The 143,605-nt window shown below is 43.8% G+C and overlaps 2 protein-coding genes and 1 long non-coding RNA gene across 15 annotated transcripts; 1 reads left to right on the forward strand and 2 right to left on the reverse strand.

Moving 5' to 3' along the window:
* Positions 1–41,966: 41,966 nt before the first annotated feature.
* Positions 41,967–85,891, reverse strand: LOC132333466 (uncharacterized). Of its 11 annotated transcripts, XR_009488173.1 has the most exons (16): positions 85,708–85,891; positions 77,895–77,942; positions 73,760–73,850; positions 71,408–71,577; positions 69,549–69,600; positions 69,249–69,436; positions 67,258–67,407; positions 66,215–66,489; positions 62,696–62,771; positions 61,973–62,048; positions 61,191–61,461; positions 56,947–57,057; positions 55,811–55,875; positions 53,063–53,189; positions 51,903–52,032; positions 41,967–49,374 (listed from the first exon to the last, which is right to left on the reverse strand). XR_009488173.1 is itself a non-coding variant. In XM_059858604.1 (10 exons), exons 6-10 carry the CDS (start codon positions 67,394–67,396, stop codon positions 58,314–58,316), a joined length of 663 nt encoding a protein of 220 aa, XP_059714587.1. In that variant the 5' UTR covers positions 67,397–67,407; positions 69,249–69,600; positions 71,408–71,577; positions 73,760–73,850; positions 77,895–77,942; positions 85,708–85,891; the 3' UTR covers positions 58,266–58,313. The 11 variants fall into 11 exon arrangements, 1 of the variants encoding a protein (XP_059714587.1); XR_009488169.1 differs by having other exon boundaries at positions 69,249–69,600; positions 77,909–77,942; XR_009488170.1 differs by having other exon boundaries at positions 69,249–69,600; positions 71,408–71,656; positions 77,909–77,942.
* NR2F2 (nuclear receptor subfamily 2 group F member 2) lies at positions 84,916–98,223 on the forward strand. Of its 3 annotated transcripts, none has more exons than XM_059858603.1 (3): positions 84,916–85,066; positions 92,867–93,394; positions 96,566–98,223. In XM_059858603.1, exons 1-3 carry the CDS (start codon positions 85,024–85,026, stop codon positions 96,838–96,840), a joined length of 846 nt encoding a protein of 281 aa, XP_059714586.1. In that variant the 5' UTR covers positions 84,916–85,023; the 3' UTR covers positions 96,841–98,223. The 3 variants fall into 3 exon arrangements, with proteins under 3 accessions (XP_059714586.1, XP_059714584.1, XP_059714585.1); XM_059858601.1 differs by lacking the exon at positions 84,916–85,066 and adding an exon at positions 89,536–91,038; XM_059858602.1 differs by lacking the exon at positions 84,916–85,066 and adding an exon at positions 89,536–90,049.
* Positions 86,691–91,762, reverse strand: LOC132333468 (uncharacterized). The gene is made up of 2 exons (XR_009488175.1): positions 91,649–91,762; positions 86,691–87,985 (listed from the first exon to the last, which is right to left on the reverse strand). It is a non-coding gene; the product is annotated as an uncharacterized LOC132333468 (long non-coding RNA).
* Positions 98,224–143,605: the final 45,382 nt, after the last annotated feature.

Consider the following 143,605-nt stretch of genomic DNA (forward strand, 5'->3'; position numbering starts at 1 on the left):
AACAGGGTGGAGCTAAGGAACTCCAAAGGGAAGCAGCAATAAGATCTGAGCATCTGTACAGCATTTCACGGGGAGGCACCGACCAGCAAAGATTGGATGAACCAACAATGATTTAGCCCTAGGTCTGAGGGGATAGAGGTAGGTCACAGTGAAGAAACAGACTTTCCATACATCACCTGGAGACACCAAAGAGTACAAGATCAGATATGTCTGTCCTATGGACTCCTATTATGCTGTATGGACTCCACCTAAATGTATCTGTGAGTTCCAGGAATGGTTCCTGATTTTTTCATGCAGGATAGCTCAAACTAACAACATTTGGAGTGTCCTTTCCATGTATGCATGAGTTTTGTTGGTAGAAATGCCCCTCAGCCATTACCCAGCCCCATGAGTTTTACAGCACAGCAGACACTTTATGGAGTGGCATAGCCAGCACACCCTGTTGACTTTCTAGTAGCAATAGATTTTTTTTTTTCCTTTGCTTGTGACGCCTATGATCTTATTTACAGAGTCAATTAACAAAAGATAACCTCCCATTGTGCAATCATCAATAAATCAATTGTGTTAATGCTATCTTGGAATGTCCTCCACTATTTACTTTAATATTGTTGACTGTCAGCACTTAAGAAAGGCAGCACCTTCAAGTTTCACTTGATTATGGGCAAATGGATTTTGTAGTAGCCATTAATAAATATAAATTGTTTTGGAAAATATTTAAGTTTGTCAAATTTAACCCCTTCCTGAGCATTAAAAACTACCCCTTTTTGAACATGTTTGACAACTACTTCAAGAGAGTGAGTCCCACACTCTAAAACCATACTCCTGCCCCTGTGTTTTTTGGTATCTTACCATTCTTACAGCTCCTTCCAACTGTGAAGTGTAAATATTGATATAAACATACAAAATACAATATATAAAATACAATTAAACCATCCAGCTCAGTAAAGTGTTTTTCTGTCATTTGGCAGACTCCCACCCCAGGTAGTTTACTCCTCCCCCTAGCTGATGTGTTGCTGCCTTTACTCATACTTTACTCCATGAGCAGTGCCACTGCTCTATCTCCACCAGGATGGACGATGCCACATCCGTTAATGTTCATCAGCACAGAAGGGTCCGTTAGTCACACTGAATTGTGCCTGCTCCCACAGCAGGATGATTTATATCTACAGGGCTGCTCGGCAGGAGCAAGGACAGTGGAATGTTTCCCTAAATAGACAATATATAGGCATAGGAATGGGGCAGGGTCGTGTTAAGGAAATCCAATGCCCTCTGCTCATTCTGCAAGGACCTCCACCCAAAGCTGCGACAAAAACGTTTCTTTCGGGGCAGAATACAAAGAGTGGCAAGGAGGTAGTTTAGGTTTTGTTGCAGGCTGTTTGCAATCTCAGGCAGACAAAAACCCTGGTTTTCAGTAGGCACGTATTCCAGGTTTTTCTTTGCACCCCTAACATACTTGAGGGTGTTTTCATGGTATGGCTCCAAGACAGCCTTAAAGAACTTCTGTTTTTACAGAGGATTAATACAGAATCCAGAAAGTTGCTTAAAAAGAGTAAATTAACATGGCTAGTGTAATTTTTATGCCATATTACCTTCAAGGTAAAAAATCAATTATTTCACTTATTCTCCTATTGCTCCACAAGTCAGCAGCCTTGGCAGTAAATTGAATATTATGCTGCCACAGACAGCATCTTCCTTGTCAAGCATGCATCTCCATTCTTCTCTTGATGATGATTGGTGACTTTAAAACTCACATGACTTCTAGATGATAAATGAAAACTGTCATTGTTCTGAAGCTGTTGGGAATCTTTTCTTTTTTCCCCTTTCCTCTGCTTTGACCTCATTGTGATGTATTGTCTACTTTAGGGTGTTTGGAAAAGTAAGGGAAATTCTAGGCAAGGACTTTTAAAGGAAAACAGACCTCTAATTAGACCCCTCCAAGAGACCCTGCAATGACCCTGTTTAGCCAGACATTAATGGATGGGCCTCACATCCATGTCTGAAAGTGCTGTCCTGGTCAAAACAGACCCAACAGAGGATTTTTGCTGGTGCCCAAGCTGCTGCCAACCTCATCTTCATCTTCACCATGGGCTGCACGTCCCTGAGGTGCCCATTGCATGGCAGATGTGTGAGTGCACAGCCAGCCAGGTCAGGGCATGGAACAGCCTGTAAACCACCCTTACTGAGGGCTCAAAGAGCCAGCAGCTCTCAGTCAGGCTAATCTGGCCAGATATTGGGCATAGATGTGAATCAAATTGCAGGAGTGTGCAACTAAGGCCAGAGCTGCCTTCTATCAGCAACCTGCGGCTAAATTGACCACGTAACCACTCCTGTAACTGTCTGCACACCTCTGCAGCTTGAACACTTGATATTCATCCATTCCTTTTGTCAATCAGGAAGAAAATTTCTTTAAGTAGTTGTGTTCAGAGAATACCTTCGGCCAAAAGCCCACACTAGACAGTTCCAGAACTTCAGGAGATTTCAGTTCTTGTAACTCAGTAGAGCTCCAAAACTCAAACTACGTTTCAGTGTTCAAATGCTTTTTGAATTGCTCATCCGGGATATAAATCAGAATTAGGTTTCTGGAAGAAAGAAAATATTTAGTGTTTTCAGAAGCCTGTAGTGGAGCTGGAGCTGAACCAGCTGACTATGGGGAGGCATGAGCAGAACGTGACACAGGACTGAGAACTTGCTGACAGGGCAGTTTCTTTGAAGAAAGGGGCTGTGAGAGAAAGGAGTCACAGAGCCGGATGAAATGCACAATGAGGAAAAAAGAAATTCAACAGTTTAGTCACCATGCAGCTCAGCCATCATCACGTGTAGGTGAAAAATGCAATCACACCATGCAGCATCTTTGGTTAACCTCTTAAATGAAGAGAATCATATACACCAAATGTGGTGCCCACCTCTTCTTCTGTGGCTACATATTGACATGCTGGCTAAGGGAGACACAAAGTCTGGAAAAATAAGTTAGAGAAGGGTGTTTCCTGATGGATCATATCTTTCAGCACAAGAGAAAGTGGTTTGGACATGTTTTGCACTTAGTTCTGTAGTGACTACGTTTGACTCTCTGTATTAATGGATTATAAAACTAAATTATCAAAAGAAATGAGAGGAAGAATAAGGCCTGATCAAAAATAAGGGAATATGATGCAGATAAAAAGTTTCTTTTAAGTATGGGAAATAAGAATAGGAATTTAGATATATAAAATGTGTGTAAATGCCAACATTTACGATCATGGAGCCCCAAGCCCATGCCCACTGGTTACTCTGGTAGTTTAAGCTGTTCATTTTCCTTGCTGGGTGAATCAATCCCAAGGTTTTTGAAAGACTAAGGCAGCAATACCCACACATGAGGAAACCACTGCAGCAGAAACATGTCCTTTATATCACTAGGAAGTACTTTGAATTATACCATTGGTAAGTGCTTCTGAATGTGTATCTGCTCTGCAGCAGTCTTTATGGCATCAAGCACTCTGCTGGCTCTCCAAAAATAAATAACAAACCAGTGCCTATCCCTGCAGTATGGATTTATGCTCCTGCCTTCTGAGGCCACACAAAAATAAAGCAGGAAAGTAATAATCACATGGAAATTATTCTTGTGCTTTCTTATATACACACATATCCATACATGTGTATAACAAAATCATGCCCTAACCACTCACCTTGTCAGCACACAGGCATTTAAAATATCTCCCACCTGCACTGCACAGAACACATGGCTGAATAACCTGCTCTCACACTGAACTGGAGGGAAAAATGAGCGATACATTATAAATAAAAATAGTCATGGAAGCAGTCAGTTCTTAATCTCTCCCTATTATCTCTACATCTGCAACCAGAGTTCCAGAAGATGATGGGCTGCATGAGACAACCCTTGCCCCTTTTACTCACTCACCCAGGTGATCCCCATCCACCTGGGTACAAAATAAGTAATGCAAGCAGAATCTGTATTTAAATAATTGTGGCATAATAGAGGGAGTAAAGGCTAAGAAGGAGCTGTTCTGGTCCATTGGGTAAATATTATGATCTTTACAGTGGAAAATAAATGCCCAGCTATCTATGAAACCAATAGAGCTGCTCTCGTCTATCAAATTATACCTTGTGTTTTTAAAAAACAATTTTAAATGGAGTTGCTCTGATCTATAGAGCACATTATATGGTTTGGAAAGACTCTGAATCCATATTTATCGGGAAAACTTAAACAGCTCCCTATAAATAATAAGCACTGGAGCGGGGGGAGGTGGAAATCCTGATTAAATATGTCATTGCTTTGCACATAAAAGCAGATGAGTAGAGAACACCCCTTCCCACAGGAATATTGTATTTGATCCTTGTCCCTTGTCTCACAAGCTGAGATGTGTCGAGTTAGGTCACTCTTAGATGAGACACCTCCTTTGGCTATTGCAAAGGATGGTGCTGACAATTCCAGTTCATGCACTGTCCTCTGAGTCAGCACTGGATTCCTTTTCTGTCCTGACAATGCTGAGGTGTGCTGAGCTGTTGTCTCTCAGTGATGTCTAAAAGAAAAGCCTCCCCTGCACAACTGCAGCTCATTAAAGTTTCCGCGGCGCGCTTTGCGAGGCCGGGGTGCCGCAGCCAATGTTCTGAAGAAGTTCCAGCAGAAATAATTAAATTCCCACTCAGGTCTCCCTGCGGTTCCAATCGGATGTGGAATGCTTCCTCACATCCTCCCCTGGTGTGCAGTGTCACTGTACCCCATTAGACAGCTGTTGTGCTTGAACCTGGGGATAACTCCCTACCAGCCGTGGGTGATGCTAATTCCGTGTAACGCTCATCCAACTCACGAGGCTTTTGGTGACTTCATTAAGGTGCTGGTTAAAAACAGCCTCAAGAAAGTATAGTATGCTTTTCTCCCCTTTTAGTAATATATTCACACATTTAACAAATAAACTGTGTGGTTATCACAACAAAAAGCAGAAACACAAGGTGGATTAATGGCTGCATTACCACTTGTCCCTATCTCCGGGCTAAGATGGATTTGACCAAGTCCTGCCCCTCAGTCCTTCACGCTAATAATGCACATTTTAAAGAATATTTTTCTTTGTTTCCAAAGTGCTGTAACTCCAGGTCAAAAATGTCAGAAGAGCTTGATATTCTTGCCTTTTTTCAGGTTTTGTCATACCGTTATTTAAACATAGGTTTTTGGATTTAATTTGACAATCTTCATGCAGTTGCTGGCATGGTAATTGAGTCTACTTGTCTTTTTCAGGACACCAGAAGATCTAACTAAGTCAGAATGTCTCAGTTACAGTCCAGATTTCTATTTATTACCTACCTCACCGAGAAAGACAAGGTGAGTTATCATTCAATACAGAAAACCTGAAAGGCATTTATATGCTTGAAGTACTGTATAACCACCCTGTACAGAAGCACAGGGCTTAAGTAAATGTGTTACAGCACAGAAAAACCCCTTTGAAACAATACTATTGAGCCCAAATTGTCTCTGTAACTGAGGGTACAAATCTAGAAAGCTTACCTCCCAGCCAGGACCAAAACAAACCCTTTCAGAGATTATTGATACAATGGCTTATGACAGATTGCTCCTCAGCCTTACAACTCACATGCTGTAAGATAAATTCAACATAAAGTGACAGTCACAGCAAGTGTTCAAGGCTGTAACTAAAAAAAAAAAAAAAAAAAAAAGGAAACCTAATTTTTACTGGAGTTAGAACTCCAATGAACGAGAAAATGTGAACATATACCTATGTGTATATATCAAAGCTGCAATCTCTGTAAATGCCATCACCATTACTTATGGCTGGGATGATGTTAATATTTGAAAATATTTCAATAGGAAGCCATTTTCCAACCTGCAAATTGTAATCACAAAGACAATATTTCAAGGCTTTTCTTAGGAAAGGATGTTAGTGGACCAAGGAAAAAGAAACCTGCCTGTTTCACTTGTCTCCGTAGCAGATTGGATGAGGCCATCCTACACCTACATCAATTTGGGTGGGAAGTGCCCTCGTATTCTTTTTCATCCTGGGCTGCTGCTTGTCTTTTTAAATTAGGCACATTTAGTTAGCAAAAATATACATAGGGTTTGCTATCATGGGTAAAAATTAGTGTCATCACTTTAAGGTTTAATCTAATTGTATCCCTCGTGTAGCCTTTAGCTAATAGTAGAACACGTGGAAGAGACATCTTACTTGTGTTCAGATTAATACTGAAATTATGATGGAAAAAACACAAAGATTTACCTACAATAATTCTTTTAGTGAAGCATTTTATTATGCCTGCATGCCGGACCTATACTTTTTCCTGTTGTAATGTCTTTTAAAACAAAACCATAAGTAAGGAATTTAGGTAATTTTTTTTTTATCCTTTACTTTCACTGTGCCATTTGACTGCAAAACCCTTATACAGATGTATGTGAATTATAAGTAGTATTTAAATTTTGTTTTTCACATCAGAAAAACTTTAGATAGATAAGCTATGAAGAATATTTTTTAGGTTATTAAAAAATGTTGACATTTACTGGCCATGTGCCTGGCATGTAGTTGCAAAGGTCATCAATGAGTAAACAGACATTAATGGTTAGCTGGATAACTGGTACATAAACAGGTCATATTAATAATTAACAGAGAGGAAAACTGGCAGTTTATAGCAAGCTTAGGAAAATAGCTAATAGAAATAACTTTGGAAAGGGCAAGGACCAATATTTTAAAAGCATCAGAAAATCAAACCAAGATGAGACTGAGTTTTAAGACATTAATTTCTCATTTTTTCTAATCTCTCTCATCTCATGAACAAATTATTTTTTAATTCATGGAGAGCAAATTTATTTGAATCACTGAAAAAAGTACTGCACAGCTGTTCGTTCTGCAATTGATTCTCAGACTGATGCTGTCCTGTTGACAACCCTGCAGCATATAAAATATTTAAAGAATTGGTTCCATCCCCAAACATATCGCTAGTCCCTTTGTTCATTACAAGAAAGATATTAAAATATATGAATATTTGGATTTAATATTCCACCAGCAATTACTAGAGCTGCTTATTAATTCTAAATATATTCTAACTATAATTTAAATTGCCAATGGTAAAAGTTTTACCAACACCTTTTTTTTTCCCTGAAATATAAATTCTCAGCATGTCTCCCCCACATCCTAAAAACTGAGATTCTTTTTTCTCAATTTCTTTTGACTAATCAGTTCAGCAGCAATTTTGCTGTGCAGTCCTATCTGTTTTTTCCAGTTGAATATCAAACTCACCATGAAGCCTCACTCTTAGGCCCACAGTTAGTCCTAGTTGACTTGGCTCTAAATAGGTCCCTGGTTGTTCAGGTTGGGAAATAAAGGCAGCCAGGTCTGGAACCAATTACACCTCTCCTGCCATGTTTTCATTGTGCAAACTTCAGTGGACATGAATCAGTTGGCTTTTACCTTTAATTATTATTTTAACTAAAAATTATACAAAACTTATAGAACTTTATGTCAGAAGGGAGTGGAATTTCCAGTTTTTCAACAGTGGTCATCATGGTTCTCACACTATGGGAAAGTATTTCTTTGCATAAATATTACACTTTTCTAGTGTTCAAAAAAATACTGGGTTTGAATATTAAGCAAAGCACTGCTATCTGAACATTGAGTAAATTTGGAGAAGCATCTAAGATCATCTAAAATGTACAGTCAAAAAGTAGAGAGCATTTTAGGCACACCAGAAGAAAACTAAAGGAATATTTTGTGGTGCAACTGAAAGGGTTTCTGGGCCTGTGGATATAACACACAATTCATGCTACACTGGCAGAAGAACCTTTCTCCCTGACTTCTATGAAAATGCAATTTATTAAAGTTTCCTTAATGATATACAGAAGTCACCCTCTCTGTGTGCCAGAATGTGCAGAAGCATTTATGTTTTATATATTTTATAGGCAGTCTCAGGCTAAAAATGCAACTCAGACTAATAGCTTGGCTGAAGAACTGAGAGTTAATACTTCTATCTTCTCATGAACATGTGACCATTTTATTTTGTGGTTCCTGTTCCCTGTTTGTCAAATGAAATCTAACTCATGATTCTGAAAACTAGTTAGTGATAGATATTAATACCTGTTTTACCCACCAAATGAAATAAAATATTGAAAATATTTTTTTAAATATTTCTTGTTACAGCAGAATAAGAGGAGGGCAGCTGTAGATGTTTTTACCTTTGATGTTTTTAACATGCCTAGCCTTTTGGCATCCTGTTTGGTGTCACAGAAACACAGACTGGTTTGGTGTGGGACCGCAGAAATCATCTGGTTCCAACCCTCTGCCATGGGCAGGGACACCTTCCACTAGAGCAGTTTATTCAGAGCCCCATCCAGGCTGGCCAGGAACATTTCAGGGGTGGGGCATTCACAGTTCCTCTGGACAGCCTGTGCCAGTGCCTCACTAGTCTCCTAGTGAAGAAATTTTTTTCCTAATATCTAATCTAAGCCAGCCCTCTTTGAGTTTAAAACCATTCCCCTTTGTCCTATCACTGCCCTTGTATGACCTGAGGTTCAATCCCACCTAAAACACTTCACTCCCTCCCTCCCCTCATCCCATGAACTCTAGCTCTGTTCAAAGACCAGTTCAGGCCTAGAGTTACTAAAGACCTCCAAACTTCATCTAGATTGGAAAATACAGCTTCACACAGCAGAAATCTCTGTGAAGGATGAAGATCTGTCCATTTGGTGTGGGTGTCTGATTTGTTAACTGCTTGTTTCAGTGGCTCAGGAGACTCATGATAGCTAAAGGTCAATAGGTATTGATGTTCATTGCAACAAAATTCTGTTTAATGTTTTTAGAAACAGACCATCTTCTATTTGTTCAAATTCTTTATTCAATACACCTAAGGTTCTTGAAGACTTTTAATGGCTACACTTTAATATACAACCTACTCTTATCCTTGGACAGCCATATTTTTCCACCTTCTGGTTCCTTTACAAGTACCTTTTCCTCATAAATTTACCTTTAAAAAAATCTATCTATAATTAACGATTCCAATTTTTAATCCTTTTCGTGCTACTAAAACGTATACTGAAGAACTTTTGAGTCAAAAGGGCATTTTGGCAAAAGAATATTGCAGCGGCGTTGCCTGACACATCTTAGAAGATAGCGTCCACAGGGAGCAGGGGAGCTCAGTAAAATACTGACAGATGTAAATAACAGTGTCACATTCTGGGATGAAAACCAGTTCATGGCTGTGCTCATTAAGAGCAATTTCTGTGTCTCTGCAAGGCTCCACGGAAATGGGGAGGTCTGCACCCCAGGCAGCAGATACTGCAGCGGCAGAGAGAGGAGGCTCGCTCTGCACCGCTACTCCAGTTAATCCCGGTGATTTCAGGGTTCCCTCTGCAGCAATGCAGGGAGAGATGTGCCTGGGAGGGAGGGATGAGCCTGAAAGAGATAGTGGGCAAGGGCAAAGCAGCAGATCCCCCCTGGTTGCTCCAGGGACTCTCCAGCCATCAGGCCACAATGGCTAACATGAAGCGACACTTTCGTCCCCTGAAAATTTTACTGCTCAGCAGAAACAACGAAGCTGTGCATGGTGGACACAATTGTCCCCAAGGCCCTAATTTGGCAGCCCTTCCTGTGCTAAACCCACTAAGGAGATCCAAAATAGAGGCTGTCTGTAGGATGGGAGGAAGGAGCACATGGACAGGTTCTGCTCCACCATCCAAGCTCCAGCCTGCGGTGCCCACCAGTAGGGCAGGAAAAAGCAGAGTGAGCTGGAAATGGCTGTAGAAAAATGTGTTTGGGATTTCAAGGGGAAAAAATAAAAATAAAGCACACCAATAAAATGAACTGAGAAATAAAAATGTGAAAGCCATTAAAAAACATGGTTTAAGCTTAAGAATAATGCAATGGCATAGTCACATTCTTTTAAAAGCTTCGCTCTGCTCAGAATGGCTTTGTTATTAGTGATTCTTAATGCATGAGATAGTGGTTTGGAATAAATCTTTAAGTAATTCAAAACAAGGACTCTTCAGTAAATAGTTGAAATTAAAGGGGGAGTTAGAGTCATCTGGTTTCCATTAGGATGATAAAATAGTTCACTTGAAACCTTTTACAAGATGCTTTGTTACTGGGAGGTGTCTGTGCATCTCACTCCATCACTAGCCATTTGACACAACATAAAAGGCTTCAAAAGCCATGCTAGGCTTCTTAATCAAAAACTAATTGTAATAGATATTGGGGAGTGTTAACACTGTGACCGCTAGGTTGTATCTTCAGTATATAAGCAGGAGTGAACATTAAACACAACCCTGAGTTGATAGGGCTTATCAGAATTTCAGAGTTAAGTGCTAAGTACTGCAGCCCGGTATCTGCGCGCCGTTGCTTTGTACCACTTTTGGAGTTAATTGCACTGTAGGACTTCATCTTCCCAACAAAATTTATAGCACTGGCAGAGAAATTGGAAGCCCACTGAAGAAACTGCAGTTTACAGGAGTTCTGTGAAATCATGGGGGGAAATATTGTGGTTTCTACTTCAGCATCTAAGATGGGTTCCCTCCGCGGCCCCTCCCCAGCTCTCCCCATAATAAAAATTAGTTGTTTTTCCCTCTTGAAGCTTTACTTGCTGCTAGTGCTGCAGCAGAGGAATTACAGCACCAGCTCCCCAAAACAGTGCCTGCCCTAAAATTATCACTAAATTGTCATACGTGCATGCTTTACATTCCCATATGTCTTATGATTGTTGACATGAATATTCACAGTGCTCATGGAAACAGCTTTATTGATTTTACTGATACAGTGGGCTCACAGTCACCGATTTTAACTTAATTCATGCATTTTTCCAGATAACAGATGACCTTAATATTTACACACAATTGCACCATAATAAACCCAGGCCAAATCCTCTCCTGTTATGAACTGCAGAAAATGAGAGTTGCAGTTTTTTTAAGCAAGGGGCTGAGAACCAGGCTGTTGTACAGTGAGGAAATCAGAGACGTGGCAATTTACCCCAGCTGAGAATGTAGCCCACAGTGTAAAATTCCTTGTTCAGTGCAGTAAAGTGCATTAAGGAGACTGCTATGTTATTTCTCATGAGTTCATTATAACCTGTATGCTACCAAAATCTCCAGACAGCTGTGTTCCTTTTTACTCCAATTTCAAACAATATAATTAAAAAAGCATTTGATGAAATGTAGACACTTTTACCATTTACACTGGAATGCTGGCACCCTCCAAAATCAGCCAGTCTGTAAATACCAGATTAGGATCTTTGTAGTCAAGGGTTTTACTCTAGGAAAGCGTACTCCAAAGAAAGTCTCAACCTTTCTTGGTGAAGAATAAGCTTTATTTGTAAAACCCATAATTATCTCAAATGTTCCGAGAAGCTGAGAGAGCTGCAAATGGTAAAGCAAAACATAAGGAAACAGTTTGGGGCATTTAAGTGAAAGCAAATAAGGATGATGTACTTTTTCCCTATTAGTTTACTGTATAAATGAGAAGACATTACAGAGTGAAATTTAATTAAAGTAATTGACCAAATTGCATTTTGTAGTAGTTATTGTCGTTAGCAGCCCTGACTCCTCTGTCAAAAGGATTTGCTGAAGATTATTTCTAAGGGGTATTTATTATGAATATTAATCTCTCCAGTAAGTACCATCAACATATTAAAATTCACTTGAAGCACTTTATGGAAGACTGCAAACAGAAATGACTGGTGAAAAACAAGGTGTCTAATCATGTTAGCTTGGTTCACACTTGGTTAAACTACAAGTAGAACAGGGAAAGGAGATATAATAAAATGTACATTGGTTATATTATGATGAAAATATGCTTAAAGGGTGCCTGATTTTCAAAGATACACAGCTGCACTACCAGGAACGCTGGTGACTCTGCTGTTTAGGGCAGGTTTTTAAAATCTTACACTGTCTCATTGGGAAAGTCTCATTCTCAGCCTGTGTGTTAATTTCTGTTTGATCTTTTCAGTGCTTTTTTGCAAGAAATTTATATTTTAAAGAAGGCTCTATAACCTCCTATGGTTATAGAGAACTAGGTTCACAGGTGTCACCCACACTACTGATACTAGCTTGGGTTCAGTACTCCATACCCCAAATTGTTTTGTCAAGCCCCTCTCTTCAGTAGGGGGAAAGACACAACTTTTAATTGCACTGTCCGTGTGAAGTGCTGCACAGAGTTTCATCACTGTCTCTTCCAGCAGTTAGATGATGCACTTTCTTCTCTTCAGTTCTGTTTGGTCTTCTTGATGAAAAAATAAGAAAAGTGGAGGGAAGGCGAGAAAGTAGGGATTGGCATTGAAAGAAAAGCACAAAAGAAGAAAAACTAGGAAACCCTGATCTGCTCTTTTCAATTTTCCATGCTCTGGAGACAGAGTTTCAGGACTGATGGCTGTATGCTGGAGGAACAAAAGGTGTTTTTGAGATTTCCAGGGTTACAAGATGCACATTGGGTCAGTCTCCATCCTACTCAGACTCACCTTATCCTTCCTCTCCTTCACCCCTTTGTTTTGAACATTTTTTTCTTCCCTTTCAACGAAATCACCTGCAACTTTCACACCACCTGTGTTTAAAATAAACACCTGGCATCAAACAAGCCCTAAGTATACACAAGTTGGGCATCCCAAGTTGTGCTGCAGCTCTGGACCTCGGATGTGCTTGTCCTTTTAATAAAGGCTCAGCTCCACATCCTCCTAGTGCTCTGCCTCTGTTCTGCCAGGAGGCATTCCTTTCCCTCCCTTACGAAACAGGCTGAACATTTTCCCCATGTAAACATTGTTCCACATCTGTTCATGCTGAAGAACATCAGAGCACCACTTCCCAGAAACCATTCAGGCTATGTGTGACCAAATGTACCACAGAGGAACCAGCACGAGGTCAGGAATTTCCTCAAAGTTGAGGCTGGGAAGAGTCACTTCACCACAATGCCACACTTACTAGGATAACTTTTTTGTAGCACCTATTAGGGCCAGTCAGTGTGGCTGTGGCAGCACAATCCCCCTGCATAGATCGGGGTTGTGGAGGCCACTAAAGCACCAACCTGAAAGTGAAAATCCCAAACTAACTCTGATCCTGAATAGAGAAAAAAAGAGAAACCATTTCAATTGCTGAATATGACAAAAATCCTTAAGGGAGTCCACTGATTACACTACTGAGATTTGCATGAACTAACTAGGGTAAATAATTAGTCTATATTTTAATTAATATATCAGTGCCTGCTAGCACAATATAGTTAAATTTGTGCCACTATTAGAGCTGAATGAAAGAAAATTGTCCTATTTGTAGGGAAATTATAATCATAATCTTTCCAAGAAAAAAAGAAAGCAAGAAAAATCCTGCAACTCTTTTTGTGCTGAAAGAAGTCAAAAGGTGCCTTTAGCTCACCAAGTGCCCATGTGCCTCTTCTCTAGGTAGCAAACCTGAATATGGCTAAAGTGTCTCTGGTGAACAGGGAAATGAGCCACACACACATATATATATGTGACACAGATCACAAAATGAGGGCTAAAAATACAGCTCAATTATTCAAAGTATATAATTTTTTTTTCAAGCTTGACCTTGTTATTACATTGAAGCACCTGTGTCACTTGAAAGGCGCCCTTCTTGCAAAAACAAGGAAAAATATCTATGCATTGCAATGCAGACTTTTCCCAAAACCTTGCTCCTCGAATAATATTGCAGGCTTTCCCCAAAATTTTGCTCCATGGATAATGTTGCAGTTTTGGGTAACAGGAAACTCCCTCCCCGTGCAGTGTTAGCAGTGTTTTTGGTGTTTTTACACAACCAAATATGATCAAGAAACAGAGTGGGTCTCTTTTCCTACCTCCACAAATCAGACTTTCTTCCTTATTGCCAGAGGAGGCAGCTCTTTACCATCTTTCCATCAAGGATAGAGAGATAATAATTTTATAGAACAAGGGGAAATGGTTTTAAGCTGAAAAAGGGAAAACTTAGGTTGGATATTAGGAAGGAATTCCTTTCTGTGAGGATGTTGATCCCCTGGTACAGGTTGTCCAGAGAAGCTGTGGATGCCCCTGGAAGTGTTCAAGGACAGGCTGGATGGGGTTTGGAGCAACCTGGGATAGTGAGTGGCATCTCTGTCCAGGGAAGAGGGTGGAACAAGATGATCTTTAAGGTCCCTTCCAACCCAAACCAGTCTTTGACTCGATGATTTTATGATTATTAATCCTTTGGACTTCTCTGTATAAGAGGTGGTCTTTGCAACAGCAAAGCAGGGCAAGGCTGGCACCCAGAGCTCTTATCTGACATTCCATTGGAGCTCCTTTATCTTGAGGATCAGCAGGAGCCCAGGGATGTGGAGGGAGAGCTCACCAGCAGAACAGTGTGATGGTGGCTATTTTCTGACCGCTGCTCTGATGGCACCTAAAGACCACGCTGGCCACCCCAGGCCTCCAAAGGTGTCAGGGTGCTGCACTGATGGGGGAGCCTGAGACAGGGAACTGCTTTCCAGCAGCAAAGAGCCCAGATCTGCAGAGGAATCCTCCCTGTGGTGGCTCTGCAGGAGGAGAAGCTTTGCTTCCCAAGGTGGCAGCTGATCTCGGCTCAGTGGCAGCCAGCGCCAAACACGAGGGCTTGATTTTCAGAAGGTGGGAGGCTTAACACTGGCTGAAAATAAGACCCATGTAAGTTGTCAAGACAGCATTCACCTTGAACCATCTAGGCCACACTGTCTGGTTAGTTGGTTGTTCGCCTCACTCTGCCACGTTTACCAACACCCCCCCAACAATTCCTTCCTGTTCAGAAAGATATTTGGTTTTGATCTCCTCATGAAAGTTATCACATTGGTTAATATTATTATTCCTCCAAATTTTCCCACTTTTGGCCCACACAAGGCTGAGGATAACCCCTTCCCTGCTGCCCCAGCACCACTTATCAAAAACACAGAGTGAAGGAGGCACCACACAATTCAGTTTTAACATTAATCTTCCCACCAGCTTCTCATTACTTTGCCAATAAGATGATCTCCCTCACACCACATTTCGATATATTTGACATCTGTCATAAAACTCAGGTCACACATATCTGTCTTCTGGTGAAATGAGTCATCCTACAGAGGCCCATGCTACACTGTTCAGGTCTCACCAGAAATAATTATTGATATATTGTCAACACATCCAGCCTACAGTATTAACAGGAGTCATAAATTACCAGCCTTTTTTCTACTCACTACCTAGCAAGGAAACGAGGGGACATACAGCAGGAAAACAGGCACAGGAAGTTGGGCAACGGATCCAGGCATGGCCTTTCACTCTTTCCTAGAAGATTTACACAATATAAATATATTTAAGCAAGTAAATAGTTTCAGAAATCATTCAAAACTAGTAGTAAAGTTCCCTTTATTTTGGTGCTTTTAGGAATCATATAGGTCCTGATCTCTCATCAAACCAACCAGCCACAAACTCCCTAAAACTTGTAGCTGATAAACAGCAGTTATTTAGAGAGGAATGGTTACAGACAGATAAAAGCTGAACTATTCTCAGTATAATGTCATTGACTGCATTGAGGAGAAAAATTTAACCTGTTTTTGGCACTTGCTGTGCAAGACAAAGACAACTTTTCTGTTTCATCACATATATGAGGTGTCCCCCAGATGATTTCATTAGCAACTTAGGCATTGGGTTGTTATTCTGCTATTTTTATTTTAAACTGCAAGCTCACCCAGCTAAAGGTGAATGAAGAGAGAGGCAAAGCCTTTCCCACAAACAGTATCTGCTGCAGAACAGTCACTGGGTTCAAACACTGCTGTATTTCTCTTTTGGGGTTGATTCAGTGGATCCCCACCTCCTCACAATTTAGAGTATCAGGAGCTCTCCTTGCTCCACGTTTTTGTGTCAGAGTCACAAGGTCAAGGTGGTTACAACATCCTCCTGCAGGCCCAGAGAGAGGAGCACAAGCTTTGCTTTGAGGGCAGCCCAGAGCTGTGGGTGGAACTGGGAAGTGGTGATAGACATCACAAGATGTTCTGCTCCATCAGCTGCAGAACAAGGCCATTAGCTGCTGTGGTTAAGGTGTGCTGGGCTGCAGCCAGGCAGGCTCTGACCTTGACCTTTGGCAGGTGAGTGCCGCGGTGTGCAGCCCTCCTGTGCTCTCTGGGATAGGGACTGTGACTGCCTTGCTAGAGACCAGAGAGGACCTGGAGCACCTTGGGGAGGTCCTCCCTGAGAAGGAAATTCATTTTGTACCACTAAACTTCCACAGCCTGCTGTGTTAGAGTCAGGCTGCTGTTGCTGAGGGCAGGGGAGCTCAAACCCACCAAATATCACATGCACACAGTGCTGTGGAGCTGTGGGAGAATATTCCTCCTTGTATAAATCTAGCACAAACCCCAATCCCCAGCTTCAGTGTCAAAATCCCAAATTTTTTTGTGCAGCTTTCATTTGTTTTTGTAAGACCCCAGCTGAGATGACACTGGGAGTGAGTTACCCAAGCAAGGGTGCTCTGCACATCACAGTAACACTCCACAGGCCCAGCAGCTGCTAAAATGTCACCCCAGTATTTTATGGTTTTAGCCCTTCCATGTATGCAGGAGCACTGAGAGCACCTCACACTAATTAATAAGCTGCTCTGTATCTTTGTGCATTACCTTTCTTTTCCCCCTTTGATTCACATACAAATTATTTTTAGAAAAGGGAAAAAGGTTTTGGGGAGGGGGGTTTAGGAAAAAGCAATGAAGTGAGGCTTGGCACTGCTCATCTGCTCTGTTCAGTGCCTCAGCAGTGGATTGGGTTTGTGGGAATGTGGAGGAGGGGGAAAATGTGAAGAGTCCCTTCACTCCTGTCACCTCCTTCATCCCAAAACCTCCCAGGTCCTCACCAAGAACCAACTCCCTTCCTTCCTCCCCCTCAAAAAGCCCTGTGGTTTTACTCACAAAGTCCTGGTAGGAATCTTTGAACTGTGCTCTGCCCACTTTCCATCACTTTTGTAAGGGAAAGCTGCTGCTCCAAGGCAGTTTGCTTTCCTGGAGTACCTGTGGGTGGCACATACCTGGGTTAGCTGCCTTGGTGGCACCTCCAGCCTTCCTCTGTAGGCACCATGTGATGGCACAGGCACCTCAGATATTCGGTTCAGGTGTCGAGTTCTTGGGCAATTCTGGGCCAAGAAAAGTGACCTGCAGAGATCATTTTAAATCCTGCTAATTACAGTACCCCTGAACCTGCTCCAGTTTTTTTCCAGGTTGAATTTAGCAGATAGGAGTGCAGAAAGGCACTCTTGCTTCTCTTCTTGGGCACTGAGCTCTGACACACCAGAGGATGTCGTCTTTCATTATTAACTTTGGCAGCATTTAAATTAAGTAATATCTTGACAGGGGAAAGGAAGGGAATGAAGGGCCCTGGGAATATTTTTTTTTTTCTCCTGTTTAATTGTACTGCATTTGATGTGTTCCAAAAAACACTAGAAAAGCTGCTCTTCAGAGACCAGGGAAAAAAAAGTTTATAAACCCCCACCAGTTGAGGTAATTTGGCAGCACATAGAAGGATGGAGAATTATCATCTGTCCAGGGAAATCCACCCCCCACTCCTCCCAACCCTCTTTCAGCTGGTGCACACAAGATGTTCCTGCTCACTTCATCTTCAAACATTTAAACACTTTGAGGACCACACACCTACAGTGTGTTATTTGCAGGGCTTTCCGAGCCGAAATCCAGCATGTGTGTGTGTGTATCTGTGGGTGGGAATGGCTGGATAATGTTACCCTGATAGTTGATGATAATATTTCTACCAATTGTTAAGCTTCCTAAGTCTCCACTTTGCAAATGCTTCTGAGGCTGGGTTTCTGAAAAACCCAGCTCTCCTTGCCTAGGGAGAGGGACGAGTCAATAACGTGTTTGTGCACATTATCTCGGAGGCTCGGATTCACTCCAGAGGGAAAAAAAGTCTCCCTTACACAAATGCACCTTTCTAAACACTTCAGGGGTCGCATGGTTCACTGCAGGATTGTGTCAGTGCAGCCATAAAACGAGGGGGCTGCTCAAGCTGTCCCAGGCTGCCGGCGTAGCAGGTCCTGCAGAAACGCAGATGTGCTGGGGCTGAGCTGGTCAGAAGTGCCTCCCTGCTTGTGAGCTCTCTGCTTTGGGTCCAAACAGACATTAGGAAAATGTGTGAGGAACAAGAGAGTGTGTTCCTTCAGTGTTTCATGGGGGGAAAAGGCGTGGGATGAGGGATAATTTTGTTGAGTCAAATTCCTAATTCCCTTCAGACCTGTAAAGTCAGTGGGAGTTGCTTTGCTTTCATCTTAACATGCAAAGAGGGGTGAAGTTAGAACAAAGGAAGGTGGAAAAAAAATAAATAAGGTGGTTTTTACAAAGTGAGTTTAAGGAAAACCAAAAGAACCAGCAATGTTCTTGGTGTAAGGACAAAGACAAAAGCAAACTACATTCTTCATAACATACTTTTATCTCATAATACTTTTTCAGATCCTGGCTTCTGAGAAGTCCTCTGCTCATCTTTGTTCCATTTCCTCTGCTGTGGTGACCCTTCTGGGCTGTGCATGCCTCACACAAAGCATAATATCTTCTGGGACTTGGTTAAAATACTATTTTCGACCAACTTCAAGCCCAGTTCTGACTTTATAAGGCCTTTGCTTCATATTTTCCATCAGTGCCTCCTCCTCAGTCACTGAATTAAGGCACAAGATTCTTCTTTTATTCAAAGATATTTACAAGTTAAATCCTCCATAACATTCTTCTCAGCTGTTTTTGTCCCCCAAAAAAATCAAACCTGACTGTACACTTCTCCCCCGGTATTTGCAGTCTCAACATTTCTCAAACTCCACAAATCAACAATTCCTTTTGGGGCAGGGATTCCCATTCTACCATTCCAAATTTACCTTAGACTGAGCAGTTTTGCACCTCAAGTTCTGCACAAATTTTTTGCTTAGTCTTGAGGCAGAGAATATCTTTCTAGAGATCCATGGGAGGCAATTTATACATGTAAGCCTGATTGTTAGAGTGTTTAAATCTGCCATAGAGGACAAAAATGCTGTGGATTCACAATTCAAAATTAGTTGAAAATCACAGTTTAGATATTTGTAGAATTCCTGGTACTAAAAGGTTCTGACTTTAATAAAACCATCTGGATTCTACCATAAAATATACAGTAAAAGCTGTGCTCTCCCCATCACAATGTTAGGCTCTCATACTCCTACCCTGAGAGCTCCCAGGCTTTCTCTTTCTTCTGGAGGGCACTGAAGAAATAGATTATACACAAAGTCTGTTTGTGCACAAGGGGAAAAGCCCAGCACCAAGGCTAAGCTAAGCAACAGCAATGAATCACTCGTTTCATTGGGGAAGCAGAGAGCTCCAGTTTTGTTTATCTTTTGTGTGCACGAGTTCCCTGGTCTGGGTCCCTCTCTTTTTGAAAGCCCCATCCCCCAGCAGGCCCCAGCTGACAGCCTCATTGTCCCCATGGCTGTCGTGGGAAGTCATGATAGATGGTGGCACCCCGACCCTTTTAGGAGGTGCTTGCTCATGTTATGCTCAGAGACCTTTTTTTGATCAATAGTCATTTTGAACCTTGCCACTCGTGGAGACACACAGATACATTTATGTTTATGATATATGTATGTATAAATAAGTGGCTGGAGAATTGTTAAGATGAGCAAAACTACTTCAAGAGGTTTCAGCCTTCTGGAGCCCAAAGCAGAGATATCTCATGAGTAAATGTGGTCATTTGCAGTTTCTGCAGTATTTTTTTTCAGTATTTTTGTCAAAGGAAGAGCAGCCAGAATACTTTCATTGTGGTGAGCGCAGAGACTTGAAATAACTAGGGTTTGATACTAGCCATATTGCACTTCACTTTTCCTCAGCACAGAATGCCAGCTTGTTTCTTCAAATTAAGACAATATGCTTATAGTGATGAACCTTATTGGCCATCTATCTTCCTTTTGTAATCTGGCTCTCATCAAGCTGAAATGAAGCCATTTCTTCTGACTGTGGCTGATTAAACACAGAGTAAACCTAGATCTCTGAGGAGGCTCTAATGATTCTCCACAGGCCTAGTGTCAGCCCAGCACCTGCAGCATTCAGCTTCCCCATTTCCATCATAAAATGAAGCATCTGTTGCAGAGAAGTGTTATCTTTTTATCATCGATGGTATCTTTCTGTTTGAATTCACCTACCCCATTTGGTATGAATTACAGCCATTTCATATGTAATGAATGGTCACACAGGATGCACTCTGGTTATTGGGGGTTAAAAGGGCACAAAATCCTTTTACTAAACCTTTATTTAACTTGGTGAAAGTTAAGACTACACAGCTTGTGTAAAACCTTCTTTCTTACAACAAACAGGAGGAAATACTTACCACAGCTTAAAGCTGAAGCATTTTGATATTGCTTATCTAAATACTGGCCTTGGAGTTTTTTGGAAGCGATTCCTGAAGAAACATTATTAGTTGCAGGGAAGAGAAACAGAGCAACATGTTCATGCCAAAGACATTTCTGTCTCAGTAACCTGATTAACTATAAGCTGAGATGTAAAAGTAGACAGGATTTGTTTGCTAGGAAGGGTAGTTGCCAGCTTAGAACCCGCTGCAAATCTCACAGAAGTCAACTGGCATATTTTCAATTATTTCAACAGCATTTGTTTGGATCAGGCCAAAGATCAGGTGGCTGTTTACTTTTTGTGTGGTCCACATGCTCCTCTATGTTTTACCTTCTCCAGCTTCCCATCTGAGCTGAAAGAGGCAATTTCATCTTAGAAACAATTTCTTTTCCTCTGAGGGGGATTTGGGACACAACTTTGCCAAGCATTTTGCTGTTTCCAGCCTACAACACGGATAGTCTGGACAACTTCACATCTCAGACAAGGAAAGAAAAACTCCCAAAGATTCTAACTCGGAAGTGAAACTTTGCTCACTGAAGTAGCAATGTAATTGATGGCAAAAGCAGCTGTAAAAGTGCTGAATAATTCCACTGAGTAACATGTAGCTACAGGATATAGAGGTGGGGACAGCAACTGCACAATGGCCTTCCTGGTCACATGGACCTGAAAGACGTTATACCTTAGCAACCACTGTGATAACATCTGAAGATTGCAAATAAAAGATGGCTTGCTGTGTTTGATGTAAGCAGAGATAAAGACTTCAGTGAGCCAAGGAGCAGCACAGAGAGACTCCAAAGCAGCTTGCTCAGGTATGGGTAGGAGGCTATTTGAAATATCAGCACCAGCAATTTCCTGGCAAATTCTTGGGGTGCTGAACCATTCAGGTGTTACACAAATCTGGGACAGGAGAGGCAGTTGCAGTCCAAAAATTTCATTCCACTCATTGGTCTATGCCACAGTCTCAACAGCCCAGCATAGCCCAGCAGCCACACAAGGCAGCACTGCCAGTGTTCTATTGAATTACAACGATCAAAAAGGAAATTATAATCACCAAAAAATGGCATAGCCACAGCCTCTCTGGTGGATTGTTTGCCTAGGTGTTTTTCATACTTCTCTGCAGGTGAAATAATTTTACAACATAAAATTAACTTAAAATAATGTACTTTATTGTCTTGTTTAAACTTTCAGCTACCTGTTATCTCCAAAGCCAGGAATTGCTTAATGGACTCATTAGTGGGGGGAGGGGGGAAATCATCCTTGTGAAAATAATGAAGAATGAGCAATTTTGTAACAACATGCATTTTCATGATAGCTTTGCTAACCTGAATTATGTGGTGACTTTCTGCTGATCCATTTTGTAGCAAGCAAAATCATATTGTCCTACCACAAGAGCACACTTGTTATTCAAAATAATTAAGATGTGAGTCATCTTAGTATCAAAGTTGGCATTAGTGATATATGGGGCTGATGACTGATGAGTCCAATGAATGTTTGACTCATGTAGACTTTAAAATATGCAGATGAAAAGCTCAGTTAATTCAGAAGAGACACAGCATAGCTGTGATAGCATCTTGTAAAAGCAAGATCCAAGACAAGTGGAGATGCAGTAACACCAGTGATGAAAACAGCAGAGGTCTTTGGATTTCTCAGGACAGCTGAAAAATGGAAGAACTTTTTCACTAAAAATTTTAAAATTCCATTGTTTTCCCCTTGTCAAGGTACAAAATGTAATATTTTTTTCCTACTGTTTACATGGTATTTTTTGTAAGCACTGGAATTATTTTTGTTGCCTGTCCATTTCCCTTCATTTTTCCTTTTTGTTGCTTTAGTTGAATAAGTGAACAATATCCAAAATTTCAGTTTGGTTTGGAAGAGCTATAATAGCAGAAAGAAAAATGAAACTACTTTAACCACTTTAGAGAGTTTCAGTTTTCCTTTGTTTTCCTCTGTAAGTTCTCCAGAATTAACAATTTTTAAGAATTAGCCTGAAAAGAGGAAAAGTAAGGAGAACAAGGATGAGGAGTACAAAAGGAGGGGGAAAGAAAAATAAGGGGAAAAAATCCATACTACTACTTATTCTCTTACAGGAAAAAAAAAGTTAAAAAATGGGAAATAGGTGTTCAATATTTGTTTCAAACAAAAGAAATGGGAAAATATGAAAAGAAGCTTTTGTTTTAGTCTTTTCTTGTGGATGCCAACCATTTCCCTGTCAGCAACTGTGTAATTGACTTATACAGTGAACATGTGGCAACTATTTTCAGCTGTATTTAGCCAAGTCTGCTGCCTTGTTTCAGACATAATGAAAGCTTCCAATGCCCAAAAGTTGCTTTTCCAGCTTTACTATGAGACCTAACAAAGGCCATTGCACCTAACAGCCTTTGACTTAGTTTAAAAAGTAGCAATGATTGCATCTAAATATGATTTAGGACAGCATCGTGGGATAAATCTGTGTCTGGTACAATTAATTTTGAAGGCCAGCTCTGGTAAGGATTTCCACTTGGTAGCCCAGTCAAGGTGTCCCAAAATCAACTACCTTCAAAGCTGCTTCACGGAGCTGTAAAACTAATAAAAGCTTGAACTTCAGCAGCTGGGCACCCTGGGGCAAAGAGAAAGCAATCAGAGCCAGAAACTCCAGTGTTAGTTGGTGTTTTCTTCCTCCATGGGACAGTTCTGGTGACACGAGGGTGCTCCCCACCTCTGGGTTAGGTCCAAATGTCACTGGAGTTAGCAGGCTGTAAAGCAGTGGAGAACACAGCATTTAACTGCAGACTGTAAAACTCGGGGGATCTTGTTTCCACCAGACACCTCACAGAGAAATCTGGTTTGTAATGAGTCGAAAATAAACATTTGAAAACTGGGAGAAGAACACGTGTGTGTCTCCCCAACAGTGGCAAATATCAAGGCATCTAACCACAAGCTTAATGTTAAAGGATTTGAAATCTCTGGAACCAGTCTTAGGTTTGTGTTCCCCTAGAAAAAAAAAAACCATTGACTGTTTCACTCCTCTTATTCCTTTTTAAAGTGATGCTCTTTTACATTTAAAACCTTCAAGTGACACAACTATATTTGTGATCAAGTGTCTTCTTGCTGTAAGGTTTTTTTCTTCACTGATCCAAATGCTGTAATATATATAGCTCATATATAATGGTGTCTGTAGAGGCTCCATTAATGGACTGAGACTATTCAGTGCTTTATTTCAAGCCATCAAATCATTCTGTACTTATTCTGGGGGGGAAAACATTACCCAAGCTAGAATGAAATATCAGAGGTGGACACCAGCTTATGTGATTGTGAAGAATATGTGAAAAATGTTGTGATCACAGGAGATGAAGAAACTTTGAGATGAAATTGGTCTTTCACAGAAATATCAGTTCTCTTCATCAACAACAATGCATCTGGACAATGCACCAGTGTCATTGACTTTCACCATTTTAAAGGCTTTTAATACTGATTACTGCCCAGTGAACAAAAGCTTTTCTTGTGAGGAGTCTGAAAAAGTTGATTATATGTACATTACAGCTGCAAGTGGATCAGAGGAGTAATAAGTTATGAAAGTATGAACACAAGAGAATAAAACCATTCACTGGGCTTGAATTACTTTAGTTTATCTTCTTAGGCTGAATTGTGGCTGTGGTCTTTTGCAACTCAAATAAAAAGCATAGATCAAGATGAGATAAAGATAACAGAGTGCTGCCAGCATTAGACAATAAAATCAGTAGCAGGAATGGAAGAAAAGTTCTATAACCAGAGAGAAAAATTTTTAAAAGTTATAGTAATAGAGGCAAAAGTCCTCTGTAGCCACTGCAGTTGAGTGAATTAGGCACTGAGACAATAAAAAGATACAAACATCTGCTCTTGCATTTCTTCATGAAGATATTTGGAACTGGAATTATTCTGACCATCCGAAGGGACTGTCTCTGATGTTCCAGCTAAACATGGTTTGAGAGTGGTAACAACTTTCATGTTAGGGCCCACACAGGATGGTAATTGAGATTCAAAATTCATTCAAAGTTCTGTTTTACACTGGGGAAAAAGAAACAATTCTTTTCAAAAAAAGCAGTTTGGTTCTCGTACAGATTGTCCAAGGGCTTTAAAATCATCTTTCTTTCCATATCTTGCAAAGAAAATTAGGTTTTAATTACTTTATGTGTGTTTTAGCATGAAGGAGGCAACAAAGCCACCACTGGAAGAATTAGGGTTGGTAACAAGAGCTCACAGCTCATGAGGAACACAGCCTGGTCTCCAAGGTTGAGCAGAGTTTGCAGATTGAGCAGACAGGGAAAAAAAATATCATAAATATCTTTCAAAAATGCATTTTTGCTCTAAGTCACAATGAAGACCATGGAAGCCCCCTTGTTATTCCTGTACAACAAAGCATACACCTTTTAAAACAAAAGATCCTAAATTAAATTCTAGCCACCGCATTAAAGGGTCATTTCCAAGAGATGAAAGTACATTCTGTGGCAGTGTAAAAGGATAATAGAGGGCAAAAAAAAAGAATTACAACACACTAGTATTGTGGAAAAAAGAGCATGAGTTTTGATATCCATGAAATGTTAGATTTTCCGCTATTCACAAGGCTCTGCATTCTTAATATCTGTAAAGAATGGTCATCTCACTTGCTAAAATATAACCCAAATGCTCAAGCCACTCAGCTAAAATACTCCAAAGTAGCCACTCCATCCAGCTGATTCTGCCATTTAGCACTTCTCCTGTAACATCAGCAGTGTAACCTTAGTCCCCAAAAATTGGAGGGCGAGTTATGCCATTGACCCCAGTCTGATCTGGCTCTAGGACAAGCAGCTGTGCAGTCCCTTGAGCTATGAGCCATGGGGAAACTCCAGGGCTCTGGAAGAGGAAAGCAGCCCCAGATGCCTCAGCTGAAGGGGAAAGTCAGAGCTATAACCTCTCCCTGCAGCTGCCAGGAGCCTGAAGTAGTGGGGCCAGGATTTGGAGAATCACAGAATTGTTTGGGTTGGAAGGGCCCTTAAAGATCATCTTGTTCCACCCTCTGCCATGGACAGGGACACTTTCCATGAGACCAGGCTGCTCAAAGTCCTGTCCAACCTGGCCTTGGACAGTTTGAGGGACCTGTTCCACCCTCAGAGTAAAGAATTTCTCCCAAATATCTAATCAAACCCTGCTCTCTTTCAGTTTGAGGCCATTCCCCTCCATCCTGTCACTCCATGCTCTGGTCAAAAATCCCTTTCAGCTCTCTTGGAGCCCCTTTAGGCACTGAAAGGTGCTGTGAGACCTCCCCAGAGCCTTCTCCTCTCCAGGCTGAACAACCCCATGTCTCTCAGCCTGTCTCCATAGCAGAGGGGTTCCAGCTCTTGGATTGTCTTTGTGCCTTCCTCTGGACTCACTCCAACAGGGCTGCATCCTTCTTGTCCTGGGTGTCTCAGGGCTTCAGGTGGAGTCTCACAAGAGTTCACCCTGGCGCACAAAAATGGAGAAATCCCAAATCAGAGCCCACCTGGTGACACACTGGGAGGGGCTGGGGCAGCCTTGTGTACAAACAGCCAGTGTTGGCCACTGTTGGTGTTGATGTGTGTTCACTACGGTGAGAAATTCATGTCTCCAAGTCTTTACACACATTGCTCAGACACCAAACCCTTGTCTTGAGAACTGGGGGACACGAGAGACCCTCGTGCTGTCTCACCACGTGTCACGCTCTCAAAGTGCACATACACACACACCCCTGTAGGGACACTTGCCTGCAAGCACTGTCTTCTCAGCCACAGAGCAAAACTCACTAATTAATGTTTGTTAAAATTAATATTTTTGCCAGTCAGTATTAGTCACACTTGAAGCATCCTGAGCTTCCAGTAGGCTGTCTTAATTAAAGTTTTATCTATCTCCCACTTAATGGAAGAATTATTACCAATTTTGATCACTCTTTTTTTCTTGCAGATAAAAGCAGTGCTGTATCAGACTTTGCATCCCTGTATACAAAGCAAAATTTCTTTCAGCTTTCAAAGGCAGGCTGATTTATTTTGCAATATTCTGCTGCATCCTGGGGTGTCTTGGATCCAATGCTCTCACCCCACAGTGCAGAAACCACTCAAACAGGTGTTCCCACAAAAAGAAAGGACAGTCCCCATGTTGCATATTTTTATGGAAAGCAATACCATTTGCACAGCTTTGTTTTCCACTGCTTCAGAAATTTTCAGCAGCAAAAAGCCATCCAAGTACTGCTTCTAGTGACAACTGAAGGTTCTTCCTTTTTTTTAATCAAATAACAATTCAGCAACACTGATTTCCCTAATGTAAGGTCTATTGCCCTCATGCAAGTCTGGAATAATAGCACCATCATGAATGGAATTCAATCTGGAGTCCTTCAGGAGCAGCTGAGATCCAAATTCCCCAATCAGTAACATTTTGTTCCAGATTGCAAAACTTCTTGTTAGAACACAAGCACTCTCTTTACAAGAGTTTGAATGAGTTGTTAGTGACGTCTTCATAGAGAGAGTTGGAGAATTTATTTGGACTTCACAAAGAGCCTCTTCCTCTCTTTAAAAGCACCAGTTGTTTTAATTTAAACTATTATTAAAGGTTTCTTGCCCTGAGTGTGGTGTTGGATGTACAACTGTACAGCATCTCTCTATCAGTGCAGGAATTCAATGGCATAAAGACCAGGCACTGGAGTGAGACAGATCCTTGTATTGCTTCCCTCAGCTTGCCAGAATTAATCCAGATTTACATGCCACTCATCTGTAAGGGATGGCTACTGCCTTATTCTTTCCTCATAACCATGGAGCAGCAGGGAAGACAAGACTCTCTATGTATTTTAATTGAAAAGAATGGATTGGTAAACCAAAATGTCCCTTTTTCAGTCACAGACTCAGACCTGGATCAAGTGACAATATGCCCTAGAAACTGCAGCATCACCAGCACAGTGACCAAGTCAGGAATGCTTTGGTGGCACTTTTAAGCATTTCTTTTTCTCTTAAAAAAAAAAAAAAAAATAGCATCCAATCTTCCTCTTGTGCCACGTTGACGTCAGGAAACACAGAAATCTACAGAATTCTCTTTAAAGTATTTTGGCCGCATGCAGCGGAGCTTAAATAGGATCAGCTCTTTCCTGACAGGTCACAGTATGCTGACTAAGTTTAGTTACACTTTATGATTTCAAAGGCTTCTCCCCAAAAGATACTCCCCTCTCTCCTCTGTTGTTTTTTTTTTTTTAACTGCACAATGATCAAAGTGCTTTTCAAAATGCTATTCATGACGACTTGGAGCTAAAAAATGAAACCTAAAGTGATTTCAAGCAGCATTTCATTTTAATTTAAGCGATGCATAAATTTTGCACGACTGCTCAGCTTCCTCTTTTCAACCACTATAGATAATAAAGAGTTATTTAAAATATGTGGAATATGCAAATAGTTCTATCAGTGTGAAATGATGCCATGTACACGCCAAAGCTGAAGAGATGCCCAAGAACTTTAAATGCCCAAGAACTTTAAACCAGTGCAAGGGTGCTGGGTACAATAAAGAATTAAGGCAAGAGGATACAAGTGAAAGAGAGTCATCACCTTTAATTTAATTGTTATCATTTTATTCAAGCTTTGAGTTATATGGAGCAAAGTTTTAAAAACTGGAGAGCTTTATTATTGCAACTGAAAGGGAGAAACAGGAATACTTCTGCCACTTGCACAGGGTATCTCAAGCATGTAGCATGAAATGCAGCCTTGTGCAGAACTTCAGCAGAGATGAAAAGCACTTTAGTCTCCAGAGCAAGTTTATATTTTTTGTGGTGTTATCTGAAATAGCCACTCAATGCAAACTCCATACTTACCTTGGGAGGAAAAGCCAAGTTCTTTCTGCCAGGATTTAAACACCCTGTTCCTGGGAAGTGTATGTTTTCCATGCTCAGACTGCCAAACCTCCTGCACCAGCAGTCATTACATGGTCCAGAGAGAGTTAAGGGCAATCTACTTCTTCCAAAAAACCAGACTTTTTGCTCATTTCACCATTTTTCTCTGAAATATAGGGCTTCTCCAGGGGACCAGCTTCAGCTCCTAAGTAGGTAGTATATAATGACATAATATTCTAGGCACAGTGTCTGCAAAGGTACACCCATCCCGTGCGAAAGGCTGTAACTAAAAAACATTGCCACCTCTTTGGTATCCTTGGAAAAAAATGAAGGGGAAAACCAGATTAAGTGTTAGAGCAGAGAAGGGGGAGCCAGTGGCATTTGTGCTGCTGATTCTCTCCAGTTTGGGGGCTGAGAAGTTAATGCATTCAGCTCTTCTTGAACGCCAGCCTTCCCTCACGTTATTCATACAACTTAACTCCAGCTGCCTCCTCCTCATCCCTCCTGCTTCGCCTTGTGCTTCTCAAAAGGCATTTCTCTGCACGGCACATCAGAAACTAAAAATCTAAGTTGCTATCTTACTTCCAAACCAAGCTGTTGTCAGCATTAAACCTACACAATGCATTACAATATAATCCATTTACAGGGTGTCTTATCATGCAAATAACTCAAGGTGCCTCACAATAAAATAAAAAGGACGAGAGGAATAAACCTCAGCCATTGGAACACACAAAAAGGAAACCTTGAAATTTACTTTTAAACACACTAATGGCTCTTTTCTCCCAGTGAGGCATGAAGAGGGACAGGGCAGAGGATTTGACCAAGGAATTCCTATTAGCATTTGATGTGACTTAAATGTGTAAATCCATCCCAAGGTTACTGGGAGACCAGACTCCTTAAAAGGAGAAACTTCCTTCATACCTTGAAGAGGAAAGATTCATAAAGGCACAAATGTTAGGGGAAACCTTGCTCACCAAAAGATCATCTCGTTGGTCTAGATCTAAACAGGAGTAAGGCCTGAATTATCCAATTCAGGGCACAAACCATGAAAGCTGCCCCTAACACAGAACCAGAAATACTGTTTCAAAGAAAGAGCAGCTTTGACCAGGGCTTACCTCTGACCCATTTCCAAAAAGGATCCTTAAAATTAATATTCCATTATCAGTGTAGAAATAGCAAATAAAAGGCACTTTTTTACCTTCCTACTTAATTTGTTTTCATTTTCCATAGATTTTCCTTAGACTTATAAAATGCTCTTTGGAAGAGATGGATTGGTAGTGCCCCCCTCTCCTTTGCCCCCTGGGTTGAAGCATAAAGCAGTCAGAAGTCATTTCAAAAATGCCAAATAGTGGAGATAAAAGGCAGCACTAGGAACAAACATATGAAGGTGCAGCTCTTGTAGCACAATGAAGGTATTTCCTTTATTTTCTCTTCACTGTTTTCCAGATGTACCTGTGGGTTCAAATTAAAAATGTTTGGTGAGTGTTCAGCTTTGGGGCATTCAGGAAGGGAATTAGGAGGACTGGAGCACCTCAGCCATCAGGAGATAGTGGAAAGCATAGAATTCAGCCTAGAATGAAAAACCCGTGGATATCTTGGCAGAATTGAACAATTCTTCCTGCTCCCAGAAAAGAAAAAACCTCCACAATCCAAATATATCCAGCATATATACAATAGTAGTTTACTACTTTTTTAATTAGTGAGCATTAACACAACATCCAAGCCATAGTTCAGCTAGCATCCATCCATTCCATTCTAATTTTACTGAGGAATGTATAACCTATTTCCAAACCTATACTAGCAGCCATTATAGAAAATTATTTTTTTATTATGCACCAATATTTGCTCTACTTCTGGAGCTAGTTGCAGCCAGCCTTGCCTACAAGCTGGGTTAAGTCTACAGACAAATTAGCAGAAATATAAATTGCCATTTTACATTTTAAACACCACTCCCTTTCTTTCAAGGTCACAGTAGCCATGGTTTCTGTGTTGCTGAACACTGGCTCTACTCAGATTTGAGTGATCTTTTTCTTCAGGATTTCCATTTCCACATTCATTCCCACAGATTTAAATCCAGAGTAATACTTAAATAGTGAGTGATTTTCCACATTTCTAAATGCTATCAGATATTTTCCTATGGCCCAGGCTAAGCAGTAATGAACTCTTAAAGTTACTCTAAGAAATAAAAGACTAAAGTAAAAATGCAATTTAAATTGGAAAGCACTGTGTTGTTTGACTTCTCTTGCTTCAAAGTGAAAAGGCCAATTTATTTGCCATTTGAAGAGGATGAAAGCCTTTCTAAGACCCTATTCCCCCTTCATCTATCACATATTGCTGGACATGTATTGCACCCATGGTTTGTGAGAGCCCTTCCTGGGGGATCATAGCTAATTTCAGAAGAGACAGAGGGGTATGTATCATCTGCCTTGCCGAGATCAGAATCAGGTCTGCCTTGGTAAGCTAAGCTTTAGCTTGGAGAGAGTTTTTATGGCTGAGTTATAAAAACCCTGGAAACAGGGGAGTTTATGACAGAACCACTGACAGACCCTTAACTATGGCAGTATTCATGGTTACCACTACAAGACAGGCATTATGTTGGAGGGCAGTAAAGTTAAACCTGCCCATAGGGCATTCCCAAATGTTAACTGCTGGTGCATACAGTAAAATTTTTAGCACAGGTGCACTCTCCAAATAAACTTGACTTCCAGAAACCCCCTTTAAAAAAAAATAGGGAAAAAAAAAAAAAAGGCATTCATCTGTACCACTGGAAACATTTCTGTAGTTGTGAACAACTACATTTGATTAAAAACTGTCAGATTTATCTTCTTAGCAGGAGGGAAGAAATATGTGTTTTCCTCCAAAAGGAAATCAATTTGTCTTTATGACAGATACAGAGTGAAAACAGGGATGGTGTCACTTTAAAAAGGGAGGGAGGAAGGAGTGTGACCCACTGGATGTGGCCATCAGCTGCTGGCATAATCATTGTGAGGGAATGCCCTGTTCAGGTCTTATATTCTGCATTTACAGGGCTGGTTTGTAGTCACTGACCCAACAGTTACGACTCACACTCTTAAGGCACAGCATCTTCAGTGCAGAGGCACTGTGATTCTTTGTCCTCTTCTCATTTCTTAATTATCACACCTTAATGAAATCTCATGAAAAAGGCCCTTGCCTTTTTCTTTACTATCACTGCTAGAGTCCAACCAGTTTCTTTAAGACAGCAGAATAAAAGCAAATTAATTTTACTTGAAATAACACAGAATTTTTTATTATGGCCTACTGGTTGATTTAGTGGCCAAAACAAATATTCTCACTGAGACAATGTATCACAATGTATTAAAAAATACATACATAAACTGAAAGAGTGGAATGGAGCTTGATTAAAACCAGTGACTTAATGCCCTTATCAGGCTATTTGACCTTAACAAATGCATTATAAACTTGGATTATGACATCATCCAGAGTTACCATGCAAAATGGTTAAAAGAAAAATCTAGAGGTAAAGGTGCTGCCCCTATCCTGGAAAACTTAGAAGCTGAAGAGAGGAGATGGAAGAAATAAGTAATGATTGCCCCTCTGAGCAACTGCACTGCAGGAAGATTAAACAACTTCCTCAGTAAGACACATTTTTGGCAGAGAGGGAGTACAACCTGCATATCCCAAATGCCAGATCACAGCCTTGAGCAGAAAAATACATTCTCCTTTTGAAATTATTTTAAATTTAACCAAGCAAAACCACCGTGGCTTTTAATGCCAGGTGATGTCCAGAACCATCCCTTGCTCTGCACAAATTCCTTTTAATGAGGTTCTGCCACAGGAATCAGTAACTTCACTTGCATGCCCAGCAAGGGCACCCAGATTTTTAAGGTTTCATTGCTTTAAACTGAGCTGTCCTAAAATGTGATGGTTGCAAGAATAAATACCCAGTTTTCAGAGTGGGGGCAGCTACTGAGCAGGGGCCCCCCAGGAGTCTGTCACCAACTATGCTGATCATATATGGATAATTGAGAGAGAATTATCCAACACTCTCCAAGCTGAAATGTCTCACTGTACTAAGTGCCAGAGTATTAGAAAAACAGGAGAAATTCAGTGTCACTGGGTGGAGAGTAATAAAAGTGCAATACAGACACACACAGAGGCTGTAGATGCATCTGTGCCAGAAAGATCTCAGTGACTGTGAATAATTCACTGTAAAGCATCAATTCAGTGCCCCACAAAAGGGAAAATAAGATACAAGATTATGAGTGGAGAAGGAAAATGCAGAAAATATCCTCATGCCATGTAAAAATCCACTGCAGTTCTGGTCACTCTGACTCAAAATAGATGCAGAAAATTACAACACCTTCCTGCTTCTTTTAAGTAAAGAATATCTGAAAAAGAAAAAGGGAGCACAATATCTGGCCTATAAAATCTGCAATAGAGAAGGTAAGTAGGGAATGATTATTCACTCTTTTTCATAATACAATATAGGGCACTTGCTGCAAGAAAGTATTTTTCTCCTCAGCATGAATTCAATGATGGAACTCATTTTCAAAGATGTTGGAGAGAACAAAAGTATAAATGGATTTTAAAAACCATGACACCACACTGAGCAATATTAAACATCAGCTTTGGATGTCTTTTAACTGCAGATTTTGAAATCAGGAAGGTACAGAGTTCTCCTTCCAATAATCTTTCCCTAATCTGTCACAGACTATGGCTGGGCCAGGTTTTACTTTGGTTTGACACAACTTGAAGTTTATAGTATCATGAACTTTATTATGAAATTTTCACATAGCACATAAAATTGTGCCAATAAAATCTCTAGATGACAGGAAGAATTATTTTAGCAAGTGATGGAAGAGGATGAGGTTCTGATTCAGGGCACTCTGTTATGCTGTATCTGCTGCAATGTAGCTAAACAATGCAAAAATCAGGGAACAAGGCCAATTTTACAGAGTGGGAAACTTTCTCAAAACATTTGAACCTGAAGTATTTAATCTCCACCTCTACTCAGCATAACAAGGCCAAAACTCTCTGGAGTCCAGAGCCAGAATGAAAAAAAGAAAGGAGACAGATTCAAGTAGAAACAAGGAAATTATCTGCTCTGACAAAAACTGGTAATTCAAATCATTAGACATCATTAAGAGAATAAAATAATCTAGATATTAGAAACAAGCACTGCTGTGCAACATATAAACTCAAATTTCTCAGCTGAACAAGAAAGAAGGAAGAGAACTTGATTTCTAAGCAGTGGGACCTGTGCACAGGGAGAATATTGGATAACATGGGGCATTTGACCTTGCTGCCAACAACATGACAAGATGCAAAAATGGAAACAGGAGTTACAGAAACTCAGCTTTGAAGTAAGATGCAGTTTCCCAGTGCTGCAAACTGCTATATTTTGAGATCTTTGGGCTTGGACAATGTAGAATTTATCTTCTCCCTCATCTGACTTGGAACACCCAGCAGTTTATGCACCCTCCTGCTTGAGAGGATATGGGGAAAGGAGGAGGATTCTTATGCAAGTGAGAAAAATGCAGATGCTCAACATCCATAAAACAGACTCTTTCTCTTTACCAGTCTGTGAATCTGGACCTTTGCCTTCTCCCCTTTTATTATCCTTGTGGTCCAACTTTAGGAAAATATTTATGCCTCAGAGTCCCAAGCATTAGACAGGTACTTGCAATGTCAAGAATAATTCTCACACCTTGGTGTATAACTCAGCTTCTGGTCTTGCTTTATGCCAGTATTCCCTTGGCTACACCCAAGATTTTGCAATGCTAGACATGAAATGCTGAAGAGGTGATCAGAGTCTGGGGGGCTGTGAAGAGGTCTCACAGGTGGTAACTGGTACCTGCTCTTGTCATGTTCAGGATTGCACTGATCACCAGTTTCAGACCTGACAGTGAAATTAGCCCAGATCAGATAATCAGGGTCAGTGAGAGAATTCTTACTGGGCAGGAATCCCCAGATATATTTCAGCCACTTTCTCTGGACTTTAATATTTCCTTGCTATGACCCACTCTCTGCCTGCACTTAATATTTGAGGAACAAGAAAGGGCAGAGCAGAGGGGGGGCGGGGGGAAAAATGCACAGAGTTTTAAATAGGTTGCAATCTCTGCTCTTATCATAGGTAATTTGTAGTATTTAATAGCCCTGATATACAGGAGGTCACATGAAATCATTTAGAAGTCCTGTCTGGATTCAATTTCTAAGAATGTATTAATCTCTGCCTGGCACGGGAAAGATAATGGCATTTCCTTCAGTAGAGCCTCGGTGTGTGCCAAGAGCAGGAGCCCGACTGTCATCAGATCAGCCAGTGAAAACAAGAGGGCTGTATGGTTGTTTATTTATTGAGTCATTCCAGCCTGATATTGGCTTTGTGCCAGTGCATATAAGGCCAGAGATAAAGAGTTATTCCTGACGATAGCAGGACAATCCATTTCTCCCCATCGCAGCGCACAAACCCGGGGCTAAATTAAATCCAACCCCAGATATGCAGGTAACCTGAATCTCGACTTTCACAAGGCAGAAAAGGTTCAGGAGACAAGTTGGGACAAATCCAGAGAAGGGTCATAAAGGCACAACCAGCCAGATCCCTGCACAAACCTTCTGCTGTCTTTCAACAGCCCGGTGCAGATCTGAACTTGGAAAGGTCCAAAGGAAACTATTTAAACCCAGGTCCCAGAATGCAAAGTGAGCTGGTGGGATTGCTCAGGAGCCTGAAGTGGCATTTTTTTATAGAGCAAACAATATAAAGTAAATAAAGGAGAATGACAGCCCTCTAAAAGAAGACTAAAAGCCTCACTGGTGTGTGCTGCTTGTCAGAGAATTCAGGAGCAAAATGCAAGTGTGGTAAAAGGTTCTAGCCTGGAAAAACCCTTTTTTTCCTTCTTCTTTAAAGTAATGAAATGGTTCAACAACCTTCTGAGAAGGTGAAAAATCTTGCCTGTTTACATTTGTAAGAGAAGCCTGAATTACCTGCCTTTCCCTTTAAGCATTTTCAGATACAAATCAAACACAGATGGCCCATTATGTTTATGACCTCACTGTCAATTGCTCTAGATAGTGCATGCATTAATTATTGAAATATTTTCATAGTATACAACTTTTTAGTGTTCACATTGTCACAGATAATTTCAACTTTCTGATTAGGAGATATAAACAGTGTTATTTACGAGAATTAATCTCTCGAATGCCATAAAAGTCACAAATATACTGGGGGGAAGGGAGGTTTTCCATATATATGTATATAAATATATACACAATGAATCCAGCCCAAAAAAAATAAAATCAAATAAATTTGCCTCAGTCCTGAAAGTCAACATTATGTTAACATTCCCTGTGATACATAAACGATGCCAAAACCTATTACAATTGCAGTAAATTTTGATTACCAGAGTTGTTTGTTATTTATGTCTAGAAGATAAAGATAATATTGGGAATAGCCCTCTTCTTTTCTGCTTATAAATTACATCCATAAAATACTATGTTCTTCAAAGAGTAAGAAACTTGATTGAGGTTTTTTTAAATTGTGTCTTTTCTGCTTCAAGAAAACCAGCTTTGGTGAGTGAGCAGGCAGTAGGACTTTTTTTAATTCTCATTTAGCTTCATTAGTAAAAATTGAACAGCTCTAGACTATGTCCAGAGAATTCTACAGAGTAACAAACAGCTCATAGGGGTGGCAAAGTGTTCATTTTACAGTGAGGTCATTAAAAACACCAGTTTCACCAAAAACAGCCCATTGCAACATGTTTGTTAATCACTGTATCACTTTAAAAAACAAAAATAAAAAATTACCCTTGACTTCCAATACTATTTTTCCCCTCCCAAAAATCTGCATTCATATTCTGATAAACTTTTCTGGGCTTCCCGCAGCAGAAAATCATGAAATTTTTATCCTAGGTACTGTTTAAAAGGAAAGAAGAAAGGGACATCACCTGCTCATTAAGGTTGCAGAAGTATATCTATGTAGGAAAAACTTTTCAGTTTCTTTTACTGATGCTTCTCTTGCCTTAGCATTTCTGCAAGGCAAAACTAGAGTGGAAACCCCAAATTTATGGGGTGAAGAATTCAAAGAGTTAATCCTCCCCAGAATGTTCCAGATGAGCCAACAGAAAACATGCCTTTTTAATATTTCTATTTTCAGCAGAGCCCTCCAATCAGCTGATGGCATCCAAAAGAGCAAAGGTAGAATGAGGAGGGGGGCAGGAAGAGAAGGAAACATCTCATGGAAGTAGCCCAAGGGAGAAATAAGTTCATGACTAGCACATTTACACCTTTCTTGATTTATTTAAGGTACAAGAATCGTGTAATATGACCTGTTTGCTTCCCTAACAAGCATTTCTACTTGCAGCAGATCAAGTCCAGACCCACCTCTTGTGGCACAGGCACCTCTCAGAGCCCTTCAGGAGAGCACAGACCTGAGCCCCTGCAGCATCCCATGAAGTAGAAGGAAAAACCCCACACCACTCCTTTTTAACCAATTTTTGTGGTGAAGCAGCATTCTCTCTTTTATCCACAGCCCCCAAGTTCTCACAGATTTCACCTCTAACTGTTCCAGCCAAGTGGCTTTTGGGTTCCCATAGACCCCAGGTTTTGTTTGCCCACCCCAAGGAAGAGCCACACCTGACAGCAGAGTGATTTCTTACTGCTCCCAAGAAACCCTCCCAAACAATTATTTCCCCTCTCCTCACTCCACTCTCCTCAACCATGTCTGTCATAGATTTTCTGACAGTCAAAATAACAGAAAAAGGAAAACAGCTGGCAAATAAAAGCCTAACTTTTCCAAGACACCATGCTGTCTCATGATGGAGATTTTTAAATCCTGCAAGGACACAGAATTCCTTTAGTCCAATTTACACCCAGGCCTCAACTCTCTATAAAGTTCCTTAATGCAGCTTCTTCCCCTGTGGGGTCCTGTGCACTGTTAGAAGGGAATTGGGAAGGAAAGAAGAGGTTTGCTTCTAGGTAGAAGTTTTTCTCACCTTGAAGGAAGGAAAAATGTAGGTTTTCTATGCCCCTGTTTCTATGCAAAACTGCTCTTAATCCATCCTGCTGATTTTATTGATTCTGAAATTGTTAGCACTGGGTTTTCCTGGAACTGAGAAACAGGAGAAAAATTAAGTTTCTTGATTTTTTTGGTGGGTCTTTTTTTATTGTGTAGAGGATTGTTATGGTTTTCTACAGCTTGAAGAGCTAAACCTCACAGTTGTGATCATTGCAGATGGATTGTCCCTATCACCTCTTCCAGGACTAGTGCTGATGAGGGATAGTTAATATTAACCCTTTCTTCTTTCTTTTTTTGCTTCCAAACAGAAACCAGAGGCCAGGTGAAGCTTCTATCCAGGCAGATAACTAGGAGGTTTATTGTTTAACTATCATTTAACAGCAAACTTTGCTGCTTTTTTTTTTTTTTTTTTCCCGGTAAACTGTGAGGGAAAAGTGGATGTTTAGGAAAAGACAGACCCTACTGAAACATGTTTGGGGCTGATGGAAGCAGGCTGGCTGTGCAAACAGATCTTTAGGGATTTATGGTGATCAGTTTTTCAAGCATTAGGAAAGCCTGAGAGCACATTATTTTTAAATGAGTTATATATTTAGCACTATGCCCACCATTCTTTCAGTTCTAATTTTAGAGGGCAGGGGACAACTCTGGCACTATTGTAGCCTTGTCTAAATTTAATATAGTTGAGCAGCTGATGATTATCAGAGAGATTGGCTTTTTGCTCCTTCAGGAATTTTTCACTCAGGAAAAAAAATCACTGTGTAGTACTCTGCTCAGGGTATTGTACAAGCTGTTGTAGTACAGGAGAAGAAAGTGTGCTCTGAAATAGTCTTTTAAGCCTTATCTCTTATTCCAGGTGGGGATTTTAAATACAGGAGAAAGGGATGAGGTTGGTTTGGCCAAGGTTTTCCTTTCCCTTCTGCAGGAAGAGCAGTTCCTCATGTTGCCATGTACCACTAGACCAGAGATTTCCCATCTCCTTATGAGTACAGACACACCTGGAGACAGAACAGAGCTCAGGAACTTCCAGGTCACCAGCTGTCCTGTGGGAGGGGTGAGGAGAGCTCTTCCCAACTTCTTGCCCACTGCCAAAAGTCAGGTGGTCCATCCAGAGCTGAAGACCAGAAGGGGAACTTTTGTAATCCTTCAGCTCAGTCTCCCATAAATCCCCCAGTCCCAGTCCAATGTGATTTTTAACTCTTACATGCACTGCAAGACAGCCCAGAGCTGGTGCTGCCTGTCTTGCTGTGGCCTCAGTGAGCAGTGCCATCTCAAGCAGAGTCTCTGAGTTTGACAAATGCTGTGCCAGTCATAGTTTAAGGAAACAGGGACACGATGCAGGGAGGGTGTTCAAGTGTTTGTAAGTGATTAAAGGCAGCATTCAGAAACACTTCAGTATTAGAGGCAAGCTCAATCTGCATAACTCTACACAGTGTCAAAGACTCATTCCAGACAAAGGATGTTTAAGGAAAATCTCTGTAAGAAGAGGCCTTGCAACTTCCTATAAATATTAGGCTTTCTGCCTTCCTTCTGAAATATATTAACAGCCTCAAGAGGGATTATTGATGCTGGCAAGTTTAAACAGCCCTCAGAAGTCCCTGGCACTATGTGCAGCATTAGAATTTTGCATATGGTTCCCCCCTCATGCTCTGAAATGTTTTGAGGTTGGGGTGACTGCAGGTCTGAGAAAGCAAGATTGATAAAGCAAAGCAATCGGAGTTATTTCCTATGCATGAAATTGATTCAATGCTTCACTAAATGGCTTATAAATTTGGCTCTCATATTTCTGTCACCCACTGCAAAGATTACAGAAATTCCGTCTATAACCATGTTGTATACAATACCAAATTACAAAAGGTTGTAAAAACTAATGTTTTGTTTAAAGTTTTGAGCAGGACCATATGCCTTTGGTGACCTTGAGTAAGCTATTTTAATTCAAAACATTTTAAAGAGTAGAGGAGAAGGAAAAAAATCCATCTGCATAACAAAACTGAACTAACAGAATTTAGTACTTAGGATGCTGCACATCATTTTTCACTTCTTGCCAGAAAAAAAGTTGAATCCCCTTGTACCAAAGCATTCTAATTTTATAGCTACTAAATGTACATAGCATGAAACCTAGAAGCTCAGGTTTCCCCAGACTGAATTTGCTTTTCTTATTTTATGAATTCTGTTATCAAATCTACCTGGGAACTTGCATGGTCCCCTCTGCTCCTGAACCCATGTGCATCAGGCACTGGTGTTATCTTGACCTCATCAACCCTTTAAGGCGAAGCTTTATTGATTCTTGCCTTAGCATAGAGTTTCATTACCTCCCAAAATAGGGTGAAAAACTGAGCCACAGAGACCCTGAGGATCTTTAGATGCCAAAAACAGGTGTGAGTGTAGTTTGCACCCAGATCTGCTTGTTTTCCTTTCACATGAGACAGCCACAGGACTTCCTAGAGTTTGTGCAATGCTCTGTGAGCATTGTCAGCTGCTGAGATCCACTGGTACAACATTAATTTCCTGACTGTGCTCAGCCATGTGCAGTGTTCTGCACACATTTGACAACAGCTGCTGCTCACACCCAGTTGTGCTCTCACTCCACAGCAGAACAAACTTTGGGGCATCTGAGTCTTCTGTTATTTTAAAATCTTGTGTTGGATTATGCCTTGGCTGCCCTTGTGTAAGCACCTGACCTGGAAACCTAAGCCCTCCCAAAGTGTCTAATTGTGGATGTCCCATCCTGGCAGTGCCCAATGTCAGGTTAGACAAAGCTTGGAGCAACCTGGTATGGTGGAAATTTCCCTGCCCAGAGCAGGGCAGTTGGAACAGGAGGATCCTGAAGGTTTCAACCTGAATCATTCTGTGATTCCATGACTGTAGGAAAGGACATTACTTAGAAAGTTACAGATATATAGTTAGCCACACTGAAATAGCCAGATTGCTTTATAGATCCAGTAAACACTGAACTTCTGACAGTCACAAATAAAATCTTACAGGATTCTTTTTACGTGGAGCTCCATTGTACAGATGCAAAGAGTAAAGTTCAGTGGGCACATTGCTTTTGCCCAGTTTCACAGTGGTGCAACTCCTTTGGCAAAACTTGAGGCTGAGCTCTGGCTCTTTTACTCCCCAGTGCTTCAAGAACTCAACCATTCTGTCCTCAACTATACAAATAAAGACCTTAAGTGATTAAATGTAAGTACTGAAGCGAAGCTCATAGCAAGCAAGAGTGAATTGGCATGAAATGCAAACACAAGCATGAGAAAACAATCCATGTTTTAACCATAAATGCCTGTTTTCTACAGGAAAAGCTGTGTTCTCCCATAACATTTACAAGCCATCTTGTCCCCAGCAAGGATTAACATTTGGCATCGAAGTACTGATCTGGCAAAGGGCTGCCAGTAATGTAATCTTTTTTACAACCAACAACATGCTTAAAGTCTTGACAGACTTGACCTCTGCCCATTGCTAATCCCTAACTTTCTTGCCCACTCAGATATACATCTTTAAAGAGATGGCACCGAATGTATAGCAAACAGCCACACTTGAAGTGATGGTGAAACAAGAGCTGCCCAGGGAAAATCGTTGGATGGAGAGCTTACCCTGCCTGGCTGGGATTCTGGCTCCATGGTGGGTAGAGGTTCCTGCTCAGTTAGATATTTGTGGAGACTTTGTTGCTGCCCAGACAGGAGAAAACACCTTTTGGCAAGAGAGGATGTAATGTATTTGCTTGGATTACTGGAGAGCCCAAACTGTAATCAGACTCTTTGTGCTCAGACAGTCTGAACAGTCCTTGATCCCAAAGGATAAAGCTAAAAAACATAGATGAAACTCACACGTGGAAAAATGAGATATAAAGAGACCTTATATTTTACTGAATCAGTTCCTAAACTCCCAGTTCAGGCATCTGGTTGAAAAACCAGAGTGGTAGATTTACATTATATTCACAGAAAATAACAGTCAATCCAAAAAGATTCCAGCTGTCTTTCTTTCTTTTGTATGACAACCAGTCCTGGGACACATGCCAGCTCCTCAGATATTGCTGCTCCACAGTCTAGTTATTTTAACTTCTGGCAACTGGTTATTTGACCTCTTGGTGGCTTGTCATTTTAGTATCACTTTCTCTATGTGGATAATCTAGTGGGAATCCTTCTTTTATAAGGCAACGTGGTAATTGGCCAGACACTTAAGCATTGTGCTGTAAAGTTCAGTCTTGAGCTACAGCTGAGGAGCTGTGGCTGGGAAGCACAAAAAGTACATTTCAGGGTCTTGTTCATGAATTGGTGGTCAACAGACACTGGGAGAAAATGAATTTTTTCCCAGCTATGTGTTATATATCAGCTTTGGATCACTCCATAAAGCCATGTGATAGCAAACTCCTCTCCTGCATGAGCACAGGTTCCAAAGGACACACAAGGAGGAGGTTTGAACAGCATCACCCTCAGCTTTCACTGGCTTGAGAATGCTGAGTTAGGTCACTCTGGTCAGAGAAACCAGTCAGGTGTAAGATCTGATCTATCCTTCTCTATCCAGTGATTCCAAAGTGGCACAAAAACCAGCAGAGTTCTCTGTATCCCATGGACATCCTCCAAGGACTGGCCAGCACTGCTGGATGAGAGTTGCTTTTCAACAGTTCCAAAGCAGCCTGAAAGCACTTCAGAAGGGCCTTGTGTCTGTAAACAGTCTCATCTTCTGATGAGAAAAAGCAGTGAGAAATGTCAACAAAAGAGGCAGCCACATATCTTTAATTTATGGCAATATTCCTTTGTCCACCTTGAGCAGTCAAAGCACAGCCATAGATTTTTCCAGTAGTCTGGGAATGGGATCTTAGAAAATGGTGTACTCAGTCTGACATGGACTTAAATAGGTTTCAGAATAATCCATTATGCATCAAGTGTTTAATTGACATAATTAATATTTTTAAGGGGAGCCATTTACATTGTAAGTTCTATACACATTATTTACAATTTCAACAGTAACAGTTAATGCTCTGTGACAAACTATATTGTTTCCAGCTTGTTATCCATTTATAACAAGGTCAATCTATTACCATTATTTTTGTGAATGTAGCTGTTACCTTGAGGCAAAAAGTTAATTGTAAATTACAGAGGAGGGATTATTGAGTTGGGTTTTTTAACTGTATTCACTGCAATGTATGGTAATGCTGCTATTTTATGAAACATTTACATCTAAAAACATTTTGTTATTCATATCACACAGGCTGGACAAATTCACTTTTAAACTTTTCAAGAACTCACTCAATGGGAAGGGAAGAGCCATTTGGAAGGATCCAGATGAACACTTCCTAACCACTGCAGTTAAAACCAGATGGAGCCTCATCTATTTTCCCCCCTCTTTGGTCTGGGGCTGGTCCCTCTGCCATCACCATCCAACACAACTCTGAGAAGTGCTTCATGCTCTAGGAGCAGGAGCAGAACTGATTATAATTTCGAGTAACATCACAAAAGTGATCTGTAAGAGATGTATCTGCAGATTTTATCCAGCCCCTGACACACAGCAAGTACACAGGACCCCTCTGATGGCTGAACTCTTCTCCTCCCTCCTTCTGCACAATTTCTACTGCATTGGTTGATGCCCTAGCAGGCAGAGCTAAATTTTATATTTACACCCTGCCTTGTTTGCTCCCACCTGAGCAAAAGTCAAAGGGTCCATGGCATTGCTGCTCCCAGATGGCAGTAAAATTGTCATTCAGAGGCTACACTGAAAAGGATGGAGAAGCATCATAAAACCTGTCTTTTTTTTCTACATCATTTTAACAATGCATCTCAGGGCAAAACCCATGAGCTTTCCATTAGTTCATGGACTTGTCCATCTTAAAGGAGAGCTGACACCATTGAACTCCAATCTAGATCTGTCTGCAACGTTGATCTCCACTTTAGTTCTCTTCTATATTGCACTTGGAATTAGGTGATTTATATAATCCCATTCTATTCTGGCTTCAATTAAAATACTGTCATTTTATCTTCACAATCACTTCCAGAATAAGAGAAGACAAACTCATAAACACTGAATATTTTGAGCACACTAAAGAATGTAAGGGACTGATCAGATGCAGAAATGCATTTCCAGTCACACAGAAATAAAAAAGCGTGTTAGGGTTTTATCTTATTTTCTTTACTTAAGAATAGGCAGGTGAGAGTTGTTGGGATATTTCCTTAACCAAGCTATAGGAGATATGCTCTAACTTCTCAGTGATGAAATTTGTGTAGCATGCTGAGGGTGTTTAGGTGAAATTTTATGGAGAACAATTTAAGTCTGTTAGAATCTCAGCTGCTCACCTGAAAAAAATTTATTCCTTTCTTCCTCAAGTCCTGATGAAAAATAAATTTGTCAGGCTTGTGTTTTATATTTCCAATGTTTAATGAGCTATATCAGAGCAAGGCTTTTTCCTACCTCACGCTCTCAAAAACTTCAAGGCATCGTCAGGTATTAGCATATCAAGCTTGGAATGGGTTAATTAACATTATTTCTGTGGTCTCCTTTGCTGGCAGCATGTTCAAAGTGCACAAAGCTCAGGACATGTGCATTCTTCGTCCAATAACTTGTCCAGTAATTGGTATATTGATTGCTAATGTCATCATGTTTTAGTATATATAAACCCTCTCACTCTATCACACAGCAGCCAACAATCCAAGAAGTCATTGTTTATTCATTGTAACTCCCAAACTGGCCGTGTCAGATTCTGCTTCAGGCCTTGCTGATAAAAATCAGCAGATGATTGGGCACACACATTCTTGACATGGCTGACCCATGACATCTTAGGGCCAGCAGGGAGCCTGTCATTATGTGTACAATACTCTTCTTTCTTCCCCCTTATCTATTCCCAGATGACTTTGAGATTTTTATTAACTCATTAATGACTGAAGATGTCATTAAAGAAAGTGGGGTGGAAGGGGGGAAGAAGGACATTGTGTTTGTTTGTTTAAAAGTGGGGAGCAGCAAGCCATTGGCTCCACTTGGAGAAAGGTGAGGAGCCTTCAGGACAAAGCTGAAGTATATCCAATGGAAAAGATCATTAGTTCATTAGGATGACTAAAGCCAAGCTTTGAACAGAGAAAAAATATATTAGGTCATATTTGAAACAGAACTAAAAAGGGAGGGATGAATTTCTCTACAAAAACAGCAAAAAAAGGCTGGTCAGGTTTATTTTGCACAATCAGGAGCTCTTACAACCACATAAGGATATGTCCCTGGCACTGCCTGGGTCCTCAAACACTTCAGTATTCAGTCAGAAGGACTTTTGTGCTCAGGCTTAGAATTTTATCAAGTCCTTAAATGAGCATCACTTCACAAAGAGAAATAGTGTCTGGGTTTACGGGGTTTTTTAATTTTCCTGTATACATGTCAGTTGAAAGGACATGGAAAAGCATTAAATAGTAATCACACCTGAAGTTTTTCTCAGGTTTGTTTGTTTGTTTTTTGTCCTAAGTTTATGAATTCTATCTGTAAATGTAGAAAACTACTGCATGTATAATTTTCCAGATTTTTACTATGTGGTCAGAATTTTATTACAAGCAGATATATGTATTTAAAGCAGAATTTTCATGTGAATCTGTTGGTAGCCTATTTCTGATCCTACAGCACTCAGTCAGAAAAATTACCATAAATTCAGGATAAACACTTAGTCCTACCTTATAGATTTTTCTTCCACCTCAAAATATTGCTTATATTTCTTAATTTCTGAAACAATCTCAAATCTGATACTTTAGTGGAAGCTGGATTCATATGACAATGAAAGTAGCCTTTTTCTCCTGAAATTTGTGCATTTCCTATAATTGGAGTCCTGTCAGTTTAGAACCAAGGACTTAATATTTTAAAGATTGCAATTATTTTATTTTAATGATTGCCATTTGTGGGTTGACTGAGGAATAGTGAATGTTTTCCTTTCCTGGGCAGCTGCCCTCCATATGGTTGTTGATCTCAGCCTAGAAAACTCTGATGTGATTCTGTGATTCCTGGGTGCTAAAGTGACACAGAGCTCGGTGTCATCTCCGTTGGCTGTCCCTTAATATTCCTTGTTTCCGTGTCTTTCTGCTCCATGAGCTGAGTGGAATAAAGATGAGCCTGTTTCTCAAAGGGAACTGCAAGTATTGGTATAAAATAATGGAATAACCTCCACAGATTGGACCTGTGAGTTCCTGCAACCAACTCAAACAGGAATCTGCTCATTCCATCACATAAACTGCAGATAATGGATCAGACGTATCAATCTGATCTCATAGACTGAGTACAGTCAGTTTTAGTACTCCTAATAGGAGCTAAATTAAAATAATTTAATTAAACCACATTGTTTGTGACAACTCTCCATTCTCTCCACTCAATAGGTGATCAGATCACCTGGGTCATAGGGCAAACATTTATTCTCAGGAATAATGATAATATTTGCTGTGTCCCGAATCCTTGTTGAAGACAGTGGACATTTTCTCCAATATTAGATGTCATTTCTGGTTTGCTTCTTTAAGAGTGATTTCTATTCTTCTTTTGTCTCCTGATAATTAACAGAACATTGTTTGTATTGTAGTGGGAGCTGGAGTTCTCCATCATAAGTCACAGACTTGTGGAAGATTCTGTCAGGGGCTTTAAAAAACTGCACATACATATATTTTTATATACCTATATTCTCCAAAGGAGCACAGATGGGTTTAAAAAAGAAAAAAATAAAATGGCAACATTTGTTGGCCTAATCAGCTATGCCCTGATTAATCAAGGTGTGTCATTCCCCAAATGCACCTTTCTGAGAGGAATCTTTCCTTCCTCCTCCCTTTCTGACATCCAGCCTCTCTTCCCTCGTGTACCAGAGTGGGAACCTGTCATGAATCTTTGGATAATGGACTGTTGCTTTGACAAACTACTCCTGGTGAAACACGTGCTCTGTCTTGGCAACAATAATAGCAAAGTGCAGATTTTGGGGAAGAAATAGAGGTTTTGAGGGCCTCAGCGCCAGACTTTGAGTCTATAAATTGCTGGCCTGGGATGCTAGATGCCTTTTAATATTTTCAAACATCCAGTAGAGTAATGAAAGGACTGTAGGACTACCCTGATGTAAGACCTCGGGAGAGTTGTTTTCAGAGATCATGGGAGCTCAGAACTTGTTTAAGAACATGAAGTCCTATCCGAGTAATAGCTGGAAATAAGTTGCTTGATTTTTCTATCCCTAAAGACAAATTCTTGTAATAGCAAAAGTGTAAAATCCAACAAAGAAGGGCTTGATACTTTCAGATACTCCAGCCACTTCACAGTGGGGAAAGAAAAAAAAAAAAAAGGGCAGACTGACAGTGAAACTATTTGGGGTAAATAATGAGGACAGACTTCTCAGAAATAAACTGGCATGGATTTGGCCATGGGATGTCAGATTCATAACTTGGGAAATGAAAGCCTCTATATAGTAGAGAGCAGGCCCTAGCCCAGCAGTGGCAATTCAGCCTTCTGAGCCACAGGGATTTCTTTATAAGCAGTGGTATATTAAATGTGGGATCGGGCAGGCCAAAGGGACAGCAGTAAAACAGAGACAACGTGCAGCGACCAAAAATGAGCTAAAGCCAGACACTAATTACTTCACAGTAATTTGGTTTTCCTGTAGAGTTGACTGATATTGCTTGCTCCTGGAAAGTAAATGCTTTCCCTATCAGTTGGGTTTTAGACCTAGGAAGTTTTTTTTCATTTAAGTGAAACTGGGGAGAAAGCAGTTTTTGTTTATTTATCTGATTTTGCGCCTTTTTCAACGTGAGGATGAGGGGTGGATTGTTACACTGTGCACATAGATGGAGTGGGCTGAGGAGGAGACAGGCCTAGGTCAAGAAAACAGATTCATCCATCACATCTGCCAGAGTGGAAAGATAGTTGTCTGGATGCTCGGTCAACCCGAGACCTTTCTGCTGAGTCAACTGACAAGATTGCAGATACTTGTGACAAGGAGGACACTTATCCACTAGTAAGTGGACTGAAGACCACCAACACATTTTGGCGGTGGGTCTTCAGCTTGGGAAGCTCTGAACTCTTGAACACCAGCGTTTGCAGCCCTCCTCTCCTTATCGCCTGAGAATCGGGGCCAAAACTAAGATGGAATAAGATAAAAGAACAAAAGGAAGGGATTCTGAGGTGCTAATGGTGGAAGGTGTGAGAGTCAGTAGAAAGTACAGTAAAGAAACCCATGACAAGTCATGATAAATGGGTCGTTATAAAATTCATGTTTAGGCTGCACCAGTCTGGGGATAATGCCATTCGTCATGGCAACACTGGGGCACTAATGAGCCCTCATTGCATATTCATGGCTTTGGCGCCTCGCTCCTCTCTCTGCCTCCCTCCCACCCCGAACCAATGCCTGGTAAATATCTCCACCTCAAGCTGAAACTCGACTTAGGCTGCTTTTTTTTTTTTTTTATTTGTTATGTTGCAGCAATTACACTGTAAAAGTGCTGCACAAGATTGATTGCTCTGATCTGTAGTTCAATTGTAAATTAGAATACACATCCCCCTGGGGACACACGGCCCCTATTTGTGATTAAGAAAAAAGCCCCATAATAGACTAATAGCTAAAGTTCTCTCTCTTTTACTTTCAGGCAATTAGCTTGATGAAATGGCCTCTTTTTGTGTACCCTGGAAGTGTAAACCGATATCATAATGAAGTATATGATGTTTATTCTATTATTTTCACCTTGCCATGTATGCAGGAATGCATAAATAATGGCTGCTTTGTCTAGTACATTTACTGATTCAGAAGTAAACTCAGTCTCAAAGATGCAGCCTGTGATCCCGTAGCCTTCTGGACACTGTGACCAGTCCCTATAAAAACTCACATTCTGCCCAAAGGAGTTGGAGACCATTTTTGGCCAGGTGATTAAATACTGCTTGCAAGACACTTTCATTTATGATGAACCTTAATTGGAAAATCCTCCTAATAACTTGTGGAAAACAAGGTATGCCCATTTTACAGAAAGGAAAACTGAGGGGCAGATGCTGAGCGCGTTACACAAGCCCACACAGGACCTTAATAAGCATTTAAGAAATCCTACCTCCTAGAAGGTTTTTTCAGGCAATCAGAGGCTCCCTTTCCTCCCTCTTGTGAAGTTATTAATGCTGTCATGGATGGGTCATGGAGTGGCTCTGACCTTACTCTTCCTCCGCGGTGTCACGGTTGCCTTCATTTCCACGTGACACACACAGCTAAAGCTCTTTCACCTGAATCCAAGGTGGATGTGGTCATGCCCACTCTCAATCTGTGTGTTGGATGTTGGCTTTCCCAAGGCTCAATTTGAGCTGTCAGCCTGAGCCAAGGAGTGGTGTTGTGCAACAGCGTTAGAACGCGGGGATGGTGTTCGTGCAGTCGAGCTCCAGATAAATATCTGGGAAGAAAACTGCCATGTGATGATAGCTCTGGGCATATCTGCCTGCTGAGGAAAGGTGCTTCTGCATTAGCCTTTCACTTTGGCCCAGGGGTGCACTTTTGAAGAGAATCCCCCAAATATAACCCTGCTTACCCCGTCCCACCAGGCCAGGCAGCCTAGGAGCACGCAAACGGAATTCTTCCGGGTGGAATTAAAGCAGGTGATGTGATCTGGGAGCTGCTGCAGCTGATGGGAATTCAGTCCACAGGAGCATGCTAGAGTTAGTCTGAGTAAACCTCTGCCACACAGCGACCTGGGGCCAGTCCCTGCTCCTCAGAGCATGGTGTAGACAGAGATTTCTTTGCCTATTTGCTGAGTGCAGCAGGGCTCCTATCCAAGGAGTTATGACAAACTTGGGTAGTATGGTGGGGAGAATGTGTGAAATGGCCTGAAAATCCTGCCTGAGGAAATGCACTGCTTTATGTACAACCCCATCAGTTTGCCTGCAATAGAAATGTCTCCATTTAGTTTAAATTCTGTGTGAGAAGGGTTCTGAAGGGGAATATAGCAGAGCTTGGAAACATTTTGCTAGGAAGCACTACCAGTGCAAACCTTCAAAGGGTAACTCTGTACATGGCTACAAAACCATATTCTGTTTAAACTTGTTCATCATTGTCTTCTTGCATGACAGCCCTGGCATTTAAAATATGTTAGGGGTGACACAATACTTTCACCTGGTGCAGACATATATCACTGGAAGGATGTTCTCATAAACAAAGTGCTGCAGGCTATGATCTTATCATTCTCCTCTTCCTTCTTCTCAGCTCAGTTCAATGACAAACACGTATTTCTCTTCTTTGCTCCAGTTTCTGCTCTACAGGAGCCTGGTGTTGGAGCAACAGGTGATGTTGCAAATCAGGAATGACAAGCGTTGGTGGTGGCCTGGTGGGGGGAAGCATCAAAGGGGGCAAAACACAAATGGAACAAATTTTATCCCAATCCAGCTGGTGCAGTTTCACGGCACGGGCAGGCACACTCGCGTGCGTGCCTGCACACGCGTGAGCTTTTTGAGGAAGACAAAGCAAATTAGAGTGTTCATGTGTAATTAGCTGACTATTAGTGTGGTTCAGCCAAGGCAATAGGCAGACAGTTAACTTGAAGATAGCTCGCAGATAAAAGGGCTGGGAAGGGTGTTCTGGGGAAAGCTGGAGGTAATAGTTCAGAAGATAAAATCCTGACAAATTGAGCAGGTATCTCAGAAGTTCTTTCCCCACACCATTAGCACAGTGAAGCTACACAGGCCTTCCCTCTCTGCCCGACAAAGCTTAACCCTTCACGGCATCTGGGGCCCTTTATCCTTGGATAGCTCACTTCTAAATTATTTAATTATCATTTCCTGTTTAAATGCATTAGTTTGAAATAAAACTGTGAAATTTCCTGCTCGTGCTTCCTGCCCTCCTTCTTGTGCTAGCATATGAAGCAGAGATTATTACCCCTGTAGAGGCTGGAATACCTCCAGCTCTGTATCTGAGAGGGTGTGTGACCAGCTCTAGTAAAAACATTATCATTAAACATCACACCTGGGGAGAAACCAAAAGTGTGTCCGAGTTCAAGTCTTTGCAACTTCTGTGAAAATGTGGGTGTTTTAGTAAATCTCTGTTCTAAATGAAAATGTCATTATAATTTTCACTCATTTTATAGCTGACAGGGAAATGCTTTCTTCTGCCCTTTGGGAGATTTAAGGATTTCATTTTTTTTCGGCTAATTCTGTGACTAACCAATAAGCTGCTAAAAAGTGAAAAATATAACCGAGCCATTTTCTTCAGTAGTTTCAAAATATTTCATTTTTTTTTACTTTCACTTATAAATTAAAAATTAAAATCAAAATACATTTCAAAGCAAATAAATGTCCACTTAGAACAATAAGTATTGGGACACTTGCAATGATTTTGAAAAGTCTTTAACATCTTTTTTTCAGTGGAGAAGCCTCATGAAAACTTTGTTATTCAATCCAAACCTTTTTGCTTGTTTGGCATTTTCCAGAACAAAGTTCTCATGGAAAACCCTAGCCACAATCCACTTTTATCATTAATTCAGTGTATTAGGATGTTCTTGTTTGGGATGACTTCTGGGAGAGAATAATTGAGAACTTCATGTTGAGTTGATCCAGCAGTGAAATTCTCAAATACTGCTGTAATTATCCATACTTCTGAGTATCCATTCATGGAAAACTTACATTTCTCTAAGGTATATATGCCTATGGCCCCTTCAGGGATTGATTAAAAGTTCTTTTGTTGAAGTAAAAGTTTATCATGGGTTTTGCATAACCTGTGCACTGTTTCTCTGTCAGCGTGTGAACTCTGCAGCAAGACTGTTAGAACTTTTTCCTGCAAGGAAAATGCACTCAAGGTGTTTCAGATGAGATGTTCTTCTCTGTGATGCCAGACACAGAATTCACCAAACAGACAGGAAAACCTGCACTGTTGGTGTGAATAAAGCCATATTCACTGAAGAGCATGCTATTTTTTGCAGGCAAAAAATCACCTCTCAAGGTACAGTTAGCAACTTTTGATTCATAGCTATTCTTTTACCCCCAAAATAAAATCCCCACTGCTACTTTTAATGCTTGTTTGTCCAAGCCTTGTGTAGGCATTTGTCACGAGCAAAATTTGGAGCAAATTCTCTACAGGAGAAATGTGGAATCAAGAGTGGGCAAGACTGTGTTGGTGTTTCTGTTCATCTTGAAGGAGGGAACCTCCTGCTGCAGCTCTCAAGTGATGCTCGAGGGGAAGAACAGCACGTACAAGGAGGAGAGCCAAGTGCCTGCCACTAGAGAGAAACCCTGGGGACAGCACCAAGGTAAGGGCCCTCACCAGCCACTCAGCAAATGCTTTCCTTGTGACTTTTGCTGCCCCACTCACCTTCTTCCCATGTCCTGTCGTTTCCCCCATCCCATTTTGCACAGTGCCAGGGAACCCTGAGGTTTTACACAGGTTTCTGGAGCGAGGAGCCAGCTTTCAAACTGCTTACCTTGCCTAAAAATAGCAGCTGGGTTACAGCAGAGGTCCTGCAAGCCCCTCACCATCTCCTCTGAGGAGCAGCTGAGGGAGCTTGGGGTGTTCAGCCTGGAGGAAAGGAGGCTCAGGGAGAACCTTGTCACTCTCTACAGCTCCCTGACAGGAGGCTGCAGCCAGGTGTGGGCCAGTCTCTCCCCCAGGTAACAAGCCACAGGACAAGAGGAAGAAGACTCAAGTTGCACCAGGGGAGGTTTATGTTGGATATTAGGGAAAATTTAATCACTGGGAGGGTGGTCAAGCATTGGAACAAGCTGCCCAGAGAAGAAATGCAGTCAGTGTACCTGCAGGTGCTCAAAAACTGTGTGGAAATGGTGCTTAGGAACATGGTTTAGTGCTAGACCTGGCAGTGTTGGGTTAATGGTTGAACTGATGATCTCAGAGGTCTTTTCCCACCTTAATGATTCCATGATTCTATGGCCCCTGTGGCAGAAACTCCCAGCAGATATACAGAAAAATGTCAGAAGTCAATCTAATTCTTCTCATGAGGTATTTTCCTTCTTCCTATCACGCAGTGCATTAGAGACTGGCAAAAGAAGTTGCATAAAACAAGAATGTTTAATGGTATTTTAAGTTGATTATATTTTTGGTATTCTTTTGGCAGAAAGTCCTGCAATTTAATTAACTAATTGTGCTGCATGACAAAATTTTATTCACTTTAAACCTCTTTTGCTCCTTGTATTAACATAGTCTATAAATATTCCCCTCCTAAGAACACTCTCCATAACATTTGCCATGGAATAAATCTCAGCCCCCTCCTCCCAAAGAGTTCTAAATTTATCTAGTTTATCCTGGCATGGAAGCAGATACATACAATTACTGACAAGACAGCCACTATCAAACCCAACTGTTGTTACTGAGACTGAAATTCTTCCAAAAATTAATTATTTAAAATAATCCAAAGGGTGCAAATATCCAAAGATCAGACAGATCTATAAAACTTGCCTGTAGCAAAATCATGCAATTAGAATCATGCTCATAAGTGTTGCAGTCTTAAAACATTAATGGAAGGAGTTATTAAAATTGTATTTGATTTGCATTATTACAACACTGAATGCTCTATGGAAAACTGAGTCCATGAGTGAGGTGCAGCACAAACCAGAGTCTTATTATCTGAGTTGGAACTTTAAAATAGACTGTGCTTTACACTTCTGCCTGAATTTTCTTGAGTTTTATTGCTCTTCTAAATTGATAAGGATTCTTGTTTTTATATTAGAAATAGAAAATGAGGAGGAGGATAAGAAAATAGTTGCAGATAAAGACTCAGAAAAGCAATTTGAGAAAAAAACAATCCTTCCCAAAGTAAGTAATTTTTATCAGAAATGAGATATGTTGTTGTGATCATAAGTGCCATCAGAAGCCTCAAGAATTGCAGGGTTTCTGTAGACAACCTAGGGAAAAGTTTCCCCAAGTGTGGAAGCGATTATAAAGAAATTAATGACTCACAGTTAGAATTCCTGGTTTTATTTCCATTACAAATAGACTCTAATTTGTGCATCTCTATCTGACATCTTTTTATTGGGCCCTTACCCTCCCTGACATGTTTATAAAATTACCTGTTTCATTAGTGGGACACCACCAGCAAATCTGATGCACAAATATTGCCTTTAATCCAGCAGGAAAGAGATTTTGCTGAAGTCAATGGAATAATTTCAATCATTTCCAACAGAATTAGAGATAAACCTGTGAGGGTTAAAAAAAAAAAAAAAAAAATATATATATATATATAGCCACTATTACAAAGTGTAAGAAGGAATACAGGGAATTTTCTTTGCAACTGAGATATTTTTAGGTTTTTTATTCTTTAGAATCCCTGTACAGGCACGTCCCTCATGCACAGTTGTCAAAAATAGTGTTTAGGCATTTAGACTCAAGTTGATTTAATCCAGTACAGAAGTGTGCTCTAAATTTTTCAGGGCAGAGAAAATGTGTAAAAATGGTATCTTCATGTTCAAAAGCTCCATTTCATTTAGAAGAAAAGTGCCAATAAATTAAATAAATTATATTTTTTCTATTAAAAGTAGAAATAGTGTCTTGTAGAAAAAATACTCTTTCCTCTGAACTTAAACTATGTTTTAAAATTCAGTATTCAGATCCTTAGCAGGTGTAAATCATCACAGAAATTATGCTGTTACACTTTACATGATATTACCAAATTGTCTTGCTGGTAATTAAGAATATCCTCCACGGAATAAGGACCAATGACAGGAGCAAGTATAAGCTGATATTGTCTCAGCACGCCTAAGTGGTAGACAGAAATATTCATGTGCATAATCTTGCACCTTCCCTACATGATACCCAGTGGGCTGAAGTAATAGTGTACAGAATTATCTTGGAAAAGACAATTCTCAACAGAAACTAAAAAATCTTATGAGTTGTCTGTGTTTCTCAGAATTATACATGGCAAAAATTAGGATAAAACTAACAGGCATGCTCTTGGAAAATGTCTCTTTAAAAATGTTTCTTTAAACTTTCAGCATATTATACTCAAATATTTTCCAAGCTTGTATTTCATTCCAGGAAAATGAGTACCCCTTTCTCCATTTCTTTTCATGGTTCTGTCATGTCTATAATGTACAGCCCAGGGAAACCAATGTCATTCCTATTACTGTTCTGATCAAAGATGAAATTTCTAAATTTCTGGTGTGAATTTCAGGGGAAAGGCCTGAATTCAACAGAGCCTTCCATGAAGAGCCAAACAGCCACTCTGTCTTCTACAGCACAGCTCCTCTAACTCACCAACAGAGACTCTTTTCCAGAATCAAACTTCTCTTTAAAATGCAAGTGCTCTCATTCCTCAGTATTAAAAGTAATTCTTGTGAAAATTATTTTCTTCTGATTCTCGTGGAAATGATTTTCAACAGCCCCCTTAAGGAGATGTACATTATGAGCAGCAGAGGCTCAGGGCTGGAATTTCAGGTGCTCATGAAACATGCTCTGACCTATGTCTTCAGCTCATGGCTCTCCCCAGTATGCTTTGGGCTTTAGAAATCACTTTTCTTTAATTCTGGCTAAGTTACTGTGAGGATACAAGGTCTAAATTCCATGGAACATGATGTTGCATCCATGGAACATCAGCATACAGATGATGACCAAGTCTCTGTTTTCTCATTTTGGATAAAAAGGTCAGTATTGGTTTCACTATCCCCAAAAATTTGGAAATTGCCAGCTGAGAGAGGAAAAAATGCAATGCATAGTGAGGAATGATCCTTGAATGCATGTGTTTAAAATGTCCTGTAAGTGCAGAGTAACCAGAATCACGACGTCATAAATATGACATTAAAAGGCCAAACATATTCAGACCAAAAAAAATTCTGTATAGATTACTTGTGGGCATCCTTATGGCAGATACTGAGGGATATTCTAGATTCTAGATTCTAGCAGGAATCAAGAAAGAATTGGGCATGTATGTATACATAAGAGGAGTTTTTGATCTCACATAAAATGCAGAAAGCATAAAATACTGTGTATTAGAGGTCCCCCGAGCAAGAACTATTATCTCAGCATCAACTGCAAACACATTACCATGGGAAGACTTATTCCAAGGTATGAAAAAAATCCACTAACAGCAGGAAATAGAAACGTTTGAAAGCTCCTCTGGAAGCCCTCAGAGCCAAACCAGGATGCCTCCGTGCAAGGCAGACTCCAGCAGCACGGTCCCTCCAGAGCTCTGATCAGGCACTTTTCCTGATCTTCATGTCTGCACACTCCAAGCAGGGACATGATGAATATTAGCATCTTTCTGAAGCTGCTTAATGTGTGGGGCTCTTTTTAAACCTCTTGGTATCCTGTCTGCTCATGCAATGCAGAGAAGTGTGGTTTTTTTCCTTATCAATATAGAACCGACAAGTAAAACATCACCTGTTGTAATGCAGGATGAATTTTGTACAGAGGGAAAATTCTGTGTCCTGCATACTCAATGACAGGCACAAGTTCCTTCTGTACATGTGATCACACCCCACTTTGTGCACGTTGGAGCTTTTCAAACCACCAGAGTTTTGTGTTTAGCAAAGCAGATGTGCAAATGGAGATCCGGGTGACCTCCCCTCTGAGAAGCAGGCCTTTGACTCACATTACTCCCCTGCTGACAGCACCAGAAGTGTGGATCAGTTGGCATTTCACACCTGCAACTAATGTAGAAGTTGTAACAATATGAGTGAGCATTAGGGAGAGAAGGGATCCTTTGGACATAAACCAGCTATATTTAACAGGAAAGGCGCAAATCCACATTATGACTCAGGATATGTATTAGCTGCAGCCCTTCTATAACCTAGAAAGGAAGAATTATATCCAAGGGAACTTACCTCAAAGAGCTCCTCTTTCCTCAGGCAGAAGTGATGATTAGGCTAAAACTGGCCATTTGTTTTATCTGTGGGTAGGGAATAGACAATTTAGTCCTTGCAGCTTCAGCTGTCTTGGCTCAAGACCCTGACCTACAATAAATACCTCTCCAATCAATAGAGCACTGAACTTGGAGCACGGCCAAGGACCTTTCCTGGCAACTTTGGCCTGGACTGAGCTGACCTGGTAAATCTGCAGCCTTTGGGGAGAGATCTCACTGAGGGTCCTGAGTTCTCCAAGTCCTCCAAGCCTTGGGAAGTCTGTGTCTCCAGTTAGACAGGAATTACAACAGCTTTTCACGTGCTATTTTCTTGTTGGTGACGGATGATCTGCACTGCTCCATGGGCTGTTTGGGCTTTCCCAATGCTGCAGCACATATCCTACAACACTCATCTCTGCTCAGGGCTCTCCTCACTGAAGCAGGTCTATCACCTGCAGAGCATTTGGGGTTGGATGTACCCAATGGTACATCCCATTGGGATGTACCCCAATGTTGCTACCCCATTTAGGAGTAGCAAATCTTTTTGGGTGGATAGAAAGGTACCACCATCCTTTGTACCAGCATGGTCCAGCCCTGGGAGCTCATCTCCTCTGGATGAGTTCTGTAGGTTTCTTTGGCAGTCTAAAGGTGGCTGCCCTGATCTCTCCCTACAGCCTGATGCCTTCTGCCTTTCTTCCTGCCTGAGAGATGTCACAGCTGTGAATGAGCAGCTTCAGCTCCTCCTGCCAGGGTGGGAAGGGGCCACATCAGCACATCTCTCCTTGAAAATCAGGGTGCAACCCCCACCAAAACAGTCACCTGGGCAGTTAGGTGACATTTCCTTGGGAAAGGAAACTGGTTTGTCACCTCTTGCTTAACGGTGTCACCTCAAGGCAGAGCTGAGGAGCACCTATGGGCACCAGAGATAAGGTTGCATTAGTAACACTATATTCATCTTGTTCTGAAGATCATGGAATCATAGGAAAGCCTGGGTTGAAAAAGACCTTCAAGATCACCTAGTTCCAAGACATTCTATTTTCCAGCCTCGAAATGTGATACAACATTAAAAATGTGGTGAGAGTCTCACTTACATAAATGTTAATTTATAGATTGTCCTACCAAAGAAAGTAAAGCATCTCTCCCAACTCATCTTCCTGATTTCTCTTAGAAGATAGAACAGCTCCAAAGCAGAGGAGAGCTCTCACCATCCATGACCTCTTGGGCTCAGAACTGTATGAAAACATAGAAAAGGTGTTCTTAATGCAGAATGACATAAACTACAGATGAAGTATGTGTGAATACTTTTGTGAAGGTGATTGTATGAATTTACTCTGCAAAATGCATTTTGGGTGTAGCTGAGAATAGTGTTGCCTGCAATTCAAAGTTACCAGGAATATTAAAACAGGAGGGAAGGGCACAGATTAGACAAAGGAAATTGTAGATAAAGGCAGGAAAAAGGGAAAGATGATAGATGTGGAGATAGCTAAGAGGATAACAGGTGTGACAGGCAGGATGAGGTAGGACAAATCCAAATGGTTCATAAGATGGAAAAATGCCTCTCTGGCATTGAACCTTTAGTTTGGTTTTTCACAGTGGTGTTACAATTCTTTTTCTACTGCTACTACAAATGCAGCACTGAAGTTCTCCTGATTAGTTTTTCCCCCCTGTGTAAGATGTCCTTTATGCTGTGATGAGATCATTTGTGTATTAGTTCATTTTAATCTTTTCAAAAGGAATCCAGGAACTGCAGTGAGGTCATGACTGCAGTAATGTCTAAAAGGATGGTTTTATAGAGGAGGGGAGGAATATTCCTCTCATTTAACAAAACTGTAACAGAATTTGTGGCTCTCAAGTGTGTTGGACAAGTTAAGATTTGGGTTTTTTTCTGTTGTGTGTGTTTGCAAAGGACAGCCTGCTTCATACTCTTGTTTTTTCCCTAAGTATTGCATAAATCTAATAAAGGTCACAGACAAAGCACCGTGTTGGAACTTCCCCTAAAAATCATCTAGCATCATCCCAACCCATGGCACCTCCCAGCCTTACAGTCAAGAGCAGGGTAAAAAACCCAGACTCCTCTGATGGCCTGAGTGTACCCACATCAGACCTTCTGTACCATTGAGAAGGCAGATGCCTCACTGAGAGCATCCTTGTTCCCATCTCAAGGAGAAAAGTCCTTGGGACATGCCCCAGGGCCGTGGTATCACTCTTTAATATGACATATTTGATCCTCATGGGTCAGTGAGCAATGTCAGGCATGAATTTGGACCGTGACATTTCAGGCAATGACCCAAAAATAAAAGTGCCAAAATTTCACTGTTGCTCTGATTTTCACCTCCAGTCTTTTCCACTCCTTGTGGACGTGACAAGACTTCATGATATAATTCTGAAAGGTCTCTGGATGGATTTAGCACTGGAAGGAGACACGTAGACAGATGGAATCATGTGCCTTGCTTTGCCATGGACAATGTATTATATTTTAATGTGTTCTAATGAACTTTAAAGTTATTCCCCAGCATGCATTGGTCAGAGGGGTTCTTCTGAGTGTGCCATCTTCCTGGATCCTTGAGATCATTCCCTCTGGATCTGTTGGATCAACAACAGAGTGGTGATAACAATTACAGTGCTGCTCTAACCCAGCACTGTACTTTCCCCCTCTTTGCTAAATGGATTTGTGCATACCAAGAGTTGCACTGCTCCTCTTTTAGCAACTTCAGGACATTAGTCATGTGCTCAAAACCAGTTCCCCTCTCATATCTAGAGACCAAATGTCTTGGATGATCCATGGGACCCAGAAGAGGCTTAGTTTTGCTCCAGGGGTTTGAGACATTTAGTTACCCAGAGAGGAGTGGGAGATTAATGGTGCTCGTTGGTGGTGACAGGGACCTGCGTGCTCCAAATCCCATCACAAGCAGAGAAGAACCCACCTCTACACACTACTAATATGCATAACTATGGAAAGCCTTTTAAATAAAAAAGACTAATTAATAATGCTGAGTGGTCTAGGTGTCTAAGTATGAATTGTCAGGGATTTCTGCAGGCTCAGGGAGGTGGGGAAATGGGTTACCATGGCATTGTTTCAAATTACAGGGTTTGAGATTGTTTCAAATGAGAAGCAGAGAGGGTTTCCACGCCAGATTTGAGACGTTTGCTCTCTTTTATTTGTACTCAAATTTCAGCTTCAACTCACATTGTCATTTTAGCCAGGCTGCTTCCCAGACCAGCTAATTTGTCTACCTGTGTTCCATTTCAGGCCTTGGTTTTAATTTGAGGATGATTCCTGCTAATACCAAAGACTGGATAGGACATCCATTAAAAGTCTACACAGCAATTGAAATGGAAAATTCCAAAAGAAACCCTATTAGAGTTTTTCTCCATCAAATCAACATTACAGACTTCTTATGCATTTCTTAATTAGACATTGATATTAACTGGACTGTTGCATGATTTAAATCTAGCTCTTAATCTCAGCTATTCTATGCTGCTGTAGTTTTTATGACATCCAACTAGCGACTGCTTTATGCATTAATCTATCTGGAAAACCACCTTCACTTTTTTTTTGTCTTTTTTTAGAAGAATAAAGGCCCCAAGAAGGAAATGAAAGCTTTTGGGTTCAGCCATTAGTAATTTTCTGCTTAGTATTTGAAAAATTGCTTATTTTAATTGCTTCATAGAAGAAAAAGATATCAAAGCTAACGTTCTTTCTCTCCAAACTTTGTAATTATTTCTCTCAGACTCTTATTTGAAATGCCTTGAAAGGATTTTCATTGAAATGTAGATTTCTTCTCTTTCAAAAGTACTTTTATTCCCCTGTGCTTCTTTCCCTTTTTATTTTTCCTATTGACTTCCTCTCTAGATTTAGAGCAAAAACATAGTCTCCAATGTCTGGACACTGCAGCATGTGTCACACAGATGTCCCCAAAGTGACATCTTCTTTAAACCTAACCTTCCCATGGCCTATAGACTGTGCTGACAATTTGCCTTAGGTCTTAGTCTGGTACCCTTGGGCTTCCTCCAGGGATAGCAAAGAAAAGTCATAGGTACTATAGGAGTTTTCTCTATCTACTCATTCTGAAAAGTATTGTGTGATTTGCTAGTTAATATCCCCATCAAAATTAGGAATCTAATGGAAAAATTCTGTAAATATGAGTGAGGGTGTCAGTGAGCTGAAGCCAAGGCACAGGTAAACCTTGTATAGTTTTGGGTTCTGTTTAGAGCAGTGTAAGCCCTGAATATCCTAATCCAGAAGGGAATTTACTAACCAAACCCTGTAGTTAATTCTGCATTGTATTTAAGTGTCAGTAGCACAAAGCCTGAGGATCATGTTGGCCTCCACAGTAATCCTTGATACCAATACAGCAATAGTAGCAAGAAGTTCTTTATTTCACCTATACATTTTCAGAGAGCATTATTTACTAATAGATTATGATCTGGTCAAAATGATCTATACATTCATTACATCTGGAGTGGGCTTTCATAACTCACAGGACCTAAGAATGAGGCAAAACTCACACTTCTTTATGGTGCTGCAGTTCTGCTCAGCAAGAAAAGGTGCAGAGAAAACACTGTCCTAAGCACTTGTGGTCTGCTCTGAGTCCCAGGTGATTCCTCATGCCTGCTCACAAATATCTTTAAGAGCCTCAGAAGAGTGAGGATGTGGCTGCCTCAGAGTCACCACAAAATGCAGCTGCTCCCTTGCAAATCAGTCACCCCACAAGCCTCGTGCAGCCCTGGCTGAGGTTATCTCCCAGGGGAAATCTTCCCAGTGGAACAAAACATTTTGAGAATAGAAGATGGAAATGAAGCTAAAGCATTCTCTATATCAGATTTTGCACACTTTTTTTTTTTTTTTGCAATAACACAGAAGGAAGAAAGAGAATAAGAAAATGAGTTAGAGGGAGATGGAGAGAGAGATGGTCTATTAAGCAAAGCTACTTTTTTACTCTCTGAATTTACAGTCCTGATAGACATCTTTTTTCAAAATTACTCATTTTTATATTCAGATACTACAGCTTTCAGTACTAGGTCCTAGATTTGTCTGGACAGATTACCCTCTTATTTCCACAATGAAACTTAATTATCCTTTTTATGTCTTCAGATACTTCCAGTTATTTCCTGAACTGTTTCTGGGGACAGAGAGCAGCTGATGGGTCAGTCAGTTAAGTAAATACTGTGCATCCTTACTGTTTTTAAGGCAAAAGCCCTTTGGCCCCAGGTCTTTTTAGAATATTTTGAGGGCTAGTACATATAATTTGCTCAGATCTACTTTCCTGAGCTTTTTTCTTTTTGTGACTAGGCAGAGACTCATCATTTTCTCACCACCTTTCTGTGTATTACTTGGAAGCATCTAAATGTGACTAACTCACCTGGAATCCATAGAGGGATATTTGAATGCGTCATCTCTGAGACAAGAATAACTCCTCCTGAAATCCAGGGTGGAATTGACTGCATGGTTTCAAACACCCCTTCCTGTACCCCTGCTGCTGCAGCAAGAAGGAATGCATCTGAGTGCTTAAAGCCCAAATGAATAAATAAACTGGTTCAAAGCAATTGTAGGAGCACAGAGGGGTGTGGAAGTTGCTGGTATTGAGTGGTTGCTGGATTTTAGGACACTCCAGGTTTCATCTGTAAAGAAACCTATAAGACATGATCCACTGTCACTGCCTTCTGTCTGAGCAGAACTAACACAGAGCAGTCCACATGAAAATGTCACCTAAGGTAACCCAGGACCTGCAAGTACCCAACAGAAAATTATAATGACTATCCATTCAGACTTTGAGAGTTATTTTTTAACTTTTTTTTTTTTTAAGTCTCAGTTGTTCAAATTACAAAGTAAAGAAATGTTACAACTAATTAAAATATAAATTGGCTAGAGAAAATCACCCAAATCATCAGGAAATAGAGAGAGAGCACAATTGGGCATGTGTTATAGAATCCTTTATGAATTAAATGCTAAATCCTAAAGGGCTGACCTGGCAAAATAATCTTAATATACAAATAGAGCAGGTGTTGCTGTGGTACCCAGGTACACTTCACTGGGTTGAACAAGTAGTGGTCAAATGCAGTTTAACTAGGCTGGGATGAACAACAGACTTTGTATGGACTTTACATATTGTATACACCCCAAACTGAACAAAATTTCTCTTACCCTGGCACAGTATTCACACTGCAGTCACATCTCTGCATGGAAGTTTCTTCTTCCAAGTCCAACTTGTGAGCCCAGCCTGAAAGCAGGAACCAGGATGGTTCAGTATCACTGTCATACCAAAACCAGAAATTAAGATGTCACTGCGGTGTAAAACACAAGTTTCTCTGTCACACCCAACATACATTTTCTCCAGATGAGCTCATCATACTCAGTTTCCACTATCCTGAGAGAACAGATAATCTTTTTCCTATAAATGAGTGCTTCAAATGACATGACATTTTTTCAATTCATCATTTCGGTGATTCAAAATAAGTGTGAAAGGAAAAGATGCCGAAAGCAACAAGCAGCAGGAGCCAGGACTGAGGAGCTCAGGAGGCTGAGTCCCCATTTTTGCTGTTGGTGGATTCTCCCATCTCAGACCTGTGTCCTGAACCTTCAGCCTGGCTGCATTTACCTGCCTCCACAGGGTCCTGCAGCCCCCTGTGCTGCACAATAAACTGGGTCCTGATCTCATCTCTGCCCTCACTCCCTGCAACTGGAAAAAGAGTGATAAAAAAATAATAATAAGCCCAGAATAATTATGTATTGTCTTTTTAGTGAAACGGGCCTTGAGCATTGTGAGCTCTCCACTGGGAGAAGTCCCATTTAAAAAATCTCCCTGGCATAAAAATGAATTGGATCCTGTTACATGAATGGCCTGTGTTTACTATTCTTTTCACTTACCTTCTAGTCGTTCATTTTCTGAGCTGACTTGTGCCTCTTCCTCTGCTGTCAGCAGGAATTGGGTAACAAGAACTTGCTGGAAATGGAGTGGTAAACAAATAAACAAACACAGAAAAGAACCTGCTGACTTGGCAGATGCACTATTACAACCGTGATGTAAAACTATCAAACAACAAATGCAACTTCTGAATGTCTCATGACTCACATCACAAACAGTAAGGGGGAAAACAGAAAGAGAATTAATGAATTTGGAACACTGGATTTTCAGATCATAGGAAAATCAGGACAAGCCTGGGTTGAATTCTTGTTCTGAATCAAATATTCTTCTTCCTGTAACCATCAATCACTACCTCCATTATCTGTAAAAAAGGCAGCACTTACACTACCCCAATAGCAATGACCACTCTACTATAACCCAGAAAATCAGTCAGCATCTTTGCTCTAGGGTAAGGAAAATATTTGGACACTTCTGGAGTACTCATTTCTCCTCCCAAGAGCCCAAAATCTCTAAGTGTGTTACCAGGGCTCCTTGCTTCATCTGTTTCAATTTTGAAGCCCTTGGAAAAGGTAACAGTTCACAACTGCTGCAATGGTCTTGCCCCAGGGAGATGGACAAAACAGCAGGGCAGAGGCAGAAACACCACAAGGAACCCAACGGATGTTTTCTTGGGAAAAAGGGGAGATTAATTAAAGGGGAAAATCTGCTGGTCATTAAGTGTCCTGGAGCAACTATTGTGACACTGAAGCAGTGAGTTTCTGTGTGGCTTTAAGACATCTGCCCTGAGGAAACATTTGCAATTGAAACTGTGTCCTCTTTTTCCCAAGTCTCAGATTCCCATGGGCCAGCAGTTGCCTTGCTAAATGAAATGCTTCTTTAGGGAGACTGGCTGGCCCCAGGGATTGGTAATGCAATATAGAGCCTTTCATCTCTCACCCATGAACCCAAGTCAAACAGAGTTTGGTAAATGGCCAATAACCCCTACCATTCCAGGGCTGTTTGGTGACCTGTGCGAAATGAGGAGGGTCATCTCTGTGTCTGTTTACTAGAAGGCAAGTGTCAACTTCACCATAAAAAAGGACACAGTTACTACTCATTATCACCCAATTTAACATTCTGAAGACAAGAGAATGAGCCTGGAAAACTCAGCCATCTTCTGACCCAACCATGGCGGTCCCAGTCCATCAGGGCTTGAGGAACATTAATGAGGACAGTTGCATTGTAGCAAACCAGGCTGTGCCTCTCCTGCCAACAAGAAATCCAAGTCTGAGCTACTCTCAGCTGCATGCGATTACAGTCCTTCCCAGATCCACATGGAAATCCACAGGACTCAGTCGAGTTTTTGGGTGCATCGGGCACTAAAGCACAACCATGAAGTTACAGAATGCTGCAGACTTCTGCAAATCTGCATTTATGGTCTTAAATAGGCACAGGCAAACTTGCACAGGGACCCAGAATCCAGCACTGACAGAGTTAATGTGCTGAGAAGCCCTCCACTGAAAGGCTCTGTTCCCTCACCCATGGTGAATATAGTGTTCTGGTTACCAAAATAGCTGTATTTGGAAGGGTTGAAGGCCAGAAGCTCACTGCAGTACCCACTCTTGCCCTATGCACTGCTCATTTTAAGGTCAGACCTTTAGCATCAGGAATCTGTTAGAAGAAAGAAGAATCGCTTTAAAAGTTGTTGCCACTCTGGGGATTACCCTGGAAGGTCTGAGAGGGTAAAGGAAAGGGCAGGGGCAGATAAACACTTGGCCACATGAAAAATCAGCTGCCCCTAAATTTCAATACATCTGCATAAACCTCCCAAAACTGCAGCCAGCTTGTTCCTCCTCACAGTGCTCCCAGTCACCACTCTCATTTTGCAGCCCTTCTCGTGCCACAGCAATGCTAACTCTGTCATTGTCAGCTGAGTTACTGTTTAATCCCTCCTATCTTGATTAATTGCATTAAATTGGTATACCTATGTTAATTAAACAGAAGATGGCAGAGGCAGCTTTTACTTCTTGTTCTTTTGTGTAGATCATTTCCCAGGGCTTCACAGGTTGTGGAAAAATAACTATACAGACACACCACACATCATATTTCAGCACAGCTGATAAAGCTATTTTACTCATACAGTGGTCCATGATTCTTTTTGCATATCACAGCACAGGTTTAATTACCACGCTGCTGCTGCATGGCAGCTCTTCTAGCTTTGTTTTTTTTTTTTTTTATTTGTATTATTTGCAAGTCATAATCATGTTTTCCTGTCATCCCCGAGCAATGTGCATGCGTGCGTACAGGCAAATGCCAAGCCTGGAAAGGAAATTTGATGCGTGTCCATGAATTAGAGTTTTCAAACTTTGGCTGAAGATTAGTACATGTAAACATAGCTCTGCCCCCTTCATCTTGGATAATTGGTCACAAATGCTACTTGACACTTCTCAAATCAGACACTTTACATACTTCTGAGCATAGCTGAACTTTTTTGGCAGGAATTAATTTGCTTTGCAACTTAGCTGCTCATTCCTGGCCCGATCCCTGCTCCAGTGATTTCAGGGCAATGTTCTGCCAGTGTGAGGAGCACAGAGGCAGGACCGGATCTGTTTGCTAGCGCCGACGAGCCCGGCTTTGTTGGCTCCCTCAGAAAAACAATTACTGCAGCTAATGTTCTGCCCTTTGCCAGCCTTGATTAACACTGGGATTTTTACCTTCAGGCCTCTCTTTCTCTCCCAATGACTGAGCAAGTTATAATGCATCAGGGGACATCTCAAAAGAATGGAGAAGGCAATGTAGCATCACCAGAAAATGCAACTTTTGACACACCAAGACCTTTCCACAGCATTACCAGCTTTATGGGAGGTAGTCACAGACACCATCTAAGGAGACTCTCTCACTTTTTTTCCTTCCCCCCCCTGCAAACAGTGCATGCTCCAGCAGAGAAGGGAAATCCATTTCTGGAGTAGTGATGGAGTTTGAAGCAGGCTCAGAATTTCGTGCTATTAAAGAGCCCCCTGTTTGCTCTGACAGTTCAGCGTGTTTACTCACCGTGCACCAGCACTGAGAGAGCTGAGCAGACCATATGCTCACTTAGAAGGGCTGCCAGGTCTCAGGGAGCATTGCTGTGCCTATTCCAGGAGGGGTTTGGGGCAAGAACACATTCCATAAAGGATTTCACTAGGAATATTGTATTTTATCTGGTGATTTATTTCTGTCCAGTCTCTGGACTAAATGGCAGATTATCAGCATCTCCATGTAGATCTATGAATAACCAGTAAAATCTCATTTGCCCTTTATTCACTGGGATGTTGATAAGCTGCAGCATATTAAAAATATTTGTCAGTTTGTTCTTCTCAGCTATCAAGTGGGGTATGTGCCAGCATTCCCTCCTCATGCTGCCTGCTTCACCCAGAAAATGGAGAGAAAATGATGAAACAATGTCAGTTCTAGAAGAGGGTGACCCTTTGCATGAGTTATTTTAGGATTATTGCCTTCCTTCTAAACTAAAACTAAGTCTGTAAATTAGATTGAGCTCCTACCTGCAGAAGCAAAGGGTGGAACTTCATGCTGTGCTTCAGGTGTAGAGAGGTGCAAATCCCTGGTGGTGCACTCGTGTTTCCTTGGTTCTTCGTGCAGCTCAAAGCCCTGACGAGGAGTAGCCAAGACAGAAACAGTCCCCACCTCTGGCCTCTGGTGCTTGTGCCATCACCAAGAGCTGAGCCACAGCCCAGGGCCAGGGAACCAGCTGCATCAGCCACCTCCCTGAGTGCTTGGTCCCCACACTTTCCAATCACTGTCTTGTGATGGTTCATCCCTAGAAAAGAAGGGGAGCTCGTGTTATCAGAAATATGGCAGATTCACTGTGGAGAAGCAATAATTGCCCCAGGATTTGCCGTGGAATAATTCAAATAATTCAAAAAAAGGCATGGAGTGTTGGTATGTCTTGAGTTTTTATAGGTTTATTCTTTAAAATAAACAAATTGAGATGTATTTTGCTTCCTTCTGTTTAACTCTGATGTTTGAATCACTGTGGGAGAGGTGGATATGATATTTCTAGGTGAACAAGGCAACAATTGGCCAAGAGATACAGCACAGCTCTAAAGTCTGAACTAAAGAGGATGCTTGGTTTCCATTACTATTATCTATCACTATAAATTTAGCTTTCAGGTCCTAGACATTTTAAAATAACATGTCTAGTGTTGGAATAGGAGACTATCAGAAAAAGTGAATTACAGGTTACAGGCTTCCAGGATTTGCAGTACAAGAACTATTACCGTAATTACACCTGTGGAGTACTCATTTATGTTGTTATTAGGGGAAAGGGATGGGAGAATTAGGATGTATGGAAAGAAAACATTGCAGAAGGGGAGCTAAATAGTTTAGCTGGGACAAAGAACTATGGTGGCTCCTGGTCACACTTGTGTTTTCAGCACATGAAGTCACCACGTGCATGTGGACCTGCAATTTCCAGGGATTTAGGTGAAACCACTATAAATCACCAATATCTGGTACAAATGGGCACAAACCTCAGCCCCCAGAAAGGCCCAGCCCCACGCTCAGCCCCCAGATTGAGAGCTGATACCTTTTTGTACCATTGAACATCTCCATGGTCTTTGCTGGGTGCCAATGGGAATTGACCAAGTGACTCCATGAGCTCCATTCTTCAGAGACAAAAGTCCTTCCCCATTCTCAAAGAAGATCAAAGCCAGATTCTTGAACATTTGAAATGAGACTAGAATAAGGAAAAACAAAATCCTTCTTTTCAGGGGAGAGGTGAATCTCCATTTTGACTTGTTATTTTGTCAGGGCTAAGTGGCCATAGGTACTTGCTGGTGTAAATCCACTGTGTCACCTCCTGGATGTCATTACTTAAAGTCAGTAAACTCATGCTTCAGTGGCTGAAGATTTGCTTGCTTAATGCCTGGTTTCATCAACAAATTCAGGCTGGCAATGACATCCTACTTGTCTAAGCTAATACACAGCCTTGCATCGTCCTTGCTTCCCTTCCCATTCAAACTTATAGCTCTGTGTTAGTGTCTACCAAAAACCAATATTACAGCTGAAGAGAATGAAGTGATGAATGAACATGAGGTTTGCATGTAGATAATTAGAAGTCCGGCTGGGTAGATCACATTATTTAATGTATCATCATTATGTTTGTTTTTAAAAAGCATTCCAAATATATTATTTCTTCTATTACTCCATCTCTTCAGCGCTCTGACGCCAGGGATGAATCGTGCTGTGTGTTTTGGTAGAGATTTGTTTTCTAAAACATGATGGAACCATGTGGATCTTAAATCATTGCTGTAATAAGTGAGTTGTCCCTACTTGAGGAAACTCTTGTCTCAAGAGTAAAAGTCCTTATTTGGCTGTGCTGCAAGAAGCAGGATGATATTTAATTATGACAGTTGAAACTCATCTCTGAGTGCAGACATTATTGATTTGTTCTAATATAGAAAAGGTGGAATTAAAAAGCTGGTTTATTTAGAAATTTACGTATTCCTAAAAATGTCTGTTCAGCTCATTTTTAAATTTGATTTCTTATCCCAGGTGAATTACACTGCATTTCTGAATCTCAAGAACTGCCTGTGCCTGATAACAGCTGATCGAAGTGCCAGCATAATTCAGTTGTTTTGATTGTAAGATTTTTCTTTGCTGCTTTATTGGACAATGGTGTTTGCAAAAGAGAGGTGAAGAGCACCAGGGATGGAATTACAGCCCACAGTTGGTGCATGAGACTTAATATTAGGATAGGACCACGGTCTATAAGGTCAGTGGCAAATGATGCCAGCTAGCAGCAAAATCAATGCCTGGTTCTGTAAAAAAAAAAAAAACAAGGAAAGCAAGGAAAATCTGTGCCAGTGTCCCAGCATGACAAATTAACTTGGGCAAGTTGAAGATAATCATGATTATTTAATATTCCACAGCTTTACAACTTGATACTCTGCAGACAAAAGATCAGAAGTCTGCTGAATCCAAAGTTTTGAATCTTTGGGTCAATATGCTTCTCATGTCTTCAACATTGTTTAATTTAGGAGGAAACAGTTCTGAGCTAAGATAAGATCTCAGACAAAATTGACGTGGACTCACAACATGGCCTAACATAACAATTTAATCTATCCTGTGCTTCCCCTGAAAGAAGGCTTAATAACTGTGCTATGATTTCACCTGCTGCTTCTAACATTTGCTCATTCTTTCTTCCTGAGCAAATTTGGATTATCAGATGGTGAGCAGCTTTGTTCATGGTATACAAACTTGAATTCATTTAGGATTAATAACAATAGGTTCAATCTTGGATTCAATGGCAGCTCTTAATGAATGGAGTCTTTGGAAGATAAATGTTTGTTTGTGTGAAAAGAGAAATAATTAATTCTCCATTTTTCTGGGTATGAGGTGATTATAGCACATATCACAAAATGTTTTCCCTGTGTTTCCAGCCCTGGGTATAAGAACTGCAGGAATGTTCCCCAAGCCCCAGCATTGCAGATATGAGGCATTTTGACCTTGTCATTTCAAAATCTGAAGTTTTGCAATGAATTGTTTGTGTGAGAAAAAAATGTATCTCTTACTCACAGTACTCTCAGGTCCTCCTGGTGATCTGATGCAGGGCAGCGAGGAGGGAAGGGAGGAAGGTCCTCGCCGCTGCGATCCCTCAGCAGCCGTGGGTCAGCACAGGGTTACTTGGATGAAGGAATCAAGGCTGGATCTGGATTTTGGCCCAATCCTCACCATTATCTTAGACATGGGCATCTTCCAAATTCCTGTGGGAAATCCCACGTTCTTCATGACTGTCCCTGTCTCTTGGGAAGCAGCCGGAGCCCACCGTGCCCGGCCAGGAGAGGCTCTGCTGCCCAGCACCCGGTACCCACTGACCTCAGGAGGAATTAGCAGGCTTCAGCAAACGTACCCTGCAGGCAATTTTACCCTGCAAAAACATCACCCACATTTCTAGAGTTTAGGACAACAAATTAGAGCTTTTAATATGCACTGGCCGCTTTTTTTTTCACCCCCCCCCCATCCCCACACCACCACCATCCCCCCTCCCAGCCCAGTAACATCCAGTTGCTTAATTCCATTTGAAATCACCCGGGTTAGGCACCTAAATAATCTTGTCCTTCATGCCTGTCAACATCTTGAGGCACCTAACCACCTTTAGAGATGTGGTGTGAAAGCTTGTGAACGATGCAATCGAGGAGGGAAACAAAAGACAAGTATCCCTATTTGCTGCCCAAGAATCCACAAAGAATGCTGCTTCAGCTCTGCTCTGATTTCTAATTAGATTATGAGTGATGTAGGACTCTGAAGCCAAGCTGGAGTTTGTGCTAGCACTTTGCATGTATGAATGACAAAGGGACACCACTTTCATATTGATTTAAGCAAGCCAGTGGAAGAATGTTTAAACATCAAGTGCTTGATGTCCCAGTTTGCCAGAGCACCTGGAAATATCAAATTAATTCCAGGTGTTCTGCCATTAAGACAGGCTTGCTGCTTTTACAGCCACACATACAAAATGTGGCTCCCAGTTCCACAAATAAAAACGGAATGGTTTCTGCTCCTAATACCTCGATAACTCCGACATATTGCAAGTTCTGGAAAGAATTTTAATCTACATAGTTTTTTTTAAACGGGGAGGGGAGTGAGGGGGGAAAGATTTTAAATATGCTGCATACAATTTGTGATGGTCATCTCTAAAATGCAGCTCCATTATCCTTTTCCATTTGGAATGAATGAGGCTAATTAATTTCAGGCCATACTTGATGAGGTCAGCACCATACGAAGGGTGCGTGCTAGACATTGCTAATCTCTTTCAGCTGAGAGTGATGAATTAAAGATGAAGCATTCCTTTGCAGGCCTAATTTAGAATGTATATCAAAAACCTACAGCAAATAATACTATACCCTACAACAAAGGAAAACTTGTTCTCTCAGGCTCCCATGTAGGGTTGATTTTAAAGGCATTTTCATTTCGCTTTGGAATTCCAGCTGTGGATGGGTGAAACAGTTCAGAAAATTCAAGCTTTCTCTCTTTCTATTGCTTTTATGGACAAAAGTAGGCAAGGGGGGGCTAAGGGGAGAGAGAAACTGGTCCGTGTTTGATCCTGTATCTCCTGTGATTCTGACTGTATGCTCGGAGTTTAGGAAACCAAGTACCTGTGACGTGACACCCCCCAGGGCCACAGTCACATCTTCCTGTTGGGGTTTTTTAACTCTGATGGGAAAGCAGTCAAGGGTCCCCTCTGGCTCAGCATCATCCCAAGAATGTTTTGTTGGACGTTGCAGGTAGGAAACAGGACGGGTCCAGCAGTTCTGCTGGGTCACCCAACAAGGACAGGAGGTTCCAAGCCCTCACAGAGCTGTCATTCTCCCCCAGGATAAACACCTCCCTATGCAAAAATGTCCCATCACATCTGGAAGTGCAGGTAGCAAAACTGAATGGAACAAATCACTGCAAAAGCAAGCAGGTCTGGGAGCAGGACAAATTGCTACACAGCTCCCAAACTGGCTGGAGTTGAGGCTCAGCCAAGCTTTGCCACCTTTCCCTCAAGGCAAAGCCACCCACAAAGTCCGTAGGGATTTTCCCCGAGTCAGGGACTGCAGGATTTATCCCTGTGGGCAGCAAGAAGCTGAACTGTCATTTTGGTAAAACAGGCACTTATGAAATCTTAACCCAGCCTCAGAAGGAGGCTGCAAACAACAGACCAGCGTCCTCCCCAGCACTTCTCTGCTCAATACCTGGCAGTTTCTTGGAATTCTTGACAGGTTGCTGCAGCGAGTGGAAGTTCCCAACTGGTGGCCATAAGCGGCTGCCGTCTTTGTATCCCAGTAGTCCTCATTAGAACAAAGCTGCTTCGAATTAAATCCAATCTACATGCCGAATCAATCTTTCAACCCTTTGATTGCTTCTGAAAATATTTATACTTCTTAATAATGCACATTTTGTCCCAAAGCCTGTGATTAAACCCAGACAAGGTCCGGAGAAGCCTGAAGTATATGTGGAAGGGGTTATTTTGGACAGGAAAAGAAAGATAAAGACACAGGTTTTTCCTATTGTGAAATCATTAGAGTGTATAAATCTAGCAATTGCAGTTGTATAAGCATCAGAGTGGGGTTGTAATAAATACAGATTGGAGTATTATAGTAACCAAATGGAGTTTATGGATTATGTTCACTAGTTCATATTTCTCAGCTACTACAACCTAACTAGCTTCATGCTGCACTCACCTCTGTTAATATTCCCTATTAATATTCTCTTTACGTGTTTGTGGGGGGAAAAAAAAAAGTTAGGATTCAACTGCTGCTCTGTGTAAAACAAATATGTTTAAAGAATCATGCCCTTCAAAGAAAAAAAATAAACACGGGGATGCTGCAAAGCGACCGTGTTCGAAGGGCACAGACTGTGGCTGGCTGAAATCAGCCCCATTCTGCTGAAAGTTAATAACTTCCATCTGAGTGGGATCTGGTCCTAATGCAGGGCGTTTGCCGTGTGAAAATTGGGGTGTAAAAATGAAGAAAATAACTTCTGCTGTCCCTTACCCTGGTGAAGTTTTTAGGGGGTAAATAATAAGCTTTGGCTGGAGATGAGAAACACACAAAGGCTTTGAAACTGGGCTGTGTGGTAAACAGCATGTTATTCCCTCCTCAAAAAGCAACATGCATCACAGGTGAGACATGAGGAGATGATGGGAAGGGAACATTCCTTGGCTAAGAAGTAGGCCAGACAGGGCCAGATCCTCCAGAGTGGGGATCTGCCGTGGATTAAGAAGGTGCTGGTGGCTGGGGACGCAGATCAGATAAAGGCTCTGTACCTGTCTCCCTCCCTAAACACAAATGTCTGACCTTGTCTCTAAAAAAGGGGAAAAATTGACTTTGGAAAACACACCATGATAAATCTCCTTGGATATAGTATGCAGTCTCTGGGTGAGAGGGAAAGAAATCCTAGAAACTAAAAGTATGTAATGCTTATTTAATATCGTTGTCATCAGCAGCATCAGATGGTAAATGCAGGTAATATTCTTCAGGAGTGGGCTGCTAAATGCTTGTGGTAGTTTTGCTTGTGAGAGTTTCCCTTTTCATAAAGGAGAGAAAGAAATATTCTCAGCTAAAATATTATTTATTGACTCTTTCATCACATAGTTCATTATATTAAGTTGTTATTTCCTAAATATGTTGGGGGGTGGTAATATTATTATGCATATATCCTGAGTCATGATGGCTATTTTGCATTAATGTATGATTTGGATGCTCAGTCTTTAACATAGAGAGAAGGGATGTGTTTATCATCACCTTAAATAAGGGGAGAGCAGAGATTGTAAAAAACCTCATAAATAGGGATGGATCCAAAATCTAATGACACACATGAAAATCCATTTTGGATCAGACCCCCATCAGAACTCTGTATTATATAACCAGCATTTTCTGAGTATCTTCTATTGTTTGACAACCCTGATTTCACACTGAACTTGGAGTTCATTTCTGAACAGAAGCTTTTAGTATAGAAACTTTTAATCATATCTTTTTGTGAACACACACATGCCATCGAGGATATTGTCTTATTAAAGAGTTTAAGCCTAAAGGTGTATGCCTACTTTTAAAAGAAATTTTCTGATTGTAGATAACTGCTCAATTTGATTTAGTGTCCAATGATAGTGATGGGGTTGATAACTGAGCATTCATCGGTAATTCATCTTGTGCTAGTAGAAATTTACAGCAAAGCAGTGCTTTCCCAACACTGACAAGTCCTATTAATCTTCTTCAGACACATTTCAATAGGTGTCTCCATCTGTGCCCAACATCTAAACACTCTGGCATCACTGGGGACTTGGAGACACCTTCATTTCAGGTTACACTAGTGAAAATGTGATACTAGATTGTACTCTATTTTTAACCTAATTCTCTCTTTTCATTCAATTAGCCTTTCTTGCCTGCATTTTTCTACTCATGTGTAACATCCTTTTCCCAGGAATAGCTTAAAAATGAGATTTAGTTACTTAAAGAGACAGAATCTGCCAGGGCAAGAGCAACCAAGAGCTTAGTACAGAAAAGCACAATAACAAAGCTCAGGAGCACAGCGTGGAGACCACTCACCAAACACGTCCTGAGCAGCATTCCCTCAATAGTCCCCTCCTGATGCACCTCTTGGCAGCACCACAGGGTTAGGACAGGTCTGAAACTAAAACTGAAAACGATTGCAGGATGTTTGGGTGTTGAAATCCCAAAGAGCTCTGTTTGTTCATGCTGCATGGGGATCCCCACCATCCATCCCCACTTTGCTTTACATATACAACTAATGCATGAGCAAACACAGAGCAGTCAAATTACAGCAATAACATTTATGGGTGGATTATGTTCCAACTTCCTCACTTATTATTAAAAGCGAGTAAATTGTGAAGCACATGGAAGAGGTAGGGTGCAAATGCAGGCGAATTTCCACTCTGAACCAAATGTTGTTTTTTCACTTTCAAAGCTGCGATGAGTTTGCGAGCAGACGCAGCACAGCTTTAAAGCTTACTCATTCAAAAATGTGTGTTTGGGTTCCTTTTTTTTTTTTTTCCACTCTCCCCTCCTTACTCCATTTACGTTTTGCCTTTCAAAGAGGAGCAGATGCACACCATTTGGGTTTGGGTGGCTCCTACTTGCTCTGAACTTTCTTCTGAAAAGAGCAAACCGTGAGCCGTGCGTCTGCTCCGCGCCTCAGAGGCAGTCTCAAACTTTGTTTCTGGCTTTATGAAGTTCTCTCGTGAGTCGTATTATAGATCTAAATGACCTTATTGTAGGTGGCAAGTTTAAATGTGCCATATTAATAACTTGTTATCCAAGACAAATTAAGTCCTTATGTGTCAAAAGCACTCTGTTCTGGATTACCTACAAGACAAGTATTTATTGAATAAACGTTGGATCCAATTTCATTTTAATGTGACTGACTGTATGCTGCAGCCCCTCAGAACGAGATAAAAACACTCAAACCTACAACTGTGTTGCAACATTACACCTAACTTGTCTATTTCTATTATTGTCTTTTTAACATGGGATTTCAAAAGTGTTTGGGGGGGTTTAGGGATTTATTATTATTATTGTTATTATTTTTTCTGAAGAGCAAGGAGAGAGATAGAAAAAAAGACTGGCATTCAGCCTAAAGAGAAATCATTGAAACAAATTAATCCTATGCCGTTTAAATTGACATGGTAATCCATCATCAGCAAAGGGAAACTCTGAAAGCAATCTAGAATCTGCAGTGTTCTTTCACTGGCCCTCAGGCACAAAGACAGATAGTAAAAGAGGAAGGTGGGGAAAAAAATCATAAAAGTTAGCAGCACCTTAGCATAGGGAAGGGCTAGAGAAAGCAGCCTTCACTTTTTCCTGCTTTCAAGCAGCCAGCTCAGAAAGCAGCACTGATTAACCTTCAGTCACTGCCTGCTAACGTTTACTTGTGTGTCAGATCATCTTCAGCTGCTGGGATAGGAGTTATTTCAAATAGTGCAGAGCCCCTGTCCTGTATAAACTCCACCATTGAAAACTCTGCCAAACATCAACTTGGGCATTTCTGCTTACAGAGGGCCTTTTATTAGCCTAAACTTGATCATTCCAAATGGACAATAAATTCTATCTGCAGAGCCCTGCAGAAAATAGCTGTACTATCCTTGGGAGTTTAATAGCCAGGATTTTCATAGAGCTAGCATGAAAAAAAACTGGGGGGTTTATTTCGGTTTGGACTCTGGGTATTTTTTTGTCTGTCCCCTGCTTTCTCACTGGGGCTATCCACCATAATATATGTTTCCCAAGAGATTTTTCAAACTAGTTTTAAATATCTAAAGTGATGAGACTTTGTGCACCTTTAAAATTTTATTAGACTTACGGTCAGAAGAAAACATAAACCTCTTGGGCCTTGAAAGCCCATTGCAATACAGCCATTATCCCTATAATGTCAACAGAGCTACAAAATTCTCTAGAAATAAACCTTTTAAGAACAGCTTTCCCTGTTTCATGTTTTCTTTTAAGGTCAGTGGTGCATCACTTTTTTGGAAAGCGTTTCCCCTCTCTGGCCAGGTTTAGCAATGTGAAATAGAATGTATATTACTAAATGAATAGGTTTAATTTTAGACACTGAAAAAATAAATAGAAGAAGAGAGCCAGGGCAGGAATAATACCTTTCAGTTAGAAACAGACATAGTAGAAAGAAAAAGTCAGAACTTTAGTGCCAGGGGCAAAGGGGTGAAAGGCTGGCTAATATGAACCATATCCAACATCTGCCCTATTTTAATTTAGCAGGGATAAAGTTTCTTCTTTTTTATTATTAAGAAAACTTTATGTGGCAGAGAAACCCATGAGCTATGTTATCAAAACTGTTTTATTGTCACACTGAAACTTAGAACTATTAAGAATTGGTGGGGCAAAGAGATAAAAACTCCCCTTCTCTCTCCTTTTATACTCTGTGACAAGCCTGAGCTCGGGTCCTGCTGATTGGGATGTCCTTTTCATGTCTTTATGAAGTACTGCACTTGGGGCTCTAATATAAAGGGGAGGTTAATTGTTCAGGATGGGTCCAGATGATTGATTCTCCAGGTTTAAAAAAAATAATAATAATTAATTTTTTAAAAAATCTGAATATTTGAACCAAACCCCTGACGCGGTGGTCGCCCTCGGAGGTGAGCGATGGTGGTGGTGCACAACAAGTGTAAAGAGGGGCTGGGCTGGGGACCTGGGTGAGAAACAACACAAATTGCCAGACTGGAACATGATCTCATTCCATCTAAAAGTTTTCCACCTCAATAGTGCAAATTCCACTATAAAATAACAAAGTGTACCAAACCACATGTGAGTAGCTGTAGGAGTAAGAGAGCAAATTGGTTTCTGACAAAAGAAGGATGAATACCTTTGGATAATCTAAAGTTAAAATTTGATTGAAAGCATAACATTCCTCTAAGCATCAATATGCTTAGGATCCAAAATATGGTTATTTTATTACCAGTTAATACTTAGATCAAAGCAAAACGCTGTAGCTGGAAGGGACATTCTCTCTGGAAATAAAGTTCCATGTAATTATTTCCTATTAAAAACTAAAACTGGTCTTAGATTCAAAAATTTGGGCTTCCTTACATGTGATATAATGCAAGCTTGTCAAGAGAGAACAGATGTACAATTTTTCACTGTTTGCTGGTATCTCTTTGCTTTAAAGTTTTCAGTTTAGTTTTAACCCTTTGAATGTGAAAGATTCTCATCCAATTTACCTCGATCAGACCAGGGGGACTGTTTTGGATTATACAGACTCACTTCTTATGATAAGAAATTAGGATTTGATATTAGCTAACATCATTTTAAATAAAGCCTTCAAATGTAAGGAGGTGAAATCTAAAGAAAATGATATGGCGATTGGTAGGCAGCTGAAAGTTAAATATTAAATTGTAAACAAAGGTTTTACTCTTGGGCAAAACAGCTCATCTTAATTCAGTTCGAGACATGGAGTTTAAAATATGCACTCAAAATACTTCCAAGAAAGCTGCAACCTTTCAGAGGAGAGAGATAAGAATGTATTTTAATTATGAGGTTATAAATATGCGATAGATTTAATTTTTTTTTACCAACTCCTAATGCGCGACGTAACATTGTTCAGACGCAGTTATACATTTATCTGTCTGTCTCTATTCCTGTCCAGGGTTTTGCTTTTATTTTATTCTTTCTCTTTTTTTTTTTTTCCCCTCCTGATAGCTCAATCTCTATTTATGGCATCGTTGAGACAGGCCCTGGGAAAAAAAAAAGAATCTATCCTTCTGTATTTATAAACCACCACAGAATAAATAGGGAATGGTTCCTTTTTACAGCTGAAGGGCTGGTATTATAAGTAGCAATATGAAATATTTAGACACATTATTTCAAGCTTCCCGGCTGCTTCTGATTCTGCTAATTATTTTTGATCTGTCACTCAGAAATAAAAAAATAAATAAATAAAACTTTAAAGAGTTCATTAGGACTGCAGAAAGGAAGAAGAGTCAGATATAAGGCAGCAATTATAATTTGGTTTTAACATGTTTTTTTCATTTTTTGCTGACTCCTCAGCTACATTGTTTAGTAGAAGGATGGCTACAATATACTTCTACATTAAAGCCTGTTAAATAGGGAAGAAGCTGAGACATTCAGCTGGGATATTGTTTGCTAGCTCAATTAGTATCCCAAGAATTTGAAAGTACAATAAATGTATCTGAAGATCATATCTAAACATACTTACCAAAAAGTACCCACCTCTCTCAGCAGTTCACATATTTCTGCCTTCTAACTGGGAGGGGAAAAAAAGAAAAAAAGAAAAAAAGGCAGTTTGATGTGTAGGTTAAGATTGGCGTGTGGCAAGGTTTGTGTGAGATACAAAGAAATCTGTATTTCACTCAACAATTTCATTGCTTAAACATATAGTTTAGAAGCATCTTTTCCTTAAACATGTGGTTCAATAACGTTTTCTTCAAAGGAACAACTCAGTGTGTTAAAAGATTTAAGAACAAAGAATGTGCTGCAAAATGCAAATTCCTCCAGTGTAACACTGTGTATGCAATTATGTATGTAGGCAGATAGATATAATTTGAGAGTTATTAACTTTCAACATCAATGATGTACCCTGAATCAATACAATGTAACTACCTATTAAAATATAAACCAGGTGTGTTCCCAGGCAAATACAGTCTGAGAAGCTTCTCTAGATTTTTTTTTTTTTCTTTAAAGATTACAGCTCTACTGTGGACAAGAAGCTCAAGAGATTGGTGCTGGTCCTAAAGATGAGATTGCTTTGCTTTTTGCTAGTGGTTCTAGAATGTTTCCTTTCCTCCACGTTTAGGGAGAAAAAAAAATTTAAAATAATAAATAATATAGAAATGGTGTGAAGGGGATGAATTGCCTCACAAACATCCGTACATTTATACACCTCCGGATGCATAGGGAAGAGAAAAGTTCCCCATTTCCATATTTCCTTTGGCTGAAGGGAGGGCATGAAGGGAGCAGAAATCATTTTAAGCTTTGCCCTCCCGGCGGATCGACCCCTCTTGCAAATCCCTTTCTCCTGGCCGCCCTCCCTCGCTCCCCCGAGCACACAGCCCGGCGCAGTTAACCTTGGAGCGGCGCCGGGCAGGGAAGGGTTAATGAAACCCAGCTCTTTACGACCTCCAGGGTCAGACTCTTCCTATCTGCAATCTAAGGAATTAGGTAAGGAGGTTATAAGATTATAGTGAAAGGAGTTATAGGCCCTCGTAGCCTCACACCTGAACATATTGGGCTAATCCACTGGGATTCTTAAAAATCGCTTCAGCTATGGAAAACTGTTAATTAGGCTGGGTCTGTCCCGAGGTTTCCTGTTGCATTAGAGATCCAGCCGAGCTGCCTGCGCTCCTTAGGCTCGCATGAAATGCTCTTAGTGCGCCTAACTTTCTGTCCCTTCTCCACAGCTGAAATCAGCATCAGCCCGTGATTTCGGGGTTAAAAAAAAGCAAAGCTGGGGGGAAATACAGTCCGAGAGATGAACAAAAGTCAACCCCCTCCGGTCCCTGAGCCCTGGGTGCCCGGCAGGCTATTTGCAGCTGTTTCTAACTTCAGTGTTTGTTTACAGTAGCAAAATTAGCACTTGGAGGAGAAGTGAAAAGCTGTTTTCACATCAGTTTTACTCCTCGGTTCCTAGCTTGAGATGCTTTTCCTCCCTCCCAGCAATCAGCATCATTTAAAGTGCGGTACAAACTTTCTCTCGCTGCTGTGACTTAGTTCTCTGCAGTCCCATCCTATTTTCTGCTAAAGAAAAATACGCGGAGAGAAGGTAGCATGTGAACACGGGCCAAACATCACGGATTCGAGGCAAAAAACCAATAATCATAATCCCGAGCATCCCCACAGAACGTATTTCAATGTCGCATGGCAGAGCCCTGCCCTAGTCCCAGCTTTCTGCCCTTTGGCACTCAGATATTTGCTGGTCTCCAGCAAAGTTTTCTTTAATCCGCCGAGACACCCCAGGGCTGTACCTGAGCCACCGCTAAATTGCTCCCTACAACCGATAAAATCCTGCAGCAGCAACTCCCCAGCTTCAAGACTTAAAGCAAGGGCTGGTTTTAGCCATTTTGTCATTTGCAGAAATGCTGAATTTTTTTAAATTTTTTTCTATGCCACTTGTGGTCACCCTCGAATGGCAGTAATCTGTAGATTACATATTACGAGCCTTGTCATTACGTGGATAAAATGAGGTGGTTAAACGCTAAAATCCATTTTACTCACCACACTTGCTTGTGGGGAGGGAGGGGGGCGGGAAGGAGAGGGGAGGACAAACTTGTAGGAGAAGGATTTAAACCCCTCGGATGGGAGCTGGATGTGCTGTCAGAGCCCTCTCTGCCTGCTGGGTTCACGGGCTGGGGACCCCTCAACTTCACCTCCAAGGCAGGCGCCCGATCACTCCAGCCCTCTCCCTCGCTCCTGAGCCTTTTGTCCCCATTTTCGTGGTATCTCAGCTTTGCTCCACAGAGGCGACTTTTCTCTGCCTCTCCTGGATTTGCTCTGTAGCATTTCTGGGCTCCTACTCTCCAGCTCTCCCCCCGTTTGCCTCTTTCATCTGTGTCCCTGATCCCTCTCCAGCTGATGTGATTCTTTAGAAATGTGGGTCTTATCCCGTCCCTACCTTTGCCGGCTCTGATTAGATATTATTTTTTCATTGGCTCTGCTACAATGGGTTCCTCCCTTTAATCTCTCGGTATATTTTCCCCCTCCCGGTATAACCAAATCCATGAAATTCACAGCCTCTCTCTTTGACACGACTGGTTCGTCTAATCACTCCATATCGATTTCCCTAACTCTTTTCATCCAGCTGAAGACACATTTTAAAACACTCCAAGCCAGAGTGTGCTCTTTGCTTTATACACACTAATAAAATGATTTACCCTTCTCTCTCTGCTCTCCTCACAGGAGAAAATCGTTCAAGTCGCGGCTATTTGTGTGTGATCAGTAAATATTTAGTGTGGCGACATCCTCAGCTCCTCTCCTGATCAATACGCAACCCAACAGGAGGTGGACTATTGTCCGGGTAGCGACTTGCTGAGATCTCCTTTAGATGAATTCTTTGCCCCCCATACTGTCTGTTATGATTTATCCTCGAAGGTGACCAATAAAGAAAAACCGAGTCTTTAAAAACGTCTGTTTCTAACCTGTTTACCGTGCCATTAAAGCACCTAAGCGAGGAATGGCTTATTCATCCCCTTCTCCCACATCCCTGGCATGGGCTGACACACGCAGGGCGCTGCTGGAAAATGGGGGTCCGAGCGGGCAGCCCCCGCAGCGCTGCCCTGCACCCCCGAACCTCGGGACCCCCTGCTCCCCTGCAGTAAAGCCCCGGCCGCTCTCTGCGCTGCGGTGCCACGGCGCTGAAAGGGCGATTCCCCGCTGGCACCCACCCTGCAGCACCCTCGGGCACAGCTCAGCCTCAGCCGGTGCCAACGATGTGCCCAAGGATGGAGGGTACCCCAGAAACTTCCAGCCCGCCTCCCGCCTCCTCCTCATCGCATCCCGCGGCTCTGCCTGCCCCAGGACCAGGCTGAGGCAGGGCTGCTGGGGGCTCAGCGGTTTGTTTGTTTGTTTGTCTGGGTTTTTTTGGTTTGGGGTGGTTTTTTTGAACGACGTGGAAAAGCTGCAGTGAAGGAAAATGATAATAATAATAATGGCTATGGAGAAGAGCTTTAAAGCCCGTTTCCTGTGGTTAACCATAACGAGAGCTTTCCCAGAGTGATAAAATGGGCAGCAAGAGAAGTTCGCGTGTGTATGTGTGTGCTTTATCCTGCTCTGCTCTTTCACTCCTGGGAAAGCCAATGCCTCCCCTCGCAATCACCCCAGGAGCGTGCTGTGCCCGCCGAGATGTCCGAGACAGCAGTGCCTGCTGCGTGGGTGCCTGTCTGATGCGGGCTGGGTGCCTCCACACAATGGCCACCCAGTGATATCTGCATCGTCTCTGTGTGCTCACTCACATCATGCCCTGCAGCCCACAGATGTGCCCAGATATTTATTTTATCCCCGTGCGTGTGCGTTTGCACCTCAGCTCTAGGTCGGAGGCGTTTATCTCTGCAAATGGACATTGCCTGCACAGGGGCTGCATAAATCCAGGGCTGTGTATTACAGATGTGCGACTGTTATTCAAATGTAAAACCAGCTACATCCACCTGTTAACTTTGTTTAGAAACCACTTTCACTAATGGCTTTTCTCTAACTTATTCAGCCCGTTACTCGAGTATAGGAGGCAATGGAGGGGAAAAATCCATACGAAACCCTGCTCACAGCCTCTCTTCGAGAGGACACTTTCCACACCTTGCCTAGACAGGGCTCCTATAGAGCGCTTATCTCTCGAATATATCTTTATACTAATGCATACTTAATTGGTCTGTCTTGACTGTCCATATAAAACAATTTAATTAGGGTGCTTTCTGCTTTGGAAAGAAAGAAAAAAAAATCTGCCCAGCATTTATTGTATTTAGCACCAATACAGGCAGAAAATGTTGCACAAGTTTTTGGTTGAAAGAGCACCTATGTGTCCATTGAAGGGCGTTGATCCGAAAAGACAGAGAGGACAAGTAAAATCGATTTGAAGCAACCCTCTCTGTCCCTTTCACACCATTCAGACACTCCATTCCTTCTAAGACAAAGACCCAGCGCCTTGGGAATGCTGGCAAGGCGGGGGGGGAGGGGGGGGGAAGGAAGAAAAAAGGAAAAAAAGAGGGGGGGGAAAAAAAAAAAGGAAAAAAGCTTCAATCCCCCCAAGCGAAAGGGAGAGCTCTGAAATTCCTTCATATTGCTGTTATTTACCCCCGAAGATATGTTCAACTCCAGGATTTTCTTCAATTCGGCGTCTAACACTGCTGCTGCGAGGAATGTCCCTGGAAGGGGAGGAGGTAATTATGGCTATTAGTGCTGCGAGCCCAGCCGCAACCTTGGTCACTCGCAGGCTTTTAGGGTTAAAATAGCCCTCACCTCTGACCCCTGCGGAGCAAAGTTGTAGCTATTGCCACAAGTTGGGCCAAAGTTTTCAAATCCAGGGCTGGGCAACACCGGAGGGGGCAAACTTCTCCCTGGAATTATTTTTGGTTGGGATTTAAATCATCTTTAGTCTATTTAATTGCCTTTCCCTCCTCCTTTGGCCAAATAATCCCTTTCTGAGAGGTGGGGGGGATTTCAAAATGCCCTGCTCTCTCTACCTTTCCCACTGCTCTTTCCATTTAGGTTTAATTTGGCAGATTGTTTTCAAGCATGAAAATGGTTATCATCAAACTGAATTACTGGGTCAGCCTTTCATCCAGAGATCTCAAGAATAAAAGGGGGGTCGGGCAGGGGTGTCCCCCCCCTTTAGGCTTTCCCCGCCATGACCCGTTCAGCTTTACCAAAAAAAAAAAATAATAAATAAAGGAGCATTTGGAAAAATGAAGAAAGGACAAAAAGCTTGGATTTGTCTCCTGTGCTTTCTGCACACCTTCACGATCCTCCTCTGCAAGGGGGGATTTTGGAAGGGGGGGCGAGGGGGGTGCTCAAACTGAGGAGGGGAGGGAGCCCACAGATACAAGTACCCCTCTGGCAATAATAAAAATTCATTCAAGTGGGCTATGTCTCCATCTTCCATGTACTGATTAGACTTAACAAGAGTGGAAACTTGTGTAGACCATATTTATGGTATTAACAAGCAGTTAAAAGATTTATCCTTCTTCTGATCAATATTGTTCGTGGCCGGTCCTTCCCCCCCACCCCCCGGGCCCTCCCCGAAGGCTGCAATGACAATCGCCTTCATACTTTTTCATCACCGATCGAGGTGGCAAAACCCTTTTGTAATTTTCATTAGCCCAGTAAACATGCAATTAACATGCAGCACTGTGGTTAACTTAATTCCTGTTTTAAGGCAAGGACAAGCAAGAAATGGAAGAGCGTTTGTTCCATTTGTCAAGTATGACACACTCCCTACCCTAACAGTTTCTTAAAATAAAAGCTCGGCTCCCCACCACCACGACCACCACCCCTCTTTCCAGAAACCCCCCACACTGATACACACACACACACAAAAAGGAGCAGGAATCCATTAGTTGGAGAGTATTCTCCTGCCAAAGGCGGTATAATGTATTCCAAATTTTCCCAAGCCCTCACTGTACCGGGGTCCCGTTCCCCCCACTCCCCCCTCCCATCCCGGGGAAGGGGGCTGACTCGCTGATATTTCTCGTGGGTGAAAGATTCAGCCTTTTCCTAACCGTATTTTTTTTTTTAATTTAAATAAAATAAAACTAAACGTGCTTCCCATGACTAAAAGTTGCCATGTTTGTGAAGGGGGTGGGGAAAAATGTCTCCAAGGGTTTCAATTAGCAACAAATGATTATTGCAACGGATTTTTGGTAATGAAAAAATGTGGAGTACCTCTTTCGAGCTGGGATCTCAGGGGCAGTGAGAGAGAGAGAGAGAGGGGGAGAGGGAGAGAAGGAGAGAGAGAGAAAGAGATTGCTGATTAGCTCGGATTCTTTCCCAACTTGCTTTAGCGTGTGCTTGCGTTCCCTGCCGACCCTACACAGGACACTATATATTTTTTCCCCTTCGGTGCATGTGTTGATAGTCCAGCCTGTAGTTGTTTGCGGTTGGCTTTTTTTTTCCCTTTTCGTTTTTTTTTTTTTTTTCCTGCCGGGGAGGGGGGAGGTGGGAAAGGGGGGGAGGGGGGGCTGAAATCCGTCTCATCCATCCTACCCCCACAGTCATTAACTTAGGAGATTTCCCTCTCTTATTTTTTTTTTCTCCCCAATTGGAAGGGTGGGTTGTGAATATTTTTCCCCCTTTTTTTTCTATATATTTTTTTTTTTTTTAAGTCTCGCCTTTCCAGCTCCAAACAAGGTGTAGCGAGACGCTCTTCCTTCTAAGGAATGAAATGAGACAAGGATCACTCAAAGACATCTCCTACCTTGGGCTTGGAGATTTTTTCTTAAAGGCAAGGCGCACATTCCTAAGCAGCTGTGTACAAAGCCCCCCCTGAAATCTTGTCTGTGTAAAGTTAGAGTGTGTTCAGGGTGTTTTTTTTTTTCCTCTCTCTCCCAAGGCTGATCGCTAATAATACATCGAAAGCACTTCCCTTTAGGTTGTGGGAAATCTATTCCCTTCACCTTGCTTCCTTTTTTTCCCCCCCTGAAGGCTGTAACTTTACTTTTTTTTTTTCTCTCTCTCTTTTTTTTTTTTTTTTAATCAGTTTGCACAATCGCTTAGATAAACACCAAGAAGGAGACTTCTCTTTAATTACCCAACGCACATCTTTCTGGGGGGCAAACAGCGGTCTGATTTTTTTTTTTATTTGTTTGTTTCACCTGCCAAACTAAAGGAGAGGTAGAAAAAGGAAGATGCAAGCGATTTGGGACCTTGAACAAGGCAAATATGGTTTTGGTATGTTTACTTATAGTTTTTTTTCTTCTTCTTTGACACTTTTTTCGGGCAATGTGTTGTGATTCTTGTGTTTCTCTTTTAAGGAAAACAAAAAATCCAAAAAAGCAAATGTTAGCTAACGTGCGTCTTAAACGATCGTTTCTAAGGTTACGTGGGTTGCTCTAAGGAGGGGAAGAGGGGAGGGGGGCAGACCCAAGTATGTGTAATTGCAGCACCATCAGTTAGCACGTCCTTTAGCTAAATAAAGCAAAGCAGCAAACAAACAAACAAGCGAACAAACCCGAGGAGCGGAGCCGCTTTCCAGGTCCGAGGCAAAGCGCCTCCGAGTCATTTCCCCGGGAGCAGCGCCCGGGCGCTGCCGCCCCTGCCCGGCGCCGGGGCTGCTCGGGCGGAGCGCGGACCGACCTGCTCCGGAGGGTGGGAGGGCAGGACGAGGCTCTTAACTTAAGTGATAGGTATTAAACTGCCCGCGATCGCGTCGCTGTGTGCAGCTGGCAGCGTTTATTTGGGGTGGGGGGGAAGAAAAAAAGAAAAAAATAAAAAAGGTCGGTGGTGAAGGTAGAGCGCCGAGATCCCCTCTCCCCCTCCGGTCGCTTCCCTGGCTAAGCAAGTACAATGGAAAGAAGCTGGAATATACTCACCATCCGAAGGTGTGGTTGGCAGTTCGGCTGAGGCTTTAAGGCAATTATTTATCCTTTTTATTTTTTTAAGTATTATTGCAAAAGACGTAGATCTGACTTTAAGCAGCAGAAGTGTTTTGCTCTGAGAACAGCAAGCGAGGCTCGGATCCTCGCTAAAAAAAAAAAATCACAAAACAGGATCTCTCCCCCCCCCCCCCCCCCCAATCCCTTACCACTATCCCTTAAAAATACCTATTCGGCACAGCTCTCGCAGAAACCCTGATGCAGAAATCTTATAGTCCGGTCTAGGAGTGCCCAAGCCAATTAATTTTAAATCCTTAGGAATTAATCAGATTAAAATGTACAGAAGTTTCATTCTCGTATGCATACGTGAGCCAAAAGTCGTTTCCCTTTAAGAGATCCTTTTCTTTTAAAGTTGAATTTTAGGCAGATAAGAGACTTACACTAGGGGGCAGCCAGATACTGTACTTGCTCCAATCTTAAGCAATTTTTTTTCCTCTCTCACAGCATATGCTCTGATTTAGCACTGTAAATTTTTCAGAGGACCCAACTCTGACAGCCCCTGGTGATTTTCAAAGTACCACAAGCCAGTGGTTAAAAATTGCATTGACTTGGAAGTTCAGAGGCACACAATAGGAGCCACTTTCCCTATTCATGGAACTTCAGTGTGGTGGAAGAGAAAAACACACACATACTACATTGAGGGAGAAGAGGAATTCATTGAATTCTGTTAGACGTAACTGCTTTCCACTGAGTTCAGAGCGAAACTCGGTATTTGTTCGATGCTGTATTCATATTGCGATTTAATCTAGAAAGAATTAGAGGACTGTTAGGCAGCTTTCTGCCAGGAAAGCAGCTTCCCCCTCCTTCCTCCTCTCTTTTTGAAACCTAAAGATTTACACCGGCTCTATACCCAACTCAATTTTAGCAAAATAAATCCTTCCACTCCCTCTCATTAAAATAAATTTACATCTGCAGTAAAATGGCAGGAGGGATGCGTTTGTTTATTTGGAAAACCAACACGGTCTCACTTTTAAACCAGAGCATTTCTATTGTCATTAGCCTTGGAGAAGGACAGTGGAGAATCTCCCCCTTCCTTGCAAAGCGCTCAGGTTTCGAGGATTATTTAGCGAAATTAGCTGCAGTTCATTTTTACATTCATCTCTTCTGTCTCAACCCACTCGCAGGGGTGTTTTCAAATAAATAGCATAGCATCTAATGGTGCTAATAGATAGTTATATCGCTGCATCCCTCGAAGAGCAAATAGTTAATCTGGGGCATTCTTCATTAATGCTTGAGCAATCAGCGTATACGGTGGCTTTTGAGCGTATATCAATGGTTTTTCATTTTTACGATCATACGTTCAAACTATTAATATTGCGTGTCCTGTTAAAACCGCTTTCTCTTCTGATTTCTGCATTTGTTAGGACGGCGTTTATGTTTTTTCATATGGTGAATTAATCCTGTTTACTTTGTCAGATTCGAGACAGGAAAGGTTGGTGTTGGGTTGTGGTCTGGGTTTTGGCTTTTATTTTTTTCCTCAGGAAATCCAACATCAGCAACAATCTGTGGCTATTCTGCATTTTGAACCCCCACCTTCTCCTACCCTCCCCGAAAGGTCACCTCCTCAGCTCTGGCTTGTTTGGAAATCATAAGGCAGTTCCCCACATTTTGACCAGGAAAGATTCCTTCCCCACTTTCTGTCTTCCCAGTCCCTCCTGGCCACTGTTTCGGGTAAAGGTTATTTTTTGCTCCGTGAGGATCAATGGGAACGCTGCAGCCTTGTCTTTGAAATTGAGTCGCAAAAACCTCTTTGCCCGTGGGGTTCTGAACACACCAGGTTTCCCGGCAGGACACTCTCAAGTCGAGGTGCTTTTTACAACTTTCCAACCATCCCCGCACCTGCGGCTTTAGCCACACGTATTATTTCTGCGGCAGAAGTGTGTGGGCATGTGGCAACATGAAAAAGTGTGTGTGAGGAGGTGAGGGGCAATTAATTCCTTACAGATTTGTGCCCAGGTCTGTGTCCCCGCGGCCGTGCTTGGTGACCGGCTGGGATGTGAGCGCTCACAGACGCGTGTGTTCGCAGAGGAGGAATGGTCCGGCAGGGCATTTATCTGTCTATGTTAACATGTTTTCTATTTTATCTCTCCGTCCCTTCGCTTGTTGGAGTGTCTTTTGGCCATTTTCACCGGGAGACGGACTCGAGTCCCCGCTCCGCTGGCCGGTAGCTCCATTCAGCGGGAAATAAACACGTCCCCGTGCTTAGCTCTGTTACCTGCTCGTGGTACAGAACGGAGGTCGCGTTACAGTGTCGGGGTACGGGCGGTCACGAAAGCCCCGAACCCGCAAAACCCCGAAATAAAGTTAAAGGGGTTGAGGCGAGCCATGCCGTGGCGATGCCGTGCGAAAGGCACGGCTGTCACGCTCTGCGGAGCGCCGTGCCGGGCTTCGGAGCTGTCTGCAGCGGAGCCGCGGTCCCCTCGCTTCGGGGCGAGCGGGAACCAGGAGCGCTCGGGCGGAGCGGCGGAGCCCCCGCGCCCCGCCGGGGCCGGGCTGTGCGAGCGGCCGCTCCCGGAGCGCCGGGCGCGGGCGCGCTCCGCTCGGCGCGGCTCAGCGCAGCACGGCCGGGCTCGGCGCGGCTCCGCGGGCGGCCGGAGCTCGGCTCGGGCGGGCGGCGGGACACGGGGCGGCCGCGGCGAGCGCAGGTGCCCGGAGCGGGGCCGGGGGGGCTCTGCCGTGAGACCCCCGGCGGGCGGCAGCCCGCACTGCGCTCCCCGAGCGCTTTCGGACAACCCGCGGCCGTCCCTTCCCCGCAGCGGCGGCGGCGGCGGCAGCGCCGGGGCTCGGCTTTACTTTATTCCGTGGAGTTTTACCTCGGTTTAGCGCCTGCTTTCCGCTTTGCACCCGGCCGCCCCCTCCGACCCCCGAGGCCGTGCCCCGGCGGGCAGCCCCAGGTGAGGCGGCGGCGGCGCCGCGCTCCGCACGCCGGGCTCGCCCTAACCCCTGGCCCCGGCGGGGCGTGAGGGCGCGGGGCGGCGGGCGCGGGGCGGCGGGCGGCGCTAGGACCGCGCGGGCGGCGGCGGCGGCCATGGCGGGCCGCGCAAGGGCGGCGCGGCCCAATGAGGGCCGGGGGGCGGGGCGCGCGCTCCTGGCCACTCAGGCGCCGGCCCGGTTGCCTTATAAGGCGCGCGGTCGCCATGGCGACGCGCGCTGAGTTGCAGCAGCCGTGTCAAAGTTCACTCTCCCGCCAGCGGGGCGAGCGGCCGGCGGGGAGCGCGCTCGCCGCTCCTCGGCCCACACGCCGCCCGCACCGCCCGCCCGCCCCGCCCCGCGCCGCCCCTCCCCGCCGCCGCCAGGGGAGGGGAGCGGGGGGGAGCCCCTGCTTCTTTTTATTTTGGGGCGGGGGGGGGGGGGAGCGCTGGCGCGCTCTCCCCGTGGTGATTTTTTTCCCCTCCTCCCTCCCTCCCTCCCCGGCTGAGGAGCGATGCTGCGCGCTGGGTTATGATCCTTCCCTCTCTCTCTCTCTCTCTCCCTCTCTCTCTCTCTCCCTCTCCCTCCTCCTCCTCCTCCTCCTCCTCTCCTCCTCCTCCTCCTCCTCCTCCTCCCGCTCCCCTCTTTTATCATCCTGGCTGGCTGGGCGCTGCTGCGCTGGCGAGTTGACTCCTTCCCTCCCCCCCGCCCCGCGGCCCCCCTCCCCCTGCCCGCGCCGTGAGCACCGGCGGCGCGGAGGCGAGAGCCCACTTGCGAGGCGGCAGAAGCAGCATAAGGCAGCGCGGCGGCGGCGGCAGCGGCGGCGGGAGCGGCGGCGGCGGGAGCGGCGGCAGCGGCACCCGAGCGGCGGCGGGAGCGGGAGCGGCGGCGGGGACGCGGCGCGGCGGGAGCGGCGAACCGGCGGAACGGGGCAGAGCGGAGCAGAGCGGCGGCGCCGGAGAGGAGGAGGAGGAGGAGGAACAAATAAACAATCATAATAATAATTCATAATAATCGTAATCGTAACGATAATCAGAATTTTTTTATAAAACAAAAAAAAAAAAAAGAGAGCGGGGAGGAGGAGGAGGAAAAAAAAAAGCCAACAGCCCCCCCACACCCCCGAGCCCAAAAGAGGGAGCGAGAGAGAGCAAGAGCGCAGCGGCCGGGCGGAGCGGCGGAGAGGAAGAATTAAAGCGAGCGAAGGAGGGAGGAGAGACAGAGCAGAGAGAGAGGAGGAAAGAGGAGGAGGAGGAAAAAAAAAAGCCCACAAAAACAAAGCGATCGCAGTTGATGTTGCTGCTGCAAGCTGGACTTCCAAAAACTACGGCGAGACCGACCGCTCTCCGCGCCGAGAAGAGTCTCCTCCGCTGTGCGTGTTTTTTTCCGCTGTGTGTGTAATCTTTAACCTTTTATTCATTCTTATTTTGATGGCTTTCCTGAATGGCTGACTGCGAGCTTCCCTGGACCTGGCCCCCAGACACCCGCCTCTCCTCCTTCAACTACTCTGCTGCAGATCAGCTCTAAGAGAGAGAGAGGGAGATCTTTGAAGAGATTTTTTTTTTTTTTTTCTCCTCTCTCTCTCTCTCTCTCTCCCCCTCTCTCCCCCACCCCCACCACCCCTTTACTTTGCTCTCCTGGAGCCCAGACAATCGACTCGCACCTCGCCCCCCCGCACACACACCTCCATCGCCCCGTGCTTCTGCACCTTCGCCGGTACCGGGAGATCCCCCCCACCCCGACCCTCCTGAAAAAAAAAAAAAAAAAAAAAAAGGCAAAACAACAAAAGAGAGAGAGGGAAAGAGAGAGAGAGAGAGAGAGGGGAGGACAAAAAAATAAAAAGACTGCTGCAAAGCTGATCTGAAAAGCAAAGCAAACAAACTTTGAAAATAAAGGGGGAACAGGAAGTTTGGCAACGGTGTCCAATAGATATGGCAATGGTAGTCGGTGCGTGGCGAGACCCCCAGGACGATGTGCCCGGAGCTCAGGGAACGCAGCCTTCGCAAGCCCCGCCGGTGCAGGGACCCCCGGCCGGGGCCCCGCACACCCCACAGACCCCGGGGCCCGGGGGCCCTCCCAGTACGCCAGCCCAGACCAACCCGCCGAGCCAGCAGAACCAAGGAGACAAGCAGCAGCAGCAGCAGCACATTGAATGTGTGGTTTGTGGGGACAAGTCTAGTGGCAAACATTATGGCCAGTTTACCTGCGAGGGTTGCAAGAGTTTCTTCAAGCGGAGTGTAAGGAGGAATCTCAGCTACACTTGTCGTGCCAACAGGAACTGTCCCATTGACCAGCACCACCGCAATCAGTGTCAGTACTGCCGCCTCAAAAAATGCCTCAAAGTTGGCATGAGACGGGAAGGTATTGGGATTTCATTTGTTTTGCAATTTTTTTTTCACTCGCTGCGTTTTGGGGTTTGTTTGGTTTTCCTTTTTTTATTTTTTTTAAATAATATATATAATTGCTCTTAGCATTTTTAACTTTCCTCTCCAAACCCCAAACCCAACCAGAACCTTTCCTCCCCCCCACCCACCCCCCTCGAATAAACCAGCCAGAAACTTTCTCGTAATGAAAGAAAGCGGTGTTGGGGAGGGTGGGCAGGGAGGCAGGGGCTCTCGCATGCTTTCTCCTGCACTCGTAATTGATTTGTGTTTGTTTTGATTTTGCTGATGGAGGTTTATTGAAAGTGGATTTTTAGTTTCACGCTGCTTAGGAGCGAGATGATGATTCTGACGTGTGGTTACTTTTCCTTCGTGTTTCCTCCTGCATGCTCAGCCTTAGCCCCCGTCCCCCGAGCAGCCCTGTGTGTGTGTGTGTGTGTCTGTGCGTGTGTGTACACACACACACGGAGCCTCCCGAGATGCACACACACGCATACACATACACACACATATATATATATCCTCCAGCACCCTGCCTTAGATTGCAATTTTACACAGGCGGTTCAAATTACTATTACAATGGGACTCACCCCACCGAGGCTCTACAGCACTCCACTGTGGATTCCCAGCCGGATTTTTCCTCCTTTAAAAATATATATATATATGCACACATACACATCTCCACGCGTGTGTGTGTGTGTATGTGTATACACACTGCCGTGTGCCTGCCTTTCCTGGTTGTTATTACCTCACTTTTCTCTTCTTCCTCTTATTTTCTTGTTCCTCCGGGAGAGGCAGGAGGGGGTAGAAGGGATGGGGTGGGGGGTGTAAGGAGCAGTCCAGAAGTAAGTGTGGGGTGCTCGGATCTCTGCAAGTGGAGTCTTTGTGATATAAAATTAGACGGGAAATGTGAGCCTGCAGTTTTCCAGTGCGTGCTCTGTGTCTGGACGCTGCTATGTAGGTTAAGGGTGAGGGGGCTTGGGACTCGCCGGGCTCCTCTCTTTGTGTTTCTGCAAGAGTAACTAACCTTGGAATACAGGCGATAACAAATATAAATCAAGCACATTTTTAGGCGTTCTCCCTTCTTGTCGTCTCTCTGCCTCTGAGCCCTTTTTCTCTCTCCTTTTTCTCTCGCTGTCACCGTGTAAATTTATTAACAAAATGAAAGGCCCACTTTCCATGGGCAGCGGGGGAAGGTGCCTTTGGATAATGCCCTCAGCCTCACCAGGGGACCTGCCGGGGATGTCGTGGGGTGATTTCGCCTCCTTTGGTATTTTTTACGAGAGGGGGGGATGTATAATACCAGCAGCAACAATGTATTCAGTGGGCGAGAAACGCGTGTGGGACCAGAGCCGGGGATTTCGAACTGAAGTGTTTCTTCCTTCTCCCCTCCTCCCTCCCCATCCCGCTCCCCCAGCCTCAAATCAATGAGCTGGTTTAGGTGTAACGGAGAAAAAACACACAAAGACGTATCCTGCATCTCTTGAAGGAGGGGGTGGCGGTGGAGGGGAGGGGGGGATAACCGGACTGTGGTGTATTTTGGGAAGTGAGGAGCTGGGCTCCCACAGCAGCCCTGGCCGAGCCCACAGCGTCCCTCAGCTTTTGTTGTTGCTTGACTTGACCCGAGAACTGCGGAGCCTTAGAGCGGGGCCGGGGCTGAACTCTGGCTGGGAAAACGCACGTTCCCCCCGAAGCTGGCCGGGTGCGGGGTCACACAGGCACGCACAAGCACACAAAGCAGGCTGTATTTGAACCGATGGTCGCAATTCAGATATTAATAGCTGTAGTTTCTTCTTTATTTACTGCAGCGGTCCAGAGGGGCAGAATGCCACCCACACAGCCAACTCATGGTCAGTTCGCCTTGACAAATGGGGACCCTCTCAACTGCCATTCCTACCTATCCGGATATATCTCCCTTCTTCTGAGAGCAGAGCCCTACCCCACCTCCCGCTTTGGCAGTCAGTGCATGCAACCCAACAACATCATGGGCATCGAGAACATTTGTGAACTGGCAGCTAGGATGCTCTTCAGCGCGGTGGAGTGGGCCAGGAATATCCCCTTCTTCCCAGACCTCCAGATCACAGACCAGGTGGCCCTCCTGAGGCTGACCTGGAGCGAGTTATTTGTCCTCAACGCTGCCCAGTGCTCCATGCCCCTCCACGTAGCTCCGCTCCTGGCAGCTGCTGGCCTCCACGCTTCGCCAATGTCTGCTGACCGAGTGGTCGCCTTTATGGACCACATACGAATCTTCCAAGAGCAAGTAGAAAAACTGAAAGCATTGCATGTCGACTCTGCAGAATATAGCTGTTTAAAGGCCATAGTCCTCTTCACCTCAGGTAGGCGGCATTTCTTTGCTCCTTTTTTTTTTTTTTTTTTCTTTTTTCTCTCCTTCCCCGGGCCCCCCTTGAGAAGTGTTTGCTCTTGCAAAGTGTTATTGCCTGCACCCCATGCCCGCTCCCTGCCCCCCGAGAACCAGCGTGGTCTCTTTTCCTTTTAGGAAGCGGTGCCCTGTGCTCTCCCCTGCAGGGCCTCGGATCCGAGCATCCCATCTTCTAGGGAGCGCAAATCAGAAAAAAATAATAAACTAGAAATAAAATACACACACCCCATTTATTTATTTTTTTTAAAGAAAAAAGCAGACAGCAAAAATACACCCCAACCCTAGCTGAATAATGCTGGGGACTGGGAGAGAAGGGGCCCGGGAAGAGGCACCCATTTGCCACGAGAGACTGCGCTCTTCCCATTGAAAATAATATTTTATTTAACAGTATAGCTCTGGGTTGTTGCATTTAATGACACGCATCCGAACAGCAGCAAAATCTGTTTGATGTTGTTAAATACAAGTCGTCCTATCAGTGAAACCACTTTAAAAAGAGGATCATTTTATGGGCAGCCAGGAAGGGAAAAAAGCCCTGCAGGATTAAAAATTGAATTAAAAAAAAAAAAAAAACTTAAACACGCAAATCTGAGTTTAAAATATGTTCCCTGCCATCCCATAAAATAAAATAAATCAACTTTGCAAAGAGCTGTCTCTGATTTAAACAGAATGTGGCAGTGAGCAGTTCTGTGTCATTTAAGCTAAGGGGAAAAGTTTGCATTTGTACCCAGCAGGAACTGCATAGTCCAAAGCGAGTAGCGGGTGCGAAAAGATCATTACCATAAGTAGACAGGGATAGTATGGAAAAGTAAGAGGAGGCTGAAGCTGCCGCTCCGCAGTGTAATTCCGGGGTGGCACAAGCATGACTCTCCCGAGGAAAAGACCTCGAGGTGTTTCTTAGATAATCAAAGAGGGGAGGGGGGGGAAATATGTGTCAACTTTTGCTGCCTAGAAATAGTGCATGAGTTATAAAGCAATAATTGAGTGCGTTGTGAAATCTAATTAGCTTGCACTAGAGTTTAACCTGGGTGAGTAATAATCCTGATATTAACTCTGGAGGCTAAATTTTTTTTTTTTTTTCTTCTGAGGGGAAAAAAAAAAATCTGCTGGCTAATTTGTGCAATACGTTATCTCAGATCACTAACTTTGAGGCTGCACCGGCAACCCAGTGTGCTGGAGCCCTGGAAGTTTGGGGATTAAATTTAAAAATACATATATTTCGCCTGTAACTCATTCGGACGCTTGGGAAAGTGGCCACGCGATAAACATATGAATGGAAGCAGGACCTGCAAAATAATTACTCATCAGAGTTTTTTAAAGCCTGATATCAGGAAACAGGAAAAAAATGTAGTTTATGTGGGAAAAGAAGGGCTCACAATCCGTTCCTTGTTGTGTTAAAGGGGGTCTGGGGAACGAAGTCATTTTCTGGACTTTGTCCAGGTTCTGGGTCGTGACCTAAACTTCCTTTTATATATTATTGCTTTACACATAAAAAACTTCTCCTTTTTTTTCCTCCCCCCCCAATTACTGGTGCTAAATCCTGAGGTGATCAATGAACAGGGCGCATCTAGCCACAGGGAGACAGGGATCCCGAGTGGGAAGGGGTGTCCGTGGGGTGCTTATTTTATTTTTCTATCGTTTTTCTAGGATGCATTTTCCTCTCCCTCGCTCAGCCGCTCAGCGAGGATCCCACACACGCTCACATCCCTCCCCAGCCCCTGCCCAGCTCACACCCACACCAAGGAGTTTATTTCCAATCCTGCCTTTTCTCCCAAATCACTTTTTTTTTTTTTTTTACTTTTTTTTTTTTTTTTAGCCTTCTGAGAAAACAATCGTCCGATCCTGTCGTAACTGTTTAATTTATGACTATTTTCAAAATGGGAGGCCTGGCGTGTAAATTGCCTCCCAACTAGATAAACGTTTCTTGTTATCTGATTCTGGGGAAGACAGCCACATGCAAAAAAATATAGGGTGATGCTTGCAGCTTCTGCAGCACCCCAATAACCCTCCCTGATGTAAAGCAGACACACATAGATGCATATAATGTTTGCTGCAGCCTCTTTTAAGAGGGAGGGGGGAAAAATCTGGGTTCTAATGACTCGCAGAATATGCATGTGTTAGCCCTGTGCCTAGGAAAGCCACAGGGAGGTCAGGTCACAACCTGTGCTCTTTCAGCACAGACGTCTCTGATTTAAAGGGAACTTATTGTATTTTAGCGTATCAGGGAAAAAAAAAAAAAAGAAAAAAAAAAAAGAAAAAAAAAATGTCCAGACCCTATCAGGGAGTTTTCTTCTTGTAAGGGCCTTTAGGTTTAAAAAGAAGAAGAAGAGGAAAAAAAAAAAAAAAAAAGAGGGGGGAGTGGAGGGGGGGGAAGAAAGAAAGAGAAAAGAAAAGAGGGGGGAAAAGAAACAGCTCAAATGAACAGAGAGATCACAGTTTGCATGGCTGCCTCTGAATAGGCTAAACTGACAAGATCAGTTTTAAAGGGCCACTTAAATCAGTTTCAAAGACTGAAGAAAAACGCGTTGTCTTCTTTGGGGGAGAATCTGTTGCTGGATCCGGGGCGCCATTATCTTTGGCTGGGCCAGTTTTTTATTATTATTATGATTTCTATCACTGTGAGTAGTAGTCCTTCTCATCACAGGGTTAGGCTCCCCCCAATTATTTTCCAAGAAGGGGGGGTGTGGAGAAATAGTGGCTCCCTTTCCCCCTTTTTGACTCAAGCCTTCCCCACCCCCCCAGCCTTTCCCCCAAAAACCACAGAGATATGAAATTAGGCTTGGCCAGCACCTCCTTGCCACCCCTCAGGTCTGTCGTGCCATTAGAAATCTCGACCCTGGGAGCTGTGCTCAGTCCTAAAGGAGACCCTCTAGAAGAGAGAGAAATGCAGACACACACATTTGCCCAGGGAGATTGTCCCTTTTGGAAAAACCCACTTAAACTCTGGGGGGCGAGGTGATGGCGCACGATCGACTCTTAAACCTAGACATTTAAAAAAAAAAAATCAAATTAAAAATTAAAAAAAAAACACAAACCACCAAAACCTTTTTAATCTGATGATTGCTTTCTTTTTTTTTTTTTTCCTTTTCTTTCTTTTTTTTTTTTTTTTTTTTAATACACTTTCTTCTAGATGCCTGTGGTCTCTCTGATGTAGCCCATGTTGAAAGTTTACAGGAGAAGTCACAGTGTGCTTTGGAAGAGTATGTTAGGAGCCAGTATCCCAACCAGCCAACACGATTCGGGAAGCTATTACTACGTCTCCCCTCCCTTCGCACTGTCTCCTCTTCTGTCATAGAGCAATTGTTTTTCGTCCGTTTGGTAGGTAAAACCCCCATAGAAACCCTAATCAGGGATATGTTACTGTCTGGCAGCAGTTTTAACTGGCCTTACATGTCCATTCAATAAAACATCCGAGAGAGAGAGAGAGAAAAAAAAAGGAAAAAAAAAAAACAAACACCGAGACAAAAATTTAAAAAAAATAATAAAATTTCAAAATTGAGAAGGGAGATGAGAGTGAAAGGAAAGCAAATGACATTTGGGTTCTGGTTGTTTCTTAAATTTCCTTCTGCTAAGAAAGGATGTAAAAGGATGTTACAAGTTTGCTAAGAGAAGACAGGAAAAAATTAATGGACTGTGAATTAAAAAAAGAGACTGTCAAATGAACTTTTACAGAATGCATTAAAAACTCCCGTGTCGTTCAGAAAAAAACTTGCTACTTATCATTTTTTTTGTAAAAAATAAAAAAGAGGGAAAGAAAAAAAGAAAGAAGAAGAAAAGAAACGATGGTGGGATTTTTCTTTTTTTCTTTTTTCTTCTTTTTTTTTCTTTTTTTTTTGGGGTAAACTTTTTAAAAAATCTCGCTTAAAGTGCATTTAAAGGAAATTTGGAGAAAATTAGCAGAACGGAAGAAAGTAAGTCTTTTTTTTCCAAATTATTAATTGTCCTATGTGTCTATGTACCTATAGCTGTTCTTTTTTGTATTTTTCTGGTTTCAAACCAGTTTATTCTGTGGTTCTATAATAATTTTTGATATAACCTTGGCTTCTTTAAAAAAAAAAAAATAAACTGTGTATCCTTAAAATATATGTTCTGAAAGAATTAAAACTGAGTCCACGAAGGTATCATAGGAAGAAAGGAAAAGAGAAAAAAAAAAAAACCCTCAACAACACAATGATGGAAGCGCACTTAAGGTGGTGACCCAAAATCTAGCTTGAAGCTGAGAGAGCTATAATTATATAGACCCGAATGAACCACACGTGTCATATAACTCCCCCCAAATCTAGGTTTTTTTGATATTTCGGACAGAAAATGAACTGTGGGGATTTATTATAGGTAGAAGGATTTTGTGTCCAAGACACACTACGGTTTTGATTTAAAAGGAAAAAAAAAAAAAAAAACCAAGCAAACAAGCAAAGTGAACTTTTGTAATTTGAATTGGGTTCCACATAGTTCATCATGAATTGTTATTAAACTCCTCTATCTGTTTGTATATTTGCAAGCCCTTTGTATTATAATAATTGTTGATATTTTCCCTTTTTAAAAAATACCATTGAAATCAGCATGACAAAATAACACTGTTGGCACTTATAGATAACGTGATTGATTCAGTATCTTAGAGTTTACAGTTTTGTGTTTAAAAAAACTGAAGGTTTTTTTTTTTTTTAAGTGCAACATTTCTGTATACTGTAAAAGTTATAATAACTGAACTGTTTGGTCGAGTCTTTGTGTGTTATATTCCAAGGAAAATTGAAAGTATTCAGAAATTAAAATATTATTTGATATCTGAAACTTGTTTGGCTGTCATAAATGTCTTTCAGAAACCACATTACTTCTCTATAGTTTGCAGTCATTTAAGTCCATAGGCGATTGATTTGTTTACTTGTCACAGTAAGTTTGTAGCAGATGTATTGTAGTGTATTTACCTGTTTAATTCCGGGATGGGGGTGGAGGACTTAAGTTCGTGGTTTATCTCTGGTTTTAGGAAGTACTATGCTGAAATGGTAAACCATCAACCCCCATTCATCTAATCCTCCTGTTAATTAAAAATGGATTTTCTGGAAAAAAAAAAAAAAGAAAAGGCCCTTATTTTTGTCACACTTAAGTGCCTGCGTAGGAAAGGTATTGTTGTGAAAAAGTATTAGAAATCTGGAGATCAGTATCTATTTTATGATCAGAATGGGGCGAAAAATCTTTTGTAAATGTCTGACATACGCGCACAAGATCATTCAAGCAAGGTAATAGCAGTATTGTAAATATAGGTCAGTTGTTTGCAATGAGTTTTCTTTAAGTATGTGTGATTTTTTATAATACTCCGTAGTTGCCATCTATCGTTGTCATTGAGAGGTCTTCAAATGGAGTGGCTTTAGCTTCTAGCACTGAGGAGTCGGTTTTTAATGTATATATACTCTCAAGTGGATTTCTTTTTTTTTATTATTATTATTTTATTTTTTATTTTTTAACCTTAGACTGTGAAAGCATGACCACAGGTCATCTCTCTCTTTTCCATATGGGCTATATGTCTGTGTGTATGCTGGCACTCAGACACGCGTGGGCGTCCCTGGATGTCCCCTGTGTGTGGAGGCACAGGGCCCTCTCCTGCAGCCCTGGCACAGGCGCAGCTCCCACCGGCGCTGGGACCTGCCTGGGCGGGTGGCATAGCACCGGACACACCACTGGGCAATTGAGTGCTATCCCGAGCAGGCAAAAAAAAACCCAAAACCCACAAAATAACCCAACCCAAACCTGAAGGAAGGCAAGATGATGTGGTTTTTGCAAGGGATTGATACATTATTTCGTGTGTGTGCGTGTCATTTTTTTTTTTCCTCTCTTTTCTTTCTCTCTCCCCCCGCCCGCCATCCCCTTGGTCTATAGCAGATGCTTTGTATGTGAAAGCTTGCAATTTTGTTCTTGTCTGAGGCTTCCCCCTCTCCCTTTTTACCACACGTAACTACACCATGTTGTGGTTTCACAAAAAGAGAGAGAGGGAGGGAGAGAGATCATTCTGTAAAGTCGATTAAACCCTGATCTTTAGTGTGTTCCAGTTAGACACATCTGTACTGGGGGCTGAGGGGCGTATGACTGTGAATTTGAGCAGAGTTTTACATCTGAATCATGGCTCCTTTTCTATAAATATATAAATATATATAAATATATAAATATACTATTATTGCAGGGGAATTGCTGACCTCTAGATTTAGCTTTTTCTATTGCAAGTGCTATCCATGTGAGTGTGTGTGTGTGAAGTTTTTATGCTTACTAAGAACACAGGATCTTGACTTGTTTGTTTTGTGTTAGTTTATTGTAAACAACCATTTGTTGTAAATTGTTATTGGCATTAAATTATAATTTATGATTTTCAAATCCAAAACATTCTCTGCTTTTTATGTTTTAAAGCCTGTAAGCTATCTCTGTATTTATAAGTTTCTTGCAGCGAGCTTTGGTTCACAGAGAATAATAGTAAACAGAAAATGCACCAGGGTTAAATAAAAACACACACACACACACACACACACGCACACACACACACAAGCCCCGTGTATATATGTTTGGAATGCTCAGAGGAGGATTTGTTTAGGGACTTCAGTTAGTTTTAAGTTTATAGCATTTAAAGAAAGTTTTTCTTTTCATGCTGAGTTAGAACAAAAGATCTATCCAAAGATTGAATTGGACAAAAGAGGAGGGTTGGGATGGAGAAGCTTGTTCTATGTTGAATTGAGGAGATCCTTTTTTTTTTTTTTTTTTAAGAAATGGGAAAAAAAAAAAAAAAAGCTGTTAAACATGGCGACTCTTTCCCTCTAAGTGTCTAATTTATTTTTTTTCCTTGCGGTTCCCCCACTTCCCAACCCTCCCTTTTATTATATTTTCTGCTTTAATCTGATCTTAGCTCGCTGTATTCCTTTCCCCCCCAACCCCTGCCACCGGGACTGGCGGGGAAAGACCCAAAGGCGACCCGGAACGACAGCGAGAGCTGCGGAGCCGCCCGCGGTGCAACCCACAGCTCGGGAAAGGTCTTCTTCACCCCCCCTTCCCCTTCCTCCTCCTCCTCTCCTCTGCTCTCCCCTCCCCGCCGCCGCTCTCCCAAACCTCCCCCGGCCCCGCCGGGGGGGCGGCGGCCCCGCGGGGCGCGGAGGGGGCGCGGGAGGAGGCGGCTCCCCAAGTTCAGACAAAAGCGGGGGCTGGGGCCGGAGGAGGCGCCGGGCGGGCGGTGCCAGCCCGCGCGTGTGAGCGTGTCCGTGTGTCCGTGTGCGTGAACGCGTGTGCAACCGCGCGTGCGAGCGCGTCCGCGCGCCTATCTCCTTGCGCGGGCGCGGGGCCGTGCGCGGGGCTCTGCCGCGGGGCCGCGCCGCCGGCGGCCGGGCCGGCCCGGTGGGAGGTGGTTTGTTTTTTTTTTTTGGGGTGGGTTTTTTTTTTTTTCCCCGGAGGTGTTTTTTTTTTTTTTTTTTTTGAGATTTGGAGGAGGAGCGGGGGGCTGCGCGGCCGCGGGGGCGACGCGTGGGAAAGTCCGCGGCGGCGGGTCCGTGAGCTCAGCCAACATGGCGGCCCCGGCCGGGCCGCTCGCCCCGCGCAGCCGGGGGGGCCCCGCGGCCCCGCTCCGCGCCCGGTGCAGCGCCCGCGGCCCGCCCGACAGCGGCCGGGCTCGGCCGGGGCCGGGGCCGGGGCCGCGGCCGCGGGCGGCGCTTCCCCCGGAGCCCGTATCCCATCCGCATGTCAATGACCTGTGGAAGCATCTCCCCCGTGCGAGCGCGGCGCGGTGCAGCGGGGTCACACCGACCCCGGGTGGGATAGCGGGGTCTGCGCCCGCAGGGAGAGCGGCATCCTCGGGATGGGCCAGAAAAGGGAAGGGGGGAGAGGGAAAAAATAATAAAAAAGAAAAGAAAAGGGGGAGAGAGAAAGAGGGATAGCGAGGAAGAGGCAAGGATGTTTCGAGGCTCTCCGTAACCGCCACTGATAACGAGCGGGATGTGGGAATGGAGATGGGTTTTATTTTTATTTCCTTCTCTCTCTCTCTCTTCTTTTTTTTTTTTTTTTTTTTTTTTTTTTTTTAATTAAAACTTTAGTGGGTCCTGGGGATCGCGCTCGCTTCGCTTTGCTTTGTAGAATGGAAAGAGATACACGGAGAAATGCAGGCCTTGTCAGGATTTATTGAAGTTGGGTTTAAAAAACGTGCTTCAGATGATTTTTCCCATTTTCTCAGATTTCAAAGGCTCCCCGCAGTGCGGCTGCCTAATTAATGGTGAAATTCAACTAAATCTAATTATGCAGTAATTTTAAAGCAGTTAGTCCTGGGCGCTGCTTTGTAATAGGAACCCAGTTTTTAAAGTTTGCTTAATGTGTTGGTTTAGGGAGCTGGGGAGGAGAAGGGTGTAAGGGACAGAGCTGTGGGGTTGTTTTTTTTCATTTCCCCCTTCTCCCCTTCCCCCCCCCCCCCTTTTGTAAAGCAAAGAAATGCAAAATATAAACCCGAAACAGCCAGCGAAAGGCAAGGAGAGAGGCTGTCTTATCCCCTCGTATGTGATACGGGTATTGAGTGAGAAGCACCAGCGAAAGTGTAAATAACACAGTAGTTAATAGGGACCATAAAGGTATTCCTGGCCTGTGGATTTCCAAGTGCCGAGCTGGTTTAGAGAGGATCTTGAATCCTGCGGTAATAAAGGGGCAACGGAGACACACAGCGTCTCTTCTTGGGAAATAGAAACCAGATTTCTGCTATTGAACATCTATTGTCATTAAGAGGAGAGGCTTGTGCTCGCGAAGTTATAAATCTTATCACCCTTTTGATAACACAGTTGTAATCAGTTAGCATCGCATTCAAACCCAATTGTAAAACTGCCTAATTTAATATGTCATACATGTCATTAAAACTTTATTTTTCCCACTTCTCTTTTTTTCCTCCCCTCTCTCTACCCATCCCCCCCCCACGTAAAATGTCAACAGATCTGGCTGGTAACGTGCAGCAGGGAGAGCCCGAGGTGGCTGCGCTGCTCCGGGGGCGAGCCCGGTGCTATGATGAAGAGGGTTTGCTTTCTTCCCATCTAGGTAATCGGAAGCGTTTCTATCATATTAGAAGTATAGGGGGAAAAAAACCCATAATAATAAAAATAGAGGGGGGTGGGAGGCAAGGGAGAGAGGAAAATGAAATCCTTCTCCTTCCTTCGGAATTGCCATCGCTCAATGAAGTTCTTTGAAAGAAACTTGTCTTATGATTAGCTAAGCAAACACATCTGCTTTCCTAGTTTGGGCTTAGCTAATTATCAAAACAAAGGGGCCGTTTCTTCTTCTACCTTGCTGGAAAGAAGATGTTATTTCAGGAGTCCTGTCCCTCCTCCCCCCCCCGATCCACACACACACGCAGCCCCCGTCCCAGCCCTTCCCAGCGAAGCACCACGCTCCTTTTATTGGGATTACCGATGGGGAAATGAGTTTGCGCACTCCTCTTCCTAATGTTAAGCTTTATCATTACCTTCCTTGGAACAATATTTTTCCAACCAAATGTCCCTGCGGCAGGGCGGAGGGTGGAGGTGGGAAGGGGAAGAGAGGAGGGGGAAGGTGGTTTTGAATTGCGGACCAACTTCGCAGCTATTTGAATCAAGGCTGCACTCGGTTGATTTTAGTTGACAGAGCGTGTGTTGAAGCTGAACTCTATAATTTGCACTTCTGTTCTTTTATTAGACTTGGACAACGAACTAATGAGCTTTCCCCCACCACTGTGTCACTTGTATTTATTTTCTTTCGGAAACTTTTAGATAGAAGAAGTGTTCTCGCAGAAGGGCAGAGGTGGAGGGAAGGTTTCGCGCGGTGGCTATTTATTTATTTATTTTCCTGGAGGTGCAGGGATCAGCTCTGTGCTTGTGCGGATGTGTCTGTGTGTGTGTGTGTGTGTCCCTGTCCCCGGTGAAAGGCGACCCACGCGGTGTTAGAGGAGGAGAAGCTCCGAGCTCCATGTGTTATCCGGGCGATGCTGCCCTTGGAGTGACTCGGGTGGTGGGAAGGTAACGCGGAGGCGAGCCTTGCGAGACGCCCGAAAACAAAATATATACATGTATGTGCGTATAAATCCTTGGTCCTGAGGCAGAGGCTCCGCGGTGCGGGCGCGCTGGGGAGCGGAGGGCAGTGAGCGGCGTGAACCCGAATTTGATCAGATCTCTGCAGGAGCGGCTTAACTTCATAAAAGCGAGAGGTGGCTTTAAACATGTACCTGAGAGACGCTGGAAGAAAGGGGTTTGAAAGCAAATAGAAAGGTTTAAAATATACGTGTATATTTAAGAAAGGGAGAAACAGCCCAAAGGAAGGGTTTCCATACACAAAAAAAAGAGGGTGAAATGTTTGTCACTACATGACCACCAACGCACGAAGCCGTATCCATCGCTCGCAGCCTGCTCCATCCGTGCGAGTCGTGAGATATTTTGAATTTTGATTCCAGCGTGTTTTCTTTGAACTGGGCCTTTCGGTTTATTAAGGCAGGAAGAGGAACTCAGCAATCCTCTTTGAAACACGCTTGGTTTAACTATTTTACACAAGTTTGCCCAGGTCCCTGGAGATTCTCCAGTTGAAGAAGATTGAAATTAGAGTTAAAAGCTGGCGAGGGGGGGGGTGTGTGCTGGGAGGGGGTGTAAGAGGGGTAAGGGGGTGGAGGGCGAGTGTGGAAGAGGGTGATGAATCTATTGTAAATGCTCTCCTGTATTCTTGTGTGCTGGGGAATGGAACAGAAATCTGCGTCGCCTTGTTTGATCCATACGCGCGCATCTGCGTGTGCGAGTGCGTGGCTCGTACTCTACATGGAGACATGCACACACATCTCTAGGCCACGATTAATATTCCCAGAAATGCAGGAGAAAAAAGCTGGTATTTAGCGTCCATACGGAGAAGCGCACGCTGCCTGCTTCCCAGCAGCTTCACTCCCAAACTTTGCCTTTTCTTTTGTTTTCTTTTTTTATTCTTTTTTTTTCTCCCTCCTTCTTGTAAATTGCTGTTAACGTCTGTCTTTATGTTCTGTCTATAACTAGGATGTAATCAGGCGCCCCATGTCTCTCTCTGAAAGCATTTAATAAATGTCTATTAAAGCGCTACAAATGTAAGATAAATTTAGTGGCGCTGCTGTCTCCCTGTATCCAAACGGTAATGATGGATTTATCAACAGGGATTCGCCTTCAGCGCGGTGAGAGAGATTTACTCAACAAATAAGTCGGAAAAGCACCCACCCAAATACAATCATTTATACGGAAACTGGTTTCTTTACAGCACTACAGATTCGAGGGAACATACAGCTTATTGCCTTTTTTTTTTCCCCTTCCCTTTTTCTTTTATTTTTTTCTTTTTTCACCCGTCCTCCTTTTATTTCCCTCCTTTTTAACATAATCAGTGGAGCTGGGAGCGTGTGTTTGTCTCTGTTTTGGGAGTGTTTGCCTGCTTATTGCTGGTGGAAGCTCCCAGACTCGATCAAACCCGGATCAATGCCTAATTTCTCGGCATCACCCTCTCCCTTCTCCCCCCCACTTTCACGGTTTTTTTTTTCTTGAGCCCCAAAATATCGAACATACGTGTGTTCGGTATCAAAAGCCGTCGAGTTTCGAAGTCCAAGATGAATAATAAAAGGGGGGGAAATTGTCCCTGAATTATCTGCGTGTCGCTTCATAAATGCTTGAGAGCGGCTCTCAGGAGCCACAGCACCTCGCAGAGATGCTGCCTACCTCTGCTGAAATTTCTCTCTCCTTTTTCTTAGCCTTTGCTTTGAACCCTACCCAATACCCTGCATGCGTACAAAAGGAATGAACTCAGAAAGAAGCACCATTCATTGTTGGATTCAAGCACTGTCCAAAAAAAAAAAAAAAAAAAAAAATTACTGAAATGCAACCGCATAGCGCCTGTAAGATTATTTCCCTTTCCTAGAAAGTAGCTCCTAACCTCAGATTTCTCCCCCCTCCCCCTTCTTCCCTGGTTTATTCCCCCCCTCCCCCCCCCACGCACACACACCCTTGACCACATCTTTCTCCGATTCGCCTTGGAAAAAAAAATTGCATGTGCTGATGTGATGGAGCCCTTTAAACAACGGGCATGTGAGAGCTGTATTCACTCTGAAACATTACCCCTATTTTCTGAATTTCCTTCCTTTCAAATAGCTGCTCGTATCTTACTATCCTGGATCCCCTGATTTAAACATCCTCAGTTCTGGGAGCTCGTTAGATACATCTACATTTTAATTTAATTTAATTTCAGTATTGTACTTAAAACAACAATAAATAAACCCGAGAACTTGTGTTTTCCTTTGCAGAGAGTTTTTTTATTCTTCTCTAGAAATTTCATTGAGATGTCTCTGTACTTTGTTTGTCAGTTATCTTTGTTCCTTTTAAATAAAGGGCTTTTAAATGGACTTATTGCTCCCAGCGTGGGTTCTTCTCTCTAAATGTTAGAAAATTGTGCCATCTACCCGCTATTCTAAGTACTGTCACACTCGGAGACCTCCAAGGACCTTCCAGCCCCAACTTCAATACAACTGTGTCAAAGGGTGCCTAGTAGCGAGAGGAGAAAGGTTTGCGTGGATTTTACAGATTTCCAGCCTGAATCGCTCTCTGAAGCGCCAAAATGATCTGCAAAGATGCAGTTGGCTTCCTTTGATGGCTGGCGCTCCGGCCCCAGCTCCAACCCAAGCCTTTGCAGGAACTAATGAAGCCTCCCTGCCTTTAGCTACATCGCACTTTCTCTCCAGTGCATAGTTTTCCTGCTAATTTTAGACACGAAAAGTGTGGGTGTGCAGGGAAAGGGGGGGGAGGGGGCAGTCAGTCTTCTGTCGTAATTTTTTTTTTTTTCTTTAAGAGAAATAGTCAGATATTTATAGCCATGGCCTCTAATGCTGAAAATATAGTGTCGTTAATTGAAAAACAAAAGTTCGCTCGCTGAGGTTGGTTCTGGCTGATTAGCTGGGGATGCTGCTGGCTGTGTTTCCAAGGGCGGGATGAGCAAAACAGAAATGTATATAAACTTTACAGGCCTTTTTATCTCCACCCCAGTACTTTGCACAGTAACCCAGTTCTACCTCATTAGCCCAACTGGAACATTAGTGATCAGGTTTAAAATTAGATTTCAAAACCTTTCTTGCTCGTGGGTAAGTAGAAATAGTTGGGAAGGTGTCTTAATCCTATTTTTTTATTTTCTTTTCCTACTAAAACTTAAAATCAGAAGTGCCTTCTAAATCAGTTTAAATGCATCACCAATTTCCAGGTTTCGGTAATGGTGTAGTTACATGTCTTCGAAATTATTTTCGCACCTCTTTGGAGTATCAGGAGAGAATTGAGGGTGCTGGATGAGTATTTATGCGCGGGGAAAAAACAGTGATACGCTTTATGGCTTTTATGACTTGTTTCACACTGTTTGAGAAATGGAGTTTTAAGCAATGTACAATTAAAACTATATTGCTCTTTGGACAAATTCCAAGAAACTTCAGAATCAATTAGTTTCTATCCTTGAATACTTGTTGCTAATAGTTGTATAAATACATATATATATATATATGATATCAAAGAGCAAGAACGACTTGCCAAGGACAGCTCTGCTCCAGATGTAATTTTTAAGTCCCTGCCATTTAGCTGCACAGAATCGCTTCTCCGATTTCTCATTTTTCATTCATTCCTGTCGGAATATCCAGGCATCACCGAATCATTTTTCTCTCCCTTTTTCCACCCCCCCTCCCCCGCCCAATCCCCTCTTTCGTGCCCTTTCGAGCTTTCCGGGAAGTTTCGCGATTTGTTTTTGTTTGTTTGTTTGTTTGTTTTTCCGTTTGATACTTCCCCAGCATCTTTTTAACCATTCCCGTGATTATTTCTGTTGGCCAGGTACTAGTGTTCAAACTTTATTCTTCACTACCCACAAACTCCCACCCCGCAGGCGAAGCCACATTCAGCCACTCTTAATTCCCAGGTTTAGAGATAATCCGAATTTTGAAAGCGGCTTCACCAGCCGCTCTCTTCCCTTGATCACAAACTGTTTAGTCATCTTAAGTGCGATTTTCCATCCTTCCCCAATATTTTTTCCCTTGCCCCAGAGCCTTTTTCAGACCACATTTCTGCTGCCTGAGCTTGGCGGTGGGAGCGGGGCTGCTCCTCACCCGCTGCAGGGCTCTGGCATTGGGGCCGCAGCGTCTGGGGCTCAGCTCATCCCAAATCATCCCAAACCATCCCAGCGCCTTCCGTTTCTTCCTTGGAGATCACTGTCCGTCCCTATTCTTTGCAACGTTTATTTTTCTGGACAAGAAAGTCGTCCCCCGCTGCAGATGTAATGGATTCCACTCGCAGGTTTTCCTTCCTGCAGAATCTAATCTCAGCCAACAAGTTTCTGCCTTAACTCCTGCATCGTTATTAGTGAACGACCCCTGGAAATTAGCTCTACAGTGACCTCAAATTTCATCCTCTCGGCAGACAGTTTCACTTAGCTCTAAAAAGAAGCTATTTTTTTTTAAACTCACTAAAGGAAACAATAATAACAACAAAATTAATAATAATAAACTCTGACAGAAGCATATGCAAAATATCTTGAGGATAAAGCCTTAAATGAGACATTGACATGCAGACTGGTTTTTGCATTGACACTGCATGAGGCTCAAAGGAGCAGTGAGAGGAAGGGCTGCCATCCAGCAAAGTTTGCTGGACTTTATTCAGATAAAACTCGGTATTTTCCTCTCTGAAGCCAATGGCGAACTTGTGCAATAGGAGGCAGGTCAGAGCACATCACACTGCCCATATTGTCTTCTGAAACATGGGGAGAACCCTGCCACCTTCCTCAGCTGCCTTTAAAAAAAAAATTTTTATTATGTTCCACGCCTGATAGACACCCCCTCCCCGCTCGTGTTTTGTGTTTCCTAGTCCCTTTATAGGAGGATGATTCATTTTGCACTGTCACTATTTTCAATTTTGTGGGTTTACTGATGTCTTACTAAAGGGAAAAAAAAAAAAAGTACACTTTTCCTACCCCAAAGGTCTCATTAGCCTCCGCTGGCTGCTTTTTAGACAGCAGCTCAGTCTCTCTCCTCCAGCTGAATTTGTCCAACCCCCTCATCTTCTCATGTTTTATTTCGAGGTCTCACTGAAAAAAAGCCATTAAATCCCCAAAAGGTCAGCTTCTCCCCGCTCTAATATCCCCGCAAGCCGAGGTTCCGTCCGTGCTCCCGTTCGGGTCTCGCTGCGGGGATGCGGCAGCCCCGGGGAGCGGCGGGGCCGGAGCGCGGGGCGAGTCGGGCTGCGGGGTCCGCAGCGTCCCCCGGGACAGCCCCAGCACCGCCAGCGCTGCTCTGAGCACCTTCCCTCTCCAGCTCCTCGCACGCTCTGGCGAGACCTTGATGTTGTTGATATTATTATTATTATTATTATTATTATTATTATTATTATTACTGATATTCAAATGGGTGCCTGTTTGTCCCCGCCACCAGTGTGTTTCAGAGCGATTATCTCATATCTTTCCTGCAGCAGTAAGCTATCCTTCAGCCCCGGGTCAGGCATTGATCTCTCTGCAATGTAACAAACGGCCGGGTTAATTTTCCCTCATTACCATTTCCATAGCTCAGGCTCCACACACAGGACGGAGCCCTCCAGCCCGCAGCCGCTGTGTGCGGCTCGGGGCGCGCACACGGACGCACAGCCGGACAGACGGACGCGGGGACATGTGTGGTGACAGCACCCCGAACCCGCACGGCCCGCTCCGAGCACCCCCGGCAGCGCGGGGCTGCCTTTCTCTCCCGTGTCACCTTGCCTGACCCGCCCCCCCCCTTTGTACGGATTTGGGGTTTTCTTTGGGGTTGTATTATTTTTTTAAACGTTGTTCTGCTCGCTATAAATTAGGAGGATTTTTTTTTTTGTTCACCCCGTTTACTTCTTAATCTTTTTCTTTTTTTTTTTTTTTTTTTTTTTTTTTTTTCTTCATCGAGTCTTTTCATTCACTGGTTGCAAAAGAAAAGGGGGTTGGTCAACACCAAAATGGCAAAGTTCAGCTTGGAGAAAAAAAACCAAAAAAAAAACCTCCAGCTACCTACAAAGGGGCTCAGGGCTTTGTAATGGCAGAAAGAAACAAAAATGAAAAGAAAATTGCAGTTGAGGCTAAAGTGTGAGAGTGTGTTTGTGTGTATGTATATCTGTGTGTATTTTTAAAGGTTTCTTTGAACTGCCTTTGTGCTGACTAGGCAAAGCTCCTTGCCAATGCTAGTCACGGTTTAAGGAACTTTGAGTTAACCTCTTATATCGAATGAATCTTTTCATTTGGAAACCAATAAATCTCAATCTCTAGCCACCTTTTGTAGAACAGGCTGGGGCTTACCAAGGCGAGGCTGAAGCTTATAATAAAGAAGAGATAAAGTTTGCCAAAGTTTGGGTTGGTTTTTTTTTTTCCCCCTTTTTTTTTTTTTTTAACCTTCCCCTCCTTCTTCTTCCTCTTCTTCTCTTGTAAATAAAAGTTTTGGAGATGGCAGCATTTGGAAGCAATCCGGAGAAGGACTTGGATCTATGCATTGTTTCACAGTAAGCCTATTTACTTAAATAGAGTCTTCAGGGATTCAAACACGAAAATGATTTATAGTTTTCCAACAAGTCATTATTTTGGTCAGTTGTTGAGGGTGGGGTTGTGGAAAAGGAGGGGGGTCCATACAGTCTAATAATCAATGTGTGTCTATGGAAAGTGAAAAGGGAGGGGTGGGGAGGGGAGGGTTCTGTAGATAAGTAGGGTTAACACTATAAACATTGCAGACAATTGAGTTTTCCCATCTGAGCGGGAGTTGGGGAGAAAAGGGGTCTTCACATTTATCAGGCATGGAAGAGGGGGAGTGTGGGTGAACGAGAGAGAGGGGGAAAAATACATTTCTCAAATCACTCCGGACTCACTCCTTTGGTTTCTGCCTTGCACTTTTGCATTTTGGGGATCATTACTTTGAAGTACTTTGAAACCAAGCGTTTCATCTAATCTTTGGACGGGAGACGTGACCACGAGAATCAATGTTTTGATTTATTTTTTCAGTATTTATCTCCTGTCCAGTCTCCCTCGCTCGCTCTCCTGATTATTCCATATTTATACTTGTGTATACATAATGTACAGATTATGTATATAATGCCCCCGTAGACATCTTTTAAAAAATCATTTGCAATTTCTCTTCCACGGAGGCGCAGTTCACTTCTCAACCCCTCTCTTTATCCTGTTTTATTTCAAGACGCCGTCTTCTTGCCGTCTCCAAATTGTTCCCATCCAGGAGTTATTAATTACTCTTACAAGGCGGGAGATTCTTAACTAATAACAAAGTTGTAAATTACCACCTTCCCTCAAATATTTCTCATTTGTCAACCCTGATTGATTTGATTAATATTCCACCGGCTGAGATCATTTCAAGTTGCACTATATAATCAGCAGCACCAGGCTGCTCAGCAGAGCTTCTGCTTGCGGAGAAGGATTTTCTCCAGCCCTTGAGCTGAAGTGTATTTTGCACTTGCTCCAGAGGAGGTATAAACGAGGACCTATCGCTCAAAGGACTTTAAGATGCAGAGGCTGAATACGGTGTCGGGAAATTAAATGAGCAAAGCGTATCTGTTTGGTTAAAAAAAAAAAAAAAAAAAAAAGGAAAAAAAGAGAAAAAAATCAGTAAAGAAAAAGAAACGAATGATAAACCCTCACGTAAGCCTGGAAGAAAAAGAAGACACGGGTTTCAGCCCTGCTTGCGGGGCTGGTTCAGCCCTCGCCTGAACTCTCCCACACTCCCTCCTCGCCTTGCACCCAGACTGTCACATCGCCTGGAATAAACACCCAGCACTTCGGTTTGTGCTTTGCTTGTGGCCTCGGACGCAGAGAAATAAGACCAATAGCGCTTAAATTAACTCCCCATCCCTTGAAGTGACGGACAATAAACTTAGCTTCAGCCCCTCTCGCTCCACCTCGAGTGGGACTGGGATTCTGGTTCGAAACCATCATATTGACTTAATTACGTGGCTGTAAATAACGGCCCAGAGATCATCTTTCTCTGCTTTTTAAGGGGGGAAAAAAAGGAAGAAGGTCATCTGGGTGAGCTTTCTGCCCAGTGCCAGAGCGGAACCTCCGCGCACCGCCGCGCACAGGCGCAGCCCGCACCTAAAGAGCAGGAGATAGGAAATAAGGTGGAAATCGCTAAATAGAAGTGACCCCTGCGTGCCTGAGCGGGGGCAGCAGATCCCGCTGCTGTCCTTGCGACCCAGCGACACCCGCTGCCTCCGCCAGCACTTCAGTTTTAATCTTAATTATATTAAGTGAAGTAGCGGGCTGGCCGTGGGGTTGGTCGTGGTGCGCCCCGGCCGCCTGGTAAAGCATCGATCGTGACTATCGCCTTCCTATCGCTGGTCACGACCCACCTTGTCTCCGGCCGGGGAGCTGGGGGGCTTTTTGCTTTTCTCCTTCCCCCCCTCCCCTTTTGGTTGTTGTTGCTGTTGTTGTTGTTGTGGTTTTCGTGTGAGTGTAAATGTAAAAATGAGAGACACGAGTGAAATAACATTCCGCCCAGTCACCTGCAATTCAATATGCACACAAGAGACGCCGATGTATATGAGACGATTTTAATTATGATTAGAAGACACACTCTGAGCAAGAAAATAGATTTGGAGGGAGGGGAGGGGGGAAAAAGGGGAGCTGGAAGAGCATTAATGAAATCTTTCCCCGCGATACTAAAAGAAACAAGTGGTTGATACAACGGAGGTGATTTGTCACCCAACTGCAAAGGGGGGTGGGCGATGGGATCTGAGCATCATTCCTTTCCTCCCCCCCCATCTTTTGAAGCACATGATATGCCATGATGCCTCGCAGGCAGAGCTCGCACCACGCCTTTGCCGGGCTCTCCCAGCCGGGCGCTGCCGGAGCCCCCCCTCCCCGCCGCCCCCCGCCGCCCCCCGGCTCACCGGCACGGAGCGGCCGCCAGCCCCGGCTCCGAGCAGCGCCGTGCTCAGGCCTGAAGGAGATTGTGTTTGTGCACATGAAACCTTTTGTCTCGGCCCGCGGATCGCCGGCCTTTCCACAGACAGCCGGGAACAGTTCAGGGTCACCGGCAATTCCCAGCCCCGCTGCCGGCGGGGTGGGGGGGACACGGGCAGAAGGTGACCCTGGCCGGTCGCCTCCCGGACAGTTGTCGCCTTGGGAGCTGGAGCGGAGGCGGTGGAGGTGCGGGGCGGCCAGAGGAGTGGACAGGACCTCTTCTGCCCCCGGCTGTGCCCTCCCAGCCCCGCCGCCCCGGCTCGCCCCCCGGCGCAGCCCGCGCCCGCCCCGCGCCGCTGCTGTGCGAGAGCCGGCTATTTTTCTCAGGATGTGACTTCCAAGTGGCATAATCTGTGGGAGTGTGAATCTGTTCTCGTTATGTTTGTCCCCTTCGGTATTTCTACAGGCTCTTTTATTTTTTCCTTTCTTTCCTTTTTTTTTTTTTCTTTTTTTTTTTTCCCATCTCTCTCTCTTTTTTTTTTTTTTTCGGTATAAATTAACTCCGACTGAAACCACCAGATTGTTCCGAGGAGACTACCTCCCTAATGACTTCATCTCCAAAAGTTGACTGACACTCTAGCGAACTGCCAACACCTGTTTCCCAGCACCCAGACTCCAGAACCCACCAGACCTCGTAAATTTAGCTTCTCCCTTCTCCCCCCCACCCTCCCTTAATAGATGACGTGAATATCTGAAGGGAAGGGGGAGGGGGAGATGGAAGTAGGTCACATTTGAAACTTTTTATTTTTCATCTCTTCTCAGCGAAATCCGGAGATAAAAGGGCCGGACAGCTCCTGCCGCTGCCCGTCCCGGCGGGGTGCCCGGGGCTGGTGGCAGCCGTGGGGTCGGGGTCGGCCTCCAGGGCTGGCAGCTGCCCGCGGGTCCTGCTTGGGCGGGACTTAGGGGCAAAGCTCATGCCTGCCCGGCATATCTCGAGGGCTGCAACCATGACCCCAGCCCTTTCCTCGCCTCTGCCTTTTCCCGAGGATGCTACAGCTCTCGGGCTCTTTGGTCCCACCTGGCCCCGCAGGTCCCTGATCCGGCCTCGCTGCAGGGGTGATGCCAAACTGGGCCGAGGGGACAGGGGTAGGATCGGGCAACGAGTCACTCCGGGGAGAGGGACAGACCAGAGGGGCTGCCCTTGGGGGCAGGAGGAGTAGGACGGCGGCCAGCATCGCCCCCGAGCCTGCGGGAAGGATGGAGATGGCTCCAGCCCGTGGTGGCCGGGGCAGGGGAGGTGGCAGCGGAACCCCTGCCAGGGTCCCGGGCTGTCTGGGCACTGCCCGGCTCCCTGGGGCGCCCGTCGATCCCTGAACGGGTTTTCAGAGATTCACTCTAAGGAGAAAAATAAAAAAAAAAAGAAAAAAAAAAAAAAGAAAAAAAAAGAAGGAGAGACATTAAAAAGAAAACTATCTTCTCAAATGGGGGAAATCTTTTCCAGCTGCAGCCTTGCTGGAGAGGCTGCGGGGAACAGGGACCATGAGGCCGGGAACGGGCACCCCGAGCCCGGCGGCTCCGCGGCCCCTGCTCCGGGCGGCTCAACCCCACCTCTCCCTGCTCACCGCGCAGGAGGGCTTTGCGCCCTGCTCGGCTCACATCCCTCCCCCCAAACCTCCCACCCTGCCCGGGAGAGCCTTTGCCACCGGGCCTAGAGCCCAGCACAGGAGGAGGGCGAGGAAAGCCCCGCAGCGCCGGGTGGCATCTCGGCAGGGTGCTCCTTAATCCCGACATCTCCCCTTCCCACCCCTCTCCTCATCTCCCCGGGGGCCCGGCACGCCCCGAGAGGAGCCAGTCCGCACCCAAAGCAGCCGGGACAGAGGTTTTGCACACCCTGGGCACAGGGGAGAGGTCTTGGGGGCCAGTGGTAGGGTAACTTGGAAGCGGTCTTTACCCCGAGCGGAAATCCCCAGCCCTTGGAGCATCCCGCCCCCCACACGGATACAAAGTTGGAAGTTGTCTTCTCTTGAAAAGAACCTCCTGAAATTAATAGGCTGCAAACATAATTAATAGGTGGAATATGCAAAACGTTTGCGGTGTTTAAAAGGCTCATGGCAGGTCCGCGTGTCTCTGCGAGATACTGAGATGTCGCAAGGGCTGGTTATTAATGGGCAGGTTTTACGTAGTTTAAGAAGAGGGAAAAAAAAAAAAAAAAAAAAAAAGAAGAAACCAGGTTTTCTTTTTCTCACTTCTCGCTCTCCCTCTCTCTAATCCAGGAATCATTAGCAACCCCCTCTGGCTACATGTTTTGCATCAGTGAAACATTATGACATAGTTGTAATACAAACTCCGCTGACTTGCTCTGCATCTTGTGGTAGGAAGTGCAATAGCAATAAAAGCATTTTTTAAAAAAGACTCCGGGCATTAAGTTGTCTACCTGAAACACTCTTTTCCAAACAAAAACAAAAACAAAAAAACCAAAACAAAAAACAAAACAACAACAGCAACAACGACAAAAAAACCAAACCAATAAAAAATCCCAAAAACCAACCAAACAAAAAAAAAAGGTGGTGTTAGGATGGGCAACTTCTCAGCCTGGGAGATCCACTGTCCGCACTGGACAGGGGGAATTTCTTCCCAATCTTTTCACCCTCCTGTTTTGTTGGGGTTTTTTTCCCCTTTTCCATAATTCTGAGTTTTTTTCATAATTTCTGGGCGTTGCTGCATCCCCCGCACTGCCTCTTCGCATCCCCGGGCTCTTAACAAACCCCGACCGGGGACATTATCTCCCCGCAATATTAATTGTCAAAAGCAGCCTTTGCTCAATTATCTCTCTTCCACCTGTCGCAGCTGTTGGGTTATATTGTTCCCGGTTGAAATTCTCGCTGGAATTAAAAAATAGAGCGATTTTCCCTCTTCTTTTCTGCTTTCTTTGAAAGAATCCAATTGTGCTGGGGCCGGCCGGGGGCCCGCCGCCCCGCACCTCTCTATTTTCTCCATTACTCATTAACTAATATTCGCTACTTTCTGGTAAAGTCAAATGGCTCTTAATAGCTCTTTACATTCTCGGAATAACATGTGGATTCTCTTGATCAATACTTAATAGCACGGGGTCTATTAATAACCCATGGGGCATGGGTTCTCTGCAAACGGGAGGGCGAAGAGGACCCGGCGGTTGTCTGCCCTCCGTTGTCACCCAAAGCCACCAAAAGCTTGGGAGATGGGGACTTTCCTTTCCTCCCTGCCTCTGCCGCCGCTTCCTTCTCAGAAGGACCGAAAAGGGATCCCCCCAAATCCGCCCCCCGGCGCAGCACCTGCCTGCGAGCCGGCCCGCGGAGAGATCCGCGGGGTGCTTTGAAATGCGCATGTGACACTGTCCCTATTGTGAGCCTGCAGGGGCCTTCCTCTTTTTTTTTTTTTTTTTTTTTTTTTCAATTCTTTTTCTTTTTAATAATTTCCCAAATGAGTCCTCCAAGTGCTGAAACTATTTCGAGACTTTACGTTTTCATCATCTTCTTTACATTGCATTATTCACTGCTTCCTATTCCATTATTATTATGATTATTCCCTTAAGCAACGTGGGAATTTCGAACTATATCAGCGCTAATGCTGGTGTTTGGGGGTTTTACCATTTAATTTGTTTTTTTTTTTTTTTCCTGGGGAAAACAAACAGATTAAAAAATGTTAAATTATCTTGAGAAATAGCAGTGGTACGTGCTCCATAAGGAAATGACTCTGCCTTCTAAGTACAATTTTGATTTAAAGAAAGTAGCTGATAGTAGTTAATGTGGGGGTTTGGGTGTTTTTTGTTTTGTTTTCTTTTGTTTTGGTTTTGTTGGGTTTTTTTTTTTGGTTTTTTTTTGCCTTTTTTTGTGCAGAAATTGCTGCCTGAGCGCCCGGGCCATAGCAGGCAGAGAAAGCTCCTTCAATTTTGCTCTTTTTACCCGAATGTCCAATCCTATCTCAGCAGTTTGTGCTCCGGGACACTTCCGAGCTCAATCTCCCTGCGAGGTCAGGCACCACCGTGCAGAAAAAGAAAAAGAAAAAAAAAGAAAAAAAAAAAAAAGCAGAGAAAGCTAGAAAACCCTTTCTGTTCTTTTTGAGACCTGGCCGCCGGAGCTCGGAGGGGGGCTGTCCCCTCGGCGCTGTCCCCTCGGCGCTGTCCCCTCGCTCCGTGTCCCCGCTCCGCCCCCGCGCGCGGCCCCGCAGGTGCGCGGGCCCTGCGCGCCTGCAGTAGCGCCCAGCGCAGCGAGGTGGCGCTCGGGAGCGCGGCGGGAGGCGGCGCGGGGGGACGCGGGCGCCCCGCGGGAGCGCAGCGGGGTCACCCCACCAAAAAACCACCGTCCTAACCCATCATACGTGGTTTTTATTAAAATCCAACCCGCCCGGTGGCAGCTCTGACCCTCCCCCGATTCCCCCTGCAGGGCTCTGGAGCACGCACCTTCCGCACCCGCGCTCTCCGCACGCCCCTAAGGGCTTCCCGCTTCCTGCGCGGCTGCGGAGCAGGGTCCGGCTCTGCCGGCACCTCTGCTGCGTTTTTAGGGTGGTCAGTCTTATTTTAGCGCTCAGGCTCCCGGCGTTAAGAGAGAGCAAAGGTAGAGAGCAACCTGTCTGCTTTGTTTAAAATAATTCCCCCTCTCCCACAGCTCTGCCCCCTGGAAGCATCTCTGGCGCGGATTTATTAATAAACGCAGGTTATTGGCAATAGTTTTATAGAGCCAAACACGCTGCGGGAACCTGGCCGCGCAGGGAGAAGAACTCCCACAAAGGTGAATTCCCAGCATGGAGAGCAAACACAGAGCCGCCAGTTCTTATGTGGCCAGGGAAACTCCTGAGAGCTTTGACGCGTGCTGTCATTGAGGAGTGCATTTCTCTGATTTAGATTTTTTTGTTTACTCTTTTAAGGTCTCTAAAACACGTGGAAAAAAAATTCCTTTATGGGTCTATCAATTCCCTACAATACCTGCAACCTTCTCAGAGATGATCGCTTGTCGCTTTTAAAGAAATGTCTTAACAGTGTATGAAAATTACTCCGTGAGCTAAAAGGATCCGAGATGGTCGGATCCTTTCCTTTAAACCTTTCCTTTAATGGTTTTTAAAATGTGATGATGATTACTATTATTATTCCCCCTTCACGGTCCCCCCCCCATATATTAAACAGGCGCCATAGGAGTGTGAGGAAGAAACGGGTACAAGAGAATTATTTAGGGCTAACCCAGGGCTAACTTCCACATCTCCGTGCGTGGGCACATGTGTGATCATACATGATGCTTCCTCCGTGCCAGTGCAGCATCTCGGTCCTGCTCTTCCTCTGTCCCCACTTTTTGCCTTCCCTGTAACTTTTGGAGGCTGGTGGGTTGATGTTGATTTTCTTTTTGTTATTGTTTTTAATCTCGGCGTTAGACACGCAGGTTCCCCATGCAGGTCAGGTCATTAGGAATGTTAACGTCGAGACAAAGAATTATAAACACGATCTCCAAGTCTCTCTCAATTCATTTCTTCAACCGTTTATTCGGTTTAAGTGATGAAAAGTGACAGTTCTGAAATAGACAGCTTTTAAAAGTAATGAAGTCAGATGACGCTTTAACCTGTCGATTGCTATAAATCAACTTCGAAAAAGATGAATGAACAATATTATTTGCTGGCTTAACTAGGAGTTAATACAGTGTCGCAGTAGGAGCTGCGGGAGCGCAGCGGCGTTGGGTGCTGCCGCCTTCCCCGAGCCTCACCCGCCGCCAAAAATAACAATGTTAAAGCAGCGAAACATTCCTCCTTGTGCGGAAACCAGTGTCATTGTCACCGCTTTTATTATGGACCCTCGAAGGGAAAAAGGGGTATTTAAACGATCCCCAACATCCAGCTGGGAAAGGGAGGCATCAGCTATTTTCTCTTTTTTTTTTTCCTTTTTTTCCCTCCTTGTCCTTTTTAGAGGCCTTTCGAGAAAAAGTCTCGCCGCGTTACTGGTATTTAAGGCCAAACTGATCCTTGTAGCGAACCCACAACGTCCACCAGGAAGGTTTTCAAAATAAATATGGGCCATTTCCTCCCCTTTACCTGATTCGTTTACTACCTGCAAGCTTGTAGGAACAGCGTGGGAAAAAAAAATAAAAAGGGAAATAAATGATAAAAAGAAAATCTGGAGGAATAACAGGAGAGGAAAAGGTCGATTCTTTTCGGGGGGAAAAAGATAATTTTCGTGGGCGAAAGAAGTGCAAGCTTCAGGGGGATTTCTCCCGTTCCTCCCGTCCCTTCCCGGCCTCGCGTGTAACCCGAAAAGTATTGCAAAAGAAGGAATTGATGCTCCTGTCTAAGGAACGACCAGGAATGCATCAGTGACTGGTTTTATGTGGGGAGGGTTCGCTCCCGCAGGCTCTCCTTGCGCCCTTCCCAAACCTCGCTCCGGGATGCAGCCCCGGGACGGGGTGCGGAGGCTTTGCCTCTGCTCTTGGGAAATACAAATACCTCACGGGGGTTTATAAACTTTTCCTTTTTTTAGTTCGTAAAATGGTTTTTAAACAAGCTGTGAACAGAAAAACAAACGACGAGAACTCTTCTTGGGATTCAGGGCTGGAATGGATTTTTTAAATTGCCTTTCCCTCCTTTTTTCTTTCCCGAATACAGTATAAATCAAAGCGCTGCTCTTCCTTTCCCAGCACTGCTAACTGTCCTTGATTTTTTTCTAGTCCTGGGTTTCTTTCCCCCCCCCCCCCCCCGAGGTGGCGAGGGGCAGAGGTGCGCGCCCGAGCGCGGCGCTCCGCGGGCGCGGGCAGCGGGTGCGTGCGGACCTCGGGACCAGCGGCCACAACCGCGGGCCACGGGCTGGGAATTGGGGGTGGGGGGTGTCTGAGATGTTGCCCGGGCTTCTTTCTATAAAGTGTTATCGATTTTAGGCAAGTCTTGGCGCCCTCACCCCCCCGAGAAATGTCAGAGCAGAGAACTTGAGAGAGAAGTTTCTCTGCTGCTGCTTTAAAGGTGACCTTTGGGAAAGTTTCCGCACTTTCTCTTTCACCGCTCAAGGACTTTATTTGAAGTTCCTTGTCTGACTACACTCTCTCCGAAGCTGAAGCTGTCTCTTACATTGCACTTCTCAAGTCTTTATCCTTGAAAAATATAGAGACGCAGATACATTTTTCTTCCTTTTTATTTTTTTTTAATTTCCCTAAGAAAAACAGCAGATCCTCCGCAGGGACCCCTTTCTCTCGGAAAAAAAAAAAAAAATAGCCTTTCTGTTTAGAGAAGAGCTCGGGAGGAAGGAAAATGACTTCTATACCTGTTGCAAGTGCAGATTTCCCCAGTGACTCCCTGTCCCCCCAGTTCGAAGCAGCAGCTGGTGGCTGCGGGGAACGCTGGGTCCGGCGGGAACGGTTCCGCGCTTGCCAGGGGGGGTCCGTGGGTGCCGACCCCGGGTTGTGCGGGGCTCAGTGTCCCCTGCCTGTCCCACAGCCCAGCCCAGCGTGCCCTGCCCAGCCGAGCTGGGGAGACGCGCTTCCCTCGCCCGACACCCTGCGTGGACTTCCCAGGAGCTCCAGGGAGGTTTTCCCGAGGTTTATTTGCACGGAGGATGCGGAGGCAGCGGCAGGCGAAGATTTATTTTTACGGTAGGAGTTTGTGGGGCGAGCTGGGCCCAGTTTCTCTCACACCCCTCGGGCCACCGGCCCCGAGCTGGCCTCGCCTCGGGCGAGCGAGTCCCCGGCCCGACCAGCCCCGGGGTGCCGGCATCGGGAAAAAGGCCACGGAAAGAAACTTTCCCCTCTCTGATTGTGTTACCTTTGGCTGAACGTGTAATGAAAATCCTCGGAAAATGTTACACAACACGAGGATACCCTTTTGGAGCGAAGCGTCCAGAAAAGCCTGGCCGCTTCCCTGGGGGCGAGCGACGATGCTGGGGGCGACGTTATCGCCCGGGAAGCACAAACGCATCCTCAGCGATCCCGCCGCGCTTCCCCCCTTCCCGGGCCACCGAAACCCGAGCCCGAAAATAATATAACCCGTCTGCGGCCGCAGACACGGCTCTCACCCTTACAGTGTTACAAAAAGCATTTAAATTAATCAGGGCGCTCCCCACGGCTGCTAATTAGGCGGGGAGGGAAGGGAGGGCTGGCCGGGGCCGCCTGTGCCGCGCCGGGAGGAGCCCACGGGCGGCACCCCCGTGCCGGGGGTGAGCGCTGGGGAGGGACCGGGGGTCGCTGCTGGGCCCCCGGCGGGGCGGCTCGGGGCGCTGCCCGTGCCGGCGGCCGCTGCGTGCGGCAGCGGAGGGATGGGGACGATGGGGAGGATGGGGATGGGGCTTGGCGGCGCACGGGGACACGCCACTTCCACCCTGCTGTCCCGGGCACCTCGCTATTAGCGAGGACACTGCAGCCAGGCAGCTGCACCCTCTTCCCCCCCCCCACCTTCCTCCGTGCACCTCCACTAAGAACTGAAGGGTGGGTTTATTATATTTTTTAAAAATTCCATTTCATAGTATTTTAATTGCCCAGATCTCGCGATAAGGCAAACCTGGCGAGAGCTGGCTTCCTCTCCCCCCATCCCCGCCCCCCTCCACCAAAGTTATGATGGAAAAAGCAGAATAAATCCGTCCCCGCACCTCGGCTCCACCCGGTACCGGGGAGGTTTCTTGCCCGGAGCGGGGGCAAGTGGGGGGCTCATCCCTAAAGCTGCAGTGAAAAGCTCCTGCTCGGGGACAGGGGATGCTGGAGAGAGGCGAACAGCCCCCAGGAGACCCCTTCTCCTAAAGTCCCGAACTGGATCTTGCAATGTTTGCAATCCACCCCCACCAATTCTCCACTCCTCGCAGGAACCGGTTCTGTTCCCAGCCAGCCGGGCTCCACGCCCCTCGCAAAATCCAGCCCTGGAGACACTTATTATTATTATTATTATTATTATTATTATTATTATTATTATTATTATTATTATTATTATTATTAGTCCTCCACCCTGCCAATCCAGGCGCCACAAGCGAAGGGCCGTGAGGTTTGGGTTGCTGGTTTTTTTTCTTTTTTTGGCCGTGGCAAAAGGAGGGGCTTCAGAGCAAGGCTTTAGGGGCTCAGGTGAAGCCGGAGCCGGGGCCGGGGCCGCAGCCCCGCTCCGCCCGCAGCTGCCGCCGCTCCCCCGCACGGCAGCGCCGGTGGCTCCGCGCTGCGCCGGGTGGGTGGGAAGCGGGGCAGGGGGGTGGAGGGAGGGAGGGAGGGAGGGAGGGCTTGGAAAACCGTCCAATTTTCCCGTGAAAGAAAAGAAAATAATCAGGGGGGAGAGGGACTATGGTGAATTGGTGTGAAGGAAGTGGGATTATTGCCTTAATTTTGGACATTGATAAGGGAATAAGGTAAAAACAAAACTCGCTTCATTATATACAACAAAATGTAATTTATACCCAGGGATGCCTGTCCACTGAGATTTACATCATTTGCTGATAGCGATCACACTTATTACTTTTCTTCAAAGACTTTTTTTTTCCCCCCTTAAAAAAAAAAAAAAAAAAAAAAGAGGGCATTTGTGCTAAATTGCCCAATGCTAGTGTGATAACTGTCAAAAGTTTGACATCAAAGGGAACTAATATTATTCAGTTACCAGAGGAGCTGTCTGTCCAAATAAGAATATCTTAATTACTGAATCACAACGGTAGAAAAGGGAACAGATCTGAAAAGGAGAGGGGCTGGCGGGGGGGGGCGGGCGGGGTTGGGGGGGAGCTTTCAGTCTGTTCCTTTTTGATGAACCATCTATATTAGGCCACTGTGCGATTCTTAATCATGTTTAGTGGTTTATACCCTTTCTCTCTCCCCACCGGTCCTCTGAACTTTATAACTATATGTAAACACGTTGTCAGTTTGAAAATAATCTTCTCTGGGTTCTTGTTAGAAGAAATTTCAATCTTCTTCAGTTCTAGATTAGGCAGTCTAGTTTTCTCTATCAGTGAATGGACTGGGTTTCTTGGACAATAATGTGCCAATTGTTGATGGTTTGTGACCCATAAAATGTGAGGGTGACTATTCTGGCTTTGGTATGTAATTATGCAAAACACTTTCTATAAAGGCTTGCCATCTGATCTAATGACAGTCCCTGCGGTCTATTTCAAAAAGGGAGGGTCTCTATACACAGCTCCTGAGAGAAAGAAAAGTAACATTTTGTTTTAATACAAGTTTTATGGGAAAAATGGATAAACACAGAAACAGCTGAACACATAGGCAAAGCGTTTTCGGGGCAAACTAAACCAAGGAGGAGATATTTTCATAAGTTCAGCAGAGCAACACCACAGGTCTACAGCATCGGGTTAGGGACAAATGATGTGAAATCCCCACAGGGTAAAAAAAAATTATCTTCAACTCCTAAGCACCTTGGAAGAGATGGGAGGTCGCCGGGAGGAGGTGGACGCCGGGGATCCCGCAGCAGCCTCCCACCTCTGCGGGCTTTTGCCCTGCCACAAGAATCATTTATTTCCCCCCTTTTTAGCTGCAGAGCAAGGCGGGGTTCTACCTTAGCAAGGCTGTGAAAACTTGCTGGGCACTTGGGATGACACCTACCGTGCTTTCAAGGGACCGCTGTTCCACCTGAGACATTAACGCCAGCAATGTAAAATGCAACAAAAATAACCGGGATCGGCAGCACCAGCTCCATCTCCCTCTCCAAAGAGCTTGGACAGCACAGGGTTTCTTTAAACAGGTGAACAGGAGGGTAGGAAGGAGACAGAAACGTCCCCTTAAAGAAAAGGGAGGAAGTTAGAGGTGTTTGGGGGTGTTTTGTGTAATATATTATTTGTATTTTTCCCATTCCTCCTCCGCACCCCCCCTTTCTGCTTTCCTGAAAGGAGGGACGCTAAAGGGCTCCGGCTGCTTTGGTTGCTATCAAATGACATTGCTGCTACGTCACGGGACAAAACATAAACACTGCTGCCAATTCCAACTGATGTATAAAGATTAATGGGAGATGAAGCATACTAACAACCTGGATTATAATGGCAGGAATAGTTATTATTTCTCCAGAGCACATCCATATATACAGAGAGCCATAGGGAGCAGGCACTCATGGCTAGAATTTTATCTCTCCACATAGGCATGATGTGTGTCCACTGTGACATGTTTCATTCCCCCGTGGACTAAACTAATACGAAAAAAGAAAAAAAAAAAGTAAGCAAGAAAGGCTGATTAAAAAGGAGAATCAACAAAATATCAACATGCCACAGAGAGGAAGGAGGAATAGATAATTAGAAGCAAAAGAGGAGCAGGTAATTATGATCTGAAATTAAACATGATGTTTAAGACGTCTCCTTTGTACTGCAGTGAAGATTTCAGATTCATACACATAATAAACACTCAGGTTGTCATCTGGAGGTGCAAATCTGAAAGATATTCCAACAAATGAAGTGCTGGCAGAGAGAGGTATAAAGAGATCTCCGCCTGTCAGGGGTCAGACAGCCTGAGATTGCTTCTAGAGATCTTTTGAAAATTTCACACGATTGAAGGCTTAGGGGCTTTGCTGTGTTCGCATTTCAAACTCAGATCAGCGGGATCACAATCAAAAATAGAGGTCTGGAAAATTTTGATGCAAAGATGGCCACAGGCTCCACTGATTTTTTTTTTTTTCCTCTTCTTCTTCTTCTCCCAGACAGACACTCTGACATGACTATGATCCCGGGGATGACAGAGTTGTCAGAAAAGAAAGGGAAAATAGCATCTTGTCTTGTAACTTCCTATCAGTCAAAAGGAATTTAGGATCCTCTTTCCAATAAAAGAGAGGGAGAAGGAGCAAGAGGGGGAGCGGGGGAAGACGAGGCTTTCTTACTGAGCAAAGAAAAGTGAAGAGAGTTGTGTGTTTCATAATTAATATTCCACACCTAAACGTTTCTGATCTCTTCCCTTTGCAGTCCTCCCACCCCATCACCTTCTTCTTCTCTACAATTTCAATTTTAGATCAATCCAGGTCCTCTGAAACAGTGTGCACAAGTGATAAAATACTGGTTACATGTATATTCGCGTCTAATACTGTATCATTCATCCTATATTCTTCCACGAGATATATTTTTTACTTGAATTTAATGTAACTACATGATTTTTGCTACAAATATCTCGTACCGTTATTGTTATATTAAAAACATTAAATCGCTCTAATAAAACATGTTTGAAGTCTGAAAAAATAAGTCATAAAAACGGAAGGAAATAGAAAATTTAGAAGTGTTTCAAGAGCCGAAGAATAGCAAAAGAAGGATTAGAGCAACGGGAATTGAGTTAAAACATATATTCAGTATATTCTATTTATAGCTCTTTTGGCAAGGTCAGGTGCAATAGGAAGTGTTTTATCATCTCAGCTATTTCAAATTAATTGCTATTGATTTGTTGACCAGGAGGAAGAGTAGTTAGCTCAGGTCTAATTATTGTGGTTTCTAAAAGAACTGATGCGGGTAACTTTCCAAAGGAAACGAGCTGGGTTTGGAAATCGGACCTTGCCGGGATGCTCTTTCCTAATTAGCTCCGAGGCGAGTGCTTGGCACCTCGAACAGCACGAAAGTTTCCCTCTCTGCATTTTACTCCTGGGTGCTCTGCAAGACAGGTCCTAAGAATTAGTAAAAAATGCCCGATACTGCGCATCCTGCATGGATTTTTGTGGGATTGATATTTTAAAATAAATTTCCGTGGTGCCGTGTGTGCTTCTTCAGGTAAAGAGAGGACAAAAAAGCAGAGAAAATGTGCTTTTGGTACTTGACCATTTACATAAATATATATAATTTTTTCTTTATGAATAAAAAATATTAATAAGAAAGATGATTTTTAATTTTTTTTGTCCTTGGAAAGGATGAAAAAGGATTCGGACTCCACTGAGTAACCGAAGTTTCACAACCGCTTCAGAAATGAAACATAACTGCCCTAGCCACGCTGGGAAGTAAAAAATAACCTCTGCAAAATGCCTAAAATGATGATATTTACATTGTTAAAGTTATGATAAGAAAGTCTGTATTTGAAGCCGCCAAAGTTTCCCGTTCCCCTGCTCCTCCCCAAATGTGACAGTGGTAACTCTGGCAAATGACATCTCAATAATGAACAAAACATTTTTTTTTTTTTTTTTTTTTTTTTTTTTCCTTTGCCATCTGAAGCAACCAGTTAATTAACAAATAACCCCCTCATTTTTCGTGGACCCCACTTTTTCTAAATGAGGGATGAGAACTTTAAGACGAAAAATTGACAACGAATTTGAAGGTGTGAAGAAAAAAACCCCAAACTTTAGAGGGATGTGTTTGGGGTGTATTTTCCTCTGCTGGGAATATTTCAGGGTTATGTCACAAAAATAAACCTAAGCGGTAGTGGAAGCAATTTTTTGAAGATAATAAACAAGGCTAAAGAATTTAAAATAAAATAATTCGAACATACAGAAATTAGTTGTTTCAAAGGATTATTAGAAATATCTTTTGGGGGGAGCTTTTGTTTCTTCTCCCAGAAAAGAGAAACCAGAATTAGGAGGATTCGGGTTTTTGTGCCCCTCTGCCTGTACCTGGATGGTGACGTGTTTGCAATCCAGACTTTCGGGCGCAACTTTAGAAATAAGGAAATAAAGACAGAAAATCGGAGAAACAGGGCTAGAAAGACGCAAGATTAAAAGCATTCTACGGGGAGTGTGGAGAAACAGAAATAAGCCAATTTTTGAGAACCATATCCCTGCTTGGGGAAAAAAAATCCGAGAATTTTTCCACATGTACAACACAAATTCCAGCTTCTGCCGAATTTCCCTCTTTCAGCTGAACAAACTGAATTCTCGGAGGAAAAAAAAAAAGCCGAAAAAAATTGCGGAAGTCCTAACTTTGCCATGGAGCTGCCCTGTAAACCAGCACGTTTGTGCTCGCATCGCCTGGATATTTTTTAATCTCTGGAAAGGTCCCGTCCCGCTGCGGGGAGTTCGTACCTGGTCAGAGGGGAGGGAGGGGAGGAAAAGCAGCAAACGAACTTGGCAGGAGGAAATCGTTGCCATTCTGGGCAAGGACGTGAGGCCGGAGTTTAACTCTCAAAGTTTTACTTGGGAAGAGGAGAAAAACTGAAATATTAACGAGCCGGCTTGCGGGGAGGGCGGTGGGCGCAGGATTGAAGTGGTGATGCCCCCTCCTGCGGGCTGAGGGAGAGGAGGGGGGGAATTTGTATTCCTTTCACCCTAGAGATGGGCAAGATTGTCCTGACAACTGCGAAACGCGGGGGTTCGGACCTTTGTTCTGGGCTGCCGATCGCAGTTTGGAGGTGGCGATTTGTGTTTTCACCCTTTTTAAAGAAAAACAGGACCATCCGTGGATGGACTTTTTTCCCCCTTTAACAAACCGAGAGTGGATTTTTGGGGGTTATTTTTTCTTTTTTTAAATTTTTTTTTCCCCCTGCTTTTCTTTTTGTTTTGAAGCGTGGCCAACAGCTCTCTAAGAAACGTGGAAATTAATGGGAACTCTCCTGGCGACTCCAGCTTGGTGAAAGCGTCCCTAAATCGGGGCAGGAGCTGGCGGACGGGCCCGATCCTGTCTCCCTCCCTCAGGGAAATCCACCTGCCTCTCATCCTCTCTCTGTAATTTCGGAGTGGGGGGTGGGAGGTGTGTTAGTTTGAATTCCCCAAACCGGGATGCCCCATCCCATCTTCCTCCCCGCCCCGCCTCCACAACCCAACCTCCCCCTCCCGCTGCCCCATGGCCACGCAGGACAGCCCGGTGGGAGCAGCGGGATCAGTTCCCAGCTGGCTCCGGGTGCTGGCTGTGACTTCCCGGGCCCCATCCCGGCTCCTCTCCGGGGGTACCGCTTGTTGCCCCCCACGGGTGTCCCCCCGCTCGTGGCACGGCGAGGTGGAAACCACCCCACTTCCACGTGTCGGGCTGCACACACCTCCCACGGCAAGCAACACTTTTTCCTACACCCCCGAGTCAAAGAAATCCTCCTGAAATCTTCCCAATTGCGGCGGGAGATGGCAGCGGGTGTTACCGTCAGTGGAAAGGGGAGATGCGCTCGGCTCGCGGGGACTTTCCCCGGGGTTTTTTACACGGGTGGGGATTTGGGGCTTCTCTCGCACCCCTGTTTCTGTGAGCACCTCGCAGCCCCGAGGTGAAACGCTCATTGCCTCCTGCGCGGGGTTAATCCCGGGCTGGCAGCGAGTGTTTAACCAGAATCTATAGGTACGGCCTGTAATGTATACAATGCCCCGCGCGTGTTCCTCACGGACACGCTGAAGGTGCCAGCGGGTGGCACGCACAGCCCCAGCCGCGGGTGGATGTCCCACTGAGGGGTGCCAGCGTGTGCCCCGAGCTCTTTGCAGAGGGCTCCGTGCCTCCGCTGGGTTTGGGGGACCGGGAACGGAGGGGGCCGGCTGAGGGGCAGCGCCAGAATTATTCCCAGGCACCAAACACCGCTGTGGAGATTTCACATGATCTTCCTAATTCCACGTTTTATACGTTATGATTTCTTGCCAGCATCACAGTGTGTTTCTGTTTAGATATACTAAGCTCCTTGAAATTAATTAACCTGTGGTCAGCAACCAAAAAAAAAAAAAAAAAAAAAAAAAAAACTGGTTAAGCTATATTCCTTTACAACGTTTGGTCACAGTTAGTTACAGAATTTTCCAGCTGTGAGGATGATGTACACTATTTATTGTAATTGAATTGCTGTTATAACACCTTTCAAGAGGAAAAGTGATACATGACAAAAGTTGAGCTGACGCTGGGGCCCCCTTTCATCCCCCCCCAACTCCCCCCGGCTTATCTGGAATAAAAACTTCACTGCGGAGAGCCCCCACTCGTGGGTGAGGACCTCGGGGGGGTGAGGACCTCGGGTGGGTGAGGACCTCTGCGGATCCCTCGCAGCCGCGCTCCGTTGCCCACCCGCAGCCAGAGGCGCTTCGGCCGCGCAAACTGCGCACCCCGCGGGAATTCCCGGCTGGAGCGGGCACTGGAATCAGCCCTGCGCATCCCTCCCGCGGGAATTCCCGGCTGGAGCGGGCACTGGAATCAGCCCTGCGCATCCCTCCCGCGGGAATTCCCGGCTGGAGCGGGCACCGCGCTCAGCCCTGCTCATCCCGCCGGAATTCCCGGCTGGAGGCTGGAGTGGGCACCGGAATCAGCCCTGCTCATCCCGCGGGAATTCCCGGCTGGAGGCTGGAGTGGGCACCGGAATCAGCCCTGCGCATCCCTCCCGCGGGAATTCCCGGCTGGAGCGGGCACCGGAATCAGCCCTGCGCATCCCGCGGGAATTCCCGGCTGGAGCAGGCACCGCGCTCAGCCCCGCGGTGCCCGGGAGGATCGCTCCATCAGCCGCAAACTGTCAGAGCAGGGGGAGAGGGTGCTCGTTTATCGCCCAAAGCGCTGAAAACAGCCGGTCTCGTGTTCGGGGAGGCAATTGGATTTATTTCCATCCCACACGTAATAGATTCTCTAGAGCATCTGAGAGATTATTTTATAAAGCAAATTCAAACCAGGCTGTTCATTAGATCCCATTATTATGAAAAGGGAATGATCAGTTGGGAAAAATCTATCTAATTTGGAGGGAAAAGACCACAGATTTTAAATAATTTCCGTAACTTTTGCTACCTTTGGCGGTTTTGGCAAGAGAACAAATAAAAACCCGGAGGAGTTAGAAGTGTTTTTTCCTCTCTCTCATATTTTTTTCCCTTCTCAGTGCCACACAGCAGCCTTTCCTCCTTCAACTTCAAAGAGGACTGAAAGGACAAACATTCTGATACAGCTAATAATACACGGAGAGAAAGAATTTGCATTCCTTAGCAAATATAAGTGCTCATTAATAGAATCATGTATTTGGCTAAGAACATCTTGCCAGTACAGCTGGGAGATAGAAAGTGGTCGTGTGGGGAGGGTTGGAGAAAGAGTTTTGATTGACGCTGTAGGAGCCACATCACCCCCCTTTCCCCCAGTCATCTATATCAGGTCAACGATTACTATTAAAAAAAAAAAAAAAGAAAAAAGTAAAGTAATAATCATAAAGGAACAGATGGGGACAGAGTGCCCCGCGACTTCTGAAAGGCACAGCAAGGACTCTCTGCCTAGAAATTCATCAAGATAATGCTAATTGCACTCTCAGGCCGCGCCGCAGCCTCCCGGCTGGGGGGTCCCGCACCCGCGGAACATCCGCGGCACATCCGCGCCCTCCCAGCCCCGGGACTGCCCCGCTCCGCGCTGGGCCCGCGGGTCTGACGGGGAAGGAGCGAGGGAGGGCGCGGAGGGGCGCGGAGGGCAGCGATCCCTCCCTCCCTCCCCGCAGGGTCGGGCACTGGGATGACTCTGCCTAATGGGTGTGGTGGGAACTGATAAACCAATTTAAAGTTGCCTTCTGGTTGAAATTTTGTTGGCTTGGCTGAGCCGAGGACGATTCTGGTGATTTATCCTGATTTTACACTCGTGAGAACTCTAATTTAGAACTCGTATTCCCTACTGTAAACCTGAACTTGCTGTTCCCTGCAGAGGAGACTTCTCCAAGAGGGAATATATAAAAATCAGCTTGACACAGTCCCCAGGGAAGTTGACAGACACTCAGGTGGGCAAACCTTTCCTGTTCTTGGCACAATAAATGATATAAAAAAGAGAAAACCTTAGAGAAATTCAAACACAACTCAGCCTTTAAGGTGATTATCATAATTTACGCCTACATTTACTGATTCCCACTTTTCTAAGAAGAAAAAAAATTAAAATATCTGGCCAGCAGAGACTGAGTAGGTGTGTCTGTGAGGAGAATCACTGTGAGGAGATGCTGAACTGGAATTGCAGCTCAACATCAGGACTATAATTTGTTCTCCTGGGTTCCCAGGTTTAAAAGTGTCATAATTATCAGGATTTTAAAGGTGAACTATATATTTCAAACTGTTATTTTGAAGTAGCCCGTGAGTTTATTTTTCACTTCAGTCTTGAACATCAGGTTTGGATATCTTTGTAGAAGATAACCCTTAATTCAGCTGCAAGGCTGAGAGCTTACACAGAATAAGGATATTTTGGTCAGAGTCTTACTCCATCAGATTTTGCTGCTAACAATTTCTTTCTAGGTTTTAACTCTTTCAATCATATTTGTAGAAGGTACCTTTATCTGTGAGCTTCTTTAGTTTTAGTTAATTTGGAAGTGCTTTTTACACATTACATGAGTGTATTTTTATTTCTCCAACACAGCTGATCATAGCTTGGCTTTGACTTTGGTGGACTTTATTTCATTGGAGATGCACATGAACGCCAGAGGAATGCACAGGGAATGCATCACATGTGGCTTTCCAGGATGGTTTGTGTATGACAAGAGCAGAAACATGCATTGGCTTCAAAGAAATCCTCTATTTTATCAATATAATCTCTAGAAATTATCAGTCAGGGGGCCACTGTTGATTTAGGCCCAGTGGTCATGGGTCTAATAACCTTCTGACTGAGCCTGGGATTAAAAAGTCAAAAATCTGTGCTTCCTTCAGCAGGTGGGACCCTCCATCTGAGCCCACTGATGTCTGCAGCAGCTCTTTGTTCTGTCCCAGTGGTCCCCAGCCCACCATGGCCCTGGGATAATAACATCAAGCAAGGAATGCACTGTCTTTTTTCCCCTCACCTCTCCCCATCCTTTTCAACTCCTGTGGCTGTGAGCAGCCTCAGAGGGTCCATAAGGTTAACAAATTGGGAATTTCAACCCCCTTTGTTTCAGCCTCCCCTGGAACACTCCTGTTGGCTTTGCTGCGGGGCCTTGAACCCAGGAATCCCTCCTGAGCCACAGCCCCAAGGCCCCTGAGCTCACAGGGACAGCCTCAGCAGGGGAGTGCCCCAGGGTAAGGAGCCCAGATCTTTGGGGATGAAACAAAATGTTTCAGATGTGAGGAATTGGACATCTGTTTCATCAGAGGGGGAAAAAAGGAAAAATTCATCAGCTCTAATGAGAGATGCAAAGATATTTTGGTATGTTGATAGGCTGCCTCCTGCTCCTCACAGCTGGAACAAACACTACCTAATCTATTGGCCTCTAGGAATGATTTTTTTTTTCCCCTGGGCAATATCTTTTCTTCACATCAGATCACTGGAGTATCAGTAGCAGGCACTCGATGCTTTGCATTGTGCTCTTTAGCAGTTTTGGGTCACTGCCAGCCTCCAATTTACCTGCAAGTTCCCTTCTCCCTGGGATGTGGATCCATTCCATACTGGATTTCTTAAACATGATCTCCTCTTCCCGTGCAAGTTGTATTTTTTATTCAGTAGCTCTACGAGAGCATTTTGTTTCTCTGTTAACATGATCAGGGGATCTACTTTTACCCCAACCTTTTCCTGTAGGATTCACCTCCTGCAAATGTTTCCATACCCTCTAAATGTGGTCAAGAGGCACGAGGGACCTGTTCTTTGCCACCCTGAGATCATCTCAGTGTCACCCACCCCCTGCACTGGTCTGTAGCTCAGTGCTGGTGAACACTCCCTGTGCCAGCTGCTTCATCAAGGGATTGATAAAACCCCCTTGAGATTTTTATTAGCAGCTTTTTGTGGCCTCTGAATGGTGTTACAGCTCATCCCTGGACCTGAGGACCTTTTCCCCTTTGGACATGAGCTGGTTTCATGCACAAATTCAGTTTTTGCAAACAGAACCCTTCAGTTCTTTGTGCAAAATTAATTTTCCTATAAATACAATGTTAGTAATGGAGCCTCCTCTAGAAAGAATTTCCTCTGCAGTTCCTGCTCACTCCATTCCCATGTACTGTGTTATTCTAGGTGCTGGGCTTTTGCTTTCATTTGCTCTTTCCTCTTTGCAAGAGGTGGCAGGAGGCCAAGCCCTGCCCAAGCCATCCTGCACACCACGGGCTGAAGGAAGCCATGAAAGATGTCTCTGCTTCCAGCCCCAAGTGTGTGCTTTTCATCTGAAGGGCTGTGGCCAGAGATGATGCAAGCTCAGCTGGGATTTCAGCCAGGCACTTGCAGACCAAGTTTTACAGCATTGCCTGAGAGGGGCCAAGTAGGCATCTGCCTTTTCCTGGACCTCCTTGCAGCTGCCCCAGCAGTGGCCAGTTTCCAAAGTGCTGTCACCCACGTTTATTCAATACTTGATGTAGTAGAGGCTCTTCAGGAAGCTTCAGGATCCTGTCTGAAGCTCCTGATAACACCTTGCTGTGCTGTTGACACGGTTGCAGATCCTGTGACTCCCCATATTTCTTTTTTTAGAAGTAGCATTCCAGCTTTCTCTGCTTTTTTTTTTTTTTTAAGCCTCCCTTTTATTACATTGTGCTGATGCCACAGAAAATTGTCAGCTGTCCATTCTTTCCCTAGACAGGGAATATGTCTGTATATGTATATATATGTATATATGTATATATAATCAAGGCAAGGGGAGGAAAGGGTCAGGTGTTGCTATGGAAAGAGACTATTAATCTGTGACAGAGCTGGTACTCTGGGAGGTGAGAGCCTTCCCCTGCACAAAATAAGCCTTTTAAGGGAACCTCACCAGCCTTTCTCCAGGGGACCACTGCCCCAGGTTTGCTGATTTGGTAATTTGCTCCCCTTGTTGCTCGACTTTGATGGTGGCTATTCAACCAGATTTTCACTGCTCTGAATGTAGCCCAGCCTCAGCTAGTCTGGATTAAATTAGAAAAAAGATTTGTATGAGGTATTGCCTCGAATGCCTCACAAAGAGATGGATGGCCAGGTCCTGGAGATTATCATAAGTTTCCCAAAAATCCTGTGATGGTTTGTGCCAGACTTACCCTCATCTTTCACTTTTAATAGGTGCATCCAAAGAGAAAGAAGTGGAAATTGAAGGAAAGGGAGAGATGAATCCCTTTCCCATCTATTCTGTTAAAATGATGTCACTTGCAGACCCCACCTGGGTATCACTCTGGTCCTTACAGGTTTCATCAGGGACTGTCAAGCCAACCAGCCTGCAGCAATACAATCAGTTCTGCTTTCATTTTCTAAGCCCATTTCTGACCAGGAGGATGGGGCAGAAGGGATCCTCCTTTGGAGGTGCCTTTGCAGAACTGTTTTCTCTTTGCTCCACACAGGGACCTCCAAGCTCACACAATGGCTCCATCTTCCCAAGGCTCCCAGTGAGGAGGAGGTTGAAGCAGCCACTCCTGACCCACAAACTGATCTTCCTCTGAGGGCCCCACAAAGCCTAGCACACAAGTTATTCACTGTGGCAAATTGATTGCATTAAATTTAAGTTGATAAAAGGTAGATTTGCCAGCTGAATGCCTCATCTCTAAAACTCAGGCTGCACTCTGGGTGTTTTTATACCTTTGGAAGAATTCTCGGTGTCATTTCTACAGCTTGTCCCATAGCTTTATCCTGGCCTAGCAATGGAACTAGAACTAAAGAGTTAAATGAATTTCTTCCCATACAGCAGGATTTTTCAATCCATTTCCCTTTTCCAGCCCCTGCCACTCTTGCTGCTGACTGCAGAGCTGCCAGTTGGTGCTGCCTCCCCCGGTCACTTGGAGGTTGCCCCATGGACCACGAGGTCTTCCCCAGCCAGAGGCTGAGAGCAGCTGCTTGGAGGAATGTGAATGAGCAGAACAAGCCTCTCTCAGGGTCACTGGCCTGGTGTGATGCTCACACACACACCAAGCAATGTGCCACAAGCAGCATTTTATTTTTGTTCTGCCTGGCAGTCTCAGTTTCAGCTTGTTAAAATTTTTCCTTTGCATTGAGCCCTGTATACAATAAGAAGAGTTGGTTTAAATATTAAAGTGTTAACATTTCCTTTGGTGTCCCTTATCTCCAGCATTTTAAAGTTTTCTTCAGCAGTCATTTGATTGATTCTGAGATTTTTATAGACCTTTAAAGCCTGATAAGAAATCACTGTGTCTGGTTTTTAAATCTTTGAGATCTGAACATTTCTCCTCGTGGGCACAGGTGTGTGTGCCTACATGTGTGTGCACAGAAAAATGGAGGTATGTGTCTCTCTGGAAATCAAACCTGGCAAAAGGAGGGTAGCTCTTTCCTCTACAGCATTTAGAAAATTTCTGTGACCCCTTTCTGTCTTTTTCAGAGTAGATTTTGCTGCAAAACCAGCACTCAGAGAAGGGCTGTGGCCTCAGTGGTGCCTTGGGGGCATTTCTCCTTTCCCACCCAGCTCAGCAGCATTTTTGGTCAGGAATGGTGATGGACACCGGGTATCAATCACAGGGGCTCTCATGAACTTCCCAGTAATAAACCAGGTAAAGTTCTGTGGTCCAACCAACTCTGCACAAGGAATTTGAGCATCAAGGCATGCTGATGATCAGCTGCTGCATGGTTCCACCAGGTAAAATAATAGGAGTATAAATTAGGAAAAAACCCACCAGGCTGACTCAGAACTTTGCCAGACAATTCAAGATGCTGCCTGGGGTGATTCTCAGTGGTCACTGGTGACAAAGTGACTGGTGAGAAGAGGAAGGAGGTGATAAGTAAGAGGCAGACAAAGGAAAAGTCATGAAGAAACTAAGAATACTTTCCAGAGTAAATTGGTTACTGGGAGAGGAGGGCTGGTTTTGCAGCAAAGAGCAGGTTTTCTTCACAAATGGGCCTGAACTGCACCATTATAGAGGTGGGGGTGCTGGTTTCCTCTTGGGAATCCATGGCTTGTTTGCTAGAGAGGGAGGAGGGATGCAATCTCCTTGGTCCTAGTAAAATCTATTCCAAATAAAAGCAAATCTGAGTAAATTGAGTGAGGGTTTTGTTTGCTTTTGTGGGGTTGTTTTGAGTAGAAACATGTGCCTTGTTAAGCAGTATCCATGTACACTGTATCCATCACTGCAACTGCTCCTTGGATCCAAAAGTGTTTACAGGGTAAATTTCAGATGAAGAAAAACTCCCAGTGTCCATTTCAAATTAAGGACAACTTAAGAGACAGATTTTCTGCTACATTTGACCTATCCATTATGGTCTTGGCAATGTTTTTAAAAGCTGTCACCTCAGTACCATTTCTTAAGGGGTAGGGAAGAGGGACTACCCACTCTAATGCCATGAAGGGAGGATTGGGGGAATGGAGGAAAAGAGGCACTTGTACAAATTGTGGCTGAACAGATGATCCAAGCTGGTGAAAAAGAAACTGAGATGTATTAAGAAAGAATGAAATATGTGAAAGAAGAAAGAAGATGGGCACTGGGAAGTGAGGGTAAGAAGTATGATCTTGCTGAAGGATGGAGAAAAAGCAGTGTAAAGGGCATCTGGGGGGTAGGCACAGGATGGTGGGAAAGGGGATTTGTCACTTGGTTTTTGGGGTGGGCAGACAGACAGGAGGCTGTGGTGAGGAAGGAGACACAGAAAGGGGCACCCAGCAGACCAGGCTGGCCCTCAGAAGGGAGCTGGGGGAAGGTGGCAGGCAGTGCAGGTTGGGGGAGGTGGGGATGGCTGCCAGCCTGCCTGGTGATGGGGTGGCATTGTCAGTGCTGGTGCTGTCAGGGATGGCAGATGACAGGAGCAGGAAGTGGGGAATATGGGAGAAGAAAGCACTCTCAGCCCCCACCACTGACACGGGAGGGGTGAGTTCAGCTTCCATCTCTCAGTGTAGTTCCTCAAAATCTGGGGCCATCTGGACACAGTCCTGTCCCTCCTACAAGCTGTCAGCAGCACCGAGGGATTGCTCTGGCAGCCAGGACTCCCTGGCACATCCAAGAGGCTCCGTGCCCATGGCCAGGAGGGCAGATGGCACCGGATCCACCACAGTGCCTCTGCACCACCTGGTGTCCCCTGCTCGGGGAGCCCTGCAGAGCCAGGTGAGCCTGGCCCTGGGCACAGCCCTGTCACACAGCGCTGGCAGGGGACACTCAGCACCTTGGAACCACGGTGGGAATGCTCAGGGTGGCCACGTTTGGTTCTGGCTGGCTGTGCTGTGTCAGGCTTTGTCACCAGAGCAGCAGCTCGAGATGGGTGACAAAGCAGGGGAGTGAGAGCTTGGCTGGCACAAAGTCTGCAAAGGAACAGATACTTGCAGAGCTCAGAGGCTTCAACCCCATCTCCTCAGCACCTCCTCTGCCCATAAATTGAAATTTGAGCTGGTGTTTTGAGTTGCTTTTGCAATGGGTAGGGATAAGAGAAAGTATTGGCTGTTCCTGATGGTGCTCACCTGTACATCAGGGATTATTTTATTCATGAAATGTGTCACTAACCCTCAGCCTCCCCAAGAACAGCACTGGTTTATTACAGCAAATCTGGCAAGGGGCATCTGCAGAGTGAATGCTTTGGGCTAAGAAAGTGATGTGTGTTTCTTTACTCAGAGCTGCAGAAAATAATGCCAAGGATCACAGCTCTTCTAGAAAAAAACAGACTAAACCAAACCCAACAAACAAATAAACAATTCAAAAATCATGCCAAAAATCAAGACTTGTAATAAGGGCGGTATAAAATTTTGTATTAGAGGAGATGACATGGGAAGCAAGTGGTGACTGTGGGTTGGTTAGAGGGTCAGTTCTCCCTGGCTGGGGAGGGCTGGCTGTCCCTCCTGTCACCCCAGGCATTGCCTCCTCACAGATGTTGTTCCTGGGAGAGGGAAGAGGTTGTGGTTGACTTGTCCAACCCTCAGCCCTAACAAACTCTTCTGGCAGGGGAGACTCTGAGACTTTTAGCTTTAATCCCATATGTGCATGTATTTCTTCTGCTGGAAAGTAATGTTGCTTTAAAAAATAACATCTATTTCTGTTAAATTATAAAAGATTTCTCCAACCTAGGTATGACATTCTGGCCAAAACCTTTGAGGCAGAAATCCTCCCAGAAGAAAAACAAATTGACCCACAGTGAAGATATCCACAGAGTGAAACAGAAAAATAAATAGAAGGTTTGAACACAAGTTTTTTCTGCATGATAAACAGGTTCCCTAAACATTGATTTATTAGTAATTGAATAAAGAAGAGGAGAAAAAAAAAGAATATAAAAGATTCTGGATTGACAAATTTATAAATGTTTTAAATTTATTTTTATGATATAACATGAAAATATATGCAATTAATTAATACATAAACAAATATGAAATATCTTTAAACACACAGGTAAGTGTGCACACAGAATGCACTGGTAGGAAGCAGAGCCCAGTTTCAAAAACTGATCTCAGACCACGCTGGAGTGCCCAGCTGTGTCACTTTACACTGGGACAGCAGTCAGTGCACGATTGCACACCCTGCTTTGGGGCTGCACTGATGTGACAATTTGGGAAGAACACGTAAATGAGTGACCTGAAGTGTGTGACAGCAGCCCCTGTGATGGCCCAGCCCAAACTCCCCTTTCAGACAGGGTGAAGAGATGAAACCCTGTGACCCTGTAGCCCTGGCACAGATATTTGATAGAATGCTCTAAGTGCAGTGGATGTGGCTCAGGGGAGGGACATATTAGCTGCAAATATCATTAAAGCAGCTAGCAATTTAGACATGCATAAAATGCAGAGGAAACTGAGCCATAGCAAAACCTGTTAGTGATAAAATTGGAAAGAGAAGCACTGCGTGCCCAGCTGGTTAAATCCTGATGGAGGGCAAAATGGAGTGAAAAATAAACACCAGATTTAGAAGCACACTTGATATATCTGGCAGACTGCAGGAGCTGGTGCCACTAAGGCAGAGATGTCTGTAACCACATCCAGACTGCCCAGCCCTGTTCAGACCCACATGTGACATTGGTGCCCTGCAGGGTCTCGGCCACCTCCACTCCAGCAGGGATTGAGCAGTGACCCAGCTCCACCCCTGCTGTCCCTGCTGGCAGAGAGGACTGCACCCAGACCTCAGAACAGATTCATCCTCATAGAATCATGGAGCCACACAATCCTGGAGTGGTGTGGGTTGGGAGGGACCATAAAGATCATCTCCTTGCACCGCCCCTGCCCCGGGCAGGGACACCTCTCACCAGGCCAGGTAGATCCAAGCCCCATCCAACCTGGCCTTGGACACTCCCAGGGATGGGGCAGCCACAGCTGCTCTGTGCCAGGGCCTCACCACCTTCACAGGAGAGAATTTCTTTCTAGTATCTAATTTAAATCTAACCTATTTCAGTTTAAAACCATCACTGTACTCCCTAATATCTTGACAATCTGTATCCCCTCTAAGGATCTGGAGGCAGTTCTGTCATCAACAGAAAAAAAATCAGGAGAGTGGTATTCATAACTATTAGGTGACTTCAGTGCTCAACATCCATTGATTTCAACACAGGAGAAGTTTTTAAAACTTCTTTTATTTTCCTGATTAGCTCCTATGAAGGCAGCTTCTGGGTGTCCAAGCTCTCACGAAAAATCAAAGGAAGCCTGAATGCAAAGCAAAAGCACAGTTGTCACTTTAGTTTACTCATGCTTGTCCCAGAAAATGAAAAGAGGCTTTTTCTCACTTTGTTTTTTTTTTTTTTTTAATGCACTCATGCAACACAGTTGTGTTTGGAGTTAAACTTCTTATTGTCATGTTGGAAACCCAGACTGTGCATGCAAATCTCCTGATGGCTCAGTACCAGACCTCTGAGTCTCATTGCAGAGACATCTTTGAAAATTTGGCCTCATTTTGTAGTGACAAAGTGACAGATTCCTCTGGTAAGGAAATTCTGGTGAGCAGAGTGCCTGGAGGTTTGGCTAATTTGCTAGGATTACAGTTTGGGTTTTAGTGACAGTAGCTTAGTTTTCCCTCAAACCAGCCATTAAAATAGAGCTCTGCTTGTAGAGAAAACCAAATCCACAAAGATGCAAAAGTAGATTTATCCCATCTGACTGGTGCTCCAAAGCTCCCAACTAAGCCTGTGTTCCCCTGGTCACACTTCCTCTGCTAGAACCTGGGTCTGGTTTTTTAGTTCCCACACAGTTTTGAGCAGCCAGGATTCTTGGGAAGTTCATTTTCACCCTGTTAACTTCAGAAATTAATTGGGATTTCTGTCTCACCCTGATCCTGAGCATATACCTTGTCTTCTCCTCTTAGGTTCTTATTTAAGAACCTAAGTGGGACGGGTGGGATGGTTCCCCTTCTGCCATCCTGAGCTTGTGCTGCTCTGCCACACAAAAGGGAAGCCTTGGGGCAGGATCAAGTCCACCAACTCCTTCACGTGTTCAAAAACACCTTTTTATGATAGAAATTCTTCTCAAGCCCTTGCCAATTAAGCCCAGTTTAATAACTCTGACCATTTATGTGACATATTTCATCTTGGAAGAGCTAATAAAACCAGAAATTACTGTTCACAGTGCTCCCAAGAGGCAGATCATCATTATCACATCACCACTCCTTTGACAGGGAAACTGAGGCAATGTGTTTTTAGGACAACAGAGTGGGGTTTTTGCCAAACCACTCAGGTGAGTTCAGTGCTCTGCAGTCTCCCATGTGGGACAAAATCTTCTTCTGCTGGGTATAAAGGGAGAATCTCCTCATTTTCCTCACCAGGAAGATGCAAAGGTGAAAAAGGGTCATGAAAATGATGTCTGTGGCTCTTCCAATTCTCTGCTGGGCATTTGAACTTAACATGCCAGCAATGCTCTTCTCCCTGGCTCTCAAGAGGAAAGTTATATCTGGAGTAGGGCAACATGCCTTAATTTGAGAAATTTAATGCCTTGGAAGCACTACCAAAGCACAATTAGCAAATAAAAAAACCCCAGAAGTCAAGGCAGGAGACCTGAGTATGTAGTTCAAACATCAAAGGAATATTACCTGTGCTTTCATCTCCCTTTCCTCTTGTGAGTCAAAGATACAACATATTACTGCATATTTTAAGCATTTTCTGTTTTGAAAGCTTAAATGTCAGTGTAATTACCCCAATGGTAATTTCTGTTGTGCTGTTCCAGGCTGGTGCTTCAGCAGAACCTCCCAGTTTTCACATGATTGTCTCCATCTCTGCCTTTGATAGGTTTGTGTCCAATTCACTCTGGATTTGAACTGGTTGACACTCTTTGAAAATCTGCTTTGAATGCTGCCAAACGAGGTATGGTACTGACCTTTGTGGGGCATTTTTGATGTCCTTCTTTCACCTGGCTCCCCATCCTCTTTCCCAAGTGCAGGATCACCTGGTTGCACCGAGACCCAGAGTTCAGAGCAATCTGTAATGCAACCACCTGGAACAGAACATAACTTTTACCTTTTTCTTTTTCTTCCATCTTTCTTTCTTTAGAATAAACTTAGCAGTTGAGGATTATTGACAAATCTGCTTGAAGAAGACACATGAAGAACATCCTTTCTGGTCCATCTTGTGGTAAAACACGGGTATTTCTTTGCTCATTTGAATGTCAGAGGATTATTTATGCTGGTGCAATGTTTTCAAGAGATAAAATACTCCCCACTGTGCTACATGCAAATCTCTGCAATGTAAACATAAATAGTTGTTGCACATGCATAATCAAAGACATTTTTTATAATTATTGTTGGATAGTTCAGCCCTCTAATAGCATCATCTGGTGTAAATCAGTGTAGCTCCACTGAAGCCTGCAAAGCCCCTACCGATTTGTACCAGATGGGGCTCCAACTCTTCACTCTAAGTTTAGTCCTTCTGAGAAAAAATAAAAAAAAAATTGAGAGAGAAAGCCCTGGTAGTCCTTGAAAATGAAGTTCTTTGTTCATTCATGGGGAGCTGGTAAAGCAAGAATGGCAGGGGCTTTTCTTGATCCATACTCAGCCCTTATCTAGGGAGAACATTTCTGCCATGAAGGAAAGCAGGAGGTTCTGTGCCAAGTGAGCTCTTGGCCCCTCTGCTCAGACTACTGCAAAGATTTGCCAGATAATGTAATTTATAACGTGAACTCCTTTCTGCCAAGATTTGGACCAAGACCACCAGCTCTTTAGCATGACACTGCCAGATGCTAAGAATTTTCACTTGTTCAGAGCCTGTGCTGCATTTTGAGACACCTAAAGGTGAAGGGCTGGAAATCTGGTTTTCTGTCCCCAGAGCTATCTTGTTTCACTGTCATTCAGCATTATCTTTGTACACAGCACAAAGAACTTTCTAAAGCTACTTTGACACCTGATTCGACTCCAGCTGAAGACAACAACCTCAATTTTAATCCTTCTAGTGTTCTGTAGAAAACTGTGCTCTGAGTTAATATAAAAGACAATATTCAGTAGCATCTATTTTCCCAAATTAATTTAGACTACAACATTCAAATAGGTGCTAGTGGAAGCTGCCCATGCAGATTTCAGAGCTATAAATACACAGTTATTTCCAAATCATCAACAATGTCTTAACTGCTCTACACAGTGTTTTACCAACAGACACAGAGTTAACTATGCTTGCATAAAAAGAGGTGGAAAATTAGGAGTTTGCTCCCCCTCTTTTGAATGCTGACTGCAAAAATATCCACTAAACACCAAATATTACCTATTAATGATAGATTGGAGGAGAGAGTTTTGACAGAAGTGAAGAGTACACATATACAGCATAGATTTACCCACCTTTCAAACAACTTAAAGTCTGCCTTACTGTGCTCAGTTCTTTCAGGTTTACCTGTCAGATTTTTTTCCCCTCGTGTTTTCCCTTTTTGACAAGATCCTCCAAAAGAATTGCTGTTATTCTTGCACAGGCTTGACGTGGACATAAACTTTTTTGCAAGAAGCCTGAGCTGCTGTTAGCAGCTCTTGAAGAGCTCCAAGTCCGACGTGGGTTTAATTTGTGGTGAGTGCCATGGCAGAAATGTCTAACAATATAAGTCTGTTGGACATGTCGTCTGGGCTGTCACGTTCAATTTGCACATGACCTCCTGGCCAAAAAATGGGAAAGAAGTGGTAGAATGTGGGACTGAAAGCTTATATTATTGCTTTGACAGCTTCACTCATCTAGAAGTAATGCAAAATGCAATTTATATTTATACTCTCTGACCTTCTGTACAGAGAGTGAAACTATCTAATGATGGGCCATGGTAGCAGAGAGAGAAACAGATCTCAATACAGCTGGAATTTGTCTACATTTTTTTTTTGCTTTTCAACCATTCAATTACAGTCAAAAGATAAATGAAACATGAAGAGTGCCTTGGTTAGGTAGTGACACAATTATTTTATAGTGAGTAGGTTCTGGCTCTGAGCCTTGGCAAAGGTTGCCACGCACACCTTGTTTCACTCGATACAGATAATCTGCCTGCTCCCACCAGACAAATCCCCTCTGCTTGGAGGTGTGTCCTTCTGCCCATCACAGGAGGAGAAGAAAGACACCAGCAACTCGGTGCCACTGTTCCCCTGCATTTCAATCTCCTCCAGAAAGGCTGATGCTCTAATCCTATTAACCACGACAAACCGAGTCAGGGACGTGAGCATTTCTGTGGAAAACAGGCAGAGAGGAAGAATCTGCCACGTTCTTCTCATCTGAGGAGCAGCACACGGGTGTGTGTCCTCCCAGGGAAAAGAAATAAATGCAGCAGCCTTGGATTCTGACAGTAAGCACCAGGTAACACCTGGAGATCCTTAACAAAACATCCCCGAGCTGGTATCGCGCTGCCATGGCTCAGCATCCTTCAGAGGACTTCACTGCAGCCACCACTGCTCAGAGCTTGGCTCCAAGATTCAGACTCCAGCTGCATCTGTTTCTGCCTTCTCATCCAGAGGAGACACAGGATCTGAAGGAAAAGCTATTTGCAGGGATGAGCATTAAGAGGAGATATCAAATGCAGAAAAGACAAAGTGTGGGGTTTATGCATCTCGGGGTATTTTGGAGAACGACGTCAGTTTGAACTCATCTCTTCACTCCATTGATCCATCCTGCTTTAAACAGGAGTCCATCCAAAGCCCACTGACCTCAGCTGTGAGACTTTCATAAGTGGTTGGAGGCTGTGAAACAGTTTTAGAAATCAGGTGTTCATATAAACCAGCCGCTTGTTTTCTGTCATAATGGTTTTCTTGTGGTTTGCCATGTTTTTCTCTTCTATATTGAATTAATAAAAATCACTGGATGAAGATTTCAACTGATATCCAGCTTTCTCCATTGAATTTTTAAAAAAAATGTATGTGTTGACAATAATAAACCATTAAACTGATGGTCACTATACAGCTAATATGTCAGAAAAGAATAAAAATGCAGAAACAAAGGCTGTGAGAAGGTCATGTTTCATAAATAAATACAATAAGATGAGATAACTAAGACAAAATAGTTCAATGATGAGAGGCTGAGTGAAGATTAATATGCAATTTATCTTTCTTTTGGTTTGTTTCTCAGTGAGAAAGAGCAGTTTGCCCTCTCTTACAGGTTAAAAAATTCTTACTTCTGCACGTTTTGGAGCAGAACATGATTATATTTAATAAATTATTTTGAAATTTGATATCTAGCTGATTTGTGGAGCTTCTTCCCCTGGTCCTTGCAGGCTGGTGCACTCCCCTGGCTTCCCAGGGTGTAATGTTTCAGCCCATGGGTTTGAACCTTGGGCCACACATGAGGGCTGGGAGCCCTGGGGTGACTCCCTGGGGGCAAGGGCAGCTC

Source organism: Haemorhous mexicanus, chromosome 13 (assembly GCF_027477595.1).
Source record: "Haemorhous mexicanus isolate bHaeMex1 chromosome 13, bHaeMex1.pri, whole genome shotgun sequence".
NCBI classification, from domain to species: domain Eukaryota; kingdom Metazoa; phylum Chordata; class Aves; order Passeriformes; family Fringillidae; genus Haemorhous; species Haemorhous mexicanus.

Excerpts from the sequence above, each read along its gene's own strand:
- LOC132333466 (XM_059858604.1), bottom strand. The coding sequence starts at position 67,396 with ATGTTCAAGAATCTGGCTTTGATCTTCTTTGAGAATGGGGAAGGACTT. Across the intron at positions 66,490-67,257 it reads ATGTTCAATGGTACAAAAAG|GGATGAACCATCACAAGACA; the intron begins GTATCAGCTCTC and ends CTTCTTTTCTAG. Across the intron at positions 58,411-61,972 it reads AGTGTGAATACTGTGCCAGG|ATCCAGAGGGAATGATCTCA; the intron begins GTAAGAGAAATT and ends TTGATCCAACAG.
- NR2F2 (XM_059858601.1), top strand. The coding sequence starts at position 90,609 with ATGGCAATGGTAGTCGGTGCGTGGCGAGACCCCCAGGACGATGTGCCC. Across the intron at positions 91,039-92,866 it reads AGTTGGCATGAGACGGGAAG|CGGTCCAGAGGGGCAGAATG; the intron begins GTATTGGGATTT and ends TATTTACTGCAG. Across the intron at positions 93,395-96,565 it reads CATAGTCCTCTTCACCTCAG|ATGCCTGTGGTCTCTCTGAT; the intron begins GTAGGCGGCATT and ends ACTTTCTTCTAG.